Source organism: Convolutriloba macropyga, chromosome 2 (assembly GCF_964194025.1).
Source record: "Convolutriloba macropyga chromosome 2, txConMacr16.3, whole genome shotgun sequence".
Lineage (NCBI taxonomy): Eukaryota > Metazoa > Xenacoelomorpha > Acoela > Convolutidae > Convolutriloba > Convolutriloba macropyga.
The window spans coordinates 32,265,870-32,410,048 of record NC_134469.1 but is presented as its reverse complement, the minus strand read 5'-3'; positions in this window follow the sequence as shown (position 1 = coordinate 32,410,048).

The following is a 144,179-nucleotide window of genomic DNA, read 5'->3' as shown; positions in this document are numbered from 1 at the left end:
TACTACATACTAACTACTAACTACTAACTACTAAATACTAACTACTGACTACTTACTACTAACTACTAACTACTGACTACTAACTACTAACTACTAACTAATAACTACTAACTACCAACTACTAACTACTAGCTACTAACAACTAACTACTATCTACTAAATACTAACTACTAAGTACTTTTTACTAATTACTAACTACTAACTACTAACCACTAACTACTCACTAATAACTACTAACTAAAAACTAATAAATAGTAACCATTAACTACCAAATACTAACTACTAACTACTAACTACTGACTACTAACTACTAACTAGTAACTACTAACTACTAAATACTAACTACTGACTACTAACTACTAACTACTATCTACTGACTACTAACTACTAACTACTAACTACTAACTACTAATAACTAACTACTAACTACTAACTACTAACTACTAAATACTAACTACTAACTACTAACTAATAACTACTAACTACTAACTACTAACTACTAACTACCAACTACTAACTACTACATACTAACTACTAACTACTAACTACTAAATACTAACTACTGACTACTAACTACTAACTACTAACTACTGACTACTAACTACTAACTAATAACTACTAACTACCAACTATTAACTACTACATACTAACTACTTACTACTAACTACTAACTACTAACTACTGACTACTAACTACTAACTACTAACTACTGACTACTAACTACTAACTACTAACTACTAAGTACTAACTACTTACTACTAACTACTAACTACTAAATACTAACTACTAACTACTAACTAATAACTACTAACTGCTTACTACTAACTACTAACTACTAACTAATAACTACTAACTAATAACTACTAACTATTAACTACTAACGACTAACTACTAACTACTAACTGCTAACTACTAACTATTAACTACTACATACTAACTACTAACTACTAACTACTAAATACTAACTACTGAATACTAACTACTAACTACTAACTACTAACTACTGACTACTAACTACTAACTACTAACTACTAACTACCAACTATTAACTACTACATACTAACTACTTACTACTAACTACTAAATACTAACTACTGACTACTAACTACTAACTACTAACTACTGACTACTAACTACTAACTACTAACTACTAACTAATAACTACTAACTACTAACTACTAACTACTAGCTACTAACAACTAACTACTATCTACTAAATACTAACTAGTAAGTACTTTTTACTAATTGCTAACTACTAACTACTAACCACTAACTACTCACTAATAACTACTAACTAAAAACTAATAAATAGTAACCATTAACTACCAACTACTAACTACTAACTACTAACTACTGACAACTAACTACTAACTACTAACTACTAAATACTAACTACTGACTACTAACTACTAACTACTATCTACTGACTACTAACTACTAACTACTAACTACTAATAACTAACTACTAACTACTAAGTACTAACTACTTACTACTAACTACTAACTACTAAATACTAACTACTAACTACTAACTAATAACTACTAACTACTAACTACTAACTACTAACTACCAACTACTAACTACTAACTACTAACTACTAACTACTAACTACTAACTTCTAACTACTAACTACTAACTACTATTTATTAACTAATAACTACTAACTACTAACTACTAACTACTAACTACTAACTACTAACTACTAACTACTAACTACTAACTACTAATTACTAGCTAATAACTACTAACTACTAACTGCTTACTACTTACTACTAACTACTAACTAATAACTACTAACTAATAACTACTAACTACTAACTACTAACGACTAACTACTAACTACTAACTGCTAACTACTAACTATTAACTACTACATACTAACTACTAACTACTAACTACTAAATACTAACTACTGACTACTAACTACTAACTACTAACTACTAACTACTGACTACTAACTACTAACTACTAACTACTAACTACCAACCATTAACTACTACATACTAACTACTTACTACTAACTACTAAATACTAACTACTGACTACTAACTACTAACTACTAACTACTGACTACTAACTACTAACTACTAACTACTAACTAATAACTACTAACTACTAACTACTAACTACTAGCTACTAACAACTAACTACTATCTACTAAATACTAACTAGTAAGTACTTTTTACTAATTGCTAACTACTAACTACTAACCACTAACTACTCACTAATAACTACTAACTAAAAACTAATAAATAGTAACCATTAACTACCAACTACTAACTACTAACTACTAACTACTGACTACTAACTACTAACTACTAACTACTAAATACTAACTACTGACTACTAACTACTAACTACTATCTACTGACTACTAACTACTAACTACTAACTACTAATAACTAACTACTAACTACTAAGTACTAACTACTTACTACTAACTACTAACTACTAAATACTAACTACTAACTACTAACTAATAACTACTAACTACTAACTACTAACTACCAACTACTAACTACTAACTACTAACTACTAACTACTAACTACTAACTACTAACTGCTAACTACTAACTATTAACTACTACATACTAACTACTAACTACTAAATACTAATTACTAACTACTGACTACTAATTACTAACTACTAACTACCAACTACTAACTACTAACTACTGACTACTAACTACTAACTACTAACTACTAACTACTAACTACTAACTACTAACTACTAAATACTAACTACCGACTACTAACTACAAAACTGCTAACTACTGACTACTAACTACTAACTACTAACTACTAACTGCTTACTACTAACTACTAACTACTAACTAATAACTACTAACTAATAACTACTAACTACTAACTATTTACTACTAACTACTAACTACTAACTACTAACTACTAAATACTAACTACTGACTACTAACTACAAAACTGCTAACTACTAACAACTGACTACTAACTACTAACTACTAACTACTAACGACTAACTACTAACTGCTTACTACTAACTACTAACTACTAACTACTAACTAATAACTGCTTACTACTAACTACTAACTACTAACTACTAACTAATAACTGATAACTACTAACTACCAACTATTAACTACTACATACTAACTACTAACTACTAACTACTAAATACTAACTACTGACTACTAACTACTAACTACTAACTACTGACTACTAACTACTAACTACTAACTACTAACTACTAACTAATAACTACTAACTACTAACTACTAAATACTAGCTACTAACAACTAACTACTATCTACTAAATACTAACTACTAAGTACTTTTTACTAATTACTAACTACTAACTACTAACCACTAACTACTCACTAATAACTACTAACTAATAACTAATGAATAGTAACCATTAACTACCAACTACTAACTACTAACTACTAACTACTGACTACTAACTAATAACTGCTTACTACTAACTGCTTACTACTAACTACTAACTACTAACTACTAACTAATAACTGCTTACTACTAACTACTAACAACTAACTACTAACTAATAACTAATAACTACTAACTACCAACTATTAACTACTACATACTAACTACTAACTACTAACTACTAAATACTAACTACTGACTACTAACTACTAACTACTAACTACTGACTACTAGCTACTAACAACTAACTACTATCTACTAAATACTAACTACTAAGTACTTTTTACTAATTACTAACTACTAACTACTAACCACTAACTACTCACTAATAACTACTAACTAAAAACTAATAAATAGTAACCATTAACTACCAAATACTAACTATTAACTACTAACTACTGACTACTAACTACTAACTACTAACTACTAACTACTAAATACTAACTACTGACTACTAACTACTAACTACTATCTACTGACTACTAACTACTAACTACTAACTACTAACTACTAACTACTAATAACTAACTACTAACTACTAAGTACTAACTACTTACTACTAACTACTAACTACGGAATACTAACTACTAACTACTAACTAATAACTACTAACTACTAACTACTAACTACTAACTACCAACTACTAACTACTAAATACTAACTACTGACTACTAACTACTAACTACTAACTACTGACTACTAACTACTAACTACTAACTACTAACTAATAACTACTAACTACTAACTACTAACTTTTAGCTACTAACAACTAACTACTATCTACTAAAAACTAACTACTAAGTACTTTTTACTAATTACTAACTACTAACTACTAACCACTAACTACTCACTAATAACTACTAACTACTAACTACTAACTACTGACTACTAACTACTAACTACTAACTACTAAATACTAACTACTGACTACTAACTACTAACTACTATCTACTGACTACTAACTACTAACTACTAACTACTAACTACTAATAACTAACTACTAACTACTAAGTACTAACTACTTACTACTAACTACTAACTACTCAATACTAACTACTAACTACTAACTAATAACTACTAACTACTAACTACTAACTACCAACTACTAACTACTAACTACTAACTACTAACTACTAACTGCTAACTACTAACTATTAACTACTACATACTAACTACTAACTACTAAATACTAAATACTAACTACTGACTACTAACTACTAACTACTAACTACTAACTACTAAATACTAACTACTGACTACTAACTACAAAACTGCTGACTACTAACTACTGACTACTAACTACTAACTACTAAATACTAACTACTAACTACTAACTACTAACTACTAACTGCTTACTACTAACTACTAACTACTAACTAATAACTACTAACTAATAACTACTAACTACTAACTACTTACTACTAACTACTAACTACTAACTACTAAATACTAACTACTGACTACTAACTACTAACTACTAACTACTAACGACTAACTACTAACTGCTTACTACTAACTACTAACTACTAACTACTAACTAATAACTGTTTACTACTAACTACTAACTACTAACTACTAACTAAAAATTAATAATTACTAACTACTAACTAATAACTACTAACTACTAACTACTAACTACTAACTACTAACTACTAACTACTAACTGCTAACTACTAACTATTAACTACTACATACTAATTACTAACTACTAACAACTAAATACTAACTACTGACTACTAACTACTAACTACTAACTACTAACTACTGACTACTAACTACTAACTACTAACTACTAACTACTAACTAATAACGACTAACTACTAACTACTAGCTACTAACATCTAACTACTATCTACTAAATACTAACTACTAAGTACTTTTTACTAATTACTAACTACTAACTACTAACCACTAACTACTCACTAATAACTACTAACTAAAAACTAATAAATAGTAACCATTAACTACCAACTACTAACTACTAACTACTGACTACTGACTACTAACAACTAACTACTAACTACTAAATACTAACTACTGACTACTAACTACTAACTACTATCGACTGACTACTAACTACTAACTACTAACTACTAACTACTATTAACTAACTACTAATTACTAAGTACTAACTACTGACTAACTACTACATACTAACTACTAACTACTAAATACTAAATACTAACTACTGACTACTAATTACTAACTACTAACTACCAACTACTAACTACTAACTACTGACTACTAACTACTAACTACTAACTACTAACTACTAAATACTAACTACTGACTACTAACTACAAAACTGCTGACTACTAACTACTGACTACTAACTACTAACTACTAACTACTAACTACTAACTACTAACTACTAACTGCTTACTACTAACTACTAACTACTAACTAATAACTACTAACTAATAACTACTAACTACTAACTACTTACTACTAACTACTAACTACTAACTACTAAATACTAACTACTGACTACTAACTACTAACTACTAACTACTAACGACTAACTACTAACTGCTTACTACTAACTACTAACTACTAACTACTAACTAATAACTGCTTACTACTAACTACTAACTACTAACTACTAACTAATAACTAATAATTACTAACTACTAACTAATAACTACTAACTACTAACTACTAACTACTAACTACTAACTACTAACTACTAACTGCTAACTACTAACTATTAACTACTACATACTAATTACTAACTACTAACAACTAAATACTAACTACTGACTACTAACTACTAACTACTAACTACTAACTACTGACTACTAACTACTAACTACTAACTACTAACTACTAACTAATAACGACTAACTACTAACTACTAGCTACTAACATCTAACTACTATCTACTAAATACTAACTACTAAGTACTTTTTACTAATTACTAACTACTAACTACTAACCACTAACTACTCACTAATAACTACTAACTAAAAACTAATAAATAGTAACCATTAACTACCAACTACTAACTACTAACTACTGACTACTGACTACTAACTACTAACTACTAACTACTAAATACTAACTACTGACTACTAACTACAAAACTGCTGACTACTAACTACTGACTACTAACTACTAACTACTAACTACTAACTACTAACTACTAACTACTAACTGCTTACTACTAACTACTAACTACTAACTACTGACTACTAACTACTAACTACTAACTACTAACTACTATTAACTAACTACTAATTACTAAGTACTAACTACTGACTACTAATTACTAACTACTAACTACCAACTACTAACTACTAACTACTGACTACTAACTACTAACTACTAACTACTAACTACTAACTACTAACTACTAAATACTAACTACTGACTACTAACTACAAAACTGCTGACTACTAACTACTGACTACTAACTACTAACTACTAACTACTAACTACTAACTACTAACTACTAACTACTAACTACTAACTGCTTACTACTAACTACTAACTACTAACTAATAACTACTAACTACTAACTACTAACTACTAACTACTTACTACTAACTACTAACTACTAACTACTAAATACTAACTACTGACTACTAACTACTAACTACTAACTACTAACGACTAACTACTAACTGCTTACTACTAACTACTAACTACTAACTACTAACTAATAACTGCTTACTACTAACTACTAACTACTAACTACTAACTAATAACTGATAACTACTAACTACCAACTATTAACTACTACATACTAACTACTAACTACTAACTACTAAATACTAACTACTGACTACTAACTACTAACTACTAACTACTGACCACTAACTACTAACTACTAACTACTAACTACTAACTAATAACTACTAACTACTAACTACTAACTACTAGCTACTAACAACTAACTACTATCTACTAAATACTAACTACTAAGTACTTTTTACTAATTACTAACTACTAACTACTAACCACTAACTACTCACTAATAACTACTAACTAATAACTAATAAATAGTAACCATTAACTACCAACTACTAACTACTAACTACTAACTACTGACTACAAAACTGCTAACTACTAACAACTGACTACTAACTACTAACTACTAACTACTAACGACTAACTACTAACTGCTTACTACTAACTACTAACTACTAACTACTAACTAATAACTGCTTACTACTAACTACTAACTACTAACTACTAACTACTAACTAATAACTACTAACTACCAACTATTAACTACTACATACTAACTACTAACTACTAACTACTAAAAACTAACTACTGACTACTAACTACTAACTACTAACTACTGACTACTAACTACTAACTACTAACTACTAACTAATAACTACTAACTACCAACTACTAACTACTAGCTACTAACAACTAACTACTATCTACTAAATACTAACTAATAATTACTTTTTACTAATTACTAACTACTAACTACTAACCACTAACTACTCACTAATAACTACTAACTAAAAACTAATAAATAGTAACCATTAAATACCAAATATTAACTGCTAACTACTAACTACTGACTACTAACTACTAACTAGTAACTACTAACTACTAAATACTAACTACTGACTACTAACTACTAACTACTATCTACTGACTACTAACTACTAACTACTAACTACTAACTACTAACTTTTAGCTACTAACAACTAACTACTATCTACTAAAAACTAACTACTAAGTACTTTTTACTAATTACTAACTACTAACTACTAACCACTAACTACTCACTAATAACTACTAACTACTAACTACTAACTACTGACTACTAACTACTAACTACTAACTACCAACTACTAACTACTAAATACTAACTACTGACTACTAACTACTAACTACTAACTACTAACTACTAACTACTAACTACTAACTTTTAGCTACTAACAACTAACTACTATCTACTAAAAACTAACTACTAAGTACTTTTTACTAATTACTAACTACTAACTTCTAACCACTAACTACTCACTAATAACTACTAACTACTAACTACTAACTACTGACTACTAACTACTAACTACTAACTACCAACTACTAACTACTAAATACTAACTACTGACTACTCACTAATAACTACTAACTACTAACTACTAACTACTGACTACTAACTACTAACTACTAACTACCAACTACTAACTACTAAATACTAACTACTGACTACTAACTACTAAGTACTAACTACTTACTACTAACTACTAACTACTAAATACTAACTACTAACTACTAACTAATAACTACTAACTACTAACTACTAACTACTAACTACCAACTACTAACTACTAAATACTAACTACTGACTACTAACTACTAACTACTAACTACTGACTACTAACTACTAACTACTAACTACTAACTACTAACTACTAACTACTAACTACTAACTTTTAGCTACTAACAACTAACTACTATCTACTAAAAACTAACTACTAAGTACTTTTTACTAATTACTAACTACTAACTACTAACCACTAACTACTCACTAATAACTACTAACTACTAACTACTAACTACTGACTACTAACTACTAACTACTAACTACTAAATACTAACTACTGACTACTAACTACTAACTACTATCTACTGACTACTAACTACTAACTACTAACTACTAACAACTAATAACTAACTACTAACTACTAAGTACTATCTACTTACTACTAACTACTAACTACTAAATACTAACTACTAACTACTAACTAATAACTACTAACTACTAACTACCAACTACTAACTACTAAATACTAACTACTAACTACTAACTACTAACTGCTAACTACTAACTATTAACTACTACATACTAACTACTAACTACTAAATACTAAATTCTAACTACTGACTACTAATTACTAGTTACTAACTACCAACTACTAACTACTAACTACTGACTACTAACTACTAACTACTAACTACTAACTACTAAATACTAACTACTGACTACTAACTACAAAACTGCTGACTACTAACTACTGACTACTAACTACTAACTACTAACTACTAACTACTAACTACTAACTACTAACTGCTTACTACTAACTACTAACTACTAACTAATAACTACTAACTAATAACTACGAACTACTAACTACTTACTACTAACTACTAACTACTAACTACTAAATACTAACTACTGACTACTAACTACTAACTACTAACTACTAACGACTAACTACTAACTGCTTACTACTAACTACAAACTACCGACTACTAACTACTAACTACTAACTACTAACTACTAACTACTAACTACTAACTACTAACTTTTAGCTACTAACAACTAACTACTATCTACTAAAAACTAACTACTAAGTACTTTTTACTAATTACTAACTACTAACTACTAACCACTAACTACTCACTAATAACTACTAACTACTAACTACTAACTACTGACTACTAACTACTAACTACTAACTACTAAATACTAACTACTGACTACTAACTACTAACTACTATCTACTGACTACTAACTACTAACTACTAACTACTAACAACTAATAACTAACTACTAACTACTAAGTACTATCTACTTACTACTAACTACTAACTACTAAATACTAACTACTAACTACTAACTAATAACTACTAACTACTAACTACCAACTACTAACTACTAAATACTAACTACTAACTACTAACTACTAACTGCTAACTACTAACTATTAACTACTACATACTAACTACTAACTACTAAATACTAAATTCTAACTACTGACTACTAATTACTAGTTACTAACTACCAACTACTAACTACTAACTACTGACTACTAACTACTAACTACTAACTACTAACTACTAAATACTAACTACTGACTACTAACTACAAAACTGCTGACTACTAACTACTGACTACTAACTACTAACTACTAACTACTAACTACTAACTACTAACTACTAACTGCTTACTACTAACTACTAACTACTAACTAATAACTACTAACTAATAACTACGAACTACTAACTACTTACTACTAACTACTAACTACTAACTACTGAATACTAACTACTGACTACTAACTACTAACTACTAACTACTAACGACTAACTACTAACTGCTTACTACTAACTACAAACTACTAACTACTAACTACTAACTAATAACTGCTTACTGCTAACTACTAACTACTAACTACTAACTAATAACTAATAATTACTAACTACTAACTAATAACTACTAACTACTAACTAATAACTAATAACTACTAACTACCAACTATTAACTACTATATACTAACTACTAACTACTAACTACTAAAAACTAACTACTGACTACTAACTACTAACTACTAACTACTGACTACTAACTACTAACTACTAACTAATAACTACTAACTACCAACTACTAACTACTAGCTACTAACAACTAACTACTATAAACTAAATACTAACTAATAAGTACTTTTTACTAATTACTAACTACTAACTACTAACCACTAACTACTCACTAATAACTACTAACTAAAAACTAATAAATAGTAACCATTAACTACCAAATATTAACTACTAACTACTAACTACTGACTACTAACTACTAACTAGTAACTACTAACTACTAAATACTAACTACTGACTACTAACTACTAACTACTAACTACTGACTACTAACTACTAACTACTAACTACTAACTAATAACTACTAACTACCAACTACTAACTACTAGCTACTAACAACTAACTACTATCTACTAAATACTAAATAATAAGTACTTTTTACTAATTACTAACTACTAACTACTAACCACTAACTACTCACTAATAACTACTAACTAAAAACTAATAAATAGTAACCATTAACTACCAAATATTAACTACTAACTACTAACTACTGACTACTGACTACTAACTACTAACTAGTAACTACTAACTACTAAATACTAACTACTGACTACTAACTACTAAATACTATCTACTGACTACTAACTACTAACTACTAACTACTAACTACTAATAACTAACTACTAACTACTAAGTACTAACTACTTACTACTAACTACTAACTACTAACTACTAACTAATAACTACTAACTACTAACTACTAACTACTAACTACCAACTACTAACTACTAAATACTAACTACTGACTACTAACTACTAACTACTAACTACTGACTACTAACTACTAACTACTAACTACTAACTAATAACTACTAACTACTAACTACTAACTTTTAGCTACTAACAACTAACTACTATCTACTAAAAACTAACTACTAAGTACTTTTTACTAATTACTAACTACTAACTACTAACCACTAACTACTCACTAATAACTACTAACTACTAACTACTAACTACTGACTACTAACTACTAACTACTAACTACTAAATACTAACTACTGACTACTAACTACTAACTACTATCTACTGACTACTAACTACTAACTACTAACTACTAACTACTAATAACTAACTACTAACTACTAAGTACTAACTACTTACTACTAACTACTAACTACTAAATACTAACTACTAACTACTAACTAATAACTACTAACTACTAACTACTAACTACCAACTACTAACTACTAACTACTAACTACTAACTACTAACTACTAACTACTAACTGCTAACTACTAACTATTAACTACTACATACTAACTACTAACTACTAAATACTAAATACTAACTACTGACTACTAATTACTAACTACTAACTACCAACTACTAACTACTGACTACTAACTACTAACTACTAACTACTAACTACTAAATACTAACTACTGACTACTAACTACAAAACTGCTGACTACTAACTACTGACTACTAACTACTGACTACTAACTACTAACTACTAACTACTAACTACTAACTGCTTACTACTAACTACTAACTACTAACTAATAACTACTAACTAATAACTACTAACTACTAACTACTTACTACTAACTACTAACTACTAACTACTAAATACTAACTACTGACTACTAACTACTAACTACTAACGACTAACTACTAACTGCTTACTACTAACTACTAACTACTAACTACTAACTACTAACTACTAACTACTAACTACTAACTACTAACTACTAACTGCTAACTACTAACTATTAACTACTACATACTAACTACTAACTACTAAATACTAAATACTAACTACTGACTACTAATTACTAACTACTAACTACCAACTACTAACTACTAACTACTGACTACTAACTACTAACTACTAACTACTAACTACTAACTACTTACTACTAACTACTAACTACTAACTACTAAATACTAACTACTGACTACTAACTACTAACTACTAACTACTAACGACTAACTACTAACTGCTTACTACTAACTACTAACTACTAACTACTAACTACTAACTACTAACTACTAACTGCTAACTACTAACTATTAACTACTACATACTAACTACTAACTACTAAATACTAAATACTAACTACTGACTACTAATTACTAACTACTAACTACCAACTACTAACTACTAACTACTGACTACTAACTACTAACTACTAACTACTAACTACTAAATACTAACTACTGACTGCTAACTACAAAACTGCTGACTACTAACTACTGACTACTAACTACTAACTACTAACTACTAACTACTAACTACTAACTACTAACTACTAACTACTAACTACTTACTACTAACTACTAACTACTAACTAATAACTACTAACTAATAACTACTAACTACTAACTACTTACTACTAACTACTAACTACTAACTACTAAATACTAACTACTGACTACTAACTACTAACTACTAACTACTAACGACTAACTACTAACTGCTTACTACTAACTACTAACTACTAACTACTAACTACTAACTAATAACTGCTTACTACTAACTACTAACTACTAACTACTAACTAATAACTAATAATTACTAACTACTAACTAATAACTACTAACTACTAACTACTAACTACTAACTACTAACTACTAACGGCTAACTACTAACTATTAACTACTACATACTAATTACTAACTACTAACAACTAAATACTAACTACTGACTACTAACTACTAACTACTAACTACTAACTACTAACTAATAACGACTAACTACTAACTACTAACTACTAGCTACTAACATCTAACTACTATCTACTAAATACTAACTACTAAGTACTTTTTACTAATTACTAACTACTAACTACTAACTGCTAACTACTAACTATTAACTACTACATACTAACTACTAACTACTAAATACTAAATACTAACTACTGACTACTAATTACTAACTACTAACTACCAACTACTAACTACTAACTACTGACTACTAACTACTAACTACTAACTACTAACTACTAAATACTAACTACTGACTGCTAACTACAAAACTGCTGACTACTAACTACTGACTACTAACTACTAACTACTAACTACTAACTACTAACTACTAACTACTAACTACTAACTACTAACTGCTTACTACTAACTACTAACTACTAACTAATAACTACTAACTAATAACTACTAACTACTAACTACTTACTACTAACTACTAACTACTAACTACTAAATACTAACTACTGACTACTAACTACTAACTACTAACTACTAACGACTAACTACTAACTGCTTACTACTAACTACTAACTACTAACTACTAACTACTAACTAATAACTGCTTACTACTAACTACTAACTACTAACTACTAACTAATAACTAATAATTACTAACTACTAACTAATAACTACTAACTACTAACTACTAACTACTAACTACTAACTACTAACTACTAACGGCTAACTACTAACTATTAACTACTACATACTAATTACTAACTACTAACAACTAAATACTAACTACTGACTACTAACTACTAACTACTAACTACTAACTACTAACTACTAACTAATAACGACTAACTACTAACTACTAACTACTAGCTACTAACATCTAACTACTATCTACTAAATACTAACTACTAAGTACTTTTTACTAATTACTAACTACTAACTACTAACCACTAACTACTCACTAATAACTACTAACTAAAAACTAATAAATAGTAACCATTAACTACCAACTACTAACTACTAACTACTGACTACTGACTACTAACTACTAACTACTAACTACAAAATACTAACTACTGACTACTAACTACTAACTACTATCGACTGACTACTAACTACTAACTACTAACTACTAACTACTATTAACTAACTACTAATTACTAAGTACTAACTACTGACTACTAATTACTAACTACTAACTACCAACTACTAACTACTAACTACTGACTACTAACTACTAACTACTAACTACTAACTTCTAAATACTAACTACTGACTACTAACTACAAAACTGCTGACTACTAACTACTGACTACTAACTACTAACTACTAACTACTAACTACTAACTACTAACTGCTTACTACTAACTACTAACTACTAACTAATAACTACTAACTACTAACTACTAACTACTAACTACTTACTACTAACTACTAACTACTAACTACTAAATACTAACTACTGACTACTAACTACTAACTACTAACTACTAACGACTAACTACTAACTGCTTACTACTAACTACTAACTACTAACTACTAACTAATAACTGCTTACTACTAACTACTAACTACTAACTACTAACTAAAAACTAATAAATAGTAACCATTAACTACCAACTACTAACTACTGACTACTAACTACTAACTACTATCTACTGACTACTAACTACTAACTACTAACTACTAACTACTATTAACTAACTACTAATTACTAAGTACTAACTACTGACTACTAATTACTAACTACTAACTACCAGCTACTAACTACTAACTACTGACTACTAACTACTAACTACTAACTACTAACTACTAAATACTAACTACTGACTACTAACTACAAAACTGCTGACTACTAACTACTGACTACTAACTACTAACTACTAACTACTAACTACTAACTACTAACTACTAACTGCTTACTACTAACTACTAACTACTAACTAATAACTACTAACTAATACCTACTAACTACTAACTACTTACTACTAACTACTAACTACTAACTACTAAATACTAGCTACAGACTACTAACTACTAACTACTAACTACTAACGACTAACTACTAACTGCTTACTACTAACTACTAACTACTAACTACTAACTAATAACTGCTTACTACTAACTACTAACTACTAACTACTAACTAATAACTAATAATTACTAACTACTAACTAATAACTACTAACTACTAACTACTAACTACTAACTACTAACTGCTAACTATTAACTATTAACTACTACATACTAATTACTAACTACTAACAACTAAATACTAACTACTGACTACTAACTACTAACTACTAACTACTAACTACTGACTACTAATTACTAACTACTAACTACTAACTACTAACTAATAACGACTAACTACTAACTACTAACTACTAGCTACTAACATCTAACTACTATCTACTAAATACTAACTACTAAGTAATTTTTACTAATTACTAACTACTATCTACTAACCACTAACTACTCACTAATAACTACTAACTAAAAACTAATAAATAGTAACCATTAACTACCAACTACTAACTACTAACTACTGACTACTGACTACTAACTACTAACTACTAACTACTAACTACTAACTACTGACTACTAACTACTAACTACTAACTACTAACTACTAACTACTAACTAATATTTACTGACTACTAACTACTAACTACTAATTAGTAACTACTAACTAATAACTACTAACTAATAACTACTAACTACTAACTACTTACTACTAACTACTAACTACTAACTACTAAATACTAATTACCGACTACTAACTACTAACTACTAACTACTAACGACTAACTACTAACTGCTTACTACTAACTACTAACTACTAACTACTAACTAATAACTGCTTACTACTAACTACTAACTACTAACTACTAACTAATAACTAATAATTACTAACTACTAACTAATAACTACTAACTACTAACTACTAACTACTAACTACTAACTGCTAACTACTAACTATTAACTACTACATACTAATTACTAACTACTAACAACTAAATACTAACTACTGACTACTAACTACTAACTACTAACTACTGACTACTAACTACTAACTACTAGCTACTAACATCTAACTACTATCTACTAAATACTAACTACTAAGTACTTTTTACTAATTACTAACTACTATTTACTAACCACTAACTACTCACTAATAACTACTAACTAAAAACTAATAAATAGTAACCATTAACTACCAACTACTAACTACTAACTACTGACTACTGACTACTAACTACTAACTACTAACTACTAAATACTAACTACTGACTACTAACTACTAACTACTATCTACTGACTACTAACTACTAACTACTAACTACTAACTACTATTAACTAACTACTAATTACTAAGTACTAACTACTTACTACTAACTACTAACTACTAAATACTATCTACTAACTACTAACTAATAACTACTAACTACTAACTACTAACTACTAACTACTAACTACTTACTACTAACTACTAACTGCTAACTACTAACTATTAACTACTACATACTAACTACTAACTACTAAATACTAAATACTAACTACTGACTACTAACTACTAACTACTAACTACCAACTACTAACCACTAACTACTAACTACTAAATACTAACTACTGACTACTAACTACAAAACTGCTAACTACTAACTACTGACTACTAACTACTAACTACTAACTACTAACTACTAACTACTAACTACTAACTACTAACTATTAACTACTAACTACTAACGACTAACTACTAACTACTAACTGCTAACTACTAACTATTAACTACTACATACTAACTACTAACTACTAACTACTAAATACTAACTACTGACTACTAACTACTAACTACTAACTACTGACTACTAACTACTAACTACTAACTACCAACTATTAACTACTACAAACTAACTACTAACTACTAACTACTAAATACTAACTACTGACTACTAACTACTAACTACTAACTACTGACTACTAACTACTAACTACTAACTACTAACTACTAACTACTAACTACTAACTACTAACTACTAGCTACTAACAACTAACTACTATCTACTAAATACTAACTACTAAGTACTTTTTACTAATTACTAACTACTAACTACTAACCACTAACTACTCACTAATAACTACTAACTACTAACTACTGACTACTAACTACTAACTACTAACTACTAAATACTAACTACTGACTACTAACTACTAACTACTATCTACTGACTACTAATTACTAACTACTAACTACTAACTACTAACTACTAATAACTAACTACTAACTACTAAGTACTAACTACTTACTACTAACTACTAACTACTAAATACTAACTACTAACTACTAATTAATAACTACTAACTACTAACTACTAACTTCTAACTACCAACTACTAACTACTAACTACTAACTACTAACTACTAACTGCTAACTACTAACTATTAACTACTATATACTAACTATTAACTACTAAATACTAAATACTAACTACTGACTACTAATTACTAACTACTAACTACCAACTACTAACTACTAACTACTGACTACTAACTACTAACTACTAACTACTAAATACTAACTACTAACTACTAACTACTAAATACTAACTACTGACTACTAACTACAAAACTGCTAACTACTAACTACTGACTTCTAACTACTAACTACTAACTACTAACTACTAACTACTAACTGCTTACTACTAACTACTAACTACTAACTAATAACTACTAACTAATAACTACTAACTATTAACTACTAACTACTAACTACTAACTGCTAACTACTAACTATTAACTACTACATACTAACTACTAACTACTAACTACTAAATACTAACTACTGACTACCAACTACTAACTACTAACTACTGACTACTAACTACTAACTACTAATTACTAACTACTAACTAATAACTACTAACTACTAACTACTAGCTACTAACAACTAAATACTATCTACTAAATACGAACCACTAAGTACTTTTTACTAATTACTAACTACTAACTACTAACCACTAACAACTCTCTAATAACTACTAACTAAAAACTAATAAATAGTAACCAATAACTACCAACTACTAACTACTAACTACTGCCTACTAACTACTAACTACTAACAACTAAATACAAACTACTGACTACTAACTACTAACTACTATCTACTGACTACTTACTACTAACTACTAACTACTAAACACTAACTACTAACTTATAACTAATGACTACTAACTACTAACTACTAACTACTAACTACTAACCACTAACTACTAACTACTACCTGCTAACTACTAACTATTAACTACTACAGACTAAGTACTGACTACTAAATACTAAATACTAACTACTGACAACTAACTACTAACTACTAACTACTAACTATTAACTACTAACTACTAACTACTAACTACTTACTACTAACTACTAACTACTAACTTCTAACTACTAACTACTAACTACTAACTACTAACTACTAACTAATAACTACTAACTACTAACTAAAAACTACTAAATAGTAATCACTAACTACCAACTACTAACTACTAACTACTAACTACTGACTACTAACTACTAACTACTAACTACTAAATACTAACTACTGACTACTAACTACTAACTGCTAACTATTAACTACTGACTACTAACTACTAACTACTAACTACTAACTACTAACTACTAACTGCTTACTACTAACTACTAACTACTAACTAATAACTACTAACTAATAACTACTAACTATTAACTACTAACTACTAACTACTAACTGCTAACTACTAACTATTAACTACTACATACTAACTACTAACTACTAACTACTAAATACTAACTACTGACTACCAACTACTAACTACTAACTACTGACTACTAACTACTAACTACTAATTACTAACTACTAACTAATAACTACTAACTACTAACTACTAGCTACTAACAACTAAATACTATCTACTAATCTACTAAATACGAACCACTAAGTACTTTTTACTAATTACTAACTACTAACTACTAACCACTAACAACTCTCTAATAACTACTAACTAAAAACTAATAAATAGTAACCAATAACTACCAACTACTAACTACTAACTACTGCCTACTAACTACTAACTACTAACAACTAAATACAAACTACTGACTACTAACTACTAACTACTATCTACTGACTACTTACTACTAACTACTAACTACTAAACACTAACTACTAACTTATAACTAATGACTACTAACTACTAACTACTAACTACTAACTACTAACCACTAACTACTAACTACTACCTGCTAACTACTAACTATTAACTACTACAGACTAAGTACTGACTACTAAATACTAAATACTAACTACTGACAACTAACTACTAACTACTAACTACTAACTATTAACTACTAACTACTAACTACTAACTACTTACTACTAACTACTAACTACTAACTTCTAACTACTAACTACTAACTACTAACTACTAACTACTAACTAATAACTACTAACTACTAACTAAAAACTACTAAATAGTAATCACTAACTACCAACTACTAACTACTAACTACTAACTACTGACTACTAACTACTAACTACTAACTACTAAATACTAACTACTGACTACTAACTACTAACTGCTAACTATTAACTACTGACTACTAGCTACTAACTACTAACTACTAACTACTAAATACTAACTACTAACTACTAACTACTAACTACTAACTACTAACTACTAACTACTAACTACTAACTACTTACTACTAACTACTAACTACTAACTAAATACTACTAACTACTAACTACTAACAACTAACTACTAACTACTAACTACTAACTACTAACTGCTAACTACTAACTATTAACTACTACATACTAACTACTAACTATTAACTACTCACTTTTAACTACTACATACTAACTACTAACTATTAACTACTAAATACTAACTACTGACTACTAACTACTAACTACTAACTACTAAATACTGACTACTAACTACTAACTACTAATTACTAACTACTAACTACTAACTAATAACTACTAACTTCTAACTACTAACTAATAACTACTAACTACTAACTACTAACTACTAACTACTAACTACTAACAACTAACTACTATCTACTAAATACTAACTACTAAGTACTTTTTACTAATTACTAACTACTAACTACTAACCACTAACTACTCAATAATAACTACTAACTAAAAACTAATAAATAGTAACCATTAACTACCAACTACTAACTATTAACTACTAACTACTGACTATTAAATACTAACTACTGACTACTAACTACTAACTACCAACTACTGACTACTAACTACTAACTACTATCTACTAACTACTAACTACTAACTACTAACTACTAAATACTAACTACTAACTACTGACTACTAACTACTAACTGCTAACTAATACCTACTGACTACTAGCTACTAACTACTAACTACTAACTACTAACTACTAACTACTAACTACTAACTACTAACTACTAACTACTAACTACTAACTACTAACTACTAACTACTAACTACTAACTACTTACTACTAACTACTAACTACTAACTACTAACTACTAACTACTAACTACTAACTACTGACTACTTACTACTAATAACTAACTACTAAACACTAACTAGTAACTTATAACTAATGACTACTAACTACTAACTACTAACTACTAACTACTAACCACTAACTACTAACTACTACCTGCTAACTACTAACTATTAACTACTACATACTAAGTACTGACTACTAACTACTAACTACTAACTACTAACTACTAACTACTAACTACTTACTACTAACTACTAACTACTAAATAAATACTACTACCTACTAACTACTAACTACTAACTACTAACTACTAAAGACTAACTACTAACTACTGACTACTAACTACTAACTGCTAACTAATACCTACTGACTACTAGCTACTAACTACTAACTACTAACTACTAACTACTAACTACTAACTACTAACTACTAACTACTAACTACTAACTACTAACTACTAACAACTGACTACTTACTACTAACTACTAACTACTAAACACTAACTACTAACTTATAACTAATGACTACTAACTACTAACTACTAACTATTAACTACTAACTACTAACTACTAACTACTTACTACTAACTACTAACTACTAACTTCTAACTACTAACTACTAACTACTAACTACTAACTACTAACTACTAACTAATAACTACTAACTACTAACTAAAAACTACTAAATAGTAATCACTAACTACCAACTACTAACTACTAACTACTAACTACTGACTACTAACTACTAACTACTAACTACTAAATACTAACTACTGACTACTAACTACTAACTGCTAACTATTAACTACTGACTACTAGCTACTAACTACTAACTACTAACTACTAACTACTAACTACTAACTACTAACTACTAACTACTAACTACTAACTACTGACTACTAACTACTAACTACTAACTACTAACTACTTACTACTAACTACTAACTACTAACTAAATACTACTAACTACTAACTACTAACAACTAACTACTAACTACTAACTACTAACTACTAACTACTAACTGCTAACTACTAACTATTAACTACTACATACTAACTACTAACTATTAACTACTCACTATTAACTACTACATACTAACTATTAACTATTAACTACTAAATACTAACTACTGACTACTAACTACTAACTACTAACTACTAAATACTGACTACTAACTACTAACTACTAATTACTAACTACTAACTACTAACTACTAACAACTAACTTCTAACTACTAACTAATAACTACTAACTACTAACTACTAACTACTAACTACTAACTACTAACTACTAACAACTAACTACTATCTACTAAATACTAACTACTAAGTACTTTTTACTAATTACTAACTACTAACTACTAACCACTAACTACTCAATAATAACTACTAACTAAAAACTAATAAATAGTAACCATTAACTACCAACTACTAACTATTTACTACTAACTACTGACTATTAAATACTAACTACTGACTACTAACTACTAACTACCAACTACTGACTACTAACTACTAACTACTAACTAATAACTACTAACTACTAACTACTAACTACTAACTACTAATTACTAACTACTAACTACTGACTACTAACTACTAACTGCTAACTAATACCTACTGACTACTAGCTACTAACTACTAACTACTAACTACTAACTACTAACTACTAACTACTAACTACTAACTACTAACTAATAACTACTTACTACTAACTACTAACTACTAACTAAATACTACTAACTACTAACTACTAACTACTAACTACTAACTACTAACTACTAACTACTAACTACTAACTACTAACTGCTAACTACTAACTATTAACTACTACATACTAACTACTAACTATTAACTACTCACTATTAACTACTACATGCTAACTACTAACTATTAACTACTAAATACTAACTACTGACTACTAACTTCTAACTACTAACTACTAAATACTGACTACTAACTACTAACTACTAACTACTAACTACTAACTACTAACTACTAACTACTAACTACTAACTACTAACTACTAACTACTAACTACTAACTACTAACTACTAACTAATAACTACTAACTACTAACTACTAACTACTAACTACTAACTACTAACAACTGACTACTATCTACTAAATACTAACCACTAAGTACTTTTTACTAATTACCAACTGCTATTTACTAACCACTAACTACTCACTAATAACTACTAACTAAAAACTAATAAATAGTAACCATTAACTACCAACTACTAACTATTAACTACTAACTACTGACTACTAAATACTAACTACTGACTACTAACTACTAACTACGAACTACTGACTACTAACTACTAACTACTAACTACTAACTGCTAACTACTAACTACTAACTACCAACTACTAACTACTAACTACTAATTACTAACTACTAACTACAAACTACTAAATACTAACTACTGACTACTAACTACTAACTACGAACTACTGACTACTAACTACTAACTACTAACTAATAACTACTAACTACTAAATACTAACTACTAACTACTTACTACTAACTACTAACTACTAACTAAATACTACTAACTACTAACTACTAACTACTAACTACTAACTACTAACTACTAACTACTAACTGCTAACTACTAACTATTAACTACTACATACTAACTACTAACTATTAACTACTAAATACTAACTACTGACTACTAACTACTAACTACTAACTACTAACTACTAACTACTAACTACTAACTACTAACTACTAACTACTAACTACTAACTATTAACTACTCACTATTAACTACTACATGTTAACTACTAACTATTAACTACTAAATACTAACTACTGACTACTAACTACTAACTACTGACTACTAAATACTGACTACTAACTACTAACTACTAACTACTAACTACTAACTACTGACTACTAACTACTAACTACGAACTACTGACTACTAACTACTAACTACTAACTAATAACTACTAACCACTAACTACTAACTACTAACTACTAACTGCTAACTACTAACTATTAACTACTACATACTAACTACTAACTATTAACTACTAAATACTAACTACTGACTACTAACTACTAACTACTAACTACTAACTACTAACTGCTAACTACTAACTATTAACTACTACATACTAACTAGTAACTATTAACTACTAAATACTAACTACTGACTACTAACTACTAACTACTAACTACTAACTACTAACTACTAACTACTAACTGCTAACTACTAACTACTAACTACTAACTACTAACTACTAACTACTAACTACTAACTACTAACTACTAACTACTAACTACTAACTACTAACTGCTAACTACTAACTATTAACTACTACATACTAACTAATAACTATTAACTACTAAATACTAACTACTGACTACTAACTACTAACTACTAACTACTAACTACTAACTACTAACTACTAACTGCTAACTACTAACTATTAACTACTACATACTAACTACTAACTATTAACTACTAAATACTAACTACTGACTACTAACTACTAACTACTAACTACTAACTACTAACTACTAACTACTAACTACTAACTACTAACTACTAACTGCTAACTACTAACTACTAACTACTAACTACTAACTACTGACTACTAGCTACTAACTACTAACTACTAACTACTAACTACTAACTACTAACTACTAACTACTAACTACTAACTACTAACTACTAACTACTAACTACTAACTACTAACTACTTACTACTAACTACTAACTACTAACTAAATACTACTAACTACTAACTACTAACAACTAACTACTAACTTCTAACTACTAACTACTAACTACTAACTACTAACTACTAACTACTAACTGCTAACTACTAACTATTAACTACTACATACTAACTACTAACTATTAACTACTCACTATTAACTACTACGTACTAACTACTAACTATTAACTACTAAATACTAACTACTGACTACTAACTACTATCTACTAACTACTAAATACTGACTACTAACTACTAACTACTAATTACTAACTACTAACTACTAACTACTAACTTCTAACTACTAACTAATAACTACTAACTACTAACTACTAACTACTAACAACTAACTGCTATCTACTAAATACTAACTACTGAGTACTTTTTACTAATTACTAACTACTAACTACTAACCACTAACTACTCAATAATAACTACTAACTAAAAACTAATAAATAGTAACCATTAACTACCAACTACTAACTATTAACTACTAACTACTGACTATTAAATACTAACTACGAACTACTGACTACTAACTACTAACTACTAACTACTAACTACTAACTACTAACTACTAACAACTAACTACTAAATACTAACTACTAACTACTGACTACTAACTACTAACTGCTAACTAATAACTACTGACTACTAGCTACTAACTACTAACCACTAACTACTAACTACTAACTACTAACTACTAACTACTAACTACTAACTACTTACTACTAACTACTAACTACTAACTAAATACTACTAACTACTAACTACTAACTACTAACTACTAACTACTAACTACTAACTACTAACTACTAACACCTAACTTCTAACTACTAACTACTAACTAATAACTACTAAATACTAACTACTAACTATTAACTACCAACTACTAACTAATAACTACTAACTACTAACTACTAACTGCTAACTACTAACTTTTAACAACTACACACTAACTACTAACTACTAACTACTAAATACTAACTACTGACTACAAACTACTAACTACTAACTTTTAACTACTAGCTACTGACTACTAACTACTAACAACTAACTACTAACTACTAACTACTAACTACTAACTACTGACTACTAACTACTAACTACTAACTACTAACTACTAACTACTAACTACTAACTACTAACTACTAACTACTAACTACTGACTACTAACTACTAACTACTAACTACTAACTACTAACTACTAACTACTAACTACTAACTACTAACTACTAACTACTTACTACTAACTACTAACTACTAACTAAATACTACTAACTACTAACTACTAACAACTAACTACTAACTACTAACTACTAACTACTAACTACTAACTACTAACTACTAACTGCTAACTACTAACTATTAACTACTACATACTAACTACTAACTATTAACTACTCACTATTAACTACTACGTACTAACTACTAACTATTAACTACTAAATACTAACTACTGACTACTAACTACTATCTACTAACTACTAAATACTAACTACTAACTACTAACTACTAATTACTAACTACTAACTACTAACTACTAACTACTAACTTCTAACTACTAACTAATAACTACTAACTACTAACTACTAACTACTAACTACTAACTACTAACAACTAACTACTATCTACTAAATACTAACTACTGAGTACTTTTTACTAATTACTAACTACTAACTACTAACCACTAACTACTCAATAATCACTACTAACTAAAAACTAATAAATAGTAACCATTAACTACCAACTACTAACTATTAACTACTAACTACTGACTATTAAATACTAACTACGAACTACTGACTACTAACTACTAACTACTAACTACTAACTACTAACTACTAACTACTAACTACTAAATACTAACTACTAACTACTGACTACTAACTACTAACTGCTAACTAATAACTACTGACTACTAGCTACTAACTACTAACCACAAACTACTAACTACTAACTACTAACTACTAACTACTAACTACTAACTACTAACTACTTACTACTAACTACTAACTACTAACTAAATACTACTAACTACTAACTACTAACTACTAACTACTAACTACTAACTACTAACTACTAACTACTAACTACTAACTACTAACTACTAACTGCTAACTACTAACTATTAACTACTACATACTAACTACTAACTATTAACTACTCACTATTAACTACTACATGCTAACTACTAACTATTAACTACTAAATACTAACTACTGACTACTAACTACTAACTACTAACTACTAAATACTGACTACTAACTACCAACTACTAACTACTAACTACTAACTACTAACTAATAACTACTAACTACTAACTATTAACTACTAACTACTAACTACTAACTACTAACAACTAACTACTATCTACTAAATACTAACCACTAAGTACTTTTTACTAATTACTAACTGCTAACTACTAACCAATAACTACTCACTAATAACTACTAACTAAAAACTAATAAATAGTAACCATTAACTACCAACTACTAACTATTAACTACTAACTACTGACTACTAAATACTAACTACTGATTACTAACTTCTGACTACTAAATACTAACTACTGATTACTAACTACTAACTACTAACTACTAACTACTAACTACTAACTACTAACTACTAACTACTAACTACTAACTACTAACTACTAACTACTAACTACTAACTACTAAATACTAACTACTGACTACTAACTACTAACTACGAACTACTGACTACTAACTACTAACTACTAACTAATAACTACTAACTACTAAATACTAACTACTAACTACTTACTACTAACTACTAACTACTAACTAAATACTACTAACTACTAACTACTAACCACTAACTACTAACTACTAACTACTAACTACTAACTACTAACTACTAACTGCTAACTACTAACTATTAACTACTACATACTAACTACTAACTATTAACTACTAAATACTAACTACTGACTACTAACTACTAACTACTAACTACTAACTACTAACTACTAACTACTAACTACTAACTATTAACTACTCACTGTTAACTACTACATGCTAACTACTAACTATTAACTACTAAATACTAACTACTGACTACTAACTACTAACTACTGACTACTAAATACTGACTACTAACTACTAACTACTAACTACTAACTACAAACTACGAACTACTGACTACTAACTACTAACTACTAACTAATAACTACTAACTACTAAATACTAACTACTAACTACTTACTACTAACTACTAACTACTAACTAAATACTACTAACTACTAACTACTAACTACTAACTACTAACTACTAACTACTAACTACTAGCTACTAACTACTAACTGCTAACTACTAACTATTAACTACTACATACTAACTACTAACTATTAACTGCTAAATACTAACTAGTGACTACTAACTACTAACTACTAACTACTAACTACTATCTACTAACTACTAACTACTACCTACTAACTATTAACTACTCACTGTTAACTACTACATGCTAACTACTAACTATTAACTACTAAATACTAACTACTGACTACTAACTACTAACTACTGACTACTAAATACTGACTACTAACTACTAACTACTAACTACTAACTACAAACTACGAACTACTGACTACTAACTACTAACTACTAACTAATAACTACTAACTACTAAATACTAACTACTAACTACTTACTACTAACTACTAACTACTAACTAAATACTACTAACTACTAACTACTAACTACTAACTACTAACTACTAACTACTAACTGCTAACTACTAACTATTAACTACTACATACTAACTACTAACTATTAACTACTAAATACTAACTAGTGACTACTAACTACTAACTACTAACTACTAACTACTAACTACTAACTACTACCTACTAACTACTAACTATTAACTACTCACTATTAACTACTACATGCTAACTACTAACTATTAACTACAAAATACTAACTACTGACTACTAACTACTAACTACTGACTACTAAATACTGACTACTAACTACTAACTAATAACTACTAACTACTAAATACTAACTACTAACTACTTACTACTAACTACTAACTACTAACTAAATACTACTAACTACTAACTACTAACTACTAACTACTAACTACTAACTACTAACTACTAACTGCTAACTACTAACTATTAACTACTACATACTAACTACTAACTATTAACTACTAAATACTAACTAGTGACTACTAACTACTAACTACTAACTACTAACTACTAACTACTAACTACTACCTACTAACTATTAACTACTCACTGTTAACTACTACATGCTAACTACTAACTATTAACTACAAAATACTAACTACTGACTACTAACTACTAACTACTGACTACTAAATACTGACTACTAACTACTAACTAATAACTACTAACTACAAACTACGAACTACTGACTACTAACTACTAACTACTAACTAATAACTACTAACTACTAAATACTAACTACTAACTACTTACTACTAACTACTAACTACTAACTAAATACTACTAACTACTAACTACTAACTACTAACTACTAACTACTAACTACTAACTGCTAACTACTAACTATTAACTACTACATACTAACTACTAACTATTAACTACTAAATACTAACTAGTGACTACTAACTACTAACTACTAACTACTAACTACTAACTACTAACTACTACCTACTAACTACTAACTATTAACTACTCACTATTAACTACTACATGCTAACTACTAACTATTAACTACAAAATACTAACTACTGACTACTAACTACTAACTACTGACTACTAAATACTGACTACTAACTACTAACTAATAACTACTAACTACTAAATACTAACTACTAACTACTTACTACTAACTACTAACTACTAACTAAATACTACTAACTACTAACTACTAACTACTAACTACTAACTACTAACTACTAACTGCTAACTACTAACTATTAACTACTACATACTAACTACTAACTATTAACTACTAAATACTAACTAGTGACTACTAACTACTAACTACTAACTACTAACTACTAACTACTAACTACTACCTACTAACTATTAACTACTCACTGTTAACTACTACATGCTAACTACTAACTATTAACTACTAAATACTAACTAGTGACTACTAACTACTAACTACTAACTACTAACTACTACCTACTAACTACTAACTATTAACTACTCACTATTAACTACTACATGCTAACTACTAACTATTAACTACAAAATACTAACTACTGACTACTAACTACTAACTACTGACTACTAAATACTGACTACTAACTACTAACTAATAACTACTAAATACTAAATACTAACTACTAACTACTTACTACTAACTACTAACTACTAACTAAATACTACTAACTACTAACTACTAACTACTAACTACTAACTACTAACTACTAACTGCTAACTACTAACTATTAACTACTACATACTAACTACTAACTATTAACTACTAAATACTAACTAGTGACTACTAACTACTAACTACTAACTACTGACTACTAACTACTAACTACTGACTACTAAATACTGACTACTAACTACTAACTACTAACTACTAACTACAAACTACGAACTACTGACTACTAACTACTAACTACTAACTAATAACTACTAACTACTAAATACTAACTACTAACTACTTACTACTAACTACTAACTACTAACTAAATACTACTAACTACTAACTACTAACTACTAACTACTAACTAATAACTACTAACTACTAACTGCTAACTACTAACTATTAACTACTACATACTAACTACTAACTATTAACTACTAAATACTAACTAGTGACTACTAACTACTAACTACTAACTACTAACTACTAACTACTAACTACTACCTACTAACTACTAACTATTAACTACTCACTATTAACTACTACATGCTAACTACTAACTATTAACTACTAAATACTAACTACTGACTACTAACTACTAACTACTGACTACTAAATACTGACTACTAACTACTAACTACTAACTACTAACTACTAACTACTAACTACTGACTACTAACTACTAACTACGAACTACTGACTACTAACTACTAACTACTAACTACTATTTACTAACTACTAACTACTAACTATTAAATACTAACTACTGACTACTAACTACTAACTACTAACTTATAACTACTAACTACTAACTACTAACTACTAACTACTAACAACTAACTACTATCTACTAAATACTAACCACTAAGTACTTTTTACTAATTACTAACTGCTAACTACTAACCACTAACTACTCACTAATAACTACTAACTAAAAACTACTAACTACTAACTACTAACTACTAACTACTAACTACTAACTACTAAAAACTAACTACTGACTACTAACTACTAACTACGAACTACTGACTACTAACTACTAACTACTAACTAATAACTACTAACTACTAAATACTAACTACTAACTACTTACTACTAACTACTAACTACTAACTAAATACTACTAACTACTAACTACTAACTACTAACTACTAACTACTAACTACTAACTACTAACTGCTAACTACTAACTATTAACTACTACATGCTAACTACTAACTATTAACTACTAAATGCTAACTACTGACTGCTAACTACTAACTACTGACTACTAAATACTGACTACTAACTACTAACTACTAACTACTAACTACTAACTACTAACTACTAACTACTAACTACTGACTACTAACTACTAACTACGAACTACTGACTACTAACTACTAACTACTAACTACTAACTACTAACTACTAACTACTAACCACTAACTACTAACTATTAAATACTAACTACTGACTACTAACTACTAACTACTAACTAATAACTACTAACTACTAACTAACTACTAACTCCTAACTACTAACTACTAACTACTGACTACTAACTACTAACTACGAACTACTGACTACTAACTACTAACTACTAACTACTAACTACTAACTACTAACTACTAACTACTAACCACTAACTATTAACTACTAAATACTAACTACTGACTACTAACTACTAACTACTAACTACTAACTACTAACTGCTAACTACTAACTATTAACTACTACATACTAACTACTAACTATTAACTACTAAATACTAACTACTGACTACTAACTACTAACTACTAACTACTAACTACTAACTACTAACTACTAACTACTAACTAAAAACTACTAACTACTAACTACTAACTACTAATTACTAACTACTAACTACTAACTACTAACTACTAACTACTAACTGCTAACTACTAACTATTAACTACTACATACTAACTAATAACTATTAACTACTAAATACTAACTACTGACTACTAACTACTAACTACTAACTACTAACTACTAACTACTAACTACTAACTACTAACTACTAACTACTAACTGCTAACTACTAACTAGTAACTACTACATACTAACTACTAACTATTAACTACTAAATACTAACTACTGACTACTAACTACTAACTACTAACTACTAACTACTAACTACTAACTATTAACTACTCACAATTAACTACTACATGCTAACTACTAACTATTAACTACTAAATACTAACTACTGACTACTAACTACTAACTACTAACTACTAAATACTGACTACTACCTACTAACTACTAACTACTAACTACTAACTAATAACTACTAACTACTAACTACTAACTACTAACTACGAACAACAAACTACTATCTACTAAATACTAACTACTAAGTACTTTTTACTAATTACTAACTACTAACTACTAACCACTAACTACTCACTAATAACTACTAACTAAAAACTAATAAATAGTAACCATTAACTACCAACTACTAACTATTAACTACTAACTACTGACTACTAAATACTAACTACTGACTACTAACTACTAACTACGAACTACTGACTACTAACTACTAACTACTAACTACTAACTACTAACTACTAACTACTAAATACTAACTACTGACTACTAGCTACTAACTACGAACTACTGACTACTAACTGCTAACTACTAACTACTAACTACTAACTACTAACTACTAAATACTAACTACTGACTACTAACTACTAACTACTAACTAATAACTACTAACTACTAAATACTAACTACTGACTACTAACTACTAACTACTAACTACTTACTACTAACTACTAACTACTAACTACTAACTACTAACTATTAACTACTAACTGCTAACTACTCACTATTAACTACTACATACTAACTACTAACTATTAACTACTAAATACTAACTACTGACTACTAACTACTAACTACTAAATACTGACTACTAACCACTAACTACTAACTACTAACTACTAACTACTAACTATTAACTAATAACTACTAACTACTAACTACTAACTACTAACTACTAACTACTAACTGCTAACTACTAACTATTAACTACTACACACTAACTACTAACTATTAACTACTAAATACTAACTACTGACTACTAACTACTAACTACTAACTACTAACTACTAACTACTAACTACTAACTACTAACTACTAACTACTAGCTATTAACTAATAACTGCTAACTACTCACTATTAACTACTACATACTAACTACTAACTACTACCTACTAACTACTAAATACTAACTACTGACTACTAACTACTAACTACTAAATACTGACTACTAACTACTAACTACTAACTACTACATACTAACTACTAACTATTAACTACTAAATACTAACTACTGACTACTAACTACTAACTACTAAACACTGACTACTAACTACTAACTACCAACTACTACATACTAACTACTAACTATTAACTACTAAACACTAACTACTGACTACTAACTACTAACTACTAAATACTGACTACTAACTACTAACTACTAACTACTAACTACTAACTACTAACTATTAACTAATAACTACTAACTATTAACTACTAACTACTAACTACTAACTACTAACTGCTAACTACTAACTATTAACTACTACACACTAACTAATAACTACTAACTACTAAATACTAACTACTAACTACTTACTACTAACTACTAACTACTAACTAAATACTACTAACTACTAACTACTAACTACTAACTACTAACTACTAACTACTAACTACTAACTACTAACTACTAACTGCTAACTACTAACTATTAACTACTACATACTAACTACTAACTATTAACTACTAAATACTAACTACTGACTACTAACTACTAACTACTAACTACTAACTACTAACTACTAACTACTAACTATTAACTACTCACTATTAACTACTACATGCTAACTACTAACTATTAACTACTAAAAACTAACTACTGACTACTAACTACTAACTACTAACTACTAACTACTAACTACTAACTACTAACTACTGACTACTAACTACTAACTACGAACTACTGACTACTAACTACTAACTACTAACTACTAACTACTAACTACTAACTACTAACTACTAACTACTAACTATTAAATACTAACTACTGACTACTAACTACTAACTACTAACTAATAACTACTAACTACTAACTACTAACTACTAACTACTAACTACTAACTGCTAACTACTAACTATTAACTACTACATACTAACTACTAACTATTAACTACTAAAAAATAACTACTGACTACTAACTACTAACTACTAACTACTAACTACTAACTACTAACTGCTAACTACTAACTATTAACTACTACATACTAACTACTAACTATTAAATACTAAATACTAACTACTGACTACTAACTACTAACTACTAACTACTATCTACTAACTACTAACTACTAACTAATAACTACTAACTACTAACTACTAACTACTAATTACTAACTACTAACTACTAACTACTAACTACTAACTGCTAACTACTAACTATTAACTACTACATACTAACTAATAACTATTAACTACTAAATACTAACTACTGACAACTAACTACTAACTACTAACGACTAACTACTAACTACTAACTACTAACTGCTAACTACTAACTATTAACTACTACATACTAACTACTAACTATTAACTACTAAATACTAACTACTGACTACTAACTACTAACTACTAACTACTAACTACTAACTATTAACTACTCACAATTAACTACTACATGCTAACTACTAACTATTAACTACTAAATACTAACTACTGACTACTAACTACTAACTACTAACTACTAAATACTGACTACTAACTACTAACTACTAACTACTAACTAATAACTAATAACTACTAACTACTAACTACTAACTACTAACTACGAACAACAAACTACTATCTACTAAATACTAACTACTAAGTACTTTTTACTAATTACTAACTACTAACTACTAACCACTAACTACTCACTAATAACTACTAACTAAAAACTAATAAATAGTAACCATTAACTACCAACTACTAACTATTAACTACTAACTACTGACTACTAAATACTAACTACTGACTAATAAATACTAACTACGAACTACTGACTACTAACTACTAACTACTAACTACTAACTACTAACTACTAACTACTGACTACTAACTACTAAATACTAACTACTGACTACTAGCTACTAACTACGAACTACTGACTACTAACTACTAACTACTAACTACTAACTACTAACTACTAACTACTAAATACTAACTACTGACTACTAACTACTAACTACTAACTAATAACTACTAACTACTAAATACTAACTACTGACTACTAACTACTAACTACTAACTACTTACTACTAACTACTAACTACTAACTACTAACTACTAACTACTAACTATTAACTACTAACTGCTAACTACTCACTATTAACTAATACATACTAACTACTAACTATTAACTACTAAATACTAACTACTGACTACTAACTACTAACTACTAAATACTGACTACTAACTACTAACCACTAACTACTAACTACTAACTACTAACTACTAACTATTAACTAATAACTACTAACTACTAACTACTAACTACTAACTACTAACTGCTAACTACTAACTATTAACTACTACACACTAACTACTAACTATTAACTACTAAATACTAACTACTGACTACTAACTACTAACTACTAACTACTAACTACTAACTACTAACTACTAACTACTAACTACTAGCTATTAACTACTAACTGCTAACTACTCACTATTAACTACTACATACTAACTACTAACAGTTAACTACTAAATACTAACTACTGACTACTAACTACTAACTACTAAATACTGACTACTAACTACTAACTACTAACTACTAACTACTAACTACTAACTACTAACTATTAACTAATAACTACTAACTACTAACTACTAACTACTAACTACTAACAACTAACTACTATCTACTAAATACTAACTACTAACTACTAACTACTAACTATTAACTACTAACTGCTAACTACTAACTATTAACTACTACATACTAGCTACTAACTATTAACTACTAAATACTAACTACTGACTACTAACTACTAACTACTAACTACTAACTTTTAACTACTAACTGCTAACTACTCACTATTAACTACTACATACTAAGTACTAACTATTAACTACCAAATACTAACTACTGACTACTAACTACTAACTACTAACTACTAACTACTAACTACTAACTACTAACTGTTAACTACTCACAATTAACTACTACATGCTAACTACTAACTATTAACTATTAAATACTAACTACTGACTACTAACTACTAACTACTAACTACTAAATACTGACTACTAACTACTAACTACTAACTACTAACTACTAACTACTAACTAATAACTACTAACTACTAACTACTAACTACTCACTACGAACAACAAACTACTATCTACTAAATACTAACTACTAAGTACTTTTTACTAATTACTAACTACTAACTACTAACCACTAACTACTCACTAATAACTACTAACTAAAAACTAATAAATAGTAACCATTAACTACCAACTACTAACTATTAACTATTAACTACTGACTACTAAATACTAACTACTGACTACTAACTACTAACTACGAACTACTGACTACTAACTACTAACTACTAACTACTAACTACTAACTACTAACTACTAACTACTAACTACTAACTACTAACTACTAACTACTAACTACTAACTACTAACTACTAACTACTAACTACTAAATACTAACTACTGACTACTAACTACTAACTACGAACTACTGACTACTAACTACTAACTACTAATAACTAATTACTAATTACTAAATACTAACTACTGACTACTAACTACTAACTACTAACTAAAAACTACTAACTACTAACTACTAACTACTAACAACTTACTACTAACTACTAACTACTAACTAAATACTACTAACTACTAACTACTAACTACTAACTACTAACTACTAACTACTAAATACTAACTACTAACTACTAACTGCTAACTACTAACTATTAACTACTACATACTAACTACTAACTATTAACTACTAAATACTAACTACTGACTACTAACTACTAACTACTAACTACTAACTACTAACTACTAACTACTAACTACTAACTACTAACTACTAACTACTAACTACTAACTATTAACTACTAACTGCTAACTACTCACTATTAACTACTACATACTAACTACTAACTATTAACTACTAAATACTAACTACTGACTACTAACTACTAACTACTAACTACTAAATACTAAATACTGACTACTAACTACTAACTACTAACTACTGACTACTAACTACTAACTACTAACTGCTAACTACTAACTATTAACTACTACATACTAACTACTAACTATTAACTACTAAATACTAACTACTGACTACTAACTACTAACTACTAACTACTAACTACTAACTACTAACTAATAACTACTAACTACTAACTACTAACTACTAACTACTAACTACTAACTACTAACTACTAACTATTAACTACTAACTGCTAACTACTCACTATCAACTACTACATACTAACTACTAACTATTAACTACTAACTATTAACTACTAAATACTAACTACTGACTACTAACTACTAACTACTAACTACTAACTACTAACTACTAACTACAAACTACTAACTACTAACTACTAATAACTAACTACTAACTACTAAATACTAACTACTGACTACTAACTACTAACTACTAACTAATAACTACTAACTACTAACTACTAACTACTAACTACTAACTACTTACTACTAACTACTAACTACTAACTAAATACTGCTAACTACTAACTACTAACTACTAACTACTAACTACTAACTACTAACTACTAACTACTAACTACTAACTACTAACTACTAACTACTAACTACTAACTACTAACTATTAACTACTACATACTAACTGCTAACTATTAACTACTAAATACTAGCTACTGACTACTAACTACTAACTACTAACTACTAACTACTAATTACTAACTACTAACTACTAACTACTAACTACTAACTACTAACTACTAACTACTAACTACTAACTATTAACTACTAACTGCTAACTACTCACTATTAACTACTACATACTAACTACTAACTATTAACTACTAAATACTAACTACTGACTACTAACTACTAACTACTAACTACTAAATACTGACTACTAACTACTAACTACTAACTACTGACTACTAACTACTAACTACTAACTGCTAACTACTAACTATTAACTACTACATACTAACTACTAACCATTAACTACTAAATACTAACTACTGACTACTAACTACTAACTACTAACTACTAACTACTAACTACTAACTACTAACTACTAACTACTAACTACTAACTACTAACTACTAACTATTAACTACTAACTGCTAACTACTCACTATTAACTACTACATACTAACTACTAGCTATTAACTACTAAATACTAACTACTGACTACTAACTACTAACTACTATCTACTGACTACTAACTACTAACTACTAACTACTAAATACTGACTACTAACTACTAACTACTGACTACTAACTACTAACTACTAACTGCTAACTACTAACTATTAACTACTACATACTAACTACTAACTATTAACTACTAAATACTAACTTCTGACTACTAACTACTAACTACAAACTACTAACTACTAACTACTAACTACTAACTACTAACTACTAACTACTAACTACTAACTATTAACTACTAACTGCTAACTACTCACTATTAACTACTACATACTAACTACTAACTATTAACTACTAAATACTAACTACTGACTACTAACTACTAACTACTAACTACTAAATACTGACTACTAACTACTAACTACTAACTACTGACTACTAACTACTAACTAACTGCTAACTACTAACTATTAACTACTAGATACTAACTACTAACTATTAACTACTAAATACTAACTACTGACTACTAACTACTAACTACTAACTACTAACTACTAACTACTAACTACTAACTACTAACTACTAACTACTAACTACTAACTATTAACTACTAACTGCTAACTACTCACTATTAACTACTACATACTAACTACTAACCATTAACTACTAAATACTAACTACTGACTACTAACTACTAACTACTAACTACTAAATACTGACTACTAACTACTAACTACTAACTACTGACTACTAACTACTAACTACTAACTGCTAACTACTAACTATTAACTACTACATACTAACTACTAACTATTAACTACTAAATACTAACTACTGACTACTAACTACTAACTACTAACTACTAACTACTAACTACTAACTACTAACTACTAACTACTAACTACTAACTATTAACTACTAACTGCTAACTACTCACTATTAACTACTACATACTAACTACTAACTATTAACTACTAAATACTAACTACTGACTACTAACTACTAACTACTAACTACTAAATACTGACTACTAACTACTAACTACTAACTACTGACTACTAACTACTAACTACTAACTGCTAACTACTAACTATTAACTACTACATACTTACTACTAACTATTAACTACTAAATACTGACTACTAACTACTAACTACTAACTACTAACTACTAACTACTAACTACTAACTACTAACTACTAACTACTAACTACTAACTACTAACTACTAACTACTAACTACTAACTACTAACTACTAACTATTAACTACTAACTGCTAACTACTCACTATTAACTACTACATACTAACTACTAACTATTAACTACTAAATACTAACTACTGACTACTAACTACTAACTACTAACTACTAAATACTGACTACTAACTACTAACTACTAACTACTGACTACTAACTACTAACTACTAACTGCTAACTACTAACTATTAACTACTACATACTAACTACTAACTATTAACTACTAAATACTAACTACTGACTACTATCTACTAACTACTAACTACTAACTACTAACTACTAACTACTAACTACTAACTACTAACTACTAACTACTAACTATTAACTACTAACTGCTAACTACTCACTATCAACTACTACATACTAACTACTAACTATTAACTACTAACTATTAACTACTAAATACTAGCTACTGACTACTAACCACTAACTACTGACTGCTAACTACTAACTACGAACTACTGACTACTAACTACTAACTACTAACTACTAATTACTAACTACTAATAACTAACTACTAACTACTAAATACTAACTACTGACTACTAACTACTAACTACTAACTAATAACTACTAACTACTAACTACTAACTACTAACTACTAACTACTTACTACTAACTACTAACTACTAACTAAATACTGCTAACTACTAACTACTAACTACTAACTACTAACTACTAACTACTAACTACTAACTACTAACTACTAACTACTAACTGCTAACTACTAACTATTAACTACTACATACTAACTGCTAACTATTAACTACTAAATACTAACTACTGACTACTAACTACTAACTACTAACTACTAACTACTAACTACTAACTACTAACTACTAACTACTAACTACTAACTACTAACTACTAACTACTAACTATTAACTACTAACTGCTAACTACACACTATTAACTACTACATACTAACTACTAACTATCAACTACTAAATACTAACCACTGACTACTAACTACTAACTACTAACTACTAAATATTGACTACTAACTACTAACTACTAACTACTGACTACTAACTACTAACTACTAACTGCTAACTACTAACTATTAACTACTACATACTAACTACTAACTATTAACTACTAAATACTAACTACTAACTACTAACTACTAACTACTAACTACTAACTACTAACTACTAACTACTAACCACTAACTACTAACTACTAACTACTAACTATTAACTACTAACTGCTAACTACTCACTATTAACTACTACATACTAACTACTAATTATTAACTACTAAATACTAACTACTGACTACTAACTACTAACTACTAACTACTAACTACTAACTACTAACTACTAACTACTAACTACTAACTACTAACTACTAACTACTAACTACTAACTACTAACTACTAACTACTAACTGCTAACTACTAACTATTAACTACTAACTACTAACTACTGACTACTAACTACTAAATACTAACTACTGACTACTAGCTACTAACTACGAACTACTGACTACTAACTACTAACTACTAACTACTAACTACTAACTACTAACTACTAAATACTAACTACTGACTACTAACTACTAACTAATAACTACTAACTACTAAATACTAACTACTGACTACTAACTACTAACTACTAACTACTTACTACTAACTACTAACTACTAACTACTAACTACTAACTACTAACTATTAACTACTAACTGCTAACTACTCACTATTAACTAATACATACTAACTACTAACTATTAACTACTAAATACTAACTACTGACTACTAACTACTAACTACTAAATACTGACTACTAACTACTAACCACTAACTACTAACTACTAACTACTAACTACTAACTATTAACTAATAACTACTAATTACTAACTACTAACTACTAACTACTAACTACTAACTGCTAACTACTAACTATTAACTACTACACACTAACTACTAACTATTAACTACTAAATACTAACTACTGACTACTAACTACTAACTACTAACTACTAACTACTAACTACTAACTACTAACTACTAGCTATTAACTACTAACTGCTAACTACTCACTATTAACTACTACATACTAACTACTAACAGTTAACTACTAAATACTAACTACTGACTACTAACTACTAACTACTAAATACTGACTACTAACTACTAACTACTAACTACTAACTACTAACTACTAACTATTAACTAATAACTACTAACTACTAACTACTAACTACTAACTACTAACAACTAACTACTATCTACTAAATACTAACTACTAACTACTAACTACTAACTATTAACTACTAACTGCTAACTACTAACTATTAACTACTACATACTAGCTACTAACTATTAACTACTAAATACTAACTACTGACTACTAACTACTAACTACTAACTACTAACTTTTAACTACTAACTGCTAACTACTCACTATTAACTACTACATACTAAGTACTAACTATTAACTACTAAATACTAACTACTGACTACTAACTACTAACTACTAACTACTAACTACTAACTACTAACTACTAACTACTAACTGTTAACTACTCACAATTAACTACTACATGCTAACTACTAACTATTAACTACTAAATACTAACTACTGACTACTAACTACTAACTACTAACTACTAAATACTGACTACTAACTACTAACTACTAACTACTAACTACTAACTACTAACTAATAACTACTAACTACTAACTACTAACTACTCACTACGAACAACAAACTACTATCTACTAAATACTAACTACTAAGTACTTTTTACTAATTACTAACTACTAACTACTAACCACTAACTACTCACTAATAACTACTAACTAAAAACTAATAAATAGTAACCATTAACTACCAACTACTAACTATTAACTATTAACTACTGACTACTAAATACTAACTACTGACTACTAACTACTAACTACGAACTACTGACTACTAACTACTAACTACTAACTACTAACTACTAACTACTAACTACTAACTACTAACTACTAACTACTAACTACTAACTACTAACTACTAACTACTAACTACTAAATACTAACTACTGACTACTAACTACTAACTACGAACTACTGACTACTAACTACTAACTACTAATAACTAATTACTAATTACTAAATACTAACTACTGACTACTAACTACTAACTACTAACTAAAAACTACTAACTACTAACTACTAACTACTAACAACTTACTACTAACTACTAACTACTAACTAAATACTACTAACTACTAACTACTAACTACTAACTACTAACTACTAACTACTAAATACTAACTACTAACTACTAACTGCTAACTACTAACTATAAACTACTACATACTAACTACTAACTATTAACTACTAAATACTAACTACTGACTACTAACTACTAACTACTAACTACTAACTACTAACTACTAACTACTAACTACTAACTACTAACTACTAACTACTAACTACTAACTACTAACTATTAACTACTAACTGCTAACTACTCACTATTAACTACTACATACTAACTACTAACTATTAACTACTAAATACTAACTACTGACTACTAACTACTAACTACTAACTACTAAATACTAAATACTGACTACTAACTACTAACTACTAACTACTGACTACTAACTACTAACTACTAACTGCTAACTACTAACTATTAACTACTACATACTAACTACTAACTATTAACTACTAAATACTAACTACTGACTACTAACTACTAACTACTAACTACTAACTACTAACTACTAACTACTAACTACTAACTACTAACTACCAGCTACTAACTACTAACTACTAACTACTAACTATTAACTACTAACTGCTAACTACTCACTATCAACTACTACATACTAACTACTAACTATTAACTACTAACTATTAACTACTAAATACTAACTACTGACTACTAACTACTAACTACTAACTACTAACTACTAACTACTAACTACTAATAACTAACTACTAACTACTAAATACTAACTACTGACTACTAACTACTAACTACTAACTAATAACTACTAACTACTAACTACTAACTACTAACTACTAACTACTAACTACTAACTACTTACTACTAACTACTAACTACTAACTAAATACTGCTAACTACTAACTACTAACTACTAACTACTAACTACTAACTACTAACTACTAACTACTAACTACTAACTACTAACTACTAACTACTAACTACTAACTACTAACTATTAACTACTACATACTAACTGCTAACTATTAACTACTAAATACTAGCTACTGACTACTAACTACTAACTACTAACTACTAACTACTAATTACTAACTACTAACTACTAACTACTAACTACTAACTACTAACTACTAACTACTAACTACTAACTATTAACTACTAACTGCTAACTACTCACTATTAACTACTACATACTAACTACTAACTATTAACTACTAAATACTAACTACTGACTACTAACTACTAACTACTAACTACTAAATACTGACTACTAACTACTAACTACTAACTACTGACTACTAACTACTAACTACTAACTGCTAACTACTAACTATTAACTACTACATACTAACTACTAACCATTAACTACTAAATACTAACTACTGACTACTAACTACTAACTACTAACTACTAACTACTAACTACTAACTACTAACTACTAACTACTAACTATTAACTACTAACTGCTAACTACTCACTATTAACTACTACATACTAACTACTAGCTATTAACTACTAAATACTAACTACTGACTACTAACTACTAACTACTAACTACTGACTACTAACTACTAACTACTAACTACTAAATACTGACTACTAACTACTAACTACTGACTACTAACTACTAACTACTAACTGCTAACTACTAACTATTAACTACTACATACTACCTACTAACTATTAACTACTAAATACTAACTACTGACTACTAACTACTAACTACAAACTACTAACTACTAACTACTAACTACTAACTACTAACTACTAACTACTAACTACTAACTATTAACTACTAACTGCTAACTACTCACTATTAACTACTACATACTAACTACTAACTATTAACTACTAAATACTAACTACTGACTACTAACTACTAACTACTAACTACTAAATACTGACTACTAACTACTAACTACTAACTACTGACTACTAACTACTAACTAACTGCTAACTACTAACTATTAACTACTAGATACTAACTACTAACTATTAACTACTAAATACTAACTACTGACTACTAACTACTAACTACTAACTACTAACTACTAACTACTAACTACTAACTACTAACTACTAACTACTAACTACTAACTATTAACTACTAACTGCTAACTACTCACTATTAACTACTACATACTAACTACTAACCATTAACTACTAAATACTAACTACTGACTACTAACTACTAACTACTAACTACTAAATACTGACTACTAACTACTAACTACTAACTACTGACTACTAACTACTAACTACTAACTGCTAACTACTAACTATTAACTACTACATACTAACTACTAACTATTAACTACTAAATACTAACTACTGACTACTAACTACTAACTACTAACTACTAACTACTAACTACTAACTACTAACTACTAACTACTAACTACTAACTATTAACTACTAACTGCTAACTACTCACTATTAACTACTACATACTAACTACTAACTATTAACTACTAAATACTAACTACTGACTACTAACTACTAACTACTAACTACTAAATACTGACTACTAACTACTAACTACTAACTACTGACTACTAACTACTAACTACTAACTGCTAACTACTAACTATTAACTACTACATACTAACTACTAACTATTAACTACTAAATACTAACTACTGACTACTAACTACTAACTACTAACTACTAACTACTAACTACTAACGACTAACTACTAACTATTAACTACTAACTGCTAACTACTCACTATTAACTACTACATACTTACTACTAACTATTAACTACTAAATACTGACTACTAACTACTAACTACTAACTACTAACTACTAACTACTAACTACTAACTACTAACTACTAACTACTAACTACTAACTACTAACTACTAACTACTAACTACTAACTACTAACTACTAACTACTAACTACTAACTATTAACTACTAACTGCTAACTACTCACTATTAACTACTACATACTAACTACTAACTATTAACTACTAAATACTAACTACTGACTACTAACTACTAACTACTAACTATTAACTACTAACTGCTAACTACTCACTATTAACTACTACATACTAACTACTAGCTATTAACTACTAAATACTAACTACTGACTACTAACTACTAACTACTAACTACTGACTACTAACTACTAACTACTAACTACTAAATACTGACTACTAACTACTAACTACTGACTACTAACTACTAACTACTAACTGCTAACTACTAACTATTAACTACTACATACTACCTACTAACTATTAACTACTAAATACTAACTACTGACTACTAACTACTAACTACAAACTACTAACTACTAACTACTAACTACTAACTACTAACTACTAACTACTAACTACTAACTATTAACTACTAACTGCTAACTACTCACTATTAACTACTACATACTAACTACTAACTATTAACTACTAAATACTAACTACTGACTACTAACTACTAACTACTAACTACTAAATACTGACTACTAACTACTAACTACTAACTACTGACTACTAACTACTAACTAACTGCTAACTACTAACTATTAACTACTAGATACTAACTACTAACTATTAACTACTAAATACTAACTACTGACTACTAACTACTAACTACTAACTACTAACTACTAACTACTAACTACTAACTACTAACTACTAACTACTAACTATTAACTACTAACTGCTAACTACTCACTATTAACTACTACATACTAACTACTAACCATTAACTACTAAATACTAACTACTGACTACTAACTACTAACTACTAACTACTAAATACTGACTACTAACTACTAACTACTAACTACTGACTACTAACTACTAACTACTAACTGCTAACTACTAACTATTAACTACTACATACTAACTACTAACTATTAACTACTAAATACTAACTACTGACTACTAACTACTAACTACTAACTACTAACTACTAACTACTAACTACTAACTACTAACTACTAACTACTAACTATTAACTACTAACTGCTAACTACTCACTATTAACTACTACATACTAACTACTAACTATTAACTACTAAATACTAACTACTGACTACTAACTACTAACTACTAACTACTAAATACTGACTACTAACTACTAACTACTAACTACTGACTACTAACTACTAACTACTAACTGCTAACTACTAACTATTAACTACTACATACTAACTACTAACTATTAACTACTAAATACTAACTACTGACTACTAACTACTAACTACTAACTACTAACTACTAACTACTAACGACTAACTACTAACTATTAACTACTAACTGCTAACTACTCACTATTAACTACTACATACTTACTACTAACTATTAACTACTAAATACTGACTACTAACTACTAACTACTAACTACTAACTACTAACTACTAACTACTAACTACTAACTACTAACTACTAACTACTAACTACTAACTACTAACTACTAACTACTAACTACTAACTACTAACTACTAACTACTAACTATTAACTACTAACTGCTAACTACTCACTATTAACTACTACATACTAACTACTAACTATTAACTACTAAATACTAACTACTGACTACTAACTACTAACTACTAACTACTAAATACTGACTACTAACTACTAACTACTAACTACTGACTACTAACTACTAACTACTAACTGCTAACTACTAACTATTAACTACTACATACTAACTACTAACTATTAACTACTAAATACTAACTACTGACTACTATCTACTAACTACTAACTACTAACTACTAACTACTAACTACTAACTACTAACTACTAACTACTAACTACTAACTATTAACTACTAACTGCTAACTACTCACTATCAACTACTACATACTAACTACTAACTATTAACTACTAACTATTAACTACTAAATACTAGCTACTGACTACTAACCACTAACTACTGACTGCTAACTACTAACTACGAACTACTGACTACTAACTACTAACTACTAACTACTAATTACTAACTACTAATAACTAACTACTAGCTACTAAATACTAACTACTGACTACTAACTACTAACTACTAACTAATAACTACTAACTACTAACTACTAACTACTAACTACTAACTACTTACTACTAACTACTAACTACTAACTAAATACTGCTAACTACTAACTATTAACTACTAACTACTAACTACTAACTACTAACTACTAACTACTAACTACTAACTACTAACTACTAACTGCTAACTACTAACTATTAACTACTACATACTAACTGCTAACTATTAACTACTAAATACTAACTACTGGCTACTAACTACTAACTACTAACTACTAACTACTAACTACTAACTACTAACTACTAACTACTAACTACTAACTACTAACTACTAACTACTAACTACTAACTATTAACTACTAACTGCTAACTACACACTATTAACTACTACATACTAACTACTAACTATCAACTACTAAATACTAACTACTGACTACTAACTACTAACTACTAACTACTAAATATTGACTACTAACTACTAACTACTAACTACTGACTACTAACTACTAACTACTAACTGCTAACTACTAACTATTAACTACTACATACTAACTACTAACTATTAACTACTAAATACTAACTACTAACTACTAACTACTAACTACTAACTACTAACTACTAACTACTAACTACTAACCACTAACTACTAACTACTAACTACTAACTATTAACTACTAACTGCTAACTACTCACTATTAACTACTACATACTAACTACTAATTTTTAACTACTAAATACTAACTACTGACTACTAACTACTAACTACTAACTACTAACTACTAACTACTAACTACTAACTACTAACTACTAACTACTAACTACTAACTACTAACTACTAACTACTAACTACTAACTACTAACTGCTAACTACTAACTATTAACTACTACATACTAACGAATAACTATTAACTACTAAATACTAACTACTGACTACTAACTACTAACCACTAACTACTAACTACTAACTACTAACTACTAACTGCTAACTACTAACTATTAACTACTACATACTAAGTACTAACTATTAACTACTAAATACTAACTACTGACTACTAACTACTAATCACTAACTACTAACTACTAACTACTAACTACTAACTACTAACTATTAACTACTCACAATTAACTACTACATGCTAACTACTAACTATTAACTACTAAATACTAACTACTGACTACTAACTACTAACTACTAACTACTAAATACTGACTACTAACTACTAACTACTAACTACTAACTACTAACTACAAACTACTAACTACTAACTAATAACTACTAACTACTAACTACTAACTACTAACTACGAACAACAAACTACTATCTACTAAATACTAACTAATAAGTACTTTTTACTAATTACTAACTACTAACTACTAACCACTAACTACTCACTAATAACTACTAACTAAAAACTAATAAATAGTAACCATTACCTACCAACTACTAACTATTAACTACTAACTACTGACTACTAAATACTAACTACTGACTACTAACTACTAACTACGAACTACTGACTACTAACTACTAACTACTAACTACTAACTACTGACTACTAACTACTAACTACTAACTACTAACTACTAACTACTAACTACTAACTACTAACTACTAACTACTAACTACTAACTACTAACTACTAACTACTAACTACTAACTACTAACTACTAACTACTAACTGCTAACTAATAACTACTGACTACTAACTACTAACTACTAACTACTAACTACTAACTACTAACTACTAACTACTAACTACTATCTACTAACTACTAACTACTAACTACTAACTGCTAACTACTAACTACTGACTACTAACTACTAACTACTAACTACTAACTACTAACTACTAACTACTAACTACTAACTACTAACTACTAACTACTAACTACTAACTACTAACTACTAACTACTAACTACTAACTGCTAACTACTAACTATTAACTACTACATACTAACGAATAACTATTAACTACTAAATACTAACTACTGACTACTAACTACTAACCACTAACTACTAACTACTAACTACTAACTACTAACTGCTAACTACTAACTATTAACTACTACATACTAAGTACTAACTATTAACTACTAAATACTAACTACTGACTACTAACTACTAATCACTAACTACTAACTACTAACTACTAACTACTAACTACTAACTATTAACTACTCACAATTAACTACTACATGCTAACTACTAACTATTAACTACTAAATACTAACTACTGACTACTAACTACTAACTACTAACTACTAAATACTGACTACTAACTACTAACTACTAACTACTAACTACTAACTACAAACTACTAACTACTAACTAATAACTACTAACTACTAACTACTAACTACTAACTACGAACAACAAACTACTATCTACTAAATACTAACTAATAAGTACTTTTTACTAATTACTAACTACTAACTACTAACCACTAACTACTCACTAATAACTACTAACTAAAAACTAATAAATATTAACCATTACCTACCAACTACTAACTATTAACTACTAACTACTGACTACTAAATACTAACTACTGACTACTAACTACTAACTACGAACTACTGACTACTAACTACTAACTACTAACTACTAACTACTAACTACTAACTACTAACTACTAACTACTAAATACTAACTACTGACTACTAACTACTAACTACGAACTACTGACTACTAACTACTAACTACTAACTACTAACTACTAACTACTAACTACTAACTACTAACTACTAACTACTAAATACTAACTACTGACTACTAACTACTAACTACTAACTAATAACTACTAACTACTAACTACTAACTACTTACTACTAACTACTAACTACTAACTACTAACTACTAACTACTAACTACAAACTACTAACTACTAACTACTAACTACTAACTACTAACTACTAACTACTAACTGCTACCTACTAACTACTAACTACTAACTGCTAACTACTAACTATTAACTACTACATACTAACTGCAAACTACTAACTACTAAATACTAACTACTGACTACTAACTACTATCTACTGACTACTAACTACTAACTACTAACTACTAACTACTAACTACTGACTACTAACTACTAACTACTAACTACTAACTACTAACTACTAACTACTAACTACTAACTACTAACTACTAACTACTAACTACTAACTACTAACTACTAACTACTAACTACTAACTACTAACTACTAACTACTAACTACTAACTACTAACTACTAACTGCTAAATACTAACTACTGACAACCAACTACTAACTACGAACTACTGACTACTAACTACTAACTACTAACTACTAACTACTAACTACTAACTACTAAATACTAACTACTGACTACCAACTACTAACTACGAACTACTGACTACTAACTACTAACTACTAACTACTAACTACTAACTACTAACTACTAACTACTAACTACTAACTACTAACTACTAACTACAAACTACTAACTACTAACAACTAACTACTAACTACTAACTACTAACCATTAACTGCTAACTACTAACTACTAACTACTAACTGCTAACTACTAACTACTAACTGCTAAATACTTACTATTAACTACTACATACTAACTGCTAACTACTAACTACTAAATACTAACTACTGACTACTAACTACTAACTACTAACTACTAACTACTAACTACTAACTACAAAATACTAACTACTAACTACTAACTACTAACTACTAACTACAAACTACTAACTACTAACTACTGACTACTAACTACTAACTACTAACTACTAACTACTAACTACTAACTACTAACTACTAACTACTAACTACTAACTACTAACTACTAACTACTAACTACTAACTACTAACTACTAACTACTAACTGCTAAATACTAACTACTGACAACTGATTACTAACTACGAACTACTGACTACTAACTACTAACTACTAACTACTAACTACTAACTACTAACTACTAAAAACTAAATACTGACTACTAACTACTAACTACGAACTACTGACTACTAACTACTAACTACTAACTACTAACTACTAACTACTAACTACTAACTACTAACTACTAACTACTAACTGCAAACTACTAACTACTAACTACTAACTACTAACCACTAACTGCTAAATACTAACTACTAAATACTAACTACTGACTACTAACTACTAACTACTAACTGCTAACTACTAACTATTAACTACTACATACTAACTGCTAACTACTAACTACTAAATACTAACTACTGACTACTAACTACTAACTACTAACTACAAACTACTAACTACTAACTACTAACTACTAACTACTAACTACTAACTACTAACTACTAACTACTAACTACTAACTGCTACCTACTAACTACTAACTACTAACTGCTAACTACTAACTATTAACTACTACATACTAACTGCAAACTACTAACTACTAAATACTAACTACTGACTACTAACTACTAACTACTGACTACTAACTACTAACTACTAACTACTAACTACTAACTACTAACTACTGACTACTAACTACTAACTACTAACTACTAACTACTAACTACTAACTACTAACTACTAACTACTAACTACTAACTACTAACTACTAACTACTAACTACTAACTACTAACTACTAACTACTAACTACTAACTGCTAAATACTAACTACTGACAACTAACTACTAACTACGAACTACTGACTACTAACTACTAACTACTAACTACTAACTACTAACTACTAACTACTAAATACTAACTACTGACTACCAACTACTAACTACGAACTACTGACTACTAACTACTAACTACTAACTACTAACTACTAACTACTAACTACTAACTACTAACTACAAACTACTAACTACTAACTACTAACTACTAACTACTAACTACTAACCACTAACTGCTAACTACTAACTACTAACTACTAACTGCTAACTACTAACTACTAACTACTAACTGCTAACTACTTACTATTAACTACTACATACTAACTGCTAACTACTAACTACTAAATACTAACTACTGACTACTAACTACTAACTACTAACTACTAACTACTAACTACTAACTACAAAATACTAACTACTAACTACTAACTACTAACTACTAACTACTAAATACTAACTACTGACTACCAACTACTAACTACGAACTACTGACTACTAAATACTAACTACTAACTACTAACTACTAACTACTAACTACTAACTACTAACTACTAACTACTAACTACAAACTACTAACTACTAACTACTAACTACTAACTACTAACTACTAACTACAAACTACTAACTACTAACTACTAACTACTAACTACTAACCACTAACTGCTAACTACTAACTACTAACTACTAACTACTAAATATTAACTACAAAATACTACCTACTAACCACTAACTGCTAACTACTAACTACTAAAAACTAACTACTGACTACTAACTACTTAATACTAACTACTAACTACTAACTACTAACTACTAACTACGGACTACTAACTACTAACTACTAACTACTAACTAATAACTGCTAACTACTAACTACTAACTACTAACAGCTAACTACTAACTACTAACTACTAACTGCTAACTACTAACTATTAACTACTACATACTAACTGCTAACTACTAACTACTAACTACTAACTACTGACTACTAACTACTAACTACTAACTACTAACTACTAACTACTAACTACTAACTACTAACTACTAAATACTAACTACTGACTACCAACTACTAACTACGAACTACTGACTACTAACTACTAACTACTAACTACTAACTACTAACTACTAACTACTAACTACTAACTACAAACTACTAACTACTAACTACTAACTACTAACTACTAACTACTAACCACTAACTGCTAACTACTAACTACTAACTACTAACTGCTAACTACTAACTACTAACTACTAACTGCTAACTACTTACTATTAACTACTACATACTAACTGCTAACTACTAACTACTAAATACTAACTACTGACTACTAACTACTAACTACTAACTACTAACTACTAACTACTAACTACAAAATACTAACTACTAACTACTAACTACTAACTACTAACTACTAAATACTAACTACTGACTACCAACTACTAACTACGAACTACTGACTACTAACTACTAACTACTAACTACTAACTACTAACTACTAACTACTAACTACTAACTACTAACTACAAACTACTAACTACTAACTACTAACTACTAACTACTAACTACTAACTACTAACTACAAACTACTAACTACTAACTACTAACTACTAACTACTAACCACTAACTGCTAACTACTAACTACTAACTACTAACTACTAACTATTAACTACAAAATACTACCTACTAACCACTAACTGCTAACTACTAACTACTAAAAACTAACTACTGACTACTAACTACTTAATACTAACTACTAACTACTAACTACTAACTACTAACTACGGACTACTAACTACTAACTACTAACTAATAACTGCTAACTACTAACTACTAACTACTAACAGCTAACTACTAACTACTAACTACTAACTGCTAACTACTAACTATTAACTACTACATACTAACTGCTAACTACTAACTACTAACTACTAACTACTGACTACTAACTACTAACTACTAACTACTAACTACTAACTACTAACTGCTAACAACTAACTACTAACTACTAACTGCTAACTACTAACTACTAACTACTAACTGCTAACTACTTACTATTAACTACTACATACTAACTGCTAACTACTAACTACTAAATACTAACTACTGACTACTAACTACTAACTACTAACTACTAACTACTAACTACTAACTACAAAATACTAACTACTAACTACTAACTACTAACTACTAACTACTAAATACTAACTACTGACTACCAACTACTAACTACGAATTACTGACTACTAACTACTAACTACTAACTACTAACTACTAACTACTAACTACTAACTACTAACTACTAACTACAAACTACTAACTACTAACTACTAACTACTAACTACTAACTACTAACTACAAACTACTAACTACTAACTACTAACTACTAACTACTAACCACTAACTGCTAACTACTAACTACTAACTACTAACTATTAACTACAAAATACTACCTACTAACCACTAACTGCTAACTACTAACTACTAAAAACTAACTACTGACTACTAACTACTTAATACTAACTACTAACTACTAACTACTAACTACTAACTACGGACTACTAACTACTAACTACTAACTACTAACTAATAACTGCTAACTACTAACTACTAACTACTAACAGCTAACTACTAACTACTAACTACTAACTGCTAACTACTAACTATTAACTACTACATACTAACTGCTAACTACTAACTACTAACTACTAACTACTGACTACTAACTACTAACTACTAACTACTAACTACTAACTGCTAACAACTAACTACTAACTACTAACTGCTAACTACTAACTACTAACTACTAACTGCTAACTACTAACTATTAACTACTACATACTAACTGCTAACTACTAACTACTAATTACTAACTACTGACTACTAACTACTAACTACTAACTACAAACTACTAACTACTAACTACTAACTACTAGCTACCAACTACTAACTACTAACTACTAACTGCTACCTACTAACTACTAACTACTAACTGCTAACTACTAACTATTAACTACTACATACTAACTGCAAACTACTAACTACTAAATACTAACTACTGACTACTAACTACTAACTACTGACTACTAACTACTAACTACTAACTACTAACTACTAACTACTAACTACTAACTACTAACTACTAACTACTAACTACTAACTACTAACTACTAACTACTAACTACTAACTACTAACTACTAACTACTAACTACTAACTACTAACTACTAACTACTAACTACTAACTACTAACTACTAACTACTAACTGCTAAATACTAACTACTGACAACTAACTACTAACTACGAACTACTGACTACTAACTACTAACTACTAACTACTAACTACTAACTACTAACTGCTAACTACTAACTATTAACTACTACATACTAACTGCAAACTACTAACTACTAAATACTAACTACTGACTACTAACTACTAACTACTGACTACTAACTACTAACTACTAACTACTAACTACTAACTACTAACTACTAACTACTAACTACTAACTACTAACTACTAACTACTAACTACTAACTACTAACTACTAACTACTAACTACTAACTACTAACTACTAACTACTAACTACTAACTACTAACTACTAACTACTAACTACTAACTACTAACTACTAACTACTAACTGCTAAATACTAACTACTGACAACTAACTACTAACTACGAACTACTGACTACTAACTACTAACTACTAACTACTAACTACTAACTACTAACTACTAACTACTGACTACTAACTACTAACTACTAACTACTAACTACTAACTGCTAACAACTAACTACTAACTACTAACTGCTAACTACTAACTACTAACTACTAACTGCTAACTACTAACTATTAACTACTACATACTAACTGCTAACTACTAACTACTAATTACTAACTACTGACTACTAACTACTAACTACTAACTACAAACTACTAACTACTAACTACTAACTACTAGCTACCAACTACTAACTACTAACTACTAACTGCTACCTACTAACTACTAACTACTAACTGCTAACTACTAACTATTAACTACTACATACTAACTGCAAACTACTAACTACTAAATACTAACTACTGACTACTAACTACTAACTACTGACTACTAACTACTAACTACTAACTACTAACTACTAACTACTAACTACTAACTACTAACTACTAACTACTAACTACTAACTACTAACTACTAACTACTAACTACTAACTACTAACTACTAACTACTAACTACTAACTACTAACTACTAACTACTAACTACTAACTACTAACTACTAACTACTAACTACTAACTACTAACTGCTAAATACTAACTACTGACAACTAACTACTAACTACGAACTACTGACTACTAACTACTAACTACTAACTACTAACTACTAACTACTAACTACTAACTACTAAATACTAACTACTGACTACTAACTACTAACTACGAACTACTGACTACTAACTACTATCTACTAACTACTAACTACTAACTACTAACTACTAACTACTAACTGCTAAATACTAACTACTGACAACTAACTACTAACTACGAACTACTGACTACTAACTACTAACTACTAACTACTGAATACTAACTACTAACTACTAACTACTAACTACTAACTACTAACTACTAACTACTAAATACTAACTACTGACTACTAACTACTAACTACGAACTACTGACTTTTAACTACTAACTACTAACTACTAACTACTAACTACTAACAACTAACTACTAACTACTAACTACAAACTACTAACTACTATTTACTAACTACTAACTACTAACCACTAACTGCTAACTACTAACTACTAAATACTAACTACTGACTACTAACTACTAACTACTAACTACTAACTACTAACTACTGACTACTAACTACTAACTATTAACTACCAACTACTAACTGCTAACTACTAACTACTAACTACTAACTGTTAACTACTGACTACTAACTACTAACTGCTAACTACTAACTATTAACTACTACATACTAACTGCTAACTACTAACTACTAAATACTAACTACTGACTACTAACTACTAACTACTAACTACTAACTACAAAATACTAACTACTAACTACTAACTACTAACTACTAACTACTAACTACTAACTGCTACCTACTAACTACTAACTACTAACTGCTAACTACTAACTATTAACTAATACATACTAACTGCTAACTACTAACTACTAAATACTAATTACTGACAACTAACTACTAACTACTGACTACTAACTACTAACTACTAACTACTAACTACTAACTACTAACTACTAAATACTAACTACTAACTACTAACTACTAACTACTAACTATTAACTACTAACTGCTAACTACTAACTATTAACTACTACATACTAACTACTAACTATTAACTACTAAATACTAACTACTGACTACTAACTACTAACTACTAACTACTAACTACTAACTACTAACTACTAACCACTAACTGCTAACTACTAACTACTAACTACTAACTACTAACTACTAACTACTAACTACTAACTGCTAACTACTAACTACTAACTACTAACTACTAACTATTAACTACTAACTGCTAACTACTAACTATTAACTACTACATACTAACTACTAACTATTAACTGCTAAAGACTAACCACTGACTACTAACTATTAACTACTAACTACTAAATACTGACTACTAACTACTAACTACTAACTACTAACTACTAACTACTAACGAATAACTACTAACTACTAACTACTAACTACAAACAACTAACTACTATCTACTAAATACTAACTACTAAGTACTTTTTACTAATTACTAACTACTAACTACTAACCACTAACTACTCACTAATAACTACTAAATAAAAACTAATAAATAGTAACCATTAACTACCAACTACTAACTATTAACTACTAACTACTAACTACTAACTACTAAATAATAACTACTGACTACTAACTACTAACTACGAACTACTGACTACTAACTACTAACTACTAACTACTAACTACTAACTACTAACTACTAACTACTAACTACTAACTACTAACTACTAACTACTAACTACTAACTGTTAACTACTGACTACTAACTACTAACTGCTAACTACTAACTATTAACTACTACATACTAACTGCTAACTACTAACTACTAAATACTAACTACTGACTACTAACTACTAACTACTAACTACTAACTACAAAATACTAACTACTAACTACTAACTACTAACTACTAACTACTAACTACTAACTGCTACCTACTAACTACTAACTACTAACTGCTAACTACTAACTATTAACTAATACATACTAACTGCTAACTACTAACTACTAAATACTAATTACTGACAACTAACTACTAACTACTGACTACTAACTACTAACTACTAACTACTAACTACTAACTACTAACTACTAAATACTAACTACTAACTACTAACTACTAACTACTAACTATTAACTACTAACTGCTAACTACTAACTATTAACTACTACATACTAACTACTAACTATTAACTACTAAATACTAACTACTGACTACTAACTACTAACTACTAACTACTAACTACTAACTACTAACTACTAACCACTAACTGCTAACTACTAACTACTAACTACTAACTACTAACTACTAACTACTAACTACTAACTGCTAACTACTAACTACTAACTACTAACTACTAACTATTAACTACTAACTGCTAACTACTAACTATTAACTACTACATACTAACTACTAACTATTAACTGCTAAAGACTAACCACTGACTACTAACTATTAACTACTAACTACTAAATACTGACTACTAACTACTAACTACTAACTACTAACTACTAACTACTAACGAATAACTACTAACTACTAACTACTAACTACAAACAACTAACTACTATCTACTAAATACTAACTACTAAGTACTTTTTACTAATTACTAACTACTAACTACTAACCACTAACTACTCACTAATAACTACTAAATAAAAACTAATAAATAGTAACCATTAACTACCAACTACTAACTATTAACTACTAACTACTAACTACTAACTACTAAATAATAACTACTGACTACTAACTACTAACTACGAACTACTGACTACTAACTACTAACTACTAACTACTAACTACTAACTACTAACTACTAACTACTAACTACTAACTACTAACTACTAACTACTAACTACTAACTACTAACTATTAACTACTAACCACAAACTACTAACTACTAACTACTAACTACTAACTACTAACTACTAAATACTAACTACTAACTACTAACTACTAACTACTAACTATTAACTACTAACTGCTAACTACTAACTATTAACTACTACATACTAACTACTAACTATTAACTACTAAATACTAACTACTGACTACTAACTACTAACTACTAACTACTAACTACTAACTACTAACTACTAACCACTAACTGCTAACTACTAACTACTAACTACTAACTACTAACTACTAACTACTAACTACTAACTGCTAACTACTAACTACTAACTACTAACTACTAACTATTAACTACTAACTGCTAACTACTAACTATTAACTACTACATACTAACTACTAACTATTAACTGCTAAAGACTAACCACTGACTACTAACTATTAACTACTAACTACTAAATACTGACTACTAACTACTAACTACTAACTACTAACTACTAACTACTAACGAATAACTACTAACTACTAACTACTAACTACAAACAACTAACTACTATCTACTAAATACTAACTACTAAGTACTTTTTACTAATTACTAACTACTAACTACTAACCACTAACTACTCACTAATAACTACTAAATAAAAACTAATAAATAGTAACCATTAACTACCAACTACTAACTATTAACTACTAACTACTAACTACTAACTACTAAATAATAACTACTGACTACTAACTACTAACTACGAACTACTGACTACTAACTACTAACTACTAACTACTAACTACTAACTACTAACTACTAACTACTAACTACTAACTACTAACTACTAACTACTAACTACTAACTACTAACTATTAACTACTAACCACAAACTACTAACTACTAACTACTAACTACTAACTACTAACTACTAACTATTAACTACTAACTGCTAACTACTAACTATTAACTACTACATACTAACTACTAACTATTAACTGCTAAAGACTAACCACTGACTACTAACTATTAACTACTAACTACTAAATACTGACTACTAACTACTAACTACTAACTACTAACTACTAACGAATAACTACTAACTACTAACTACTAACTACAAATAACTAACTACTATCTACTAAATACTAACTACTAAGTACTTTTTACTAATTACTAACTACTAACTACTAACCACTAACTACTCACTAATAACTACTAACTAAAAACTAATAAATAGTAACCATTAACTACCAACTACTAACTATTAACTACTAACTACTAACTACTAACTACTAAATAATAACTACTGACTACTAACTACTAACTACGAACTACTGACTACTAACTACTAACTACTAACTACTAACTACTAACTACTAACTACTAACTACTAACTACTAACTACTAACTACTAACTACTAACTGCTAACTACTAACTACTAACTACTAACTGCTAACTACTAACTACTAACTACTAACTGCTAACTACTTACTTATAACTACTACATACTAACTGCTAACTACTAACTACTAAATACTAACTACTGACTACTAACTACTAACTACTAACTACTAACTACTGACTACTAACTACTAACTACTAACTACTAACTACTAACTACTAACTACTAACTACTAACTACTAACTACTAACTACTAACTACTAACTGCTAACTACTAACTACTAACTACTAACTGCTAACTACTAACTACTAACTAATAACTGCTAACTACTAACTATTAACTACTACATACTAACTGCTAACTACTAACTACTAAATACTAACTACTGACTACTAACTACTAACTAATAACTACTAACTACGAACTACTAACTACTAACTACTAACTACTAACTACTAACTACTAACTACTAACTGCTAACTACTAACTACTAACTACTAACTACTAACCACTAACTACTAACTACTAACTACTAACTACTAACTACTAACTACTAACTACTAACTACTAACTACTAACTACTAACTACTAACTGCTACCTACTAACTACTAACTACTAACTGCTAACTACTAACTATTAACTACTACATACTAACTGCTAACTACTAACTACTAAATACTAACTACTGACTACTAACTACTAACTACTAACTACTAACTACAAACTACTAACTACTAACTACTAACTACTAACTACTAACTTCTAACTACTGAATACTAACCACTAGCTACTAACTACTAACTACTAACTACTAAGTACTAACTACTAAATACTAACTACTATCTGCTAACTACTAATTACTAACTACTAACTGCTAACTACTAACTATTAACTACTACATAATAACTACTAACTACTAACTACTAAATACTAACTACTGACTACTAACTACTAACTACTCACTACTAACTACTAACTACAAACTACTGACTACTAACTACTAACTACCAACTACTAACTACTAACTTCTAACTACTAAATACTAACCTCTAGCTACTAACTACTAACTACTAACTACCGAGTACTAACTACTAAATACTAACTACTAACTGCTAACTACTAATTACTAACTACTAACTGCTAACTACTAACTATTAACTACTACATAATAACTACTAACTACTAACTACTAAATACTAACTACTGACTACTAACTACTAACTACTAACTACTAACTACTAACTACAAACTACTGACTACTAACTACTAACTACCAACTACTAACTATTAACTACTAACTACTAACTACTAACTACTAAATAACAACTACTGACTACTAACTACTTACTACGAACTACTGACTACTAACTACTAACTACTAACTACTAACTACTAACTACTAACTACTAACTACTAACTACTAACTACTAACTACTAACTACAAACTACTAACTACTAACTACTAACTACTAACTACTAACTACTAACTGCTAACTACTAACTACTAACTACTAACTGCTAACTACTTACTTATAACTACTACATACTAACTGCTAACTACTAACTACTAAATACTAACTACTGACTACTAACTACTAACCACTAACTACTAACTACTGACTACTAACTACTAACTACTAACTACTAACTACTAACTACTAACTACTAACTACTAACTACTAACTACTAACTGCTAACTACTAACTACTAACTACTATCTGCTAACTACTAACTACTAACTACTAACTACTAACTACTAACTACTAACTACTAACTACTACATAATAACTACTAACTACTAACTACTAAATACTAACTACTGACTACTAACTACTAACTACTAACTACTAACTACTAACTACAAACTACTGACTACTAACTACTAACTACCAACTACTAACTATTAACTACTAACTACTAACTACTAACTACTAAATAACAACTACTGACTACTAACTACTTACTACGAACTACTGACTACTAACTACTAACTACTAACTACTAACTACTAACTACTAACTACTAACTACTAACTACTAACTACTAACTACTAACTACAAACTACTAACTACTAACTACTAACTACTAACTACTAACTACTAACTGCTAACTACTAACTACTAACTACTAACTGCTAACTACTTACTTATAACTACTACATACTAACTGCTAACTACTAACTACTAAATACTAACTACTGACTACTAACTACTAACCACTAACTACTAACTACTGACTACTAACTACTAACTACTAACTACTAACTACTAACTACTAACTACTAACTACTAACTACTAACTGCTAACTACTAACTACTAACTACTATCTGCTAACTACTAACTACTAACTACTAACTACTAACTACTAACTACTAACTACTAACGACTAACTACTAACTGCTAACTACTAACTACTAACTACTAACTGCTAACTACTAACTACTAACTAATAACTGCTAACTACTAACTATTAACTACTACATACTAACTGCTAACTACTAACTACTAAATACTAACTACTGACTACTAACTACTAACTAATAACTACTAACTACGAACTACTAACTACTAACTACTAACTACTAACTACTAACTACTAACTACTAACTGCTAACTACTAACTACTAACTACTAACTACTAACCACTAACTACTAACTACTAACTACTAACTACTAACTACTAACTACTAACTACTAACTACTAACTACTAACTACTAACTGCTACCTACTAACTACTAACTACTAACTGCTAACTACTAACTATTAACTACTACATACTAACTGCTAACTACTAACTACTAAATACTAACTACTGACTACTAACTACTAACTACTAACTACTAACTACAAACTACTAACTACTAACTACTAACTACTAACTACTAACTACTAACTTCTAACTACTGAATACTAACCACTAGCTACTAATTACTAACTACTAACTACTAAGTACTAACTACTAAATACTAACTACTATCTGCTAACTACTAATTACTAACTACTAACTGCTAACTACTAACTATTAACTACTACATAATAACTACTAACTACTAACTACTAAATACTAACTACTGACTACTAACTACTAACTACTCACTACTAACTACTAACTACAAACTACTGACTACTAACTACTAACTACCAACTACTAACTACTAACTTCTAACTACTAAATACTAACCACTAGCTACTAACTACTAACTACTAACTACCGAGTACTAACTACTAAATACTAACTACTAACTGCTAACTACTAATTACTAACTACTAACTGCTAACTACTAACTATTAACTACTACATAATAACTACTAACTACTAACTACTAAATACTAACTACTGACTACTAACTACTAACTACTAACTACTAACTACTAACTACAAACTACTGACTACTAACTACTAACTACCAACTACTAACTATTAACTACTAACTACTAACTACTAACTACTAAATAACAACTACTGACTACTAACTACTTACTACGAACTACTGACTACTAACTACTAACTACTAACTACTAACTACTAACTACTAACTACTAACTACTAACTACTAACTACTAACTACAAACTACTAACTACTAACTACTAACTACTAACTGCTAACTACTAACTACTAACTACTAACTGCTAACTACTTACTTATAACTACTACATACTAACTGCTAACTACTAACTACTAAATACTAACTACTGACTACTAACTACTAACCACTAACTACTAACTACTGACTACTAACTACTAACTACTAACTACTAACTACTAACTACTAACTACTAACTACTAACTGCTAACTACTAACTACTAACTACTATCTGCTAACTACTAACTACTAACTAATAACTGCTAACTACTAACTATTAACTACTACATACTAACTGCTAACTACTAACTACTAAATACTAACTACTGACTACTAACTACTAACTAATAACTACTAACTACTAACTACTAACTACTAACTACTAACTACTAACCACTAACTACTAACTACTAACTACTAACTACTAACTACTAACTGCTAACTACTAACTATTAACTACTACATACTAACTGCTAACTACTAACTACTAAATACTAACCACTGACTACTAACTACTAACTACTAACTACTAACTACTAACTACAAACTACTAACTGCTAAGTACTAACTACTAACTACTATCTGCTAACTACTAACTACTAACTAATAACTGCTAACTACTAACTATTAACTACTACATACTAACTGCTAACTACTAACTACTAAATACTAACTACTGACTACTAACTACTAACTAATAACTACTAACTACTAACTACTAACTACTAACTACTAACTACTAACCACTAACTACTAACTACTAACTACTAACTACTAACTACTAACTGCTAACTACTAACTATTAACTACTACATACTAACTGCTAACTACTAACTACTAAATACTAACCACTGACTACTAACTACTAACTACTAACTACTAACTACTAACTACAAACTACTAACTACTAACTACTAACTACTAACTTCTAATTAATAAATACTAACCACTAGCTACTAACTACTAACTACTAAGTACTAACTACTAAATACTAACTACTAACTGCTAACTACTAATTACTAACTACTAACTGCTAACTACTTACTATTAACTACTACATAATAACTACTAACTACAAACTACTAAATACTAACTACTGACTACTAACTACTAACTACTAACTACTAACTACAAACTACTGACTACTAACTACTAACTACCAACTACTAACTACTAACTTCTAACTACTAAATACTAACGACTAGCTACTAACTACTAACTACTAACAACTGACTACTAACTGCTAATTACTAACTACTAACTACTAACTACTAACTAATAACTACTAACTACTAACTACTAAATATTAACTACTAACTACTAACAACTAACTACTAACTACTAACTACTAACTAATAACTACTAAATACTAACTACTAACTACTAACTACTAACTACTAACTACTAACTACTAACTACTAACTACTAACTACTAACTACTAACTGCTACCAGTAGTAACGTTTACACCATGGAAGATCGGGGGGGGGGGGGGGTTGTCATCCCATGTAAGAGATAGGGTTGTCCTGAGGACAACCCTACCTTTTGCATTGGGAAGGACAACCCAACCCGATACATGCGCTATGACAACCCAACCTTTTTCATGGGATAGGACAACCCAACCTTTTACATGCAGGGACAACATAACTTTTACATGTAACAGCCGAATTATTATCCAAACATTTTACCCTTTTATTGAGGGAGACTTGACAAAGGGATTAAGGGGATTGGGTTACTGTCTAGAAATTACCATTTCTGAAATAGTGCGCGATGACAACAATGGCTACGGTGGATTTGGATAGGATTTATGAGATATACAAGAAAGTGAAAAAAGAATATTCGCAATACGGTGAAAGATTTTTGTATTTTTTAGCAACTTGCTTGTATTTGGATCCTGACCTCGATTTGGAAATTGCATTGAAATTGAGACCGTATGTTGGATTGATTGGGATTCACAATTCTTCGTTAGACGTTTATTTCAAAAATTTTAAAATTTTAAGACTACATGCAATTCTTCATGATGCTTGTGGTTTTGTGTATGAGTACAGTGAAAAGGGACCCGGTTATTCATACGTTTTACCCTGTCCAGTCACAAATGAATATGTCGGTCATGTGACTGGTATTGCTTTTTGTTTTTACTTAAAGACTTTCAAAAACCGTTTATTCAATCGATTGGAATGTTGACTGCAAGAGTGGTTGTTCTTGACTTTGAAGGCTTTCGAAGCAAAAAATCTGATTTTATTGTGAAAGAGCTAGCCATAACTTGCAATAACTAGACGGATACAATTTCATTCTCACCTCCGCACTCATTCAATTCTCTTACTTTGAGTGAACAAAAATCTTATCAGTGGGTTTCAAAATACCTTCATGGTTTGGATTGGGAAAAGGGAGATTACCCATATTGCTATTTAAAACAAATTCTTCAAAGTGTAGTGCTTCGATTTCCTCTATCAGATTTTTATGCGAAGGGTGTAGAGAAAACTGATACGTTGCAAAAATTGCTTCAGAGAAAGGTTACAAACCTTGAGGATTTGTTATGCCCCAAAATTGAACATTTGAGTTTCTATCGGGAGACCCCAATTTGTGACTTGCATTCAACAACTTGCCCAAAACGACAGAAAAACAAACATTGTGCGAGGAAAAAGGCCCAATTGTTCTACTACTGGCTGATCCATGAACAACCGTCGATTAGAAAAGACAGCACCGTCTGTACTCCAAGTGAATTTGTCTCCAAATTTGATCGTTTACAGTTGCTTAACGGCTGAAAATCAATTGACTGTTACACTAGTCAAGGAGAAAAAAATTGACAGTCGGGGACAAACTGTATTGAGGAAACGGCAATATGTTTGCACAGGAGCCGAAATAGAATCCTTCAAAAAATATCTTTCACTCTTAGAATATTTTCAACTGTATCATGTCTATGAAAGAGAAAATGCAAAGAATGAATCTAACCCCTTTACCTATGCCCAAGCGGTCAGTTCCAGTGCAAGTGCCTCTGAACGATGACAATCTGCCTAAGGAAATTAAGCAGCTTGTAGAACAAGGATGTGTGGATTCAGTTACGTATTACGGGATGGAGTATGGCATGAAAGCAAGCTACACAGTTGTTTACAAGACAGAGGGCAAAAACTCTCATTATACAACTTACGAATTTTTTATAGTAGACAAACGATATTCATGTTGATTTTTAAATTTAATTATTTTGCTTGAATTCATTTTTGAAAAAAAAAACGTTTTCTCCATGAGTTCAACTGCGGATCAGTTAGATTCGGGAGGTGGCATAACCGATTTGGTTTTTGATGAGAATCAACAGGAAAGGAGATCTTGGAGATTTTGCAATTCAAGAGTACCACGATCAGAATTTGTTTATTTCACTCAAATTTTCATTATAGTTTTTCTTATTGCAGTATCTCTCATCAAGTTGGTTTTTTTTCAATTGGATTGTGAGGAGTCAACATTTTGGTTTTCGCTCCTCTCTTGCACAGTCGGTTACGCACTTCCAAACCCAAAGCTATGAATAAAGTTATTTCAACGAGCGATCGACTCTTTATGGCAGTGTCTGGTCCATCTTGCTGTGGAAAAACTGAGCTGATTTTCAAAATGTTACTTCGAAACACTTTTTCACCAAAATTTCAATCCATTTTTTATTTCTATCAGCATGAACAACCAAAATTTGAGTCCTTAGAGAGAAAATTGAATATACAGTTTAAAAAATTTACAAGTTTTGAAATTATCTCAGAGTTAGAAGACTGTCTTCTTGTATTTGATGATTCATGCGAAGAAATTTATAACGATAAAGAGTTTTCAAAACTTGCGACTGCAGGTCGTCACAAAAATATAAGTGTTATTTACGTTAAGCACAATTTATTCCAACAAAGCAAGTGGTCGAGAACAATCGACTTGAATACAACACACATTATTTTATTCAAATCACCACGTGACGTTCAACAAATTGGTTTAATTGGTCGACAGCTCAACAACACACAATTTCTTAAAGAAAGCTACGAGCTAGCTACCAAACAGCCTTTTGGTCATTTATTAATTGATTTAGACCCAAAGACGTCGGACGTTTTGCGATATTGCTCAAACATTGTGCCTCCAGGACCATCAATTTTCTACTTACCGTCTGCGAAAGCTGTAATAACAAATCTAACAAATGAAACAGAAAGAACTATGTATGCTGCGGCAAATGCTTCAGTCAAGCGACATCAACTCAAAAAAACTGATAAAGACAGCTTCTAAAAACTTTATTCGATTTCTCTGCGAGTGTTTTCTCAACGTAGTCAACGGTAATGTTGAAATTAATAAAAAACTAATCGAAAATCACGAAAAATCATTTCGAAAAATATTATCCAAACAAACAGGTTTGAGGGAAAAGAAAAGAATTCTTGGCAGAGAATCAGAACTGTTAAAAGCCGTTGGTCTTTCCTGTTATTTCTACTTGATGAAATCATAATGCATACAGAAGAGTTCATTTTAATTCCAAAACGAATGTTTATAACAAAGCAACCCCAAAAGAGCGAAATTATTGAAAACCCATAATATAAAAACAAAGCTATTCAGTTATCACTTATGCAACGAAACAAGCTAAGGGAAGATATAGGAAAAACGGACAGAGTGATCCAAACAGATCCAACAAATATTGAACGAGATGTAGATAAAGCAGATAGAGTGGTCCAAACAGATCCAACAATTTTTAACGAGGAAGAAAAAATGGAGGCTTCTAGTGATGATAGTGAAATGGATCAAAAAATTGTTACAAAAAAGCCTACTGTTGAATCATTTGAGTCGATTATGAAAAACGTTAAATTAAAAGAAGCTCACAAAGTCAAACGTGCAGAAATAGTACTTGACAAAGCAAAAAAAGGCCAATCAGAAAAAGTGGTCTCGTTTCGTCTTCTGAGAGAAAAACTTTAGAACAACTGTACTCGAGAGGTCCTGCATCGTTTGGAAGCTCAAAGCGATTACAAAAACACAGCAAAATGTCATTAGCAAAAGTCAAGTCTTATTTAGATACCAAGCCGTCCTTCACAAAATACCGCTCGCATCGAATGCAATTTCCCAGACTAAAAGTGATTGTGAAAGATATCAATGAAATTTGGTCATTGGATTTAGCATATGTTGACAACCTTGCAAAATACAATCGCGATGTTAAGTACCTTTTGGTAGCAGTTGATTGTCTGTCACGGTACCTTAGAGTAGAGCCAATGAAGACAAAATATGCAACAGAAGCAGCTAATGCATTAAAAAAAATGATCAAACATAAACAACCCAAGAAAGTATGGGTTGATGATGGAACAGAATTTCTCGGAGCTTTCAAAAGACTGTGCAACTCACGAGCAATTCATTTGTATAGCACTTTTAGTGAAAAAAAGTCTGTTTTTGCCGAATGGAATATTCGTTCACTGAAAAATATCATTCATAGGTACCTTGAAGAAAAATGGACATATTCGTACATTGACAAATTAGAAGACTTTGTGAAAAGAATAAATTCACGTGTTAATCGGATAACTAAGCTTGCACCAAACAAAGTTACAAAAAAGACGTACCACGGCTTGTGTCCTTGAGCGCTGAAACAACTGTTTCCCAAAAACCTCGTTTCTTTGTTGGAGATTTTGTCAGAATTGTCAAAAAAGACAAAGCTTTCAGAAAGGGCTACGAACAATCGTTTACTGACGAAGTTTTTAAGATAACAGATATTCCGACATTATTTCCGCCATCATATTCCCTCATTGATGCAAACAAAGAACAAATAGAAGGAAAACTTTATCAATCAGATTTGCAGCTTGTTCGTGTAAAGGAAAATGAGTAGAAATCGTTTTGACGATGAGTTCACTGTGCATGTTATTTCATCCGCTTCTATGCAAATATTTGGTTCAAACACTCTGGCCTCTTTTCGCAATTTTTTCAATGATGAAATTCAACTCTCTGGTGACTGGAGGGTGGCTCTTAGTGAAATAATTTTTCCGACAAAAATTGAGCACGTCGCGAATGGAGATTTAATAGCATACAGACTTAAGGGATACGAAGACTCGCAAAAAATTTCGTCTGATGCTAGTGTCATTTCTCGGCCTTACAATGGAGAAAAACTGTCCTTCATGACTGGTAATTTTGACAATATTAATCAACTTCTGGGTACTATCAAGCGAACAGTTGGATAACCCAATTTTTCGTTTCGAGAAATCAAGAGTACTGGAAAATACGAAATAATTTTTGGTAAATATGAAGGAATCACTTTTCCTAGTGAGGAAAAACCTAGCATTGTGGGCTTTACCGGAATTCCAGATGGACGCGGTGTACATATTGGTTACAAAATGGATTCAGTTACATCAAATAGATTAATGAAGAGTGATGAGACAAAAGCATACTTTGGAGAATTTCCTGCTGATCTTTGCGCGGGAAAGCACCTAATATTCATTTACACAAACATTATTGAGTATCAGTATGTGGGTGACGCAAAAGCTCCGTTATTGCGTGTCATTGATTCAAAACAACGTCTGAAAAACGGTAGCGTGTGCGAACTTGAACCAACACATCGAATTGTTTTTTTCAAATTTAGACTATAAAAAACTGTTATCAAACACTATACAATCAATTTCAATTGAGCTTCGCACTGAGACAGGACAATTGGTTCCTTTTTCGGGAACAGGTAAAGTTATTTTAACTTTACAATTCAAGAAGTTTTCTGACTAGTATGGATTCCTATAATGGTAATCAGGTAACATCATTGCCGCACTTCTCCGGACACTATAGACAAAGGGGAAGTGGGTTTGGGGCTTTAGCAGCGGGAATTGGACGCGTTGCTTTGCCATTGGCTCGACGATTTATTTTACCGGCTGCAAAACGTATCGGGAGAGAGCTTTTAAAACAGGGTGTTCCCGAACTTGTAGATGTAGTCTCAAAGAAAAAGTCACCAAAACAAGCCTTGAAAAACACAGTCTCAAACACTATCAAAAAACAAACAGGTGGACGAGCGCGACAACAACAACCAAGGAAACAAATTGGAAGCCGTTCAAACAAGTCAACAAAACAGCGTAAAACCTCGTTCATTTCAAAGTCAAGAGCTCCAAAAAGAAGTCGATCAGATTTTTTTGCAAAGGTGAAAGATGATAGCTAATTTATTACCATCTGAGGCAACTCACAGTTCCCTCGATCTGTTCGAGAAACCATCCCTCTTAGTAACATTTGATGGAAGTTTTTGTCAAAAAATGGGCCCGGTGTATAGCCCCAATGGTCCAATGTTGGAATTTGAAGTTGCTGGCGATAGAAACAACTTTATTGATTTACAAAAAATATTCCTCGAAGTCAAATGTAAAATTGTTCAGTCGTCCGAAGCAAACTTAAAATATGACGGTACAGCTGCTGCAGATGTGACTAAAACTGAAGCTCCCTACTTTTGCAATAATGTGCTGCATTCACTGTTCTCTGACTGCACAGTGTCAGCCAACGGACTAAAAATATCGAATGCAAATGGAAATTATGCTCACAAAAGTTTTATTGAGACTGAGTTTTCACACAACAAAGACGCAAAAAACACTTGGTTAGCTTGTCAAGGCTACTCGTATGAGGAAAATCCGGGAGCCTTATCAACTACTGAAGTAAATAGAAGAAAAGCTTTAGTCAGACATTCAAATGAATGCACGTTTTACGGAAAGGTTGCAGTCGACTTTTTCACATGTGACAGGCATCTAATGAGTGGTGTAACTCTTCGGATTGCTTTTCGAAGATCAATTGATGACTTTGTTATTATGTCAGATGATGCCGCTAAGCATTATAAAGTGAAAATTGTCGAGGCAAATTTGTATGTGCGCAAGATGACTTTGAACGATGACGTCGTGTCGGCCATTGAAAAAACCTTGCTTTCCAGCCCGGCTTCCTATCGGTACCTTGAAACCCTAACAAAAACATTTTTGGCTTCTACTGGTCTGCACAGTTGGAAACAAGAAGACATATTTGCCAGGGAACCAATCCGAAGACTAGCTTTATGTCTGAACACAAACGAAGCTTTTCTCGGTAACAACAGACAGAATCCATTTCATTTCCAAAAATTTGATTTGGAACAGGTTTATATCTATCGAAATGGAATGCCAGTCGCTGATAGTCCAATATCAACAAATGATGACAAACGGCTTTACTTCAATACAATATCAGACTTAGCCTATATTGACAATGGTCATGGCATAAGTTTGACGGACTACCCGAACCATTTTATTATGGTTTTTGACTTGACCAGTACTCAACAAGCTTCTCACGATTTTATTCATCCCGAGTTAACAAATTGCTCAATTTCGATCGAGCTGAAATTTTCGGCTGCCTTGCCCAACAATATTGAAATATTCGTTGTTGGCGAAAAAGCTAGCACAATTTTTGTGGATTCTGCGCGCCGGGTTTCAAAAAATCACATTTTAACCAACTAATGGATGAAGATCACATCAATGACCTAATTCAAAAATGTAGAAAACTGAAATACAAATTTTGTGGTGTATTCGCTGCAAACAACTTTCCCCAAAAATTCCCCAAAAACAGTTTTCTCATCGTAAATGCTTCGCCCTCGAACAACCCTGGTACACACTGGCTTCTTCTATGTAATCGAAACAAAAAAATTATTTTTGCGGACCCCTTGGGACAATCGATTATTGCCTATAGAGACTTATACCGCAGACTCTCTGACACTAATGCACAAATATGTCAATTTCTCGAACATCAACCAATTCAGAGTCAAAACTCAGAACTGTGTGGACTTTTTGTATTTATATTGCGCATGTTATATTTAGTAAAAGACAAATTGTAAAAATCAATGATGTTCAATTGCTTCGCTTTGCACTTCATATGATGTTTTAATATCTGTTGAATAAAAATTTTTTTTTTTCAAAATTTTATTTTTTCTTCAAATACAAGACGAACAAATAGTAACTCAGAATCAATATCTAATTTTCCATAACCACTCACAAATATGTCCATAACTTTACAAAAAGCACCAGAATGAGGACCACTTAAAATATTTTCAACTCGTTTTAAAGTTTCTGTACAAATTTGATCAGTTTGAGTTTGTCCATGGCCGGTTTCTGCTGAGATGGTATTGTGGATTGTTTTCTGTGTGATTCCTGTAGTTTTTGTGGCCGTCGTTTTTGTCGTCGTCAACATCTTTGCTGTGTTTGAAATTGGAAGACGCTTGTGAACCGTTGCTGGGTCAATTTTTTCTCCTTTTTTGTCATTGAAGTCAACGGCTAACTTCAACTTTGTAAAAACTTCTCCATTCGTTTCCAGTTTTGAAGAATTTGAAAATAGGTGTTTGAAAGTTGTGAAAAGACAGGGGACAGCAAAAGATTTGTTTTGCTTTGTACAGCCAATATCAGTTGAACTATCAATCAAAAGGTGAAAATGGTTAGTTGCTATTTGGCAAAACTCAGACTCAAAGTGAGGACAAACTGCATAATTATTCAAACTCGTAATGTCTGTTGGCTTTTGATCAACAATTTTGAATCTAAATTGTTTCTGAAATTGTATGAAATAACTTGGAGAACGTTCATACATTGCTTCCACCATCCTTGCTCTCGAGCTTAGGCCTTTTATTTGGTGGCGGTTTTGTTGAACAGTCTTTTGATGATTTTTCTTCTGATTCAAGTATCTTCTCTGCCGTATTGACCAAACTCCCAAATTCTTGCAGAGTTAACGAAATCTTCTGTTCAAACTCGTATTCTTCTGCTGCTTTTTTAAACAGTTTCAGAAACACATACGTTCCTGTCTTTTCATAAGTTTTCAGCGTTGCCCTTATTAAACGCTTATCAGTTTTGGAAATATCAAAATAACAATCTCCAAATTCTGTATCTTTAGTGGAAGTGAAAGGCATAGTGTGCAACTTGTTTTTATCACTTTCAGGTACTCTAAGGTGTAAAGATTCAAACTAATGGCGGTGGCAAGTTGGGATTAAACCAGTGTAGTCATTTTGTCTCATTAAATCCAGCTGACATGTGAATACAGAGTCAAGTACGCCTATGGCGTACTTGATTCTGTCTCTTGCATTCACATTGGATTGCATAATTAATTTCAGATGTGACCTTAGATAAGGCTTCCCTACTGAAATGGTTGGTGGTACCACAAAAACTGAAACAGATGTGACCCTAGGTGTGACGACCACAGGTTGAATTTAGCGTGAACGTGCAGAAAATTCAAAACAGATGTTAAGCTAGATAAGAATTGAAACCAATATAATTCAACTGGTTATAACGTTATAACACATTAAAATTAAAAACAGATGTGACCCTAGGTGTGACAACCACAGGTTGAATTTAGCATGAACGTGCAGAAAATTCAAAACAGATGTTAACCTAGATAAGAATTGAAACCAATATAATTCAACTGGTTATAACGATATAACACATGAAAATTAAAAACAAATGTGACCCTAGGTGTGACGTGAATAAAACGTTGAATTTAGTGGGAACGTACAGTATTAGTAATTCAAAGTTGTTAACCTAGATAAGAAATGCAATGCAAAGTTAACTTGGTTTCTACGTTATATTAATTAGAAATTAAAAACAAATGTGATCCTAGATAAGCGGTGTGTTAAAAACGTATTTGCACCACTAAAATTATTGCGTTCATTTCCTTTGGTTCTTCTTGCTAAACAGTCAATCTCTACTTGAAACCTTTTGGTTCCTCTTGCTAAACAATTTCACTCTCTACTTGAAACTAGTGTTATATTTTGATCGTTATAATGTCTGTAAAAATTCTTTTTGAATCTGCAATTTCCCGAGTACGAACTCTTGTTTATCAGACATTGTACGAAAACTTTGTCGTCTTGATTCAACAGAAAAAAATTGGCGATGTTTGGACAGTATACCAGCATTGTCTAATTCCAAAACTCTTTATCAATGCAATTGCAGTTCTACCTAACAAAACGGAGCCTTCTGAGAGCAGCATTATTACTTCGGGTGGGTTATTGCCTCCCAAAACTACGCCTGTTTTCGAAAATCACGATGTTGATACTTTGACAGACGAAGTGCGGAGGATATTCTATCGCTACGATTGTGAGTGTGTTCCACTTTGTGAAAATCAACTCGGAGTTTATCGAGCATGCGACGAATTAGCAGATATGTGGGGACTCAAGTCTGCGCCCGATTCTCCCACCAGTCTCACAAGTGTGCCAGTGAAGCCTGCAGTGGACCCTAGTCCTACAGTTACACCGACTCCTAGCCCATCCCTTTTTGCGGAAATCAGTAAAAGTTATCAAGAAAAGTTTTGCAACGGAAATCAAGATTTCGACTTGAACATTTTATCCGGGACAAGCTTTCATACCCCACAGCTATCGAATTCACCCCTATTTGAAACGCCGGAAAGCGGTGAGACACCGCAAGTTTGTGCTGCTCCTAAAAAACGAAGACCAGAAAGCAACCTGATGGATATATTTGATATTTAAAACTAAAACTATAAATATATGCATGCTTTAGATTGCTCAATAGTTGTGTATATGACAATCATTCAATTGTGTATCTGACATTTATTCAATTGTGCTGAATGCCTTTGTACAATTTTTGATGTAGACTTAATTCACAATAAAGATCTTCAACCTTTTCATAAGGAATTGAACAAGTTCAAACATGTCCCAAAAGAACACTGCACTTTGAGGAAATTGTATTTGGTTGAGCAAGGTCATTAAACAAATAGGTTTAATTAGGTGCTTCAACAAATAGGTGCTTCAATTAGGTTTGCAGTGAAAAGCTCTCGTTTGGAGGAAAAGTTTGCAAAAAAACTTTGAAAACTAAGAGCGAATCTAAAATTCAACAAAAAGTGGTTAACAACTGAAATTGTCATTCTGGTGATTTTGTGGTAAAACAAGGAGATTTTGCCAGCATTGAAATTCCAGTGAGATTGGTCCAGTGTTTGTTCTTTTACTGTTTTCACTAAACAAAAGTTTAAAACTTTCAAACTTGTGTTCTTTGCATAAATATTTTGACCGTTTTTCTTGAAATCAAAAAAACTTTTTTTTTTGCTTTATATCAGCTGAAACTCATGATCATCCAAAACGAGAGTGACTTAGCGATGATTCCAATGAGTAGTGTGCTATTGATCGCTGTAACAGGTACCATCTTTCTATCAAAAACAGTCTTTTTTTCAACAATTTTTACAAAAATAACAAAATATTTTTTGTAATGATCCGAAAGCAATGAAAAATTTATCTCAAATGAACGGGGATAGGCTCATACGATGGACAATTGTCCCCGCTATCAAAGTTCTCAGAAGTTCCAGGTTAAAAAAGTTACTGCAACATGGTTTTTTTTGCATTTTTTCTTTTGTTATTTTAGTTAATCCCTCTTAATCCCTAAAAGTGAAAAAATGCCATTTTTTAACATGAAGGAGACATTTTTACCCTTACTAATCAGAAGTTTTTCTGTAATGGTAACTTGTTAGAGAGCTGATGAAGTAACATACGTATAACGTTTTTCTTTTTTCTTGGAGAAAAAGCCTAATCCCCTTAATCCTTTTGATCGAAAAAATTGAAAAATTTAAAAAAAGTGATATTTTCTTTCAATTGTTTACACAAAAGTTTCATATAGGAACACTCCATCAACAAAGAGGTCCTCCTGTGCTTCTCAGTCATATTTGCCAACACATAAACCCCTGGTAAAGTCCTTTATTTAGAGGTTAAAGTCTTCTGAAAAAACTCGGCTTTCGATGCAGTTTCAACTGATGTTTCCTGATAGCCTTGGTGACTCCAGGACTTGTTTTCTTGTATGATATACCTTAATATAGACCCTTAGTGTAGATGCCTTTATATGCTCCTTAGCATGCATGCTTCCGCGACATGTAACAAGAACTTTATCAATTTCGAAATTTTCAACTTTTACTAAAGTTATTTTTAATTGTATATTAAAACAATAAAAATGGAAGGTACGTTCAATCTGCATGCTTTTTAAACCATTTTTTTGGTTGTTTGACTTCTGTCTCTGCTTTGACTGAGTGATAGTCATTTTTAAGTTTGAATTTGATTTTTGGCGCGCTTTCAAGTTTCAAATTCAAATTTGCGCGCGCAAACTTTCAAACTTTGCACAGCATAACAGTGAGCTCAGATTGAAATCAGCCATATTTGAGAACTCTTGCATTAAGAAACCGTTTGTTCAAAATTATCTTGAAAATGCCAGAAAAGTGTTACTTTTGTGACAACGTTTACAGCAACAAAAGTAACCGTGCTCGTCATGAACGCACTGTTCATGCTGAAGAGAAAGGTATACCCGTATACCGCTGTTCAATTTGTCCAGTTACTCGCCGTCAGTTATCTGAAATTCAAAGTCACCTCTCTGACTGCCATGGTAGATTTACAAATCTTTGTCATTATTGTAATCTTGCTTTCAACGACAAAAACTCGTTTAACGAACACATCAGAAAACAACACGTGTTACCTGTTCTTGACAACTCGAGAGTTGTCAATCCAATTGTGCATCAACAGGGACAACAACAACAACAACAACAACAACAACAACAACAACAACGAGGTACCCTCACAGAGTCAGCCTTTAGAAAGAGTCTCCAGTCTTATCGTATTGTAGATAGTAACAACACCGTTGGCCTTCTCGATTTCATGACTGCTCAGAGAGATGAAATCAGTGACATTATAGAACAAAAAACATTGAACGAAGGTCCACAAAAAGGTCAATTCAGTGCGAAACTATCACTTCTTAAAGAAGCGCGCGACAGCGGAGAAGCATCGGATATTGATATCTACGCCAATTCCGAAATGACCCCTGTTCATCATCGATTGTCTAACGAAACTTTTTTTCACATGGTGGAAAAGATGCTTACTGTCCTCTTCGCGTTCGCATCTAATGGAAGTGGTTGGATTCTTCAAAAAATTCTGTGGGTTGATTTAAAATTCGCTAAATTTTCGCCAATACGTGGTTCATCTTTTATTGAGCTGCCCCTCTGTCTTCGCAATCAACGGTATTTACTGAATATACGCAACCATGATGATTTCGAATGTTTCAACTACTGCTACACCGCATGGTACCACGAACTGCACGGACCAAACTTAGCTGACCCTTCCCGAGACATCAGAACACAATTGACTAACCCGGCTACATATAGGAAACCTGAGGCTACCAAACCCCGTGGTGAGTTTTCTATGCCCATGGGCTTTCACGATATACATCAGTTCGAAATCATGAATGACGTGCAGGTCAATGTGTTTCAATTTTCAAAAGGAGACCTCCTTCCTATGTACCTTTCTAATAACAGAAACATCGAAACAACGATTGATCTTCTACTCCTGTTTAACGAAGATGTACATCATTATGTTCTTATCAATAACCTCATTAAACTGGTATGCACTGTGAAAGAAAAACAGTTCACAAACAGCTTGCGTCTGTGCAGGAACTGTTTTGCTTTTTCCCACTCTGAAGAGCAACATCAAGTTCACGATGATGCATGTCGAAACCATGCACCAGCAACAATAAAGATGCCCGGCGATGATAAAAATTCTTTCCGGTTCAAAAATTTTAAGGCCCGATGGTTTGCTCCATTTACTATTTACTTCGACTTTGAGTCGTTTCTAATGCCAGTCTCATCTTGTCCAGCTAATCCGGACGCGTCTTCAACTGAAGTTATCGAACAACACATACCCTCCGGCTTTGCTCTAACTTTGATTGAGAACGGTTTTTCAACACCAGAAGAATTCGTTATCGACAGCTCCAAAAACTGCATGACAAATTTCATTAAAAAACTACATGAGATGGCGCGAGAAGTATACTATTCAAAGAGACGCTTTCCGATATATTTGGGACAACAAGTACCAAACCGAAGTAGTATAGTTGACTGTTGGATATGTGAAGAACCTTTCGGACCCGAAGATACAAAAGTGTTGGACCATTGTCATCACCGCGGGGATTTCCTTGGTTTTGCACATGAAAAGTGCAACTGGATAAGTCGCACAATCAATTTCACTCCCGTAATTGGTCACAACATCGCTAACTACGACCTTCACCACGTATGCTTGGCACTTCGAGAAATTGAGCCATCAACAACAATAAACGTCATCCCATCTACAGATGAGAAGTACATATCGATGACGTTCGGTGTCCTAATCAAAACAGTCACGGGGAGAGATGGAAAAGTCAGAAAAAATTACGAATATTTACGTTTCATCAATTCTTTCAAGTTTTTAACTACATCCCTTGAAAAGTTAGTTGCTAACCTACCCGCTTCGGCTTTTGCAGTTTTCGATTCAATGTTCGATAGCGATCAGTCAGTTGATGCTCTAAGTTCGATTAAAGAGAAAGGAATATACCCCTATTCGTACATGACTGACCGTTCAAAGTTCGCAGAAACAGAACTTCCCCCACTCGAAAAGTGGAAAAACAGCTTAGACAATGGAAAATTGCAAATTACAGAGGAAGAACTACAAAAAGCAAAAACTGTTTTCGAGACTTTCCAATGTCGTAACCTTGAAGACTACCATAACTTATATCTGAAGTGCGATACACTTTTGCTTGCGTGCGTGTTTGAAGAATTTCGGAGACTGTGTATGAACACCTATGGACTGGACTGTGCACATCACTACAGTGCCTCAAACCTCGCTGGTGATGCATTTCTCAAAATTTGCCGGGCCAATATTCAATTGTTGACAAATCGAGAACATCTGGAAATTGTTGAAAATATGATTAGAGGAGGTCTCGCCTCGGTGTACGATGAACGTTACTTCAAGGCGAACAACAAGTACATGGAGAATTATAACAGTGCGCTCGAGTCTACTTTTGGTTTCATGGTAGATGCTAACAACCTGTAGGGTGGCATCATGAAAACAGAACATCTACCCGTTGGTGACTTTTTGCTGGTGGAAGTCCCACTCGAGCAGGTACTCAATACACCGACTGATTCTCCCATAGGTTACATCCTTGAAGTAGATTTGACGTACCCACACAATATACGAGACCTCCATCGTGATTTCCCTCTCGCGCCAACAAAGGAAATAGTACCCGATGAGTGGTTGAGCACTTACCAGAGAGAGTTGAAGTTCAATGTCAACATGCCGCGGTCATCTGTCCCCAAGTTACTACAAACCGTTACGGACAAAAAGCGGTACACTCTCCATTATCGGAATCTTCAACTTTATGTACAACTTGGTCTGGTTGTTGACAGAGTACATCGCGTGCTCCAATTTTCACAAGAAAACTGGATGGAGCCATATATCAGATTAAACACGGAAAAAAGACAGACCGCGCGGAACAAATTCGAAGAAAATTTGTTCAAACTTATGAACAATAGCGCTTATGGTAAAACCTGTAAGTCAAAAAGAAGGAGAATGAAACTTACCTTAGCGCAGAATGCAGATCAAGTGCTCCAGAATGTCTCACGCTTTACCTTCAAGACATTCAAAATTTTCGGCGAAAATTTAGCTGCTATCACGCACGAGCCAAAGAGAATCTTTTGGGATAAGCCAACAATTGTTGGCGCAACAATTCTAGAATTAGCTAAATTTCAAATGTATAGGTTTCACTATAATATAATGAAGCCGCATTTTGATTGTCGCCTGCTATATTCTAACACAGACAGTCTTTTATATAAAATTCGATCTGACGATTTCTACAAGGAATTAGCAGCAAAACCCAATATTTTGTCGGAGTTTGATTTTTCAAATTACCCTAAGGAGCATCAACTTTTCAACAACAACAACAAACTCGTCGTTCTCAAATACAAAGATGAATTCGCCGGAAAACTCATCGACGAGTTTGTTTCGCTGAAGCCGAAGTTATATTCCATAACTTCAACAGGTAAAACAGATTTATGTTCATTTATAACTTTTGTGTTATTATGGTTAGTCATTATCACACATACATCACACTAAACTTTAAGGGAAGCAAGCAAGCATTTCTTTGAAAAACTTTCTGAGGACAAATTGATAAAACTTGTCGCAACTTTTTTGTATTTAGATTCCCGAAAAATCTCTGCAAAAGGTGTTACCAGAGCTGCCAGGGAACAATTAACGCACCAGAAATACAAAGACGCTCTGTTCCTCTCATCTACACTACGAACACCGAACAACAGAAATGTGTCAGACCGTCACGTTCTACAGACTGTTTCAACTAATAAATTGTCCCTGAGTTCCTTCGATGACAAACGTTTCATTCTTGAGGGCGGTATAAAAACTTTGCCGTACGGTCATGCCGACGCAATTGAAGCCACTTATCTTGAAAGTGATCCAGAGTGGGATGCACCGACGCAAGATGAAATTGAGGATCTCTTTGGGGAAGAATGGGAAACGGATAATGAGTCGGACAGCACGCTCCCTGCTTCTACTGAAAGTTGGCAACCACCCGATCCTGCCCTTGAAAGTTGGGAGCCACCTGATCCCGGATTCAACAGAATAATAAACGAATCGGACTTGGATAGTGACGATAATGTCGATTTGGAGGCAGTAAATGACGAAGAATCTCCAATCAATTGTCCATTCATAGATTATGAAGCTGTTGAATCTGAGGACGGAAGAGAAATAAACGATTCGGAGGAGGAAGAAGCAATTCCACCGCGTAAAAGGGGTCGACGCACATAAAAAACAGCAATTTTCAGCCTTATTTTTACGTCTATAATTGTTAAGATTGTGTTTTATGATTTATATTTCAATTAAAACTGTTTAACCTACTCTATTTTATCCCCATTTGTATATATTTTCTCTATGACACTTCAAAAGATTTAAATATTTGCATTTTTTCGTTCATTTCGTGCTAATTTTGTTGTAATTTTTTGTTAAAAATGGCTCAATTTTTGTTCAAAACCCATTTCAAAACTCTAACCTACCCGTGCTTAACACTGGTTTCAGTAACAACGCGTTTTGTCGTGATTTGTAACCTTTCGATTGTACAGATTTTGTGTTCAGTTTTGGTTCAATTTCTCAACCCAAGTTTGTGTTGTTTAGCTAAATTTCAATTGCTAGATTTGAGCAAATTGCGTGGTTTGGTTCTACAGTAAATTCACAGTTTTGTATCCAGTCTTTCTGATAAGTCTAAATATTTCACTCTTTGATAAGAATGAATAATTCCCTCAAAGGAGGGGGGAAATGTTTGGATAATAATTCGGCATAAACTGAATAATTCCCTCAAAAGCGGGAAATGGAGGGGGAATAGGTTTGGATATTAATTCGGCCGGAAGGGAGCTGTCCCTGCATGTAAAAGGTTGGGTTGTCCTATCCCATGCAAAAGGTTGGGTTGTCATAGCGCATGTATCGGGTTGGTTTGTCCTTCCCAATGCAAAAGGTAGGGTTGTCCTCAGGACAACCCTATCTCTTACATGGGATGACAACCCCCCCCCCCGATCTTCCATGGTGTAAACGTTACTACTGCTACCTACTAACTACTACATACTAACTGCTAACTACTAACTACTAAATACTAACTACTGACTACTAACTACTAACTACTAACTACTCTTTACTAACTACTAACTACTAACTACTAACTACTAACTTCTAACTACTAAATACTAACCACTAGCTACTAACTACTAACTACAAAGTACTAACTACTAAATACTAACCACTAACTGCTAACTACTAATTACTAACTACTAACTGCTAACTACTAACTATTAACTACTACATACTAACTACTAACTACTAACTATTAAATACTAACTACTGACTACTAACTACTAACTACTAACTACTGACTACTAACTACTAACTACTAACAACTAACTACTAACTACTAACTACTAACTACTAACTACTAACTACTAACTTCTACCTACTAACTACTAACTACTAACTGCTAACTACTAACTATTAACTACTACATACTAACTGCTAACTACTAACTACTAAATACTAACTCTTGATTATTAACTACTAACTACTAACTACTGTTTACTAACTAGTAACTACTAACTACTAACTTCTAACTACTAAATACTAACCACTAGCTACTAACTACTAACTACTAACTACTAACAACTAACTACTAACTACTAACTACTAACTACTAACTACTAACTACTAACTTCTACCTACTAACTACTAACTACTAACTGCTAACTACTAACTATTAACTACTACATACTAACTACTAACTACTAACTACTAAATACTAACTACTGACTACTAACTACTAACTACTAACTACTAACTACTAACTACTAACTACTAACTACTAACTACTAACTACTAACTACTAACTACTAACTACTAACTACTAACTACTGACTACTAACTACTAACAACTAACTACTAACTACTAACTTCTAATTACTAAATACTAACCACTAGCTACTAACTACTAACTACTAACAACTGACTACTAAATGCTAACTACTAATTACTAAGTACTGACTACTAACTGCTAATTACTAACTACTAACTACTAACTAATAACTACTAACAACTAACTACTTACAACTAACTACTAAATATTAACTACTAACTTCTAACTACTAAATACTAACCACTAGCTACTAACTACTAACTACTAATTACTAACTACTAAATACTAACTACTAACTGCTAACTACTAATTACTAACTACTAACTGCTAACTACTAACTATTAACTACTACATACCAACTACTAACTACTAACTACTAAATACTAACTACTGACTTTTAACTACTAACTACTAACTACTGACTACTAACTACTAACTACTAACTACTAACTACTAACTACTAACTTCTAACTACTAAATACTAACCACTAGCTACTAAAACCTAACTACTAACTACTAAGTACTGACTACTAACTGCTAATTACTAACTACTAACTACTAACTACTAACTAATAACTACTAACAACTAACTACTTACAACTAACATCTAAATATTAACTACTAACTACTAACTACTAACTACTAACTACTAACTAATAACTACCAACTACTAACTACTAACTGCTAACTACTAACTACTAACTACTAACTGCTAACTACTAACTATTAACTACTACATACTAACTACTAACTACTAACTACTAAATACTAACTACTAACTACTAACTTCTAACTACTAAATACTAACCACTAGCTACTAACTACTAACTACTAAATACTAACTACTAACTGCTAACTACTAATTACTAACTACTAACTATTAACTACTACACACTAACTACTAACTACTAACTACTAAATACTAACTACTGACTACTAACTACTAACTACTAACTACTAACTACTGACTACTAACTACTAACTACTAACTACTAACTACTAACTACTAACTTCTAACTACTAAATACTAACCACTAGCTTCTAACTACTAACTACTAACTACTAACAACTGACTACTAAATGCTAACTACTAACTACTAAGTACTGACTACTAACTATTAATTACTAACTACTAACTACTAATTACTAACTAATAACTACTAACAACTAACTACTTACAACTAACTTCTAAATATTAACTACTAACTACTAACTACTAACTACTAACTACTAACTAATAACTACTAATTACTAACTACTAACTGCTAACTACTAACTACTAACTACTAACTGCTAACTACTAACTATTAACTACTACATACTAACTACTAACTACTAACTACTAAATACTAACTACTAACTACTAACTTCTAACTACTAAATACTAACCACTAGCTACTAACTACTAACTACTAAATACTAACTACTAACTGCTAACTACTAATTACTAACTACTAACTATTAACTACTACACACTAACTACTAACTACTAACTACTAAATACTAACTACTGACTACTAACTACTAACTACTAACTACTAACTACTAACTACTGACTACTAACTACTAACTACTAACTACTAACTACTAACTACTAACTACTAACTTCTAACTACTAAATACTAACCACTAGCTTCTAACTACTAACTACTAACTACTAACAACTGACTACTAAATGCTAACTACTAACTACTAAGTACTGACTACTAACTATTAATAACTAACTACTAACTACTAATTACTAACTAATAACTACTAACAACTAACTACTAACGGCTAACTACTAAATGTTAACTACTAACTACTAACTACTAACTACTAACTACTAAATACTAACTACTAACTGCTAACTACTAATTACTAACTACTAACTGCTAACTACTAACTATTAACTACTACATACCATTTACTAACTACTAACTACAAAATACTAACTACTGACTTTTAACTACTAACCACTAACTACTAACTACTGACTACTAACTACTAACTACTAACTACTAACTACTAACTACTAACTACTAACTTCTAACTACTAAATACTAACCACTAGCTAACTACTAACTACTAAGTACTGACTACTAACTGCTAATTACTAACTACTAACTACTAACTTCTAACTAATAACTACTAACAACTAACTACTTACAACTAACTTCTAAATATTAACTACTAACTACTCACTACTAACTACTAACTACTAACTAATAACTACTAACTACTAACTACTAACTGCTAACTACTAACAACTAACTACTAACTGCTAACTACTAACTATTAACTACTACATACTAACTACTAACTACTAACTACTAAATACTAACTACTAACTACTAATTTCTAACTACTAAATACTAACCACTAGCTACTAACTACTAACTACTAACTACTAAATACTAACTACTAACTGCTAACTACTAATTACTAACTACTAACTATTAACTACTACACACTAACTACTAACTACTAACTACTAAATACTAACTACTGACTACTAACTACTAACTACTAACTACTAACTACTAACTACTAACTACTGACTACTAACTACTAACTACTAACTACTAACTACTAACTTCTAACTACTAAATACTAACCACTAGCTTCTAACTACTAACTACTAACTACTAACAACTGACTACTAAATGCTAACTACTAACTACTAAGTACTGACTAATAACTATTAATCACTAACTACCAGCTACTAACTAACAACTACTAATAACTAACTACTTACAACTAACTACTAAATGTTAACTACTAACTACTAACTACTAACTACTAACTAATAACTGCTAAATATTAACTACTAACTACTAACTACTAACTACTAACTAATAACTACTAACTACTAACTGCTAACTACTAACTACTAACTGCTAACTACTAACTATTAACTACTACATACTAACTACTAACTACTAACTACTAAATACTAACCACTAGCTACTAACTATTAACTACTAACTACTAACTACTAACTACTAACTAAAAGCTACTAACTACTAACTACTAACTACTAACTACTAACTACTAACTACTAACTGCTGCCTACTAACTACTAACTACTAACTGCTAACTACTAACTATTAACTACTACATATTAACTGCTAACTACTAACTACTAAATACTAACTACTGACTACTAACTACTAACTACTAACTACTAACTACTAACTACTAACTACTAACTACTAACTACTAACTTCTAACTACTAAATACTAACCACTAGCTACTAACTACTAACTACTAACTACTAAGTACTAAATACTAACTACTAAATGCTAACTACTAATTACTAACTACTAACTGCTAACTACTAACTACTAACTATTAACTACTACATACTAACTACTAACTACCAACTACTAAATACTAATTACTGACTAATAACTACTAACTACTAACTACTAACTACTAACTACTAACTACTAACTGCTAACTACTAACTGCTAACTACTAACTGTTAACTACTCACAATTAACTACTACATGCTAACTACTAACTATTAACTACTAAATACTAACTACTGACTACTAACTACTAACTACTAACTACTAAATACTGACTACTAACTACTAACTACTAACTACTAACTACTAACTACTAACTAATAACTACTAACTACTAACTACTCACTACGAACAACAAACTACTATCTACTAAATACTAACTACTAAGTACTTTTTACTAATTACTAACTACTAACTACTAACCACTAACTACTCACTAATAACTACTAACTAAAAACTAATAAATAGTAACCATTAACTACCAACTACTAACTATTAACTATTAACTACTGACTACTAAATACTAACTACTGAATACTAACTACTAACTACTAACTACGAACTACTGACTACTAACTACTAACTACTAACTACTAACTACTAACTACTAACTACTAACTACTAACTGCTAACTACTAACTACTAACTGCTAACTACTAACTATTAAGTACTACATACTAACTACTAACTACTAACTACTAAATACTAACCACTAGCTACTAACTATTAACTACTAACTACTAACTACTAACTACTAACTAAAAGCTACTAACTACTAACTACTAACTACTAACTACTAACTACTAACTACTAACTGCTGCCTACTAACTACTAACTACTACCTGCTAACTACTAACTATTAACTACTACATATTAACTGCTAACTACTAACTACTAAATACTAACTACTGACTACTAACTACTAACTACTAACTACTAACTACTAACTACTAACTACTAACTACTAACTACTAAGTACTAAATACTAACTACTAACTGCTAACTACTAATTACTAACTACTAACTGCTAACTACTAACTACTAACTATTAACTACTACATACTAACTACTAACTACCAACTACTAAATACTAATTACTGACTAATAACTACTAACTACTAACTACTAACTACTAACTACTAACTACTAACTGCTAACTACTAACTGCTAACTACTAACTATTAACTACTACATACTAACTACTAACTACTAACTACTAAATACTAAACACTAGCTACTAACTATTAACTACTAACTACTAACTACTAACTACTAACTACTAAATACTAATTACTGACTACTAACTGCTAACTACTAACTATTAACTACTACATACTAACTACTAACTACTAACTACTAAATACTAATTACTGACTACTAACTACTAACTACTAACTACTAACTACTGATTACTAACTACTAACTACTAACTACTAACTTCTAACTACTAAATACTAACCACTAGCTTCTAACTACTAACTACTAACAACTGACTACTAAATGCTAACTACTAACTACTAACTACTAACTACTAACTAATAACTACTAAATATTAACCACTAACTACTAACTACTAACTACTAACTAATAACTACTAACTACTAACTACTAACTGCTAACTACTAACTACTAACTGCTAACTACTAACTATTAACTACTACATACTTACTACTAACTTCTAACTACTAAATACTAACCACTAGCTACTAACTACTAACTACTAACTACTAAGTACTGACTACTAACTGCTAATTACTAACTACTAACTACTAACTTCTAACTAATAACTACTAACAACTAACTACTTACAACTAACTTCTAAATATTAACTACTAACTACTCACTACTAACTACTAACTACTAACTAATAACTACTAACTACTAACTACTAACTGCTAACTACTAACTACTAACTACTAACTGCTAACTACTAACTATTAACTACTACATACTAACTACTAACTACTAACTACTAAATACTAACTACTAACTACTAATTTCTAACTACTAAATACTAACCACTAGCTACTAACTACTAACTACTAACTACTAAATACTAACTACTAACTGCTAACTACTAATTACTAACTACTAACTATTAACTACTACACACTAACTACTAACTACTAACTACTAAATACTAACTACTGACTACTAACTACTAACTACTAACTACTAACTACTAACTACTAACTACTGACTACTAACTACTAACTACTAACTACTAACTACTAACTACTAACAACTGACTACTAAATGCTAACTACTAACTACTAAGTACTGACTAATAACTATTAATCACTAACTACTAACTACTAACTAACAACTACTAATAACTAACTACTTACAACTAACTACTAAATGTTAACTACCAACTACTAACTACTAACTACTAACTAATAACTACTAAATATTAACTACTAACTACTAACTACTAACTACTAACTAATAACTACTAACTACTAACTGCTAACTACTAACTACTAACTGCTAACTACTAACTATTAACTACTACATACTAACTACTAACTACTAACTACTAAATACTAACCACTAGCTACTAACTATTAACTACTCACTACTAACTACTAACTACTAACTAAAAGCTACTAACTACTAACTACTAACTACTAACTACTAACTACTAACTACTAACTGCTGCCTACTAATTACTAACTACTAACTGCTAACTACTAACTATTAACTACTACATATTAACTGCTAACTACTAACTACTAAATACTAACTACTGACTACTAACTACTAACTACTAACTACTAACTACTAACTACTAACTACTAACTACTAACTACTAACTTCTAACTACTAAATACTAACCACTAGCTACTAACTACTAACTACTAACTACTAAGTACTAAATACTAACTACTAACTGCTAACTACTAATTACTAACTACTAACTGCTAACTACTAACTACTAACTATTAACTACTACATACTAACTACTAACTACCAACTACTAAATACTAATTACTGACTAATAACTACTAACTACTAACTACTAACTACTAACTGCTAACTACTAACTGCTAACTACTAACTATTAACTACTACATACTAACTACTAACTACTAACTACTAAATACTAACCACTAGCTACTAACTATTAACTACTCACTACTAACTACTAACTACTAACTAAAAGCTACTAACTACTAACTACTAACTACTAACTACTAACTACTAACTACTAACTGCTGCCTACTAATTACTAACTACTAACTGCTAACTACTAACTATTAACTACTACATATTAACTGCTAACTACTAACTACTAAATACTAACTACTGACTACTAACTACTAACTACTAACTACTAACTACTAACTACTAACTACTAACTACTAACTTCTAACTACTAAATACTAACCACTAGCTACTAACTACTAACTACTAACTACTAAGTACTAAATACTAACTACTAACTGCTAACTACTAATTACTAACTACTAACTGCTAACTACTAACTACTAACTATTAACTACTACATACTAACTACTAACTACCAACTACTAAATACTAATTACTGACTAATAACTACTAACTACTAACTACTAACTACTAACTGCTAACTACTAACTGCTAACTACTAACTATTAACTACTACATACTAACTACTAACTACTAACTACTAAATACTAACCACTAGCTACTAACTATTAACTACTAACTACTAACTACTAACTACTAACTACTAAATACTAATTACTGACTACTAACTGCTAACTACTAACTATTAACTACTACATACTAACTACTAACTACTAACTACTAAATACTAATTACTGACTACTAACTACTAACTACTAACTACTAACTACTGATTACTAACTACTAACTACTAACTACTAACTACTAACTTCTAACTACTAAATACTAACCACTAGCTTCTAACTACTAACTACTAACAACTGACTACTAAATGCTAACTACTAACTACTAACTACTAACTACTAACTAATAACTACTAAATATTAACCACTAACTACTAACTACTAACTACTAACTAATAACTACTAACTACTAACTACTAACTGCTAACTACTAACTACTAACTGCTAACTACTAACTATTAACTACTACATACTTACTACTAACTACTAACTACTAAATACTAACCACTGGCTACTAACTATTAACAACTAACTACTAACTACTAACTACTAACTACTGATTACTAACTACTAAATACTAACTACTAAATACTAACTACTGACTACTAACTACTAACTACTAACTACTCACTACTAACTACTGACTACTAACTACTAACTACTAACTACTAACTACTAACTACTAACTTCTAACTACTAAATACTAACCACTAGCTTCTAACTACTAACTACTAACTACTCACAACTGACTACTAAATGCTAACTACTAACTACTAAGTACTGACTACTAACTATTAATTACTAACTACTAACTACTAACTACTAACTAATAACTACTAACAACTAACTACTTACAACTAACTACTAAATATTAACTACTAACTACTAACTACTAACTACTAACTAATAACTACTAAATATTAACTACTAACTACTAACTACTAACTACTAACTAATAACTGCGAACTACTAACTACTAACTACTAACTACTAACTACTGACTACTAACTACTAACTACTCACTACTAACTACTAACTACTAACTTCTAACTACTAAATACTAACCAATAGCTTCTAACTACTAACTACTAACTACTAACAACTGACTACTAAATGCTAACTACTAACTACTAAGTACTGACTACTAACTATTAATTACTAACTACTAACTACTAACTACTAACTACTAACTGCTAACTACTAACTACTAACTGCTAACTACTAACTATTAACTACTACATACTAACTACTAACTACTTCCTACTAAATACTAACCACTAGCTACTAACTATTAACTTCTAACTACTAACTACTAACTACTAACTACTAACTACTAACTACTAACTACTAACTACTAACTACTAACTACTAACTACTAACTACTAACTACTAACTACTAACTACTAACTACTAACTACTAACTACTAACTGCTACCTACTAACTACTAACTACTAACTGCTAACTACTAACTATTAACTACTACATACTAACTGCTAACTACTAACTACTAAATACTAACTACTGACTACTAACTACTAACTACTAACTACTAACTACTAACTACTAACTACTAACTTCTAACTACTAAAAACTAACCACTAGCTACTAACTACTAACTACTAACTACTAAGTACTAAATACTAACTACTAACTGCTAACTACTAATTACTAACTACTAACAGCTAACTACTAACTATTAACTACTACATACTAACTACTAACTACTAACTACTAAATACTAACTACTGACTACTAACTACTAACTACTAACTACTAACTACTGATTACTAACTACTAACTACTAACTACTAACTACTAACTTCTAACTATTAAATACTAACCACTAGCTACTAACTACTAACTACTAACTACTAAGTACTAAATACTAACTACTAACTGCTAACTACTAATTACTAACTACTAACTACTAACTACTAAATACTAACTACTGACTACTAACTACTAACTACTAACTACTCACTACTAACTACTGACTACTAACTACTAACTACTAACTACTAACTACTAACTACTAACTACTAACTACTAACTACTAACTACTAACTACTAACTACTAACTACTAACTACTAACTGCTACCTACTAACTACTAACTACTAACTGCTAACTACTAACTATTAACTACTACATACTAACTGCTAACTACTAACTACTAAATACTAACTACTGACTACTAACTACTAACTACTAACTACTAACTACTAACTACTAACTACTAACTTCTAACTATTAAATACTAACCACTAGCTACTAACTACTGACTACTAACTACTAACTACTTACTACTGACTACTAACTACTAACTACTAACTACTAACTACTAACTACTAACTACTAAATACTAACTACTGACTACTAACTACTAACTACTAACTACTCACTACTAACTACTGACTACTAACTACTAACTACTAACTACTAACTACTAACTACTAACTTCTAACTACTAAATACTAACCACTAGCTTCTAACTACTAACTACTAACTACTCACAACTGACTACTAAATGCTAACTACTAACTACTAAGTACTGACTACTAACTATTAATTACTAACTACTAACTACTAACTACTAACTAATAACTACTAACAACTAACTACTTACAACTAACTACTAAATATTAACTACTAACTACTAACTACTAACTACTAACTAATAACTACTAAATATTAACTACTAACTACTAACTACTAACTACTAACTAATAACTACGAACTACTAACTACTAACTACTAACTACTAACTACTGACTACTAACTACTAACTACTCACTACTAACTACTAACTACTAACTTCTAACTACTAAATACTAACCAATAGCTTCTAACTACTAACTACTAACTACTAACAACTGACTACTAAATGCTAACTACTAACTACTAAGTACTGACTACTAACTAATAATTACTAACTACTAACTACTAACTACTAACTACTAACTGCTAACTACTAACTACTAACTGCTAACTACTAACTATTAACTACTACATACTAACTACTAACTACTTCCTACTAAATACTAACCACTAGCTACTAACTATTAACTTCTAACTACTAACTACTAACTACTAACTACTAACTACTAACTACTAACTACTAACTACTAACTACTAACTACTAACTACTAACTACTAACTACTAACTACTAACTACTAACTACTAACTACTAACTACTAACTACTAACTACTAACTGCTACCTACTAACTACTAACTACTAACTGCTAACTACTAACTATTAACTACTACATACTAACTGCTAACTACTAACTACTAAATACTAACTACTGACTACTAACTACTAACTACTAACTACTAACTACTAACTACTAACTACTAACTTCTAACTACTAAAAACTAACCACTAGCTACTAACTACTAACTACTAACTACTAAGTACTAAATACTAACTACTAACTGCTAACTACTAATTACTAACTACTAACAGCTAACTACTAACTATTAACTACTACATACTAACTACTAACTACTAACTACTAAATACTAACTACTGACTACTAACTACTAACTACTAACTACTAACTACTGATTACTAACTACTAACTACTAACTACTAACTACTAACTTCTAACTATTAAATACTAACCACTAGCTACTAACTACTAACTACTAACTACTAAGTACTAAATACTAACTACTAACTGCTAACTACTAATTACTAACTACTAACTGCTAACTACTAACTATTAACTACTACATACTAACTACTAACTACTAACTACTAACTACTAACTACTAACTACTAACTACTAACTACTAACTGCTACCTACTAACTACTAACTACTAACTGCTAACTACTAACTATTAACTACTACATACTAACTACTAACTACTTCCTACTAAATACTAACCACTAGCTACTAACTATTAACTACTAACTACTAACTACTAACTACTAACTACTAACTACTAACTACTAACTACTAACTACTAACTACTAACTACTAACTACTAACTACTAACTACTAACTGCTACCTACTAACTACTAACTACTAACTGCTAACTACTAACTATTAACTACTACATACTAACTGCTAACTACTAACTACTAAATACTAACTACTGACTACTAACGAATAACTACTAACTACTAACTACTAACTACTAACTACTAACTACTAACTTCTAACTACTAAATACTAACCACTAGCTACTAACTACTAACTACTAACTACTAAGTACTAAATACTAACTACTAACTGCTAACTACTAATTACTAACTACTAACTGCTAACTACTAACTATTAACTACTACATACTAACTACTAACTACTAACTACTAAATACTAACTTCTGACTACTAACTACTAACTACTAACTACTAACTACTGATTACTAACTACTAACTACTAACTACTAACTACTAACTTCTAACTATTAAATACTAACCACTAGCTACTAACTACTAACTACTAACTACTAAGTACTAAATACTAACTACTAACTGCTAACTACTAATTACTAACTACTAACTGCTAACTACTAACTATTAACTACTACATACTAACTACTAACTACTAACTACTAACTACTAACTACTAACTGCTACCTACTAACTACTAACTACTAACTGCTAACTACTAACTATTAACTACTACATACTAACTGCTAACTACTAACTACTAAATACTAACTACTAACTACTAAATACTAACTTCTAACTACTAAATACTAACCACTAGCTACTAACTACTAACTACTGACTAATAAGTACTAAATACTAACAACTAACTGCTAACTACTAATTACTAACTACTAACTGCTAACTACTAACTATTAACTACTACATACTAACTACTAGAAGCTAGTAAACACTGACTACTAACTACTAAATACTAACTACTAACTACTAACTACTAACTTCTAACTACTAAATACTAACCACTAGCTACTAACTACTAACTACTGACTAATAAGTACTAAATACTAACTACTAACTGCTAACTACTAATTACTAACTACTAACTGCTAACTACTAACTATTAACTACTACATACTAACTACTAACTACTAACTACTAAATACTAACTACTGACTACTAACTACTAACTACCAACTACTAACTACTGATTACTGACTACTAACTACTAACTACTAACTTCTAACTACTAAATACTAACCACTAGCTTCTAACTACTAACTACTAACTACTAACAACTGACTACTAAATGCTAACTACTAACTACTAAGTACTGACTACTAACTATTAATTACTAACTACTAACTACTAACTACTAACTAATAACTACTAACAACTAACTACTTACAACTAACTACTAAATATTAACTACTAACTACTAACTACTAACTAATAACTACTAACTACTAACTACTAACCACTAACTGCTAACTACTAACTACTAACTGCTAACTACTAACTATTAACTACTACATACTAACTACTAACTACTAACTACTAACTACTAAATACTAACCACTAGCTACTAACTATTAACTACTAACTACTAACTACTAACTACTAACTACTAACTACTAACTACTAACTACTAACTACTAACTACTAACTACTAACTACTAGCTACTAACTACTAACTACTAACTACTAACTACTAACTACTCACTGCTACCTACTAACTACTAACTACTAACTGCTAACTACTAACTATTAACTACTAAATACTAACTACTGATTACTAACTACTAACTACTAACTACTAACTGCTAACTACTAACTACTAACTTTTAACTACTAAATACTAACCACTAGCTACTAACTACTAACTACTAACTACTAAGTACTAACTACTAAATACTAACTACTAACTGCTAACTACTAATTACTAACTACTAACTGCTAACTACTAACTATTAACTACAACATACTAACTACTAACTACTAAATACTAACTACCGACTACTAACTACTAACTACTAACTACTAACTACTGACTACTAACTTCTAACTACTAACTACTAACTACTAACTACTAACTTCTTACTACTAAATACTAACCACTAGCTACTAACTACTAACTACTAACAACTGACTACTAAATGCTAACTACTAACCACTAAGTACTGACTACTAACTGCTAATTACTAACTACTAACTACTAACTACTAACTAATAACTACTAACAACTAACTACTTACAACTAACTACCAAATATTAACTACTAACTACTAACTTCTAATTACTAAATACTAACCACTAGCTACTAACTACTAACTACTAACTACTAACTACTAAATACTAACTACTAACTGCTAACTACTAATTACTAACTCCTAACTGCTAACTACTAACTATTAACTACTACATACCAACTACTAACTACTAACTACTAAATACTAACTACTGACTACTAGCTACTAACTACTAACTACTGACTACTAACTACTAGCTACTAACTACTAACTACTAACTACTAACTTCTAACTACTAAATACTAGCCACTAGCTACTAACTACTAACTACTAACTACTAACAACTGACTACTAAATGCTAAATACTAACTACTAAGTACTGACTACTAACTGCTAATTACTAACTACTAACTACTAACTACTAACTAATAACTACTAAAAACTAACTACTTACAAATAACTACTAAATATTAACTACTAACTACTAACTACTAACTACTAACTAATAACTACTAACTACTAACTACTAACTGCTAACTACTAACTACTAACTACTAACTGCTAACTACTAATTATTAACTACTACATACTAACTACTAACTACTAACTACTAAATACTAACTACTAACTACTAACTTCTGACCACTAAATACTAACCACTAGCTGTCAACTACTAACTACTAACTACTAAAAACTAACTACTAACTGCTAACTACTAATTACTAACTACTAACTGCTAATTACTAACTATTAACTACTACATACTAACTACTAACTACTAACTATTAAATACTAACTACTGACTACTAACTACTAACTACTAACTACTGACTACTAACTACTAACTACTAACTACTAACTACTAACTACTAACTACTAACTTCTAACTACTAAATACTAACCACTAGCTTCTTACTACTAACTACTAACTACTAACAACTGACTACTAAATGCTAACTACTAACTACTAAGTACTGACTACTAACTATTAATTACTAACTACTAACTACTAACTACTGACTAATAACTACTAACAACTAACTACTTACAACTAACTACTAAATATTAGCTATTAACTACTAACTACTAACTACTAACTACTATCTAATAACTACTAACTACTAACTGCTAATTACTAACTACTAACTACTAACTGCTAACTACTAACTATTAACTACTACATACTAACTACTAACTACTAACTACTAAATACTAACCACTAGCTACTAACTATTAACTACTAACTACTAACTACTAACTACTAACTACTAACTGCTAACTACTAATTACTAACTACTAACTGCTAACTAATAACTATTATTTACTACATACTAAGCACTAACTGCTAACTACTAACTATTAACTACTACATACTAACTACTAACTACTAACTACTAAATACTAACTACTGACTACTAACTACTAACTACTAACTACTAACTACTGACTACTAACCACTAACTACTAACTACTAACTACTAACTACTAACTTCTAACTATTGAATACTAACCACTAGCAACTAACTACTAACTACAAACTACTAACAACTCTCTACTAAATGCTAACTACTAACTACTAAGTACTGACTACTAACTGCTAATTACTAACTACTAACTACTAACTACTAACTAATAACTACTAACTAATAACTACTAACTACTAACTACTAACTACTGACTACTAACCACTAACTACTAACTACTAACTACTAACTACTGACTTCTAACTACTAAATACTAACCACTAGCAACTAACTACTAACTACTAACTACTAACAACTGACTACTAAATGCTAACTACTAACTACCAAGTACTGACTACTAACTGCTAATTACTCACTACTAACTACTAACTACTAACTAATAACTACTAACTACTAACTACTAACTACTAACTACTAAATATTAACTACTAACTACTAACAAATAACTACTAACTACTAACTAATAACTACTAACTACTAACTACTAACTACTAACTACTAACTACTAACTGCTAACTATTAACTACTACATACTAACTACTATCTACTAACTACTAAATACTAACCACTAGCTACTAACTACTAACTACTAACTGCTAACTACTAACTACTAACTGCTAACTACTAAATACTAACTACTAACTGCTAACTACTCACTATTAACTACTACATACTAACTACTAACTGCTAACTACTAACTATTAACTACTACATACTAACTACTAACTACTAACTACTAACTACTAACTACTAACTACTGACTACTAACTACTAACTACTAACTACTAACTACTAACTACTAACTACTGACTACTAACCACTAACTACTAACTACTAACTACTAACTACTAACTTCTAACTACTAAATACTAACCACTAGCAACTAACTACTAACTACTAACTACTAACAACTGACTACTAAATGCTAACTACTAACTACCAAGTACTGACTACTAACTGCTAATTACTAACTACTAACTACTAACTACTAACTAAGAACTACTAACTACTAACTACTAACTACTAAATATTAACTACTAACTACTAACAACTAACTACTAACTACTAACTAATAACTACTAACTACTAACTACTAACTACTAACTACTAACTGCTAACTACTAACTATTAACTACTACATACTAACTACTATCTACTAACTACTAAATACTAACCACTAGCTACTAACTACTAACTACTAACTGCTAACTACTAACTACTAACTGCTAACTACTAAATACTAACTACTAACTGCTAACTACTCACTATTAACTACTACATACTAACTACTAACTGCTAACTACTAACTATTAACTACTACATACTAACTACTAACTACTAACTACTAACTACAAACTACTGACTACTAACTACTAACTACTAACTACTAACTACTAACTACTAACTACTAACTACTGACTCCTATCTACTAACTACTAAATACTAACCACTAGCTACTAACTACTAACTACTAACAACTAACTGCTAACTAATAATTAGTAACTACTAACTGCTAACTACTAACTATTAACTACTACATACTAACTAATAACTGCTAACTACTAACTATTAACTACTAACTACTGACTACTAACTACTAACCACTAACAACTAACTACTGACTACTAACTACTAACTACTAACTACTCACTACTAACTACTAACTACTAACTACTAACTACTAACTACTAACTACTAACTACTAACTACTAACTACTGACTACTAACTACTAACTACTAACTACTAACTACTAACTACTAACTACTAATTACTAACTTCTAACTACTAAATACTAACCACTAGCTACTAACTACTAACTACTAACTACTAACAACTGACTACTAAATGCTAACTACTAACTACTAAGTACTGACTACTAACTGCTAATTACTAAGTACTAACTATTAACTACTACATACTAACTACTAACTACTAACTACTAACAACTGACTACTAAATGCTAACTACTAACTACTAAGTACTGACTACTAACTGCTAATTACTAAGTACTAACTATTAACTACTACATACTAACTACTAACTACTAACTACTAACAACTGACTACTAAATGCTAACTACTAACTACTAAGTACTGACTACTAACTGCTAATTACTAAGTACTAACTATTAACTACAACATACTAACTACTAACTACTAAATACTAACTACTGACTACTAACTACTAACTACTAACTACTAACTACTGACTACTAACTACTAACTACTAACTACTAACTACTAACTACTAACTACTAACTTCTAACTACTAAATACTAACCACTAGCTACTAACTACTAACCACTAACAACTGACTACTAAATGCTAACTACTAACCACTAAGTACTGACTACTAACTGCTAATTACTAACTACTAACTACTAACTACTAACTAATAACTACTAACAACTAACTACTTACAACTAACTACTAAATATTAACTACTAACTACTAACTTCTAATTACTAATTACTAACCACTAGATACTAACTACTAAATAATAACTACTAACTACTAACAACTAACTACTAACTACTAACTAATAACTACTAACTACTAACTACTAACTACTAACAACTGACTACTAAATGCTAACTACTAACTACTAAGTACTGACTACTAACTGCTAATTACTAAGTACTAACTATTAACTACTACATACTAACTACTAACTGCTAACTACTAACTATTAACTACAACATACTAACTACTAACTACTAAATACTAACTACTGACTACTAACTACTAACTACTAACTACTAACTACTGACTACTAACTACTAACTACTAACTACTAACTACTAACTACTAACTACTAACTACTAACTTCTAACTACTAAATACTAACCACTAGCTACTAACTACTAACCACTAACAACTGACTACTAAATGCTAACTACTAACCACTAAGTACTGACTACTAACTGCTAATTACTAACTACTAACTACTAACTACTAACTAATAACTACTAACAACTAACTACTTACAACTAACTACTAAATATTAACTACTAACTACTAACTTCTAATTACTAATTACTAACCACTAGCTACTAACTACTAAATATTAACTACTAACTACTAACAACTAAATACTAACTACTAACTAATAACTACTAACTACTAACTACTAACTACTGACTACTAACTGCTAACTACTAACTATTAACTACTACATACTAACTACTATCTACTAACTACTAAACACTAACCACTAGCTACTAACTACTAACTACTAACTGCTAACTACTAACTACTAACTGCTAACTACTAAATACTAACTACTAACTGCTAACTACTCACTATTAACTACTACATACTAACTACTAACTGCTAACTACTAACTATTAACTACTACATACTAACTACTAACTACTAACTACTAACTACTAACTACTGACTACTAACTACTAACTACTAACTACTAACTACTAACTACTAACTACTAAATGCTAACAACTGACTACTAAATGCTAACTACTAACTACTAAGTACTGACTACTAACTGCTAATTACTAAGTACTAACTATTAACTACTACATACTAACTACAAACTGCTAACTACTAACTATTAACTACAACATACTAACTACTAACTACTAAATACTAACTACTGACTACTAACTACTAACTACTAACTACTAACTACTGACTACTAACTACTAACTACTAACTACTAACTACTAACTACTAACTACTAACTTCTAACTACTAAATACTAACCACTAGCTACTAACTACTAACCACTAACAACTGACTACTAAATGCTAACTACTAACCACTAAGTACTGACTACTAACTGCTAATTACTAACTACTAACTACTAACTACTAACTAATAACTACTAACAACTAACTACTTACAACTAACTACTAAATATTAACTACTAACTACTAACTTCTAATTACTAATTACTAACCACTAGCTACTAACTACTAAATATTAACTACTAACTACTAACAACTAAATACTAACTACTAACTAATAACTACTAACTACTAACTACTAACTACTGACTACTAACTGCTAACTACTAACTATTAACTACTACATGCTAACTACTATCTACTAACTACTAAACACTAACCACTAGCTACTAACTACTAACTACTAACTGCTAACTACTAACTACTAACTGCTAACTACTAAATACTAACTACTAACTGCTAACTACTCACTATTAACTACTACATACTAACTACTAACTGCTAACTACTAACTATTAACTACTACATACTAACTACTAACTACTAACTACTAACTACTGACTACTAACTACTAACTACTAACTACTAACTACTAACTACTAACTACTAACTACTAACTACTAACTACTGACTACTATCTACTAACTACTAAATACTAACCACTAGCTACTAACTACTAACTACTAACAACTAACTGCTAACTAATAATTACTAACTACTAACTGCTAACTACTAACTATTAACTACTACATACTAACTAATAACTGCTAACTACTAACTATTAACTACTAACTACTGACTACTAACTACTAACCACTAACAACTAACTACTGACTACTAACTACTAACTACTAACTACTCACTAATACTAACTACTAACTACTAACTACTAACTACTAATTACTAACTTCTAACTACTAAATACTAACCACTAGCTACTAACTACTAACTACTAACTACTAACAACTGACTACTAAATGCTAACTAGTAACTACTAAGTACTGACTACTAACTGCTAATTACTAAGTACTAACTATTAACTACTACATACTAACTACTAACTGCTAACTACTAACTATTAACTACTACATACTAACTACTAACTACTAACTACTAACTACTAACTAATGACTACTAACTACTAACTACTAACTACTAACTACTAACTACTAACTACTAACTACTAACTACTAACTACTAACTACTAACTACTAACTACTAACTACTAACTACTAACTACTAACTACTAACTACTAACTACTAACTACTAACTACTAACTACTGGCTACTATCTACTAACTACTAAATACTAACCACTAGCTACTAACTACTAAATACTAACTGCTAACTACTAATTACTAACTACTAACTGCTAACTACTAACTATTAACTACTACATACTAACTACTAACTGCTAACTACTAACTAATAACTACTGACTACTATCTACTACATACTAAATACTAACCACTAGCTACTAACTACTAACTACTAACAACTAACTGCTAACTAATAATTACTAACTACTAACTGCTAACTACTAACTATTAACTACTACATACTAACTAATAACTGCTAACTACTAACTATTAACTACTAACTACTGACTACTAACTACTAACCACTAACAACTAACTACTGACTACTAACTACTAACTACTAACTACTCACTACTAACTACTAACTACTAACTACTAACTACTAACTACTAACTACTAACTACTAACTACTGACTACTAACTACTAACTACTAACTACTAACTACTAACTACTAATTACTAACTTCTAACTACTAAATACTAACCACTAGCTACTAACTACTAACTACTAACTACTAACAACTGACTACTAAATGCTAACTACTAACTACTAAGTACTGACTTCTAACTGCTAATTACTAAGTACTAACTATTAACTACTACATACTAACTACTAACTGCTAACTACTAACTATTAACTACTACATACTAACTACTAACTACTAACTACTAACTAATGACTACTAACTACTAACTACTAACTACTAACTACTAACTACTAACTACTAACTACTAACTACTAACTACTAACTACTAACTACTAACTACTAACTACTAACTACTAACTACTAACTACTGACTACTATCTACTAACTACTAAATACTAACCACTAGCTACTAACTACTAAATACTAACTGCTAACTACTAATTAATAACTACTAACTGCTAACTACTAACTATTAACTACTACATACTAACTACTAACTGCTAACTACTAACTAATAACTACTACATACTAACTACTAACTACTAACTACTGACTACTAACTACTAACTACTAACTACTAACTACTAACTACTGACTACTAACTACTAAATACTAACTACTGACTACTAACTACTAACCACTAAGTACTAACTACTGACTACTAACTACTAACTACTAACTACTGACTACTAACTACTAACTACTAACTACTAACTACTAATTACTAACTTCTAACTACTAAATACTAACCACTAGCTACTAACTACTAACTACTAACTACTAAAAACTGACTACTAAATGCTAACTACTAACTACTAAGTACTGACTACTAACTGCTAATTACTAAGTACTAACTATTAACTACTACATACTAACTACTAACTGCTAACTACTAACTATTAACTACTACATACTAACTACTAACTACTAACTAATGACTACTAACTACTAACTACTAACTACTAACTACTAACTACTAACTACTAACTACTAACTACTAACTACTAACTACTAACTACTAACTACTAACTACTAACTACTAACTACTAACTACTAACTACTAACTACTAACTACTAACTACTAACTACTGACTACTATCTACTAACTACTAAATACTAACCACTAGCTACTAACTACTAAATACTAACTGCTAACTACTAATTACTAACTACTAACTGCTAACTACTAACTATTAACTACTATATACTAACTACTAACTGCTAACTACTAACTAATAACTACTACATACTAACTACTAACTACTAACTACTAACTACTGACTACTAACTACTAACTACTAACTACTAACTACTAACTACTAACTACTGACTACTAACTACTAACTACTAACTACTGACTACTAACTACTAACCACTAACTACTAACTACTGACTACTAACTACTAACTACTAACTACTCACTACTAACTACTAACTACTAACTACTAATTACTAACTACTAACTACTGACTACTAACTACTAACTACTAACTACTAACTACTAACTACTAACTACTAATTATTAACTTCTAACTACTAAATACTAACCACTAGCTACTAACTACTAACTACTAACTACTAACAACTGACTACTAAATGCTAACTACTAACTACTAAGTACTGACTACTAACTGCTAATTACTAAGTACTAACTATTAACTACTACATACTAACTACTAACTGCTAACTACTAACTATTAACTACTACATACTAACTACTAACTACTAACTACTAACTAATGACTACTAACTACTAACTACTAACTACTAACTACTAACTACTAACTACTAACTACTAACTACTAACTACTAACTACTAACTACTAACAACTGACTACTAAATGCTAACTACTAACTACTAAGTACTGACTACTAACTGCTAATTACTAAGTACTAACTATTAACTACTACATACTAACTACTAACTGCTAACTACTAACTATTAACTACTACATACTAACTACTAACTACTAACTACTAACTAATGACTACTAACTACTAACTACTAACTACTAACTACTAACTACTAACTACTAACTACTAACTACTAACTACTAACTACTAACTACTAACTACTAACTACTAACTACTAACTACTAACTACTAACTACTAACTACTAACTACTAACTACTAACTACTGACTACTATCTACTAACTACTAAATACTAACCACTAGCTACTAACTACTAAATACTAACTGCTAACTACTAATTAATAACTACTAACTGCTAACTACTAACTATTAACTACTACATACTAACTACTAACTGCTAACTACTAACTAATAACTACTACATACTAACTACTAACTACTAACTACTGACTACTAACTACTAACTACTAACTACTAACTACTAACTACTGACTACTAACTACTAAATACTAACTACTGACTACTAACTACTAACCACTAAGTACTAACTACTGACTACTAACTACTAATTACTAACTACTGACTACTAACTACTAACTACTAACTACTAACTACTAATTACTAACTTCTAACTACTAAATACTAACCACTAGCTACTAACTACTAACTACTAACTACTAAAAACTGACCACTAAATGCTAACTACTAACTACTAAGTACTGACTACTAACTGCTAATTACTAAGTACTAACTATTAACTACTACATACTAACTACTAACTGCTAACTACTAACTATTAACTACTACATACTAACTACTAACTACTAACTAATGACTACTAACTACTAACTACTAACTACTAACTACTAACTACTAACTACTAACTACTAACTACTAACTACTAACTACTAACTACTAACTACTAACTACTAACTACTAACTACTAACTACTAACTACTAACTACTAACTACTAACTACTGACTACTATCTACTAACTACTAAATACTAACCACTAGCTACTAACTACTAAATACTAACTGCTAACTACTAATTACTAACTACTAACTGCTAACTACTAACTATTAACTACTATATACTAACTACTAACTGCTAACTACTAACTAATAACTACTACATACTAACTACTAACTACTAACTACTAACTACTGACTACTAACTACTAACTACTAACTACTAACTACTAACTACTAACTACTGACTACTAACTACTAACTACTAACTACTGACTACTAACTACTAACCACTAACTACTAACTACTGACTACTAACTACTAACTACTAACTACTCACTACTAACTACTAACTACTAACTACTAATTACTAACTACTAACTACTGACTACTAACTACTAACTACTAACTACTAACTACTAACTACTAACTACTAACTACTAATTATTAACTTCTAACTACTAAATACTAACCACTAGCTACTAACTACTAACTACTAACTACTAACAACTGACTACTAAATGCTAACTACTAACTACTAAGTACTGACTACTAACTGCTAATTACTAAGTACTAACTATTAACTACTACATACTAACTACTAACTGCTAACTACTAACTATTAACTACTACATACTAACTACTAACTACTAACTACTAACTAATGACTACTAACTACTAACTACTAACTACTAACTACTAACTACTAACTACTAACTACTAACTACTAACTACTAACTACTAAATACTTACTACTAACTACTAAATACTAACTACTAACTACTAACTACTAACTACTGACTACTATCTACTAACTACTAAATACTAACCACTAGCTACTAACTACCAAATACTAACCGCTAACTACTAATTACTAACTACTAACTGCTAACTACTAACTATTAACTACTACATACTAACTACTAACTGCTAACTACTAACTAATAACTACTACATACTAACTACTAACTACTAAATACTAACTACTGACTACTAACTACTAGCTACTAACTACTAACTATTAACTACTAACTACTGACTACTAACTACTAACTACTAAATACTAACTACTAACTACTATCTACTGACTACTAACTACTAACTACTAACTACTAACTACTAACTACTAACTACTAATTTCTAACTTCTAACTACTAAATACTAACCACTAGCTACTAACTACTAACTACTAACAACTGACTACTAAATGCTAACTACTAACTACTAAGTACTGACTACTAACTGCTAATTACTAAGTACTAACTATTAACTACTACATACTAACTACGAACTGCTAACTACTAACTATTAACTACTACATGCTAACTACTAACTACTAACTACTAACTAATGACTACTAACTACTAACTACTAACTGCTAACTACTAACTACTAACTACTAACTACTAACTACTAACTACTAACTACTAACTACTAACTACTAACTACTAACTACTAACTACTAACTACTAACTACAATCTACCAACTACTAAATACTAACCACTAGCTACTAACTACTAACTACTAACTGCTAACTACTAATTACTAACTACTAACTGCTAACTACTAACTATTAACTACTACATACTAACTACTAACTGCTAACTACTAACTATTAACTACTACATACTAACTACTAACTACTAACTACTGACTACTAACTACTAACTACTAACTGCTAACTACTAACTACTGACTACTAACTACTAACTACTAACTACTAACTACTGACTACTAACTACTAACTACTAACTACTAACTACTAACTACTAACTACTAACTACTGACTACTAACTACTAACTACTAACTACTAACTACTAACTACTAACTACTAACTAATAACTACTAACTACTAACTACTTACAACTAACTACTAAATATTAACTACTAACTACTAACTACTAACTACTAACTAATAACTAATAAATACTAACTACTAACTACTAACTACTAATTACTAACTACTAACTACTAACTACTATCTACTGACTACTAACTACTAACTACTAACTACTAACTACTAACTACTAACTACTAATTTCTAACTTCTAACTACTAAATACTAACCACTAGCTACTAACTACTAACTACTAACAACTGACTACTAAATGCTAACTACTAACTACTAAGTACTGACTACTAACTGCTAATTACTAAGTACTAACTATTAACTACTACATACTAACTACGAACTGCTAACTACTAACTATTAACTACTACATGCTAACTACTAACTACTAACTACTAACTAATGACTACTAACTACTAACTACTAACTACTAACTACTAACTACTAACTACTAACTACTAACTACTAACTACTAACTACTAACTACTAACTACTAACTACTAACTACTAACTACTAACTACTGACTACAATCTACCAACTACTAAATACTAACCACTAGCTACTAACTACTAACTACTAACTGCTAACTACTAATTACTAACTACTAACTGCTAACTACTAACTATTAACTACTACATACTAACTACTAACTGCTAACTACTAACTATTAACTACTACATACTAACTACTAACTACTAACTACTGACTACTAACTACTAACTACTAACTGCTAACTACTAACTACTGACTACTAACTACTAACTACTAACTACTAACTACTGACTACTAACTACTAACTACTAACTACTAACTACTAACTACTAACTACTAACTACTGACTACTAACTACTAACTACTAACTACTAACTACTAACTACTAACTACTAACTAATAACTACTAACTACTAACTACTTACAACTAACTACTAAATATTAACTACTAACTACTAACTACTAACTACTAACTAATAACTAATAAATACTAACTACTAACTACTAACTACTAATTACTAACTACTAACTACTAACTGCTAACTACTAACTACTGACTACTAACTACTAACTACTAACTACTAACTACTGACTACTAACTGCTAACTACTAACTACTAACTACTAACTACTAACTACTGACTACTAACTGCTAATTACTAACTACTAACTACTAACTACTAACTAATAACTACTAACTACTAACTACTTACAACTAACTACTAAATATTAACTACTAACTACTAACTACTAACTACTAACTAATAACTAATAAATACTAACTACTGACTACTAACTACTAATTACTATCTACTAACTACAAACTGCTAACTTCTAACTATTAACTACTACAAACTAACTACTATCTACTAACTACTAAATACTAACCACTAACTACTAACTACTAACTGCTAACTACTAATTACTAAATACTAACTGCTAACTACTAACTATTAACTACTACATACAAACTACTAACTGCTAACAACTAACTATTAACTACTAAATACTAACTACTAACTACTAACTACTGACTACTAACTACTAACTACTAACTACTAACTACTAACTACTAACTTCTAACTACTAAATACTAGTCACTGGCTACTAACTACTAACTACTAACTACTAACAACTGACTACTAACTACTAACTACTAACTACTAACTACTAACTACTAAATACTAACCACTAGCTACTAACTACTAACTACTAACTACTAACTGCTAATTACTAATTACTAACTACTAACTGCTAACTACTAACTATTAACTACTACATACTAACTACTAACTGCTAACTACTAACTGCTAACTACTAATTACTAACTACTAACTGCTAACTACTAACTATTAACTACTACATACTAACTACTAACTGCTAACAACTAACTATTAACTACTAAATACTAACTACTAACTACTAACAACTGACTACTAACTACTAACTACTAACTACTAACTACTAACTACTAACTTCTAACTACTAAATACTAGTCACTAGCTACTAACTACTAACTACTAACTACTAACAACTGAATACTAACTACTAACTACTAACTACTAACTACTAACTACTAAATACTAACCACTAGCTACTAACTACTAACTACTAACTACTAACTACTAACTGCTAACTACTAATTACTAACTACTAACTGCTAACTACTAATTACTAACTACTAACTACAAATTACTAACTACTAATTACTACTACTAATTACTAACTACTAACTGCTAACTACTAACTATTAACTACTACATACTAACTACTAACTGCTAACAACTAACTATTAACTACTACATACTAACTACTAACTACTAACTACTGACTACTAACTACTAACTACTAACTACTAAATACTAACCACTAGCTACTAACTACTAACTACTAACTACTAACTGCTAATTACTAATTACTAACTACTAACTGCTAACTACTAACTATTAACTACTACATACTAACTACTAACTGCTAACTACTAACTGCTAACTACTAATTACTAACTACTAACTGCTAACTACTATCTATTAACTACTACATACTAACTACTAACTGCTAACAACTAACTATTAACTACTAAATACTAACTACTAACTACTAACTACTGACTACTAACTACTAACTACTAACTACTAAATACTAACCACTAGCTACTAACTACTAACTACTAACTACTAACTGCTAATTACTAATTACTAACTACTAACTGCTAACTACTAACTATTAACTACTACATACTAACTATTAACTGCTAACTACTAACTGCTAACTACTAGTTACTAACTACTAACTGCTAACTACTAACTATTAACTACTACATACTAACTACTAACTGCTAACAACTAACTATTAACTACTAAATACTAACTACTAACTACTAACTACTGACTACTAACTACTAACTACTAACTACTAACTACTAACTACTAACTACTAACTACTAACTACTAACTTCTAACTACTAAATACTAGTCACTAGCTACTAACTACTAACTACTAACTACTAACAACTGAATACTAACTACTAACTACTAACTACTAACTACTAACTACTAAATACTAACCACTAGCTACTAACTACTAACTACTAACTACTAACTACTAACTACTAACTGCTAACTACTAATTACTAACTACTAACTGCTAACTACTAATTACTAACTACTAACTGCTAACTACTAACTATTAACTACTACATACTAACTACTAACTGCTAACAACTAACTATTAACTACTTAATACTAACTACTAACTACTAACTACTGACTACTAACTACTAACTACTAACTACTAACTACTAACTACTAACTACTAACTACTAACTACTAACTACTAACTACTAACTACTAACTTCTAACTACTAAATACTAGTCACTAGCTACTAACTACTAACTACTAACTACTAACAACTGACTACTAACTACTAACTACTAACTACTATCTACTAACTACTAAATACTAACCACTAGCTACTAACTACTAACTACTAACTACTAACTACTAACTACTAACTGCTAACTACTAATTACTAACTACTAACTGCTAACTACTAACTATTAACTACTACATACTAACTACTAACTGCTAACTACTAACTATTAACTAGTACATACTAACTACTAACTACTAACTACTAAATACTAACTGCTGACTACTAACTACTATCTACTAACTTCTAACTACTAACTACTGACTACTAACTAATAACTACTAACTACTAACTACTAACTACTAACTTCTAACTACTAAATACTAACCACTAGCTACTAACTACTAACTACTAACAACTGAATACTAAATGCTAATTACTAACTACTAACTACTAACTACTAACTAATAACTACTAACTACTAACTACTAACTACTAACTACTAACTTCTAACTACTAAATACTAGTCACTAGCTACTAACTACTAACTACTAACTACTAACAACTGACTACTAACTACTAACTACTAACTACTAACTACTAACTACTAACTACTAACTACTAACTACTAACTACTAACTACTAACTGCTAACTACTAATTACTAACTACTAACTGCTAACTACTAATTACTAACTACTAACTGCTAACTACTAACTATTAACTACTACATACTAACTACTAACTGCTAACAACTAACTATTAACTACTAAATACTAACTACTAACTACTAACTACTGACTACTAACTACTAACTACTAACTACTAACTACTAACTACTAACTACTAACTACTAACTACTAACTACTAACTACTAACTCCTAACTACTAACTACTAACTACTAACTTCTAACTACTAAATACTAGTCACTAGCTACTAACTACTAACTACTAACTACTAACAACTGACTACTAACTACTAACTACTAACTACTATCTACTAACTACTAAATACTAACCACTAGCTACTAACTACTAACTACTAACTACTAACTACTAACTACTAACTGCTAACTAATAATTACTAACTACTAACTGCCAACTACTAACTATTAACTACTACATACTAACTACTAACTGCTAACTACTAACTATTAACTAGTACATACTAACTACTAACTACTAACTACTAAATACTAACTACTGACTACTAACTACTATCTACTAACTACTAACTACTAACTACTAACTACTAACTTCTAACTACTAAATACTAACCACTAGCTACTAACTACTAACTACTAACAACTGAATACTAAATGCTAATTACTAACTACTAACTACTAACTACTAACTAATAACTACTAACTACTAACTACTTACAACTAACTACTAAATATTAACTACTAACTACTAACTACTAACTACTAACTACTAACTAATAACTACTAACTACTAACTACTAACTACTAAATACTAACTACTAATTGCTAACTGCTAACTACTAACTATTAACTACTACATACTAACTACTATCTACTAACTACTAAAAACTAACCACTAGCTACTAACTACTAACTACTAACTGCTAACTACTAACTACTAACTGGTAACTATTAACAACTACATACTAACTACTAACTGCTAACTACTAACTAATAACTACTACATACTAACTACTAACTACTAACTACTAATCACTAACTACTAACTACTAACTACTAACTACTAACTACTGACTACTAACTACTAACTACTAACTACTAACTACTAACTACTAACTACTAACTACTAACTACTAACTACTAACTACTAAATACAAACTACTAACTACTAATTACTAACTTCTAACTACTAAATACTAACCACTAGCTACTAACTACTAATTACTAACTACAAACTACTAACTACTAAATACTAACTACTGACTACTAACTACTATCTACTAACTACTAACTACTAACTACTGACTACTAACTAATAACTACTAACTACTAACTACTAAATTCTAACTACTAACAACTGAATACTAAATGCTAATTACTAACTACTAACTACTAACTACTAAATATTAACTACTAACTACTAACTAATAACTACTAACTACTAACTACTAAATACTAACTACTAACTACTAACTGCTAATTACTAACTATTAACTACTACATACTAACTACTATCTACTGACTACTAAAAACTAACCACTAGCTACTAACTACTAACTACTAACTGCTAACTACTAACTATTAACTGGTAACTATTAACAACTACATACTAACTACTAAATGCTAACTACTAACTATTAACTACTACATACTAACTACTAACTACTAACTACTGACTACTAACTACTAACTACTAACTACTAACTACTAACTACTAACTACTAACTACTAACTACTAACTACTAACTACTGACTACTAACTACTAACTACTAACTACTAACTACTAACTGCTAACTGCTAACTACTAATTACTAACTTCTAACTACTAAATACTAACCACTAGCTACTAACTACTAACTACTAACTACTAACAACTGACTACTAAATGCTAACTACTAACTACTAACTGCTAACTACTAACTAATAACTACTAACTACTAACTACTTACAACTAACTACTAAATATTAACTACTAACTACTAACTGCTAATTACTAACTACTAACTACTAACTACTAACTAATAACTACTAACTACTAACTACTTACAACTAACTACTAAATATTAACTACTAACTGCTAACTACTAATTACTAACTTCTAACTACTAAATACTAACCACTAGCTACTAACTACTAACTACTAACTACTAGCAACTGGCTACTAAATGCTAACTACTAACTACAAACTACTAACTACTAACTAATAACTACTAACTACTAACTACTTACAACTAACTACTAAATATTAACTACTAACTACTAACTGCTAATTACTAACTACTAACTACTAACTACTAACTAATAACTACTAACTACTTACAACTAACTACTAAATATTAACTACTAACTACTAACTACTAACTACTAACTACTAAATATTAACTACTAACTACTAACTACTAACTACTAACTACTAACTACTAAATACTAACTACTGACTACTAACTACTAACTACTAACTACTAACTACTAACTGCTAACTACTAATTACTAACTTCTAACTACTAAATACTAACCACTAGCTACTAACTACTAACTACTAACTACTAACAACTGACTACTAAATGCTAACTACTAACTACTAACTACTAACTACTAACTAATAACTACTAACTACTAACTACTTACAACTAACTACTAAATATTAACTACTAACTACTAACTGCTAATTACTAACTACTAACTACTAACTACTAACTAATAACTACTAACTACTAATTACTTACAACTAACTACTAAATATTAACTACTAACTACTAACTACTAACTACTGACTACTGACTACTAACTACTAACTACTAACTACTAACTACTAACTACTAACTCCTAACTGCTAACTACTAATTACTAACTTCTTACTACTAAATACTAACCACTAGCTACTAACTACTGACTACTAACTACTAGCAACTGGCTACTAAATGCTAACTACTAACTACAAACTACTAACTACTAACTAATAACTACTAACTACTAACTACCTACAACTAACTACTAAATATTAACTACTAACTACTAACTGCTAATTACTAACTACTAACTACTAACTACTAACTAATAACTACTAACTACTAACTACTAACTACTTACAACTAACTACTAAATATTAACTACTAACTACTAACTACTAACTACTAACTACTAAATATTAACTACTAACTACTAACTACTAACTACTAACTACTAACTACTAACTACTGACTACTAACTACTAACTACTAACTACTAACTACTAACTGCTAACTACTAATTACTAACTTCTAACTACTAAATACTAACCACTAGCTACTAACTACTAACTACTAACTACTAACAACTGACTACTAAATGCTAACTACTAACTACTAACTACTAACTACTAACTAATAACTACTAACTACTAACTACTTACAACTAACTACTAAATATTAACTACTAACTACTAACTGCTAATTACTAACTACTAACTACTAACTACTAACTAATAACTACTAACTACTAATTACTTACAACTAACTACTAAATATTAACTACTAACTACTAACTACTAACTACTGACTACTGACTACTAACTACTAACTACTAACTACTAACTACTAACTAATAACTACTAACTACTAACTACTAAATACTAACTACTAACTACTAACTGCTAATTACTAACTATTAACTACTACATACTAACTACTATCTACTAACTACTAAAAACTAACCACTAGCTACTAACTACTAACTACTAACTGCTAACTACTAACTATTAACTGGTAACTATTAACAACTACATACTAACTACTAAATGCTAACTACTAACTATTAACTACTACATACTAACTACTAACTACTAACTACTGACTACTAACTACTAACTACTAACTACTAACTACTAACTACTAACTACTAACTACTAACTACTAACTACTAACTACTGACTACTAACTACTAACTACTAACTACTAACTACTAACTGCTAACTGCTAACTACTAATTACTAACTTCTAACTACTAAATACTAACCACTAGCTACTAACTACTAACTACTAACTACTAACAACTGACTACTAAATGCTAACTACTAACTACTAACTGCTAACTACTAACTAATAACTACTAACTACTAACTACTTACAACTAACTACTAAATATTAACTACTAACTACTAACTGCTAATTACTAACTACTAACTACTAACTACTAACTAATAACTACTAACTACTAACTACTTACAACTAACTACTAAATATTAACTACTAACTGCTAACTACTAATTACTAACTTCTAACTACTAAATACTAACCACTAGCTACTAACTACTAACTACTAACTACTAGCAACTGGCTACTAAATGCTAACTACTAACTACAAACTACTAACTACTAACTAATAACTACTAACTACTAACTACTTACAACTAACTACTAAATATTAACTACTAACTACTAACTGCTAATTACTAACTACTAACTACTAACTACTAACTAATAACTACTAACTACTAACTACTAACTACTTACAACTAACTACTAAATATTAACTACTAACTACTAACTACTAACTACTAACTACTAAATATTAACTACTAACTACTAACTACTAACTACTAACTACTAACTACTAACTACTAACTACTGACTACTAACTACTAACTACTAACTACTAACTACTAACTGCTAACTACTAATTACTAACTTCTAACTACTAAATACTAACCACTAGCTACTAACTACTAACTACTAACTACTAACAACTGACTACTAAATGCTAACTACTAACTACTAACTACTAACTACTAACTAATAACTACTAACTACTAACTACTTAGAACTAACTACTAAATATTAACTACTAACTACTAACTGCTAATTACTAACTACTAACTACTAACTACTAACTAATAACTACTAACTACTAATTACTTACAACTAACTACTAAATATTAACTACTAACTACTAACTACTAACTACTGACTACTGACTACTAACTACTAACTACTAACTACTAACTACTAACTACTAACTCCTAACTGCTAACTACTAATTACTAACTTCTTACTACTAAATACTAACCACTAGCTACTAACTACTAACTACTAACTACTAACAACTGACTACTAAATGCTAACTACTAACTACTAACTACTAACTACTAACTACTAACTACTTACAACTAACTACTAAATATTAACTACTAACTACTAACTGCTAATTACTAACTACTAACTATTAACTACTAACTAATAACTACTAACTACTAACTACTTACAACTAACTACTAAATATTAACTACTAACTACTAACTACTAACTACTAACTACTAACTACTAACTAATAACTACTAACTACTAACTACTAACTACTAATTACTAACTACTAACTACTAACTGCTAACTACTAACTATTAACTACTACATACTAACTACTATCTACTAACTACTAAATACTAACCACTAGCTACTCACTACTAACTACTAATTACTAACTACTAACTGCTAACTACTAACTATTAACTACTACATACTAACTACTAACTGCTAACTACTAACTATTAACTACTACATACTAACTACTAACTACTAACTACTAACTACTGACTACTAACTACTATTTACTAACTACTAACTACTAACTTCTAACTATTAAATACTAACCACTATCTACTAACTACTAACTACTAACTACTAACAACTGACTACTAACTACTAACTACTAACTACTAACAACTAACTTCTAACTACTAAATACTAACCACTAGATACTAACTACTAACTACTTACTACTAACAACTGACTACTAGATGCTAACTACTAACTACTAAGTACTAACTAATAACTGCTAACTACTAACTACATACAACTAACTACTAACTACTAACTACTAACTACTAACTACTAACTACTTACTATTAACTACTAACTAATAACTACTAACTACTAACTACTAACTAATAACTACTAACTACTAACTACTTACAACTAACTACTAAATATTAACTACTAACTACTAACTACTAACTACTAACTACTAACTACTAACTACTAACTACTAACTACTAACTACTAACTACTAACTACTAACTACTAACTACTAACTACTAACTGCTAACTACTATCTACTAACTACTAACTACTAACTACTAACTACTAACTACTAACTACTAACGGCTAACTACTAACTATTAACTACTGCATACTAACTACTAACTACTAACTACTAAATAATAACTACTGACTACTAACTACTAACTACTAACTACCAACTACTAACTACTAACTACTGACTACTATTTACTAACTACTAATTACTAACTACTAACTACTAACTCCTAACTACTAACTAATAACTACTAACTACTGACTACTAAGTACTAACTACTAACTACTATCTACTAAATACTAACTACTAAGTACTTTTTACTATTTACTAACTACTAACTACTAACCACTAACTACTCACTAATAACTACTAACTACTAACTACTAACCTCTAACTACTTAATACTAACCACTAGCTACTAACTACTAACTACTAACTACTAACTACTAACTGCTAACTACTAATTACTAACTACTAACTGCTAACTACTAACTATTAACTACTACATATTAACTACTAACTACTAACTACTAAATACTAACTACTGACTACTAACTACTAACTACTAACTTCTAACTACTAAATACTAACCACTAGCTACTAACTACTAACTACCAACAACTGACCACTAAATGCTAACTACTAACTACTAAGTACTGACTTCTAACTGCTAATTACTAACTACTAACTACTAACTAATAACTACTAACTACTTACAAATAACTACTAAATATTAACTACTAACTTCTAACTACTAACTACTAACTACTAACTACTAACTAATAACTACTAACTACTAACTACTAACTACTAACTACTAACTACTAACTACTAACTACTAACTACTAGCTACTAACTACTAACTACTAACTGCTAACTACTAACTATTAACTACTACATACTAACTACTAACTACTAACTACTAAATACTAACTACTGACTACAAACTACTAACTACTAACTAATAACTACTGACTACTGACTACTAACTACTAATTACTAAGTACTAACTACTAACTACTAACTACAAACTACTAACTAATAACTACTAACTACTAAGTACTAACTACTAACCACTATCTACTAAATACTAACTACTAAGTACTTTTTACTAATTACTAACTACTAACTACTAACCACTAACTACTCACTAATAACTACTAACTACTAACTACTAAATACTAACTACTGACTACTAACTACTAACTACTAAATACTAACTACTAACTACTAACTACTAACTTCTAACTACTAAATACTAACCACTAGCTACTAACTACTAACTACTAACTACTAACAACTGACCACTAAATGCTAACTACTAACTACTAAGTACTGACTACTAACTGCTAATTACTAACTACTAACTACTAACTACTAACTAATAACTACTAACTACTTACAACTAACTACTAAATATTAACTACTAACTTCTAACTACTAACTACTAACTACTAACTACTGACTACTAACTACTAACTGCTAACTACTAAATACTAACTACTAACTACTAACTACTAACTTCTAACTACTAAATACTAACCACTAGCTACTAACTACTAACTACTAACTACTAACAACTGACCACTAAATGATAACTACTAACTACTAAGTACTGACTACTAACTGCTAATTACTAACTACTAACTACTAACTACTAACTAATAACTACTAACTACTTACAACTAACTACTAAATATTAACTACTAACTTCTAACTACTAACTACTAACTACTAACTACTGACTACTAACTACTAACTGCTAACTACTAACTATTAACTACTACATATTAACTACTAACTACTAACTACTAAATACTAACTACTGACTACTAACTGCTAATTACTAACTACTAACTACTAACTAATAACTACTAACTACTTACAACTAACTACTAAATATTAACTACTAACTTCTAACTACTAACTACTAACTACTAACTACTGACTACTAACTACTAACTGCTAACTACTAACTATTAACTACTACATATTAACTACTAACTACTAACTACTAAATACTAACTACTGACTACTAACTACTAACTACTAACTACTAACTTCTAACTACTAAATACTAACCACTAGCTACTAACTACTAACTACTAACAACTGACCACTAAATGCTAACTACTAACTACTAAGTACTGACTACTAACTGCTAATTACTAACTACTAACTACTAACTAATAACTACTAACTACTTACAAATAACTACTAAATATTAACTACTAACTTCTAACTACTGACTACTAACTACTAACTACTAACTACTAACTAATAACTACTAACTACTAACTACTAACTACTAACTACTAACTACTAGCTACTAACTACTAACTACTAACTGCTAACTACTAACTATTAACTACTACATTCTAACTACTAACTACTAACTACTAAATACTAACTACTGACTACTAACTACTAACTACTAACTAATAACTACTGACTACTGACTACTAACTACTAATTACTAAGTACTAACTACTAACTACTAACTACAAACTACCAACTAATAACTACTAACTACTAAGTACTAACTACTAACCACTATCTACTAAATACTAACTACTAAGTACTTTTTACTAATTACTAACTACTAACTACTAACCACTAACTACTCACTAATAACTACTAACTACTAACTACTAAATACTAACTACTGACTACTAACTACTAACTACTAAATACTAACTACTAACTACTAACTACTAACTTCTAACTACTAAGTACTAACCACTAGCTACTAACTACTAACTATTAACTACTAACAACTGACCACTAAATGCTAACTACTAACTACTAAGTACTGACTACTAACTGCTAATTACTAACTACTAACTACTAACTACTAATTAATATCTACTAATTACTTACAACTAACTACTAAATATTAACTACTAACTTCTAACTACTAACTACTAACTACTAACTACTGACTACTAACTACTAGCTACTAACTAATAACTACTAACTACTAACTACTAACTACTAACTACTAACTACTAACTACTAGCTACTAACTACTAACTACTAACTGCTAACTACTAACTATTAACTACTACATACTAACTACTAACTACTAACTACTAAATACTAACTACTGACTACTAACTACTAACTACTAACTAATAACTACTGACTACTGACTACTAACTACTAATTACTAAGTACTAACTACTAACTACTAACTACTAACTACAAACTACTAACTAATAACTACTAACTACTAAGTACTAACTACTAACCACTATCTACTAAATACTAACTACTAAGTACTTTTTACTAATTACTAACTACTAACTACTAACCACTAACTACCCACTAATTACTACTAACAAATAACTACTAAATACTAACTACTGACAACTAACTACTAACTACTAACTACTAACTACTAACTACTAACTTCTAACTACTTAATACTAACCACTAGCTACTAACTACTAACTACTAACAACTGACCACTAAATGCTAACTACTAACTACTAAGTACTGACTACTAACTGCTAATTACTAACTACTAACTACTGACTACTAACTAATAACTACTAACTACTTACAACTAACTACTAAATATTAACTACTAACTTCTAACTACTAACTACTAACTACTAACTAATAACTACTAACTACTAACTACTAACTATTAACTACTACATACTAACTACTAACTACTAGCTACTAACTACTAAATACTAACTGCTAACTACTAACTACTAACTTCTAACTACTAAATACTAACCACTAGCTACTAACTACTAACTACTAACTACTAACAACTGACCACTAAATGCTAACTACTAACTACTAAGTACTGACTACTAACTGCTAATTACTAACTACTAACTACTAACTACTAACTACTAACTACTAACTTCTAACTACTAAATACTAACCACTAGCTACTAACTACTAACTACTAACTACTAACAACTGACCACTAAATGCTAACTACTAACTACTAAGTACTGACTACTAACTGCTAATTACTAACTACTAACTACTAACTACTAACTAATAACTACTAACTACTTACAACTAACTACTAAATATTAACTACTAACTTCTCACTACTAACTACTAACTACTAACTACTGACTACTAACTACTAACTACTAACTAATAACTACTAACTACTAACTACTAACTACTAACTACTAACTACTAACTACTAGCTACTAACTTCTAACTACTAACTGCTAACTACTAACTATTAACTACTACATACTAACTACTAACTACTAACTACTAATTACTAACTACTGACTACTAACTACTAACTACTAACTAATAACTACTGACTACTGACTACTAACTACTAATTACTAAGTACTAACTACTAACTACTAACTACTAACTACAAACTACTAACTAATAACTACTAACTACTATGTACTAACTACTAACCACTATCTACTAAATACTAACTACTAAGTACTTTTTACTAATTACTAACTACTAACTACTAACCACTAACTACTCACTAGTTACTACTAACAAATAACTACTAAATACTAACTACTGACTACTAACTACTAACTACTAACTACTAACTACTAACTACTAACTACTAACTTCTAACTACTAAATACTAACCACTAGCTACTAACTACTAACTACTAACTACTAACAACTGACCACTAAATGCTAACTACTAACTACTAAGTACTGACTACTAACTGCTAATTACTAACTACTAACTACTGACTACTAACTAATAACTACTAACTACTTACAACTAACTACTAAATATTAACTACTAACTTCTAACTACTAACTACTAACTACTAACTACTAACTACTAACTACTAACTACTAACTACTAACTACTAACTACTAGCTACTAACTACTAACTACTAACTGCTAACTACTAACTATTAACTACTACATACTAACTACTAACTACTAACTACTAAATACTAACTACTGATTACTAACTACTAACTACTAACTACTAACTAATAACTACTGACTACTGACTACTAACTACTAATTACTAAGTACTAACTCTTAACTACTAACTACTAACTACAAACTACTAACTAATAACTACTAACTACTAAGTACTAACTACTAACCACTATCTACTAAATACTAACTACTAAGTACTTTTTACTAATTACTAACTACGAACTACTAACTACTAACTACTCACTAAATACTACTAACTACTAACTACTAAATACTAACTACTGACTACTAACTACTAACTACTAACTACTAACTACTAACTACTAACTTCTAACTACTAAATACTAACCACTAGCTACTAACTACTAACTACTAACTACTAACACTAACAACTGACCACTAAATGCTAACTACTAACTACTAAGTACTGACTACTAACTGCTAATTACTAACTACTTAAAACTAACTACTAAGTATTAACTACTAACTTCTAACTACTAACTACTAACTACTAACTAATAACTAATAACTACTAACTACTAACTACTAACTACTAACTACTAACTACTAACTACAAACTACTAACTAACTACTAACTACTAACTACTAACTACTAACTACTAACTATTAGCTACTAACTACTAACTACTAACTGCTAACTACTAACTTTTAACTACTACATGCTAACTACTAACAACTGACCACTAAATGCTAACTTCTAACTACTAAATACTAACCACTAGCTACTAACTACTAACTACTAACTACTAACAACTGACCACTAAATGCTAACTACTAACTACTAAGTACTGACTACTAACTGCTAATTACTAACTACTAACTACTGACTACTAACTAATAACTACTAACTACTTACAACTAACTATTAAAAATTAACTACTAACTTCTAACTACTAACTACTAACTAATAACTACTAACTACTAACTACTAACTACTAACTACTAACTACTAACTACTAACTACTAACTACTAACTACTAACTACTAACTACTAACTACTAACTACTAGCTACTAACTACTAACTACTAACTGCTAACTACTAACTAATAACTACTACATACTAACTACTAACTACTAACTACTAAATACTAACTACTGATTACTAACTACTAACTACTAACTAATAACTACTGACTACTGACTACTAACTACTAATTACTAAGTACTAACTACTAACTACAAACTACTAACTACAAACTACTAACTAATAACTACTAACTACTAAGTACTAACTACTAACCACTATCTACTAAATACTAACTACTAAGTACTTTTTACTAATTACTAACTACGAACTACTAACTACTAACTACTCACTAATTACTACTAACTACTAACTACTAAATACTAACTACTGACTACTAACTACTAACTACTAACTACTAACTACTAACTTCTAACTACTAAATACTAACTACTAACTACTAACTACTAACTACTAACTACTAACTACTAACTACTAGCTACTAACTACTAACTACTAACTGCTAACTACTAACTAATAACTACTACATACTAACTACTAACTACTAACTACTAAATACTAACTACTGATTACTAACTACTAACTACTAACTAATAACTACTGACTACTGACTACTAACTACTAATTACTAAGTACTAACTACTAACTACAAACTACTAACTACAAACTACTAACTAATAACAACTAACTACTAAGTACTAACTACTAACCACTATCTACTAAAAACTAACTACTAAGTACTTTTTACCAATTACTAACTACGAACTACTAACTACTAACTACTCACTAATTACTACTAACTACTAACTACTAAATACTAACTACTGACTACTAACTACTAACTACTAACTACTAACTACTAACTTCTAACTACTAAATACTAACCACTAACTAATAACTAATAACTACTAACTACTAACTACTAACTACTAACTACTAACTACTAATTCTAACTACTAACTACTAACTACTAACTAATAACTAATAACTACTAACTACTAACTACTAACTACTAACTACTAACTACTAACTACAAACTACTAACTAACTACTAACTACTAACTACTAACTACTAACTACTAACTACTAACTATTAGCTACTAACTACTAACTACTAACTGCTAACTACTAACTTTTAACTACTACATGCTAACTACTAACAACTGACCACTAAATGCTAACTTCTAACTACTAAATACTAACCACTAGCTACTAACTACTAACTACTAACTACTAACAACTGACCACTAAATGCTAACTACTAACTACTAAGTACTGACTACTAACTGCTAATTACTAACTACTAACTACTGACTACTAACTAATAACTACTAACTACTTACAACTAACTATTAAAAATTAACTACTAACTTCTAACTACTAACTACTAACTAATAACTACTAACTACTAACTACTAACTACTAACTACTAACTACTAACTACTAACTACTAACTACTAACTACTAGCTACTAACTACTAACTACTAACTGCTAACTACTAACTAATAACTACTACATACTAACTACTAACTACTAACTACTAAATACTAACTACTGATTACTAACTACGAACTACTAACTAATAACTACTGACTACTGACTACTAACTACTAATTACTAAGTACTAACTACTAACTACAAACTACTAACTACAAACTACTAACTAACAACTACTAACTACTAAGTACTAACTACTAACCACTATCTACTAAATACTAACTACTAAGTACTTTTTACTAATTACTAACTACGAACTACTAACTACTAACTACTCACTAATTACTACTAACTACTAACTACTAAATACTAACTACTGACTACTAACTACTAACTACTAACTACTAACTACTAACTACTAACTTCTAACTACTAACTACTAACTACTAACTACTAACTACTAACTACTAGCTACTAACTACTAACTACTAACTGCTAACTACTAACTAATAACTACTACATACTAACTACTAACTACTAACTACTAAATACTAACTACTGATTACTAACTACTAACTACTAACTAATAACTACTGACTACTGACTACTAACTACTAATTACTAAGTACTAACTACTAACTACAAACTACTAACTACAAACTACTAACTAATAACTACTAACTACTAAGTACTAACTACTAACCACTATCTACTAAATACTAACTACTAAGTACTTTTTACTAATTACTAACTACGAACTACTAACTACTAGCTACTCACTAATTACTACTAACTACTAACTACTAAATACTAACTACTGACTACTAACTACTAACTACTAACTACTAACTACTAACTACTAACTTCTAACTACTAAATACTAACCACTAGCTACTAACTACTAACTACTAACTACTAACAACTGACCACTAAATGCTAACTACTAACTACTAAGTACTGACTACTAACTGCTAATTACTAACTACTTACAACTAACTACTAAGTATTAACTACTAACTTCTAACTACTAACTACTAACTACTAACTAATAACTAATAACTACTAACTACTAACTACTAACTACTAACTACTAACTACTAACTACAAACTACTAACTAACTACTAACTACTAACTACTAACTACTAACTACTAACTACTAACTACTAACTACTAGCTACTAACTACTAACTACTAACTGCTAACTACTAACTTTTAACTACTACATGCTAACTACTAACAACTGACCACTAAATGCTAACTACTAACTACTAAGTACTGACTACTAACTGCTAATTACTAACTACTAACTACTAACTACTAACTAATAACTACTAAGTACTTACAACTAACTACTAAATATTAACTACTAAACTCTAACTACTAACTACTAACTACTAACTAATAACTACTAACTACTAACTACTAACTACTAATTAACTACTAAATACTAACTACTAACTACTAGCTACTAACTAATAACTACTAACTACTAACTACTAACTTCTAACTACTAAATACTAACCACTAGCTACTAACTACTAACTACAAACTACTAACTAATAACTACTAACTACTAAGTACTAACTACTAACAACTATCTACTAAATACTAACTACTAAGTACTTTTTACTAATTACTAACTACTTACTACTAACCACTAACTACTCACTAATTACTACTAACTACTAACTACTAAATACTAACTACTGACTACTAACTACTAACTACTAACTACTAACTACTAACTACTAACTTCTAACTACTAAATACTAACCACTAGCTACTAACTACTAACTACTAACTACTAACAACTGACCACTAAATGCTAACTACTAACTACTAAGTACTGACTACTAACTGCTAATTACTAACTACTAACTACTAACTACTAACTACTTACAACTAACTACTAAGTATTAACTACTAACTTCTAACTTCTAACTACTAACTACTAACTAATAACTAATAACTACTAACTACTAACTACTAACTACTAACTACCAACTACTAACTACTAACTACTAACTACTAACTACTAACTACTAACTACTAACTACTAACTACTAACTGCTAACTACTAACTATTAACTACTACATGCTAACTACTAACAACTGACCACTAAATGCTAACTACTAACTACTAAGTACTGACTACTAACTGCTAATTACTAACTACTAACTACTAACAACTAACTAATAACTACTAACTACTTACAACTAACTACTAAATATTAACTACTAAACTCTAACTACTAACTACTAACTACTAACTAATAACTACTAGCTACTAACTACTAACAACTAACTGCTAACTACTAACTAATAACTACTACATACTAACTACTAACTACTAACTACTAAATACTAACTACTGACTACTAACTACTAACTACTAACTAATAACTACTGACAACTGACTACTTACTACTAACTACTAAGTACTAACTACTAACTACTAACTACTAACTACAAACTACTAACTAATAACTACTAACTACTAAGTACTAACTACTAACAACTATCTACTAAATACTAACTACTAAGTACTTTTTACTAATTACTAACTACTTACTACTAACCACTAACTACTCACTAATTACTACTAACTACTAACTACTAAATACTAACTACTGACTACTAACTACTAACTACTAACTACTAACTACTAACTACTAACTTCTAACTACTAAATACTAACCACTAGCTACTAACTACTAACTACTAACTACTAACAACTGACCACTAAATGCTAACTACTAACTACTAAGTACTGACTACTAACTGCTAATTACTAACTACTAACTACTAACTACTAACTACTTACAACTAACTACTAAGTATTAACTACTAACTTCTAACTTCTAACTACTAACTACTAACTAATAACTAATAACTACTAACTACTAACTACTAACTACTAACTACCAACTACTAACTACTAACTACTAACTACTAACTACTAACTACTAACTACTAACTACTAACTACTAACTGCTAACTACTAACTATTAACTACTACATGCTAACTACTAACAACTGACCACTAAATGCTAACTACTAACTACTAAGTACTGACTACTAACTGCTAATTACTAACTACTAACTACTAACAACTAACTAATAACTACTAACTACTTACAACTAACTACTAAATATTAACTACTAAACTCTAACTACTAACTACTAACTACTAACTAATAACTACTAACTACTAACTACTAACTACTAATTAACTACTAACTACTAACTACTAACTACTAACTACTAGCTACTAACTAATAACTACTAACTACTAACTACTAACTTCTAACTACTAAATACTAACCACTAGCTACTAACTACTAACTACTAACTACTAACAACTGACCACTAAATGCTAACTACTCACTACTAAGTACTGACTACTAACTGCTAATTACTAAGTACTAACTACTAACTAATAACTACTAACTACTTACAAATAACTACTAAATATTAACTACTAACTTCTTACTACTAACTACTAACTACTAACTACTAACTACTAACTACTAACTAACTACTAACTACTAGCTACTAACTACTAACTACTAACTGCTAACTACTAACTAATAACTACTACATACTAACTACTAACTACTAACTACTAAATACTTACTACTGACTACTAACTACTAACTAGTAACTAATAACTACTGACAACTGACTACCTACTACTAACTACTAAGTACTAACTACTAACAACTAACTACTAACTACAAACTACTAACTAATAACTACTAACTACTAAGTACTAACTAATAACCACTATCTACTAAATACTAATTACTAAGTACTTTTTACTGATTACTAACTACTAACTACAATCCACTAACTACTCACCAATTACTACTAACTACTAACTACTAAATACTAACTACTGACTACTAACTACTAACTACTAACTACTAACTACTAACTACTAACTACTAACTTCTAACTACTAAATACTAACCACTAGCTACTAACTACTAACTACTAACTACTAACAACTGACCACTAAATGATAACTACTAACTACTAAGTACTGACTACTAACTGCTAATTATTAACTACTAACTACTAACTTCTAACTAATAACTACTAACTACTTACAACTAACTACTAAATATTAACTACTAACTTCTAACTACTAACTACTAACTACTAACTACTAACTAATAACTATTAACTACTAACTACTAACAACTAACTACTATCTACTAACTACTAACTAACTACTAACTACTAATTACTAACTACTGACTACTAACTACTAACTACTAACTACTAGCTACTAACTACTAACTACTAACTGCTAACTACTAACTATTAACTACTACATACTAACTACTAACTACTAACTACTAAATACTAACTACTGACTACTAAATACTAACTACTAACTACTGACTACTTACTACTAACTACTAATTACTAACTACTAACTACTAACTACTAAATACTAACTACTGACTACTAACTACTAACTACTAACTACTAACTACTGACTACTAACTACTAATTACTAACTACTAACTACTAACTACTAACTACTAACTACTAACTACTAACTACTAACTACTAACTAATAACTACTAACTAATAACTACTAACTACTAACTACTAACTGCTAACTACTAACTACTAACTACTAACTACTAACTACTAAATACTAACTACTAACTACTAGCTACTAACTACTAACTACTAACTGCTAACTACTAACTATTAACTACTACATACTAACTACTAACTACTAACTACTAAATACTAACTACTGACTACTAACTACTAACTACTAACTACTGACTACTTACTACTAACTACTAATTACTAACTACTAACTACTAACAACTAACTACAAACTGCTAAATAATAACTACTAACTACTAAGTACTAACTACTAACAACTAACTACTAAATACTAACTACTGACTACTAACTACTAACTACTAACTACTAACTACTGACTACTAACTACTAATTACTAACTACTAACTACTAACTACTAACTACTAACTACTAACTACTAACTAATAACTACTAACTAATAACTACTAACTACTAACTACTAACTGCTAACTACTAACTACTAACTACTAACTTCTAACTACTAACTGCAAACTACTGACTACTAACAACTAACTACTAACTACTAACTACTAACTTCTAACTATTAAATAATAACCACTAGCTACTAACTACTAACTACTAAAAACTGACTACTAACTACTAACTACTAACTACTTACTACTAACTTCTAACTACTAAATACTAACCACTAGCTACTAACTACTAACTACTAACTACTAACAACTGACTACTATATGCTAACTACTAATCACTAACTACTATCTGCTAAATACTAATTATTAACTGCTACATACTAACTACTAACTGCTAACTACTAACTATTAACTACTACATGCTAACTACTAACTACAAACTACTAACTACTGACTACTAACTACTAACTACTAACTACTAACTACTAACTACTAACTACTAACTACTAACTACTAATTTCTAACTACTAAATACTAACCACTAGCTACTAACTACTAACTACTAACTACTAACAACTGACTACTAACTACTAACTACTAACTACTAACTACTAACTTCTAACTACTAAATACTAACCACTAGCTACTAACTACTAACTACTAACAACTGACTACTATATGCTAACTCCTAACTACTAAGTACTAACTGCTAAATGCTAATTACTAACTACTAACTACTAACTACTAACTACTAACTACTGACTACTTACTACTAACTACTAATTACTAACTACTAACTACTAACAACTAACTACAAACTACTAACTAATAACTACTAACTACTAAGTACTAACTACTAACTACTATCTACTAAATACTAACTACTTAGTACTTTTTACTAATTACTAACTACTAACTACTAACCACTAACTACTCACTAATAACTACTAACTACTAACTACTAAATACTAACTACTGACTACTAACTACTAACTACTAACTACTAACTACTGACTACTAACTACTAATTACTAACTACTAACTACTAACTACTAACTACTAACTACTAACTACTACCTACTAACTACTAACTAATAACTAATAACTAATGACTACTAACTACTAACTACTAACTGCTAACTACTAACTACTAACTACTAACTACTAACTACTAACTGCAAACTACTGACTACTAACTACTAACTACTAACTACTAACTACTAACTTCTAACTATTTAATACTAACCACTAGCTACTAACTACTAACTACTAACTACTAAAAACTGACTACTAACTACTAACTACTAACTACTTACTACTAACTTCTAACTACTAAATACTAACCACTAGCTACTAACTACTAACTACTAACTACTAACTACTAACAACTGACTACTAACTACTAACTACTAACTACTGACTACTAACTTCTAACTACTAAATACTAACCACTAGCTACTAACTACTAACAACTGACTACTATATGCTAACTCCTAACTACTAAGTACTAACTGCTAAATGCTAATTACTAACTACTATCTACTAACTACTAACTACTGGCTACTTACTACTAACTACTAATTACTAACTACTAACTACTAACAACTAACTACAAACTACTAACTACTAACTAATAACTAATAACTAATAACTAATAACTACTAACTACTAACTACTAACTGCTAACTACTAACTACTAACTACTAACTACTAACTACTAACTACTAACTGCAAACTACTGACTACTAACTACTAACTACTAACTACTAACTACTAACTACTAACTTCTAACTATTAAATACTAACCACTAGCTACTAACTACTAATTACTAACTACTAAAAAATGACTACTAACTACTAACTACTAACTACTTACTACTAACTTCTAACTACTAAATACTAACCACTAGCTACTAACTACTAACAACTGACTACTATATGCTAACTCCTAACTACTAAGTACTAACTGCTAAATGCTAATTACTAACTACTAACTACTAACTAGTAACTACTAACTACTGACTACTTACTACTAACTACTAATTACTAACTACTAACTACTAACAACTAACTACAAACTACTAACTAATAACTACTAACTACTAAGTACTAACTACTAACTACTATCTACTAAATACTAAATACTAAGTACTTTTTACTAATTACTAACTACTAACTACTTACTACTAACTTCTAACTACTAAATACTAACCACTAGCTACTAACTACTAACTACTAACTACTAACTACTAACAACTGACTACTAACTACTAACTACTAACTACTATCTACTAAATACTAACTACTTAGTACTTTTTACTAATTACTAACTACTAACTACTAACCACTAACTACTCACTAATAACTACTAACTACTAACTACTAAATACTAACTACTGACTACTAACTACTAACTACTAACTACTAACTACTGACTACTAACTACTAATTACTAACTACTAACTACTAACTACTAACTACTAACTACTAACTACTACCTACTAACTACTAACTAATAACTAATAACTAATGACTACTAACTACTAACTACTAACTGCTAACTACTAACTACTAACTACTAACTACTAACTACTAACTGCAAACTACTGACTACTAACTACTAACTACTAACTACTAACTACTAACTTCTAACTATTTAATACTAACCACTAGCTACTAACTACTAACTACTAACTACTAAAAACTGACTACTAACTACTAACTACTAACTACTTACTACTAACTTCTAACTACTAAATACTAACCACTAGCTACTAACTACTAACTACTAACTACTAACTACTAACAACTGACTACTAACTACTAACTACTAACTACTGACTACTAACTTCTAACTACTAAATACTAACCACTAGCTACTAACTACTAACAACTGACTACTATATGCTAACTCCTAACTACTAAGTACTAACTGCTAAATGCTAATTACTAACTACTATCTACTAACTACTAACTACTGGCTACTTACTACTAACTACTAATTACTAACTACTAACTACTAACAACTAACTACAAACTACTAACTACTAACTAATAACTAATAACTAATAACTAATAACTACTAACTACTAACTACTAACTGCTAACTACTAACTACTAACTACTAACTACTAACTACTAACTACTAACTGCAAACTACTGACTACTAACTACTAACTACTAACTACTAACTACTAACTACTAACTTCTAACTATTAAATACTAACCACTAGCTACTAACTACTAATTACTAACTACTAAAAAATGACTACTAACTACTAACTACTAACTACTTACTACTAACTTCTAACTACTAAATACTAACCACTAGCTACTAACTACTAACAACTGACTACTATATGCTAACTCCTAACTACTAAGTACTAACTGCTAAATGCTAATTACTAACTACTAACTACTAACTAGTAACTACTAACTACTGACTACTTACTACTAACTACTAATTACTAACTACTAACTACTAACAACTAACTACAAACTACTAACTAATAACTACTAACTACTAAGTACTAACTACTAACTACTATCTACTAAATACTAAATACTAAGTACTTTTTACTAATTACTAACTACTAACTACTAATCACTAACTACTCACTAATAACTACTAACTACTAACTACTAAATACTAACTACTGACTACTAACTACTAACTACTAACTACTAACTTCTAACTACTAAATACTAACCACTAGCTACTAACTACTAACAACTGACTAGTATATGCTAACTCCTAACTACTAAGTACTAACTGCTAAATGCTAATTACAAACTACTATCTACTAACTACTAACTACTGACTACTTACTACTAACTACTAATTACTAACTACTAACTACTAACAACTAACTACAAACTACTAACTAATAACTACTAACTACTAAGTACTAACTGCTAAATGCTAATTACTAACTACTATCTACTAACTACTAACTACTGGCTACTTACTACTAACTACTAATTACTAACTACTAACTACTAACAACTAACTACAAACTACTAACTACTAACTAATAACTAATAACTAATAACTAATAACTACTAACTACTAAGTACTAACTGCTAAATGCTAATTACTAACTACTATCTACTAACTACTAACTACTGGCTACTTACTACTAACTACTAATTACTAACTACTAACTACTAACAACTAACTACAAACTACTAACTACTAACTAATAACTAATAACTAATAACTAATAACTACTAACTACTAACTACTAACTGCTAACTACTAACTACTAACTACTAACTACTAACTACTAACTACTAACTGCAAACTACTGACTACTAACTACTAACTACTAACTACTAACTACTAACTACTAACTTCTAACTATTAAATACTAACCACTAGCTACTAACTACTAACTACTAACTACTAAAAAATGACTACTAACTACTAACTACTAACTACTTACTACTAATTTCTAACTACTAAATACTAACCACTAGCTACTAACTACTAACAACTGACTACTATATGCTAACTCCTAACTACTAAGTACTAACTGCTAAATGCTAATTACTAACTACTAACTACTAACTACTAACTACTGACTACTTACTACTAACTACTAATTACTAACTACTAACTACTAACAACTAACTACAAACTACTAACTAATAACTACTAACTACTAAGTACTAACTACTAACTACTATCTACTAAAAACTAAATACTAAGTACTTTTTACTAATTACTAACTACTAACTACTAATCACTAACTACTCACTAATAACTACTAACTACTAACTACTAAATACTAACTACTGACTACTAACTACTAACTACTAACTACTAACTTCTAACTACTAAATACTAACCACTAGCTACTAACTACTAACAACTGACTACTATATGCTAACTCCTAACTACTAAGTACTAACTGCTAAATGCTAATTACTAACTACTAACTACTAACTACTAACTACTGACTACTTACTACTAACTACTAATTACTAACTACTAACTACTAACAACTAACTACAAACTACTAACTAATAACTACTAACTACTAAGTACTAACTACTAACTACAATCTACTAAATACTAAATACTAAGTACTTTTTACTAATTACTAACTACTAACTACTAATCACTAACTACTCACTAATAACTACTAACTACTAACTACTAAATACTAACTACTGACTACTAACTACTAACTACTAACTACTGTAACTACTGACTACTAACTACTAATTACTAACTACTAACTACTAACTACTAACTACTAACTACTAACTACTAACTAATAACTACTAACTAATAACTACTAACTAATAACTACTAACTACTAACAACTAACTGCTAACTACTAACTACTAACTACTAACTGCAAACTACTGACTACTAACTACTAACTACTAACTACTAACTACTAACTTCTAACTATTAAATACTAACCACTAGCTACTAACTACTAACTACTAACTACTAAAAACTGACTACTAACTACTAACTACTAACTACCTGCTACTAACTTCTAACTACTAAATACTAACCACTAGCTACTAACTACTAACTACTAACTACTAACAACTGACTACTATATGCTAACTACTAATTACTAACTACTAACTGCTAAATACTAATTATTAACTACTACATACTAACTACTAACTGCTAACTACTAACTATTAACTACTACATACTAACTACTAACTACTAACTACTAACTACTAACTACTAACTACTGACTACTAACTACTAACTACTAACTACTAACTACTAACTACTAACTTCTAACTACTAAATACTAACCACTAGCTACTAACTACTAACTACTAACTACTAACAACTGACTACTAACTACTAACTACTAACTACTAACTTCTAACTACTCAATACTAACCACTAGCTACTAACTACTAACTACGAACAACTGACTACTATATGCTAACTCCTAACTACTAAGTACTAACTGCTAAATGCTAATTACTAACTACTAACTACTAACTACTAACTAATAACTACTAACTACGAACTACTTACAACTAACTACTAAATATTAACTACCAACTACTAACCTACTAACTACTAACTACTAAATACTAACAACTGACTACTATATGCTAACTACTAATTACTAACTACTAACTGCTAAATACTAATTATTAACTACTACATACTAACTACTAACTGCTAACTATTAACTATTAACTACTACATACTAACTACTAACTACTAACTACTAACTACTAACTACTAACTACTAACTACTGACTACTAACTACTAACTACTAACTACTAACTACTAACTACTAACTACTAACTTCTAACTACTAAATACTAACCACTAGCTACTAACTACTAACTACTAACTACTAACAACTGACTACTAACTACTAACTACTAACTACTAACTACTAACTACTAACTTCTAACTACTCAATACTAACCACTAGCTACTAACTACTAACTACTAACAACTAAATACTAACAACTGACTACTATATGCTAACTACTAATTACTAACTACTAACTGCTAAATACTAATTATTAACTACTACATACTAACTACTAACTGCTAACTATTAACTATTAACTACTACATACTAACTACTAACTACTAACTACTAACTACTAACTACTAACTACTAACTACTGACTACTAACTACTAACTACTAACTACTAACTACTAACTACTAACTACTAACTACTAACTTCTAACTACTAAATACTAACCACTAGCTACTAACTACTAACTACTAACTACTAACAACTGACTACTAACTACTAACTACTAACTACTAACTTCTAACTACTCAATACTAACCACTAGCTACTAACTACTAACTACTAACAACTGACTACTATATGCTAACTCCTAACTACTAAGTACTAACTGCTAAATGCTAATTACTAACTACTAACTACTAACTACTAACTAATAACTACTAACTACGAACTACTTACAACTAACTACTAAATATTAACTACTAACTACTAACTACTAACTACTAAATACCAGCTAATAACTATTAACTACTACATACTAACTACTAACTACTAACTACTAAATACTAACTACTGACTACTAACTACTAACTACTAATTACTAACTACTAACTACTAACTACTAACTAATAACTACTAACTACTAACCACTATCTTCTAAATACTAACTACTAAGTACTTTTTACTGATTACTAACTACTAACTACTAACCACTAACTACTCAATAATAACTACTAACTACTAACTACTAACTACTAACTACTAACTACTAACTACTAAACTCTAACTACTAAATACTAACCACTAGCTACTAACTACTAACTACTAACTACTAACTGCTAACTACTAATTACTAACTACTAACTGCTAACTACTAACTTTTAACTGCTAGCTACTAATTACTAACTATTAACTGCTAACTACTAGCTATTATCTACTACATACTAACTACTAACTGCTAATAACTAACTATTAACTACTACATACTAACTACTGACTACTAACTACTAACTACTGACTACTAACTAATAACTACTAACTACTAACTACTAACTACTAACTACTAACTACTAACTACTAACTACTAACTACTAACTACTAACTACTGACTACTAACTACTAACTACTAACTACTAACTACTAACTACTAACTACTAACTTCTAACTACTAAATACTAACCACTAGCTACTAACTACTAACTACTAACAACTGACTACTAAATGCTAACTACTAACTACTAAGTACTGACTACTAACTGCTAATTACTAACTACTAACTACTAACTACTAACTAATAACTACTAACTACTAACTACTAACTACTTACAACTAACTACTAAATATTAACTACTAACTACTAACTACTAACTAATAACTACTAACTACTAACTACTAACTACTAACTGCTAACTACTAACTATTAACTACTACATACTAACTACTATCTCCTAACTACTAAATACTAACCACTAGCTACTAACTACTAACTACTAACTGCTAACTACTAACTGCTAACTGCTAACTACTAATTACTAACTACTAACTGCTAACTACTAACTATTAACTACTACACACTAACTACTAACTGCTAACTACTAACTATTAACTACTACCTACTAACTACTAACTACCAACTACTAACTACTGACTACTAACTACTAACTACTAACTACTAATTTCTAACTACTAAATACTAACTACTAGCTACTAACTACTAACTACTAACTACGAACAACTGACTACTAACTACAAACTACTAACTGCTAACTACTAACTACTAACTACTAACTACTAACTAATGACTACTAACTACTAACTACTAACTACTAACTACTGACCTCTAACTACTAAATACTAACCACTAGCTACTAACTACTAACTACTAACTGGTAACTACTAACTACTAACTGCTAACTACTAATTACTAACTACTAACTGCTAACTACTAACTATTAACTACTACATACTAACTACTAACTGCTAACTACTAACTATTAACTACTACATACTAACAACTAAGTACTAACTACTAACTACTAACTACTAACTACTGACTACTAACTACTAACTACTAATTACTAACTACTAACTACTTACTACTAACTACTAACTACTATCTACTAACTACTAACTACTAACTACTAACTTCTAACTACTAAATACTGACCACTAGCTACTAACCACTAACTACTAACAACTGACTACTAAATGCGAACTACTAACTACTAAGTACTGACTACTAACTGCTAATTACTAACTACTAACTACTAACTAATAACAACTAACTACTAACTACTTACAACTAACTACTGAATATTAACTACTAACTACTAACTACTAACTACTAATTACTAACTAATAACTACTAACTACTAACTACTAACTACTAACTACTAACTACTAACTGCTAACTACTAACTATTAACTACTACATATTAACTACTATCTACTAACTACTAAATACTAACCACTAGCTACTAACTACTAACTTCTAACTGCTAACTACTAACTACTAACTGCTAACTACTAATCACTAACTACTAACTGCTAACTACTAAATATTAACTACTACATACTAACTACTAACTGCTAACTACTAACTATTAACTACTACCTACTAACTACTAAATACTAACCACTAGCTACTAACTACTTACTACTAACAACTGACTACTAACTACTAACTACTAACTACTAACTGCTAACTACTAACTACTAACTACTAATTACTAACTAATAACAACTAACTACTAACTACTAACTACTAACTACTAACTACTAACTACTATCTACTAACTACTAACTACTACCTACTAACTTCTAACTACTAAATACTAACCACTAGCTACTAACCACTAACTACTAACAACTGACTACTAAATGCGAACTACTAACTACTAAGTACTGACTACTAACTGCTAATTACTAACTACTAACTACTAACTAATAACTACTAACTACTAACTACTTACAACTAACTACTGAATATTAACTACTAACTACTAACTACTAACTACTAATTACTAACTAATAACTACTAACTACTAACTACTAACTACTAACTACTAACTACTAACTGCTAACTACTAACTATTAACTACTACATATTAACTACTATCTACTAACTACTAAATACTAACCACTAGCTACTAACTACTAACTTCTAACTGCTAACTACTAACTACTAACTGCTAACTACTAATCACTAACTACTAACTGCTAACTACTAACTATTAACTACTACCTACTAACTACTAAATACTAACCACTAGCTACTAACTACTAACTACTATCAACTGACTACTAACTACTAACTACTAACTACTAACTGCTAACTACTAACTACTAACTACTAATTACTAACTAATAACTACTAACTACTAACTACTAACTACTAACTACTAACCACTAACTGCTAACTACTAACTATTAACTACTACATATTAACTACTATCTACTAACTACTAAATACTAACCACTAGCTACTAACTACTAACTACTAACTGCTAACTACTAACTACTAACTGCTAACTACTAATCACTAACTACTAACTACTAACTACTAACTACTAACAACTAACTACTAACTACTAACTAATAACTACTAACTACTAACTAATAACTACTAACTGCTAACCACTAACTATTAACTAATACCTACTAACTACTAAATACTAACCACTAACTACTAACTACCAACTACTAACAACTGACTACTAACTACTAACTACTAACTGCTAACTACTAACTACTAACTACTAACTACTAACTACTAGCTACTAACTAATAACTACTAACTACTAACTACTAACTACTAACTACTAACTACTAACTACTAACTGCTAACTACTAACTATTAACTACTACATACTAACTAATATCTACTAACTACTAAATACTAACCACTAGCTACTAACTACTAACTACTAACTGCTAACTACTAACTACTAACTACTAACAACTGATTACTAACTACTAACTACTAACTACTAACTACTAATCAATAACTACTAACTGCTAACTACTAACTATTAACTACTACATACTAACTACTAACTGCTAACTACTAACTATTAACTACTACCTACTAAGTACTAAATACTAACCACTAGCTACTAACTACTAACTACTAACAACTGACTACTAACTACTAACTACTAACTGCTAACTACTAACTACTAATTACTAACTACTAACTAATAACTACTAACTACTAACTACTAACTACTAATTACTAACTACTAACTGCTAACTACTAACTATTAACTACTACACACTAACTACTAACTGCTAACTACTAACTATTAACTACTACCTACTAACTACTAACTACCAACTACTAACTACTGACTACTAACTACTAACTACTAATTTCTAACTACTAAATACTAACCACTAGCTACTAACTACTAACTACTAACTACGAACAACTGACTACTAACTACTAACTTCCAACTGCTAACTACTAACTACTAACTACTAACTACTAACTACTGACTACTAACTACTAACTACTAACTACTAACTACTAAATACTAACTACTGACTTCTAACTACTAAATACTAATCACTAGCTACTAACTACTAACTACTAACTGGTAACTACTAACTACTAACTGCTAACTACTAATTACTAACTACTAACTGCTAACTACTAACTATTAACTACTACCTACTAACTACTAAATACAAACCACTAGCTACTAACTACTAACTACTAACAACTGACTACTAACTACTAACTACTAAATACTAACTGCTAACTACTAACTACTAAATACTAACTACTAATTACTAACTAATAACTACTAACTACTAACTACTAACTACCTACTACTAACTGCTAACTACTAACTATTAACTACTACATATTAACTACTATCTACTAACTACTAAATACTAACCACTAGCTACTAACTACTAACTACTAACTGCTAACTACTAACTACTAACTGCTAACTACTAATCACTAACTACTAACTGCTAACAACTAACGATTAACTACTACATACTAACTACTAACTGCTAACCACTAACTATTAACTACTACCTACTAACTACAAAATACTAACCACTAGCTACTAACTACTAACTACTAACAACTGACTACTAACTACTAACTACTAACTGCTAACTACTAACTACTAACTACTAACTACTAACTACTAACTACTAACTACTAACTAATAACTACTAACTACTAACTACTAACTACTAACTACTAACTACTAACTACTAACTACTAACTGCTAACTACTAACTTTTAACTACTACATACTAACTACTATCTACTAACTACTAAATACTAACCACAAGCTACTAACTACTAACTACTAACTGCTAACTACTAACTACTAACTACTAACAACTGACTACTAACTACTAACTACTAACTACTAACTACTAACTACTAATCAATAACTACTAACTGCTAACTACTAACTATTAACTACTACATACTAACTACTAACTGCTAACTACTAACTATTAACTACTACCTACTAACTACTAAATACTAACCACTAGCTACTAACTACTAACTACTAACAACTGACTACTAACTACTAACTACTAACTGCTAACTACTAACTACTAACTACTAACTACTAACTAATAACTACTAACTACTAACTACTAACTACTAATTACTAACTACTAACTGCTAACTACTAACTATTAACTACTACACACTAACTACTAACTGCTGACTACTAACTATTAACTACTACCTACTAACTACTAACTACCAACTATTAACTACTGACTACTAACTACTAACTACTAACTACTAATTTCTAACTACTAAATACTAACCACTAGCTACTAACTACTAACTACTAACTACGAACAACTGACTACTAACTACTAACTACTAACTGCTAACTACTAACTACTAACTACTAACTACTAACTACTGACTACTAACTACTAACTACTAACTACTAACTACTAACTACTAACTACTAACTACTGACTTCTAACTACTAAATACTAACCACTAGCTACTAACTACTAAATACTAACTGGTAACTACTAACTACTACCTGCTAACTACTAATTACTAACTACTAACTGCTAACTACTAACTATTAACTACTACATACTAACTACTAACTGCTAACTACTAACTATTAACTACTACCTACTAACTACTTACTACTAACTACTAACTACTAACTACTGACTACTAACTACTAACTACTAATTACTAACTACTAACTACTAACTACTGACTACTAACTACTAACTACTAACTACTAACTACTAACTACTAACTACTATCTACTAACTACTAACTACTAACTACTAACTTCTAACTACTAAATACTAACCACTAGCTACTAACTATTAACTACTAACAACTGACTACTAAATGCTTACTACTAACTACTAAGTACTGACTACTAACTGCTAATTACTAACTACTAACTACTAACTAATAACTACTAACTACTAACTACTTACAACTACCTACTAAATATTAACTACTAACTACTAAATACTAACTACTAATTACTAACTAATAACTACTAACTACTAACTACTAACTACTAACTACTAA